The 105,493-nt window shown below is 50.2% G+C and overlaps 27 protein-coding genes and 1 non-coding gene across 28 annotated transcripts; 16 read left to right on the top strand and 12 right to left on the bottom strand.

The window, feature by feature from the left end:
- Positions 1 to 1,893: 1,893 nt before the first annotated feature.
- Positions 1,894 to 4,492, top strand: MYCTH_2313142 (uncharacterized protein). Its single transcript, XM_003667326.1, has one exon. The coding sequence runs from the start codon at positions 2,157 to 2,159 to the stop codon at positions 4,212 to 4,214; it is 2,058 nt and encodes a 685-aa protein (XP_003667374.1). The 5' UTR covers positions 1,894 to 2,156; the 3' UTR covers positions 4,215 to 4,492.
- Positions 4,493 to 5,342: 850 nt separating this feature from the next.
- MYCTH_2313141 (uncharacterized protein) lies at positions 5,343 to 7,053 on the top strand. The gene has a single exon (XM_003667325.1). It carries the CDS (start codon positions 5,483 to 5,485, stop codon positions 6,989 to 6,991), a length of 1,509 nt encoding a protein of 502 aa, XP_003667373.1. The 5' UTR covers positions 5,343 to 5,482; the 3' UTR covers positions 6,992 to 7,053.
- Positions 7,054 to 8,627: 1,574 nt separating this feature from the next.
- Positions 8,628 to 19,143, top strand: MYCTH_2136301 (uncharacterized protein; the record flags this gene model as incomplete). Its single annotated transcript, XM_003667324.1, has 5 exons — positions 8,628 to 8,774; positions 9,020 to 9,676; positions 9,844 to 10,710; positions 10,778 to 10,887; positions 19,134 to 19,143. 5 exons carry the CDS (start codon positions 8,628 to 8,630, stop codon positions 19,141 to 19,143), a joined length of 1,791 nt encoding a protein of 596 aa, XP_003667372.1.
- A 9,536-nt stretch (positions 19,144 to 28,679) lies between these two features.
- On the bottom strand, positions 28,680 to 29,054 carry MYCTH_2113983 (uncharacterized protein; the record flags this gene model as incomplete). Its single annotated transcript, XM_003667323.1, has 1 exon — positions 28,680 to 29,054. The coding sequence occupies one exon, from the start codon at positions 29,052 to 29,054 to the stop codon at positions 28,680 to 28,682; it is 375 nt and encodes a 124-aa protein (XP_003667371.1).
- Positions 29,055 to 30,094: 1,040 nt separating this feature from the next.
- On the bottom strand, positions 30,095 to 30,358 carry MYCTH_2131320 (uncharacterized protein; the record flags this gene model as incomplete). Its single annotated transcript, XM_003667322.1, has 2 exons — positions 30,095 to 30,282; positions 30,340 to 30,358. The coding sequence occupies 2 exons, from the start codon at positions 30,356 to 30,358 to the stop codon at positions 30,095 to 30,097; spliced, it is 207 nt and encodes a 68-aa protein (XP_003667370.1).
- A 563-nt stretch (positions 30,359 to 30,921) lies between these two features.
- On the top strand, positions 30,922 to 30,993 carry MYCTH_t187. Its single transcript has one exon. It is a non-coding gene; the product is annotated as a tRNA-Cys (tRNA).
- Positions 30,994 to 31,741: 748 nt separating this feature from the next.
- MYCTH_2313137 (glycoside hydrolase family 27 protein) lies at positions 31,742 to 33,956 on the top strand. Its single transcript, XM_003667321.1, has 5 exons — positions 31,742 to 32,158; positions 32,265 to 32,358; positions 32,488 to 32,731; positions 32,821 to 33,027; positions 33,144 to 33,956. The coding sequence occupies exons 1-5, from the start codon at positions 32,051 to 32,053 to the stop codon at positions 33,739 to 33,741; spliced, it is 1,251 nt and encodes a 416-aa protein (XP_003667369.1). The 5' UTR covers positions 31,742 to 32,050; the 3' UTR covers positions 33,742 to 33,956.
- Positions 33,957 to 35,177: 1,221 nt separating this feature from the next.
- MYCTH_2313136 (uncharacterized protein) lies at positions 35,178 to 38,087 on the top strand. Its single transcript, XM_003667320.1, has one exon. The coding sequence runs from the start codon at positions 35,583 to 35,585 to the stop codon at positions 37,653 to 37,655; it is 2,073 nt and encodes a 690-aa protein (XP_003667368.1). The 5' UTR covers positions 35,178 to 35,582; the 3' UTR covers positions 37,656 to 38,087.
- A 185-nt stretch (positions 38,088 to 38,272) lies between these two features.
- On the top strand, positions 38,273 to 39,179 carry MYCTH_2313135 (uncharacterized protein). The gene has a single exon (XM_003667319.1). It carries the CDS (start codon positions 38,473 to 38,475, stop codon positions 39,109 to 39,111), a length of 639 nt encoding a protein of 212 aa, XP_003667367.1. The 5' UTR covers positions 38,273 to 38,472; the 3' UTR covers positions 39,112 to 39,179.
- Positions 39,180 to 39,893: 714 nt separating this feature from the next.
- On the bottom strand, positions 39,894 to 43,622 carry MYCTH_84362 (uncharacterized protein; the record flags this gene model as incomplete). The annotated part of the gene is made up of 3 exons (XM_003667318.1): positions 39,894 to 41,496; positions 41,578 to 43,058; positions 43,215 to 43,622. The coding sequence occupies 3 exons, from the start codon at positions 43,620 to 43,622 to the stop codon at positions 39,894 to 39,896; spliced, it is 3,492 nt and encodes a 1,163-aa protein (XP_003667366.1).
- Positions 43,623 to 45,670: 2,048 nt separating this feature from the next.
- Positions 45,671 to 47,746, bottom strand: MYCTH_108924 (MFS sugar transporter-like protein; the record flags this gene model as incomplete). Its single annotated transcript, XM_003667317.1, has 4 exons — positions 45,671 to 46,154; positions 46,227 to 47,254; positions 47,326 to 47,574; positions 47,733 to 47,746. The coding sequence occupies 4 exons, from the start codon at positions 47,744 to 47,746 to the stop codon at positions 45,742 to 45,744; spliced, it is 1,704 nt and encodes a 567-aa protein (XP_003667365.1). The 3' UTR covers positions 45,671 to 45,741.
- Positions 47,747 to 48,705: 959 nt separating this feature from the next.
- MYCTH_2313128 (uncharacterized protein) lies at positions 48,706 to 49,980 on the bottom strand. Its single transcript, XM_003667316.1, has one exon. The coding sequence runs from the start codon at positions 49,271 to 49,273 to the stop codon at positions 48,935 to 48,937; it is 339 nt and encodes a 112-aa protein (XP_003667364.1). The 5' UTR covers positions 49,274 to 49,980; the 3' UTR covers positions 48,706 to 48,934.
- A 1,630-nt stretch (positions 49,981 to 51,610) lies between these two features.
- On the top strand, positions 51,611 to 52,060 carry MYCTH_2113977 (uncharacterized protein; the record flags this gene model as incomplete). The annotated part of the gene is made up of 3 exons (XM_003667315.1): positions 51,611 to 51,740; positions 51,807 to 51,887; positions 51,921 to 52,060. The coding sequence occupies 3 exons, from the start codon at positions 51,611 to 51,613 to the stop codon at positions 52,058 to 52,060; spliced, it is 351 nt and encodes a 116-aa protein (XP_003667363.1).
- An 856-nt stretch (positions 52,061 to 52,916) lies between these two features.
- Positions 52,917 to 56,411, bottom strand: MYCTH_2313125 (uncharacterized protein). Its single transcript, XM_003667314.1, has 2 exons — positions 56,170 to 56,411; positions 52,917 to 56,096 (listed from the first exon to the last, which is right to left on the bottom strand). The coding sequence occupies exons 1-2, from the start codon at positions 56,271 to 56,273 to the stop codon at positions 53,327 to 53,329; spliced, it is 2,874 nt and encodes a 957-aa protein (XP_003667362.1). The 5' UTR covers positions 56,274 to 56,411; the 3' UTR covers positions 52,917 to 53,326.
- Positions 56,412 to 58,080: 1,669 nt separating this feature from the next.
- Positions 58,081 to 59,437, top strand: MYCTH_2313124 (uncharacterized protein). The gene has a single exon (XM_003667313.1). The coding sequence runs from the start codon at positions 58,164 to 58,166 to the stop codon at positions 59,403 to 59,405; it is 1,242 nt and encodes a 413-aa protein (XP_003667361.1). The 5' UTR covers positions 58,081 to 58,163; the 3' UTR covers positions 59,406 to 59,437.
- Positions 59,438 to 60,316: 879 nt separating this feature from the next.
- On the top strand, positions 60,317 to 61,697 carry MYCTH_2113974 (uncharacterized protein; the record flags this gene model as incomplete). The annotated part of the gene is made up of 4 exons (XM_003667312.1): positions 60,317 to 60,335; positions 60,398 to 60,517; positions 60,669 to 60,736; positions 61,311 to 61,697. 4 exons carry the CDS (start codon positions 60,317 to 60,319, stop codon positions 61,695 to 61,697), a joined length of 594 nt encoding a protein of 197 aa, XP_003667360.1.
- A 2,359-nt stretch (positions 61,698 to 64,056) lies between these two features.
- Positions 64,057 to 64,838, bottom strand: MYCTH_2313121 (uncharacterized protein). Its single transcript, XM_003667311.1, has one exon. It carries the CDS (start codon positions 64,801 to 64,803, stop codon positions 64,135 to 64,137), a length of 669 nt encoding a protein of 222 aa, XP_003667359.1. The 5' UTR covers positions 64,804 to 64,838; the 3' UTR covers positions 64,057 to 64,134.
- Positions 64,839 to 65,002: 164 nt separating this feature from the next.
- On the bottom strand, positions 65,003 to 65,578 carry MYCTH_2131308 (glycoside hydrolase family 55 protein; the record flags this gene model as incomplete). Its single annotated transcript, XM_003667310.1, has 3 exons — positions 65,003 to 65,133; positions 65,211 to 65,319; positions 65,423 to 65,578. The coding sequence occupies 3 exons, from the start codon at positions 65,576 to 65,578 to the stop codon at positions 65,003 to 65,005; spliced, it is 396 nt and encodes a 131-aa protein (XP_003667358.1).
- A 395-nt stretch (positions 65,579 to 65,973) lies between these two features.
- Positions 65,974 to 66,844, top strand: MYCTH_2313120 (uncharacterized protein; the record flags this gene model as incomplete). Its single annotated transcript, XM_003667309.1, has 1 exon — positions 65,974 to 66,844. A coding segment is annotated over exon 1 (190 nt), but the record flags the coding sequence as incomplete, so codon positions are not given.
- MYCTH_2313118 (uncharacterized protein) lies at positions 66,845 to 68,665 on the bottom strand. The gene is made up of 2 exons (XM_003667308.1): positions 68,219 to 68,665; positions 66,845 to 68,146 (listed from the first exon to the last, which is right to left on the bottom strand). The coding sequence occupies exons 1-2, from the start codon at positions 68,421 to 68,423 to the stop codon at positions 67,203 to 67,205; spliced, it is 1,149 nt and encodes a 382-aa protein (XP_003667356.1). The 5' UTR covers positions 68,424 to 68,665; the 3' UTR covers positions 66,845 to 67,202.
- Positions 68,666 to 69,761: 1,096 nt separating this feature from the next.
- MYCTH_2313117 (uncharacterized protein) lies at positions 69,762 to 71,386 on the bottom strand. The gene is made up of 4 exons (XM_003667307.1): positions 71,118 to 71,386; positions 70,891 to 71,010; positions 70,239 to 70,672; positions 69,762 to 70,133 (listed from the first exon to the last, which is right to left on the bottom strand). Exons 1-4 carry the CDS (start codon positions 71,337 to 71,339, stop codon positions 69,935 to 69,937), a joined length of 975 nt encoding a protein of 324 aa, XP_003667355.1. The 5' UTR covers positions 71,340 to 71,386; the 3' UTR covers positions 69,762 to 69,934.
- A 1,859-nt stretch (positions 71,387 to 73,245) lies between these two features.
- On the top strand, positions 73,246 to 75,077 carry MYCTH_84377 (peptidase; the record flags this gene model as incomplete). Its single annotated transcript, XM_003667306.1, has 3 exons — positions 73,246 to 74,063; positions 74,137 to 74,332; positions 74,418 to 75,077. The coding sequence occupies 3 exons, from the start codon at positions 73,246 to 73,248 to the stop codon at positions 74,937 to 74,939; spliced, it is 1,536 nt and encodes a 511-aa protein (XP_003667354.1). The 3' UTR covers positions 74,940 to 75,077.
- Positions 75,078 to 75,544: 467 nt separating this feature from the next.
- On the bottom strand, positions 75,545 to 76,781 carry MYCTH_2313112 (uncharacterized protein). The gene is made up of 2 exons (XM_003667305.1): positions 76,653 to 76,781; positions 75,545 to 76,587 (listed from the first exon to the last, which is right to left on the bottom strand). The coding sequence occupies exon 2, from the start codon at positions 76,438 to 76,440 to the stop codon at positions 75,880 to 75,882; it is 561 nt and encodes a 186-aa protein (XP_003667353.1). The 5' UTR covers positions 76,441 to 76,587; positions 76,653 to 76,781; the 3' UTR covers positions 75,545 to 75,879.
- A 1,343-nt stretch (positions 76,782 to 78,124) lies between these two features.
- Positions 78,125 to 79,258, top strand: MYCTH_2313111 (uncharacterized protein). Its single transcript, XM_003667304.1, has one exon. The coding sequence runs from the start codon at positions 78,363 to 78,365 to the stop codon at positions 79,098 to 79,100; it is 738 nt and encodes a 245-aa protein (XP_003667352.1). The 5' UTR covers positions 78,125 to 78,362; the 3' UTR covers positions 79,101 to 79,258.
- Positions 79,228 to 80,354, bottom strand: MYCTH_2313110 (uncharacterized protein). Its single transcript, XM_003667303.1, has 2 exons — positions 79,368 to 80,354; positions 79,228 to 79,304 (listed from the first exon to the last, which is right to left on the bottom strand). Exon 1 carries the CDS (start codon positions 80,258 to 80,260, stop codon positions 79,418 to 79,420), a length of 843 nt encoding a protein of 280 aa, XP_003667351.1. The 5' UTR covers positions 80,261 to 80,354; the 3' UTR covers positions 79,228 to 79,304; positions 79,368 to 79,417.
- A 3,051-nt stretch (positions 80,355 to 83,405) lies between these two features.
- Positions 83,406 to 86,767, top strand: MYCTH_2313107 (uncharacterized protein). Its single transcript, XM_003667302.1, has 4 exons — positions 83,406 to 85,579; positions 85,641 to 85,881; positions 85,952 to 86,011; positions 86,076 to 86,767. The coding sequence occupies exons 1-4, from the start codon at positions 83,645 to 83,647 to the stop codon at positions 86,555 to 86,557; spliced, it is 2,718 nt and encodes a 905-aa protein (XP_003667350.1). The 5' UTR covers positions 83,406 to 83,644; the 3' UTR covers positions 86,558 to 86,767.
- Positions 86,768 to 88,006: 1,239 nt separating this feature from the next.
- Positions 88,007 to 88,615, top strand: MYCTH_2071996 (uncharacterized protein; the record flags this gene model as incomplete). Its single annotated transcript, XM_003667301.1, has 1 exon — positions 88,007 to 88,615. A coding segment is annotated over one exon (609 nt), but the record flags the coding sequence as incomplete, so codon positions are not given.
- A 12,629-nt stretch (positions 88,616 to 101,244) lies between these two features.
- On the top strand, positions 101,245 to 103,126 carry MYCTH_96398 (uncharacterized protein; the record flags this gene model as incomplete). Its single annotated transcript, XM_003667300.1, has 4 exons — positions 101,245 to 101,427; positions 102,268 to 102,507; positions 102,676 to 102,862; positions 102,903 to 103,126. 4 exons carry the CDS (start codon positions 101,245 to 101,247, stop codon positions 103,124 to 103,126), a joined length of 834 nt encoding a protein of 277 aa, XP_003667348.1.
- Between the last annotated feature and the right edge of the window lie 2,367 nt (positions 103,127 to 105,493).

Genomic DNA, 105,493 nt, shown 5'->3' with positions numbered 1-105,493 from the left:
ATCGCGGGGGTTGAGGTTTCCTGGATTGAACAGAAAAGATTTTCACCCCAATTGTCACGGTTGCTTCTGAGCGACAGTGCTTACATGAAGTGCGGGTTCGCGGGTGACTCAACATCCGCTTCGAGCTGCATCCACCACTGCATTTTCGTCTGCAACTCGCGATCGAAGAGGTCCGAAGGGCCGAGTTCCTGTAATTTGCTGGGTTCGAACCCGCGCTTGCCACCTGGCATTCTGATATCACGATCAAAATCAACCTCCCGAGTAGGATACCGGACAAATGCTTCCAGAACGATCTCAATTGTCACCCAATTTTGATACTACCTGGTATGTGCCCCCGCGGGATATGGAGCTTGGAGAGGTTGCCAGAGACGCTGTGCCTTGCCGCCCCGCAACCTGACTGGATGCAGCGGCTCATTTCCCCGGACAATTTCGTCCAGTGATGGCCAGTTCACTGGCCGCCCTCTCTTTACCCTCAACAACCACCTCCAACTTCATCGATTGAATGTACGGATGTACAGTACAGTACGGAGTACATACCTACGAATTCTACACCACAACGCGTGGTGGGCAAGGAAGACGCACGGCCCCCCTGGGAAGTGCTGCGGCACACTGGCACACGCCTGTCCCACTGTGGCCACGGAAGGAAGGCCGGTGGATGGACGATGTGGGCTCTCTTCGGCAGTCCACTGGCCAGGGAAGCCGTATGCCGCTGAAGCGATCTTCGACCAATGGCTTCGCAGAGATAGCAACCCCGGAATCATTGAATCTCCTCTCAAGCCGGCCACAGCTCACGCATCTGTTGTCCATCAACCCCCTGCCGTATTCGACCGTTGCATGCAATCACTTGATTGACCGCAGCAACAATGGAGAGACGCGATACACGACACAGACCCCCGCTGGCGTGTGAGGGCTCTACGGATAACTAGACTACGCAGTATACAATACGAATACGGATTTGTCTGCGCGCGTACCCGGAAGAAGGGAGGGGGGAGATGCACCGAGGTCATGACGCCTGCTTGCCTTGGGGCAGGAGAACTGCCATCGGAATGACTTGAGCAAAGCCACTCCAAAGCGATGTCCGTTACTGGACCCGAAGCTGATCTCTCTTCCCGGGCACAATCCGTGGCGTGCGCCCAGCGCTCCAGATTCGTCAACGCATCCCCAGAGACCCGCTTGGGACACTAAGACTGGCCCGCCCACGCCCAGCCCTGGCTCGGTGGGCAGTCCGTTGCATCAATCAGAGCTCCCTTCAGAGGGGCCCCTGCCTGTTACACCATTGATCCGCAGACAGTCAAGTCACTTGCTGCTTGCCCAAATCTGAGTGGGTTGTGTGCCTGGCTCGACTGGCATCACACTCGAGGCTTCAGGACCATGTCTTCCCCAGGACTGTCTCCCACACCCACCACCACTTTCTGCCGGGGGACACATGCGGGCTTGCATCTCGTCCCAAATCTCGCGCGCCCAAAGCCCTTAGACTTTTCGGTCTGCGCCGAGACCTGCGTATTGTGAAGTGGACAGACACGTCGAAGTCTCGCAGGGCCCCGAGAGCGTGAGACTGGTTAATAAATATCATTTGCTTGCGAGCAGCCCGCCAGTCTCTTCTTCTACTACTCTGGTTTCCACTTCCCATCCTGCTGCGATTGCATGCCTGCTACAAGCAATCTCACATTTCGCTCGTCGAAGGACAAACATACCCCCTCAACGGTCGACTACTTCCTGCACGCCTGTCTCCAACCAAGAGGGTCCTGAGTCTGTTTCGGCGATCTCTTCTGCCGCCGCCGCTTGCCGCCAACATCGTCCCTGGCGAGTTCCGGCCGAAGGATGAGTGGCAACAGCGAGGTCGAGCAGCTAAGGGCTGCGCTTGCGATGAGTGAGCAGCAGAATCGCGTTTTGAAGGGGACGCTCAACAGGGTACGGTCTGCTACTTCGTCCAACATGCCAGGCGTCCGCGCCGGCCACGGAGACCAAGTGCCACGTGCTGCCAACCCTCAACTCACCGGAGATGGCCTCTCGGGCGGCACTTCAATGCCCTGCACCACCACAAATGACACTGGTCCTCGGGCCAAGCATGCGTCACAGGTAACTCCCTCCTGTGAACGTGAAAGCAGCGAGAGAGCTCACTAACGCTCGCCTTTCTGCAGGACCAAAGCAGACCCATGAAACGTTCAAAGACTACACATGCTGCCGGATCATCCACAATAGCACCTATGGTGAGGTCAAGGTCAAGCATCCCGCGCCCAACTCCCGGCTCCGGCGTCTTTGTTTGCAACTCTGGTCAGATCACCCAGCCGGCGACATGGAGCAGCATCTCTGTTGCTGGGTCCAACAGCCTAGGTAGCTACTTCCACCAGGACCAGGCTTTATATCCCGTGGACGCCTTCGCCCAGGGGCCCGCCGGCATGGCCGGACCATCACAGCACCCGGAGCTGGGGCTAGAGATGGCGGTCGACGAGTTCCTTATGACGCGTGACAATGCATTCTCGACCACCTCTCCGATCGACATCCCTTGCTCTGCCCCGCCATCGTCACAAGAAGTCGAACAATTTCCAGGCTCGAGCCTCCCCTCCGCCTACGGATCCCTGACCTCAGGCCCGACCATAGAAACAGCTCCCATGTCGCGGCAGAATAGCTCTATGAACGATGCCGCCTCGGCGATTGCCGGAGACTTCAACGACATGGTGAGAATTCAGTCACAGCAGTCCTCGAAGAGTTATCGACCCAGCCCCATCGCCTCTCAGCCACCCCTGTTGGGAAAGAGAGCCCCCGAGGGCTCGGGCGTCATCGTCATGCAAGGAGGGTCGTTCTCGTACGCCCACCCGTCCTCTGCCCCCACACAATCGCCCTTCTCCCAGCATCAGCACTCCATGAAGCCCTCCTTGTCCCAATCGAGCATCCAGTCCACTTCGTCGACCGGGCCGTCAGCTCCCGATGCCAGCGGGCTTTCCCTGGCCCAGCACCTCTCGATGGAGCGGTCAGTGTCGAAAGACAGCGTCAAGTCCAGCTCGTCCCTAAAACACCGTGCCAAAGAGGCTCTCGCGCGCCAAAACTACGCAGCCAAATCTCGCCAGCTCCAGCCAAAGCCAGCAGTCGGGGCTGTGAAGCACGACACGGCCGATCCAGCCAATAAAGGGAAAGCCGGCAAGACCGCCATCACCAAGACCAAGTACGAGAGACCGAGACATCCCAAGGTTCTGTGCGGCCAGTGCAACGAGCACCCCGATGGCTTCCGAGGCGAGCACGAGCTGCGGCGGCATACTGAGGCCAAGCACAAGAGCATGGTCAAGAAGTGGATTTGCCGCGACCCAGATCTCTATGGTATTCCTCACAGCGAGACGGCCGTTAAGCCACTCAAGGACTGCAAGCAGTGCTCGCAAAACAAGCAATATGGGGCCTACTACAACGCCGCCGCCCATCTCCGCCGCACACACTTCAACGTCAAAGCCCGGAAGGGCGCAGCCGGATCCAAGAACGGGAACGGACAGGGCAAGACGACGACCGAGGAAGAGAAGGAGAAGCGCGGGGGGAAGGGCGGCGGCGACTGGCCATCAATGAACGAGCTCAAGCAGTGGATGGTCGAGGTGACAGTGCCCATGGACCAGCCCGGCGCATTGGTCCCCGACGGCACCGAGTCGGCCGGCGCCGTGGACACCGAAGATCTCACCAACGAGTTCTCCGAGACACAATATAACAACGAGTCGCAGGCTGGATTCCCCATGGGCACGGGAGCTTGGGGGGCTTTCGACGACATCGCCAACCTCGCCGGCCTTGGAGAGGGCCTCGGCCAAACCTCCATCGACATGACTGGCCCAGGGCTTTTCGGAGACCTCAACTCGCAGCTCTCTGGCCCGTACTGCCTCAACGGCCCCGCCATGTTCTCAGCGCCGCCCCTCCAGGGCATGTGCATGCCCATGCCCATTTCGTCAGCCGGGTTCGACCACGAGAACTCGGCGGACCCGAGCGCCCGGCGGCAGCAGCAGCAGCAACAACAACAACAACAACAACAACAACAGAGCACGGCGGCATCTTCGTCAGCATCCTCTGCGCTGATCAGCGGTAACAGCAGCCACGGCTACACGCCACTTGTGTCGTCCACCGCGACGCGCACGCAGGCCAATGTCTACATGGACCAGCTCCTCCCGCCCACCCATGTGCAGGCGTCGCGCGACAACGTGCCCGACCTGCCGTTCGATCTTGCAATTGTGGCGGGGCAGTAGCCTAGGCCGCCGTTTCATTTCCTGTTATTAATGCTCTTTTTTTTCTCCGTCTTCGATCGTCGCTTGTTGCAGGGGGATAATTATTCTTCCCTCAGCACTGTGATGTCGTTCCATTTCTTTCATCAATTTCTACATGACGAGTTTATGGATACGATTTTTTCTTTTGCTTGTTTCTGTTGAGAAATGATTTCAACTTTCTGTTTTACGTCACCTATCTTGTCTTGGGCAGTATCGTCCCGGTCCATACCTCCCTCCCACCTCCCACTCCCCAACAGCCGGATTGTCAAAGACACTTGATCCACTTTTTGGGGATTAATTTACTCATGCTACCCAGCTGAACTTTGAATGATTCTATTTCCTTTGCCTGTCTTTATTCCGTTCCGTTCTGCCCCGATTCTTATATTTCTCTCTTCTCTTCTTCTTCTCAGATACTGGCGAGTTCTCATATTGTCCTGTTTCCTTTGGTTTCATTTACCGGCTTTTGTGCTCTGATGACTAGTTGTTAACGCGGCGTTGGTTGGCAAAATTTACGGCTTGGGGGTGTTTGCTGAAGGGTTCAACTTGGGTCGTGGCGGCACACACATGATGATGTTACCACAAGGCGTCTTGGGTGTGGCTCTTGGGATAGTGGGAAAACAGTTGGGTGGATGACGGCACCTACTCTGGCTGAATAGAAAGAAGCCATACATAATGTATGGAATATATAGGGCTGGTTTGTACGAATCTGGTGTAAATACATCGTGCTTTGCGGGTAATAATACATGGATCTCCACGATGCCCAATGGCGCAACAATCTAATGAGATTACGACGTCTGACATCTTGCATCCAAAGGCTTCGTAGCACAAGTTTTTTTTTTTTTTTTTTTTTCCTTTTCACGAACAGTTCAGGGCTCTTGATCTTCCTTCGCTCTTGAGCAATCGATTGTGCGGACGACATGCTTGAAAGGAGCAGATTCACACGGAGATATCGCAGTTACGAGTCGGCCCCGGATTGCGCAAAGTGGATAACTCGGGCGCCGAGACTGGTCCCGACAGCTCCCGGAAAGGCCGATTCCGTTCTTCTCTCTCTTTCTTTCTTTCTTCCCCTACGCTGCTGAGCTGATAGGCACGTCCGACTTTCAGAACCAAGTGAAGTATTCCGGATAGTCGGAAACGACTATTAATTATCTTACCGAAATCATCCACCAAAACCTCCTTCTCCCCTCTTTCTCTTATTAATTCTCCTCCTCCTCTTTTTCTCCAATAATAATTATCAGTAACGGGGAAGGATGCCCTCGCTCGGCCGCATCGCGCGGGGCGCGCTCCGCGAATCCGGCCTGCTCTCCGTGGCGGGGGCGGGCGGAGACGCGTGCCTCATCATCACGGCCCGGTCCTGCCGCATGTTCGCGTACGGGGCCAGCTCGCTCATCCTGGCCCTCTTCTTCGCCGAGCTGGGCTTCTCCGACTCGCGCATCGGCCTGTTCATGACGCTGACGCTGGCGGGCGACGTGGTGCTCTCGCTGCTGCTCACCCTGGTCGCGGACCGCGTGGGCCGCCGCCGCACGCTGCTGGCCGGGTCCGCACTCATGATCGCCTCCGGGGCCGCCTTCGCCCTGTCCGAGAACTATTGGGTCCTGCTGGCCGCCGCCGTCGTCGGCGTCATCAGCGCCACCGGCAGCGACTTCGGGCCCTTCCGGGCCATCGAGGAGTCCATGGTCTCGGAGCTGACCACGCCGGCCACCCGGGCCGACGTGCTGGTCTGGTACGTCACGTTGGCGAGCCTGGGCAGCTCGGTGGGGACCGAGATGTCCGGGAGGATCATCGAGCGGTTGCGGGCCCGGGACGGGTGGACCCTCGTGGACGCCTATCACGGCTGCTTCTGGCTGTACGCCATCATGGGGCTGGTGAACATGGCCTGCACGGCGATGCTGTCGGCGCGGTGCGAGCTGAAGGTGCGAAAGGGGGCAGAACACCAGGACCAGGAGGAGGAAGGCAGCCCGACCGGGGAGTCGGAACCGCTGCTTGGCGACGGGGGTTCCCGGTCGGGTCGGCGGGAAACGGAGGGCCCTACTGCTGGTGATGAATGTGATGAACCCAAGACGGGGGGGAAGAAGAAGGGGGGAGGGAGCTGGGTCGCCCAGATCTCGCGCGAGACCCTGTCCATCATCTCGGTCCTCTGGTTCCTGCTCATGGTCGACTCGCTCGCCGACGGCATGGCCAACATGTCGCTGACGAGCTACTACATGGATCGCAAGTTCCACCTGGCCAAGTCGGCGCTCGGCGACATGCTCTCGGTCAGCTACTTCCTGTCCTCGCTCTCCAACATCTTTTCCGGCCCCCTGGCGCGCTACATCGGGCTGGTCAACACCATGGTCTTCACCCACATCCCCTCTTCGGCCGCCGTCTTGGTGTTCCCCCTCGCGCAGACCGCGCCGCTGGCCTTTGCGCTGTTGCTCGTGCGCCTCGGGCTCAACAACATGGACCAGGGGCCCCGCGCGGCCCTCATCGCGGCCGTGGTCAGGCCGGAGGAGCGCACGGCCGTCATGGGCATCACCGGCGTGGTGCGGACGCTCGCGTCGGCCACCGGGCCGAGCATCACGGGCCTCCTGGCGAGCAGCGACCGGTTCTGGGTCGCCTTCGTGGTCGCCGGCGCGTTGCGCTTGGCCTACGACGTTGGCGTGTTCGCCATGTTCATCAACATCAAGCTGTACAAGCACGAGACGACCGACGACGGCGCCGCCCATGCTCGAGAGGAGAACCGGCGGCACGACACCGATCCTCTGCGGGCGGAGCCGTAGAGTCCACCGAGCGAGAGCAAGATCACGTTATTGGCATATTAGGCGGATGATGCGTTGGTTGAGACAGGTCGTGCGAATCTCTTCTCGGTATCCATTGGTCAACTCGGTTCTAGGGTTTGTGATGGGTTCCGGTGAGGTCTAAAACAAGAGACAGCGGCCCCGTCGACCCGATCAGCGATTACCTTTTAAAGATGAACAAGCGGTTACCTCCCGAAGATATCCTCAGTTGGGTTCCACACTGCTCCGCTGGTGAAGGTCTGTGGAAGCAACAGCACTGGCGTGCTTCAACGACGTGCCTTAGAGAAAGAGGGGCGAATAATAAAGTGTCAAGCAAACAGCGTGAGGCGGAGGTTTGGGCTCCTTTTTTTTTTTTTCCAGTATGAAAACATGAATGCGAAGGGGAACCGAACCGAGGAGTCGCAGTGAACCGACTAATATAACCTTGGAAGAGATCAACGAGCATAGCATGATGCTGGGAAGCTTGTGTCCAACCCTAGGGTCCTAGGGGCACCTGGACGCGGTGGATCAAGGAGGTGTATGAGATTAATAATTACGCCACGGGGTTCGAGGGGAGACGTGAGTTTTAGGCAACTTTTGTCGAACATAGATGGCGCAAAGGTGAATAGGGTTTTAGAGGTAATTAGACCTCAGACTTCGGGTTATCAAGGAACTTACACACCAAGGTACTTAATAAGATTGATTATTTTTTAAACATGCTCGATGGAAGAAGAGGCATTCTTGTTTTGGGCGACATGTTCCCAATGATCTTATATTTAGTTGTATGTACTAATCAAATCAATTTGAAAGTTACGCTGATTGAATATAATAATTGTTTGTCGGTATCGCAACAAGACCGTTCCATATGAATTTGGACATGTCATCGTACGGATTACATTCGTCTGACCAGAACAGAAGAGGCCTGGCCGTGGAAGGAAGGTATCAGAATGTACAGTAGGAGATGAACGTGAACCAAAACAACCAACCAACTCGCTAAGCACAATGAATAGGTGCTTGGGGAAGGTGGGGCATGCGTCTCATTTTGTTCTTGCCTTCGCTCCCAGGAGGTTGGAACCGGTTCAGTTTAATTACTCTGCTCGCACTGCCATGTAGTACAGTGATGAAGGGCTTACCAAACATGTCTACTTCCGTTTCCGATTAAATCAGTTTCTGGATACAAACTCGCATCCTGTTGCGATTTACGGTCGGCGCCCGAGGACCATCAAAGAGTTGCGCATCGTCGCAACCCTTCTCGGGCCTTGCAAACCGAATCATCAAATAACTTTACGATTGGAAGAACCTGTCTATCCATTTCGCAATGCATTTGGGCTCGAACTCGGCAGCTCGTCACGCACGCATCTTATGCCGATCTTCAGGAACCTGATCATTCGAGCCATTTGGAACCAGCACAATTTCGCTCTCTGCAAGCCAGGCTGTCATGTCTGATACCATCTGAGCCCGACTGAATGGTACCTTGGGCCTGAACGGCGTCGCTGCTCGTGCCGCGATTGGCGAATTGTCGCCCGCCGCTACACAAAGGAAGTGCAGATGATGTAGCCTTGTCCACGCTGGCCGAATACCACTCCATCTTGTTCCAAGGGTGGGACTTGGGTGAATGCCACGGTTGGTGCCGGGACCAATGAGAGCCTTCACGGCGGCATGTCGAACGAGGCCTAACCACCTGGGCCGTTGCGGGCGCGGCCCCCCGTGCCCCGCGCTGTCCAGCGTGGCAGCAGCCACCATGCGAGCGTTGGCCATGCATGCTGTCGCCGGGTTCGTCCCGGAGGTTGGCTGTCGAGTTGTCGCTCTCGCGCCGTTCAAGAATAGGATTCTCTTTCGAGCACTTGATCTGACTTTCCTCTTTCCTTAGCACGCCCGCCAGCCAGGTGCAAAAAGGAGGATTCTAAAAGGGACATTCATGGCGCCCTGAAGGCGGGTTGCATCCGTTTCTGGGCCATCCCGCCGTCTTAAGCCGCCCCCCGCACTTTGCACCTGAGACGGTGCTCCCCGGATGCTGCCCTCACTGTTCAGCCAACCGCCCAACCGCCGACCATGGACGACGGCTACTATGACGACACCGCCGAAACGACCCATGCCCAGCTCCCGCCCGCCTTCATTTTGGCCCCGCTGAACTCGGCCGCGCGGAAAGCCGTCGACCACGAGAGGAATGGGCACCTCCGCTTCAAGATCAACGACACCATCGGCATCTGGGTCAACTTTGCTGACCAGAGACATATCTGGACGCTGGGTAAGGGCGACACCGACATACACCTCCCAGACACCAGGTCCAGCAGCGGCAAAGGCTCTCCGCATATCTCGCCCGTCCATGCGTCCTTCCAACTGGTCGAGGAGACAGGCGCCGTCTTGCTATTCGACAGTTCCGACAACCGTACCGTCGAGCCACTCCCGCACGCCACTTCGTACACAGTCCCGTTCCGCTCCAATGCCAGGTCGGTCCTTGTCGCCCCCGGTATCAACCCGAGGGTAGCGTTTGGGAAAGACCACTGGTACCAGTTCGAAATACAATGGCATTCAGATGGTCTCTATTCCTTGCCAAAGGGCGAGCCCTACCAGATGGGCCCAAGAAACTCGCGGACTAAGAAGTATGTGTGGGGTGGGGAGGTTGGGGCCGGCTCCTACGGCACCGTCTCGTGGGTATTGGATGCCACCAACGGCAAGATCATCGCCGTCAAGAAGTTTCACAAGCTGTCGGGCAAGAATCTCGAATTTGCGACCAGGGAGATTGCCAATCTCTTGAGCATCAATAGAAACGACTCGATCAAACATGCAAGCTTGCCCCTTCGCCCTGCCGCGCTGCCTCGTTTGCTCATTCGCTAATAACCTTACCCTCCCAGGAGCACATTCTCGAGATTCTCGACTACTCTGGCGGTGGGAAGAACGACAACTGGGGCGAGATCTTCATGCCGCTCATGGGCGGCAACCTCAAGACGCTAGTCGAGAACGTCCCGGACGCCTACGCCCTCTCCAACGATGTCCTGCGCCAGATGCTCCTCGCCCTAGAGTGCATCGCCAGCCACCGCATCATCCACCGCGATGTCAAGCCGGAAAACATCCTTTGGGAGTACGACGCGACGAACACAAACAACTACCGCTTCTGCCTTGGCGACTTTGGCCTGTCTAACGACCCGGATCTGGCCCGCACTGCCGCCGGGACCGAGCCGTTTATGGCGCCCGAGGTCTTCAATAGGAAGCGGCAGACCACCAAGGTCGACATCTGGTCGTTATTTGCCACCATTGTTTGGACGCGCACGCCCCAGTTCCGCCAGCTGTGCGCCCAAATGAGCGCGCCGGACCTGCACAAGTGGCTGGTCGACTTCTCCAAGACGGAGCCGTACGCCAACATACGCCGGATGGCAAGCATCGATCCTAATAAGCGGCCTTCGGCGACGGAACAGTTGGCCATCTTAGACGGGCAACACGACGACGTTGCCAACACGGCGACCTACGGGAGCCCGAGCGGGGATGAGCTGGGTGACGACTTCAACGCGCGGTTCTCCAGTGCCCTGCGCCTGCCGGAGCATAACCCTGATCTATTAACCTACGGCTCAGGCAGTTCGGGGGCGGTCACGTCGCCCGAGCTACCGTACTATGAGCCGTACGCCAGCAGGGTGTACGAGACATATTGGGAAGCCCGTGCGGGGCCGAGCAGGCAGTATATGCCGCCATCGCCGGATCCGGCTGGCGAGCCCCGCGGCCATGGGGTAGGTAGTCGAGAGATTGAGGCTCTGCCACTCTGAACATGGACCTCCAGTTGCTAACTGTTCGTAGGCATACGTTATGCCCTACGAAGACCCATACGGTCCGGCCGTCAGACAGGGTAGCGGGAGCGGTACGGCTGTGCCAGACAACTTCACCGCCGTTGCCGAAACCGACGAAGAGTCGGCGAGAAGAGAGCCACGAAGGAGACGGCATCATTAACGGGAAGTATCGGGCCCAGATGCTCACGCCTTGGTCATGACCCCTTTTCTTTTGTTTTCTTTTCTTTTTTTTTTTTTTTTTTGGTTATATGTTTGTTGTCTAATATTTTCATCTGCATGGCACTGGAAGATACCAGGGCGGAGATCAGGACAGGGTGCATAATAATAGTTCACGCTTTATATGGTGACCCCGAAGAAGATCTGGAGCACCAACCCCGGGGCAGCTAGATGTAGTTGGTGGTGGACAACTGCCCAGGAGGGGTGATTGCATACGTTTTCACGCTGGCTAGAATGTGGCCGGGAAAATCAAACAAGTTTTGATGATCACAAACTCTGATACTCAGTGATACTAATTACTTTAATTAGTCTCCCAGAATCCCCGACGACAACAGGGATACTAAAGTATTATTTTGCAGAAGCACCGAGGAAAGGGCATGATCCACTTCCGATTAGTCTTGTGCTAAGAACATATGTCCCCAAGAAGCTGAAACCTGAGACGACGGGAGATTGGCAAGCTAGTATTGGGGATGATTTTATTGAGCTGCCAAAGCAGCGCGCGAATACTTCGTCATGTGCAAGAAGATACTAATTAATGATGAATTACAACTATTAAGTCGAACCCCCTATCAACGGAACAACCCATCAATGGAACACATGCCAAGCCCACACCGCAACTTCAACCCAACCACTTCAATCTACCACAACTTGCCCAACTTTTTCTCAAACCACTTCAAACTTCGTAGGTATATTCAACAGTCAAAGATGGCTTATACTGAACAAGATTTACAGGATGCGGTTACAAAATACCACAATACTCGCTCTTCAATTCGAAGTATTAGCCAGGAATTCGGAATTCTAACCACCACCTTATTTAACCGTATCCGAGGCAGTCAAATACGTTCAATTGCAGCCGAACCGCGTCAGTCTCTTAGTCAGGTATAAGAAGAATAGCTTACCTAGTAGATATTGATCTAAGCTACCCTAGGTCTTCTACTAACCTATTTGTAAATCAAGGAATTCGCTAGCCGTATTCTCTAGGCATAAGGAGCTAGCTATACGATAGTTGGAAAAGGCTAGATGGCCTGATTTCTTTATAGATACCCTATTCTTAAAACCTACCGAGCCCGTAAGATAGAATTAGTCTATATCAATAGCGCTACTAACTTAGTTATATATAGTTAGTAGCTATGACTAAGTTATCTAGCTATTAAGGATATCCTACTAGCTAACCATTAGAACTATGACAAATATAGCATTATAGAAGGGCAGGGAACTAACGGTCTAGTAGTTAGAAATGCCAAAATACATATAATTTAACGAAAGGTCTCTAGTTCGTATGCCTAGACTTTATTTATTAAGTGTATCTCAGTAATAGGGATATTACTCCCTCTGGTCGTCATCTTTAAGGGCAAGAGTCTTTAATAATAGTGGTTTCCTATCGATAAGACGGAATTAAGGGATTAGAAGTTTATAATAACCGAAACAGGCTAGACTAATAATACCATTACATTAGAATAGCTATAAGAGGTGTTTATCCCCTATATATAGCTATAAGATCCTTTATAACGACGATTCCTCATATTAGACAGTTATAATAGCTATATAATTAAGGATTTTATATAGGTATATTTCAAGAATAACGTCTAGTTACTCTTTTTACCTCTATATATTATAGGCCCAGGCTATACCTAGGCTAGACAATACCTAGGCTTTACCTAGGCACAGAATAGACCTACCCCGCCCTACTCCTATATACCCTACAGGTCTATAGAGCGTTCGTTACTCGTTCGTAACTTGTCTAGTAGACACGCGGCCAAGGCCCGGTTAGTATCTGACCTGGAGCCTAACCGGGCCCTACCTAGATTATATATATATACATTAGTTAAAAGGCACTCCTCTATACGACTCTTATATTTTTCCTCTTTTTCCTCCCTAAGGTAGTCAAATAAAATATTATACGCTTATCTATAGATGCTATAAGGCTAGTATATTACATTTTGACTACCTTCTACTAATAGTAACTCCCTAAGGGAGTTATCGATAATGTAGTTATAGCGGATTTAGGAGTATATAGGCCTTTAGGCTTAGTAGAATTATAGGAACTTATCTACTCCCTTTAAGTAGTAATAGAATAGTAAAATACTACGATCGACACCCTTTAGGTATCTTAAACCTAATCTGTCCTAACCTCTAAGTTAGCTAGGGTACCCTCTAAAGCTTAACGGCCATAGTAGAAGCGTCTCCTAACTAGATAACCTTTTAATAGTGAAAAGGGACTCTTTGTAGTATAGAAGAGCACGATAGAACACGTCCTTATAGCTAATCGAGATTTTATCGGCTCTAATTATAACTAATAGGTCTTTATCCAGGGAAACCTTACGTACTAGGTATAGACCTAAGTTACAGCCTACTACAAATCTATAGGCCCGAAAGTTAGGTACGACCTAACTTAGTTCCTCCAATATCTCGAAAGTATCTTCTCTAACCCCTATAAGAAGATGGTAGCCTTATCGGAATTGGAATTCCTACGATAGAGAGACGATAAACCGTTTACCGCCTTTATTGTTTGGTTCGAGGCTAAGCTATTAAAGGTAGGCGGCCTCCTTTAGAGTGATAAGTTATGCCTAATCAAATTATAATAATGTCTCTCTTTAAAGCTTAAATATATAGCGGTTAGACAAGGAATTCCCTAGGATAATTATATAATGGTAGTCAAGAAATATTATAAGATTACTATAGATCTTAAGGCCCTTTAGCTTAGTAATAAGTATTAATAGATATAAGGGTAATAGGTAGTACCTAAACTATGAAGAGGGAAGGATATAGATAGAGATATACTAATAACTAGAATTAACTTATTATATATTAACTTATAAAGGAAAGGACTTAATAAAGATAAGATAGGGAAATATAGGGGTAATACCTTATAAGCGAAATAGGTTAGTCTAGAAGTATATATAGCCCAATAAGCAGCTAGAGTATATATCTAGTATAGGTAGAAGGGTTACTTTATTGCTAAATATAACTTTGCCCTTACTTTAAGGCTAATATAGTAGAACTAGTTAAGAACCGATATTAATGCTTTAGAGGCTAAGGATTGGAAGGAAGATAACGACCTATTTAACGAGGAAGATGGGGAGTAGGGAAAAGAGTAGCCCTTAAGCAAAGTCTTATAAAGGGGCTAGAAGACTATAACTACCTAAAAAACAAGTTTATAAAGATTAGTAAAAGAATAGATAGACCTCTTTTTCTTATTCTAATCTTCCTTAACTTTATCGGCTTTGTAAATGCTTAAATAGATAGTAGATATTCTAATTATAGTACTATTAGCAAGAGAATATACCAGAAGCTTAGAATCGAATAGATTAGTTTACCTATTATATATACCCTTAGGACTATAACTAGGCTATGACTAGACTGGAAGATCATTTAGATAGCCTATATTACAATAGATATTAATAGCTAGAAGAGCTAGGCTATATTCTATATAGTCCTAGGACTTATATATAACATTATACTAGGCCTCCTATAGATAGAATACTAGGAAGTTATACTAGATATATATATAGGCGTTCCTAAGATTAAAATATAACTAGGACTACTTATCTATAGGATTTCTTTATAGCCTAAATAGATAGGAATCTCTTAAATAATAGGTATAATCTTCATAAGTATAATATAAAAGGTATAGAAAAAGAAGACTTCTAATACCTTCCTAGTTACTAGTATCTAGGGGATAATAACTATCCTAGAATCGAGATACTAATTTGATAGAGATAGCCTGGAAAAAAGGGGTACCTAACCTAAGCCTAGTATAAAGTTAGAGATTACCTTACTAGATAAACTTTATAACTTTGCTAACCTCTTTAATAAGGAAAAAGCTAGCAGACTCCCCTTACATTATAGTATAGCCAACTATTATATTAAATTAAAGGAAGGCCTAGATAGAAGGATTCTTAAACTCCCTTAGGGCTCTCTCTATAATATACTACGAGATTATTTATTAGAAGTCCGAAAGCAAGTCGTTAACTTGCTAGATAAGGGATAGATCCGAGCTAGCTCCTCCTTGGCCGCTGTCCCTATCCTCCTAGTAAAGAAAGTAGACAGAGGATAGAGGTTCTATATCGACTATCAGGCGCTAAATAAGATTACGAAGCAAGATTAGTATCCCCTTCCGCTTATTAAGGAGACGCTTTACTCTTTAGCTAGAGCTAAGTGGTTTATAAAGCTTGACGTCCGGGTGGCCTTCTACCGTATCTAGATTATAGAGGGCTATAAGTATTTAATAGTATTCTAGACCTAGTTTAGCCTCTTTAAATAGCTTATCTGCCCCTTTAGACTTATAGATATACCTATAACTTTTTAACGATATATTAATAATGCTCTTAGTCTAATACTTAGAGACTTTATAATAGTATACCTTAATAATATCTTAGTCTATATATTGGGTAGTAGAAAAGATTATATAAGGTAGGTAAGAGATATACTCTAAAGGCTATAGGAAGTAGGACTTATATTAGATCTTAAGAAGTATATATTTGCTATAAAAGAAGTTAAATATCTTAGCTATATTATAGAGATAAGGGCTTAGGTTTGCCTAGACCCTGAAAAGCTAGCTACTATCTATAAGTAAGAGGTACTATATGAGGTTTAGGGAGTATAGAGCTTCCTAAGGTTTGTAAACTTCTACTAAGACTTTATCCTTAATTTCTCTAAGTTAACTATACCCTTAATATAGTTAACTTATAAGAATACCCTGTTTTAGTAGGGAACTAAGGAACAAAAGGCCTTTAAGGCTCTTAAGATAGCCTTTATTTTAGAACCTATCCTAGTATAATAGGATCCTAAATAGGAGATAATACTTAAGACAGACTACTCTAGGACGGTGTTAAGAGGGTGCTTATCCCAATAGGGAGAAGACGGGGTCTTATATCCTATAGCCTACTATTCCATAAAACTGTCCCTAGTTAAATAGAACTATATAATCCATAATAAGGAACTACTTACAATTATCTTATATCTAAAGGCCTAGTTAGCTAAGCTTTATAGTATTACTACCCCCTTTTAGATCTTAACTAACTATAAAAACCTTAAATACTTCTCTTAGCCTTATTTAATTAGCAAATGGTAAGCTTAATAGGCTAAAATACTTTCTCTCTTTAACTTTAAATTTCGTTACTAATCGGGATTATAAGCTTCCTATCCTAATGCCCTATCCTACTATAAATAAGATCACCCTAAGGATATATAGTATATAGTATAACTACTCCTTACTATTTAGATAGATATAATCGGTACCTTGTTATTACCTAAAATATACTACCTACCGAAGGGGAGTACTATTTTCGTAGATATATAGCTTATAGCCTTATAAGATAAGGGAGTCATTAAGGACGAACATTATATATACCGGCTCTAGGCCGTCTGAGACAAGGCTTAGAAATTTCTAAAGGAGGTAAACGTAATATAGACCTAAATTATAGATTACTCCCTTAATACGTGTCACGGATAAGCATATAGACGGCCTGATAGGCTGCAGCCAGGACATAGAACATTCCGACAGCCAATCACTTGACAGACCAATTAGAAGATTATTACCACCAAGACTAAGGTCTTTACTAGTAATAATAACATGTCACCGTCGATAACGCGGAATCATAGGGTAAAAGGAGAAATGGTACTAGTAATAACTATTAAAGAGGGACAGATAATTATATATATATAGCTAGCTAGTCACTTATTAGGTAGACTCTAAGAGTTTATTAGTAATAGCAACCTATAATTATAGTACTTATACTAAGTATTGCTAATTACTATAAGAGATAACTCTAGTATTGTTATAAACCCTTTAGCTTTACCAAATCCCTTAGACGACCTGCCTACTTGTCCCGCTTAATCTACCTTTATCTAAACCCTTTTAGAAGAAGTCTAAGTTAGGTTTGTTATACGTTGCTATTACTCCCTTTATTCTATTATAGTTTAGAACAGAGGTGACTTTGACCTCGACATCAATATAGCTACTAACATTATAGCCGAATAGCTACTTACTTAGCTTAGTCAACTCTAGTAGCAGATCTAGGAGTTGGACTAGAGAGACAAGGCTACTTAAGCCCAAATTAAGGAACTCGAGAACGGCAAAAAGCACTTATAGAAGTTGGTTAACGAGGCCTACGCCAAAATCAAGGCACTCGAGGGCGCTAAAGCAAGCCGTATTAAGATCGAACTACCTGGTAAATACGGAGGAACTAAGGAGGATTTCGTAGAATTCCTAATAAACCTCTGATCTTACTTCTGGCTTAATGACGATAAATTTCTAGATAACAAAGCCAAAGTCCTTTATATAGCTACGAGACTAGAGGGTAAGGTACTTAGATAGTTCAAGCCTATATAGAATGACTATCTTACTAAGGAAGATAAAGACGACCGAGACGTATTTACGTAAGTAGTCTTTTGATCCTATAACTATTTTAAAGAAGAGCTTTGGAAGGTTTTTAGCGATAAAGATAAGAAGATTTATATATAAGAAAGACTTGCTAATCTCTAATAGACTAAGTTAGTAGCCTTTTATACTATATAGTTTAGATAGGATATGCTTAAGTCTTAGCTTAACGATAAGGTATTAATATAATTATTCTATGATAGCTTAAAGGAAAAGGTTAAAGACGAGCTATATAAATACAATTAGCCTAAGACCCTAGATAAATATATTATATAGGCTATTAGAATTAATAATTGACTCTATATATAAAAGTAGTAGAAATGAGGCCAAATGAACAGAACTATAGTTAAGGCTAACGATAAGAAAAAGCGAGTATACGTTAGTACCTTATATAGGACGTACCTTAGAGCTATAGATATAGATATAATATAGAAGCAGGACTAGAAGAAGACGACCAAAGACAAGTCTAATGTTACCTACTATAACTATAGAAAGAAAGGGCATTATAAGCAAGAATATTAAAGCCTAAGGAAAGAATAAAAGATAGTCTCTAGAAAGGAAATTATAGTTATCGACGAAACTACTAAGGACGTTATTAAAGTAATAGCTATAAGCTACGAGGATAGGGGTAATAATATAGATAGTCTTAAATATAATAGTAATAGTAAAGACGAATAAGCACCGTACTCTAAACTAGTTACTATAGACCTAGAGATAGGTCTTGCTGAATAGGATATAGCAGGAGAATACGTACTACCAATTTCGATTCTCCTAGCCTTAAGGTAGTAGGGTTTTATAGTTATATAGAGATAGGATAGATCGTAGATAACTAATACCTAAAGAATCGAAAGACCTAGACCTAATGTTCTATTCCTCTAGGAACAAATCGAATAGTACTATAATGAAGTTTTCCGACTTAACATAGAACTGTATAAATGAGATAGATGCTTAACTCGACTCGCCTAGTAGAGCGATGAGATAAGGGACGAAATGAGGGAACTCTGATGTATCGTAGAAACCATCAAAGGAGAACAGCCTATGATATATAATAGGCCTAATAGCTATACTAAGTACCTTAATAACTAGTAACTTAGTAACGATATATAGAACCTAGAATACTAATTTATATGTGTGAACTATGGAAAAGACGAGCGTATATAGGAAAGCTACTAGAAGAAATACTCTTACTTTAGCATTAGAGTGCCTATAGTCTATGTATAGTGGGAAGGATTCGAGAAAGAATTCTAATACCTCCTAGGTAACGCTATATAACTATACCCTTGATACGAGGTATATACGCAAGTGCCCTAGTTCTAGTATATAGTATATAAATGCTAATATCACTTCTATGACAAATTCGAAAATAATCACTAGCCGACCCGATAGGAAAACGGGGATGGAAGCTTATACCCTATGGAATAGGTCCATAACATAGGAAATAGAGCGGCCGAATTGCTCTAGAAAATCGAAGCTCGGAGTCTAGAAGGTATTATAGTAGTTCTAAAATGAGCCTAGCCTAGGTACTATAGAATAGGACAAGATATATAGGACTCGTGCTAGAGTAACGATTGCCTCTATTATATGGACGAAAAGGAATCGCGAATTCGGGAGCTTTGGATAAAACTATATTATATATGATAAAAAGCAGAATAGACTTAATGGTAGGAAGCTATAAGCACTTAATAGCTTATAGAAATAAGTACGATTGACGAAGCCGCTATTAGCCAAATAACTAAAGAGGTTAGCACTGACCTAGGAAACGGGTCAGGGCCCTTTGAGGGGCCCGGAAACCATTAACGCCTATATAGCAGCGAGTGGTAGCGTAGTATAGGAGGAACTAGCGTAAGAGACCACTATATCGAGACCTCCTAGTAGAAATATAGAAAATTGCTGTAATCTTTAGACGACGGTAGCAAGACAAGCGACTATAGATAATAGTATAATAGAAATAGTACGAAATGCTTGTACTAGTAGATAGTAAAGTAGAGATAAACCTAATTTTGCCGACACTTGTAAATTAGCTATAAATACCCTAGAGAATGAAGCAGAAGTATAGTATAGTCAAAGGGCTATTTCCGATATAATAAGTACATAGGGAGACCGAACCAATCGATATTACTATAGTAGGGAAGACTATAGTAGTCGTATTTAGTATCGTAGATATAGGTAATAATAAAGATATAATATTAGGGTTACTATAGTATAAAGATTATAACCTAGACATTAGCTAGAAGAATAGTAGCTACCTATAACCCCGAATAGAGTTATATTCGACTAGCGAGATAGGGAGTATACAAGGATTATAAGCGGATAATGCTTAAGGGAAGGCATATCTTATAGATCTACTACAAGAGATAGACAATAGTAGGCAGACTACTACAGACTCTAGAAGAGGTAGTATAATAATATCGATATCGTAATGGGAGGAACGAGCCGAACTGCTAATAGCTGTTCTCTCTGTTAACGAATGTAAAGCACTATAATTAGAGTAGTAGGTTAAGACAGGAGAAATCGCCAATATCGCTATAGACGGAACCAAGTTTATATACTATTAGAAAACCAAGAGACAAGACAAGACTAGGGAAGTACCAAAAGAATACGAAGGACACCTAGCATTCGAACCGAAGTATCTAGAAGGATTACTAGAATATAGTCTATAGGATTACGGGATTAAGCTTAAGGAAGGAGTATGACTAAAGTTCTTTAAGATTTACTATATAAGCTAGATATAGAACGAAGAACTTAAGCGATATTTGGAGGAGAACCTTCGAAGAGAATATATCTGCCTGTTGATATCGCTAGTAGGCTACCTAATCCTGTTTATACCTAAGAAAGATAGAAAGCTACGGTTATACGTTAACTATTGGTAACTTAACGAATAGACTATAAAAAACTAATACCTGTTACTGTTAATCTTATAGCTCTAAGATTAGTTAGCAAGAGCCTAATATTTTACGTATCTTAACTTGTTATCGGCCTATAACTATATATAGATCAAAGAAGGCGACGAGTAGAAAACGGCCTTTAGGATACCCTATAGCTATTATAAGTACCTTATCATGCCATTTAGACTTACGAACACGCTAGTAACGTTTTAAGCCCTGATTAATCAAGCTATCTGACCCTTTCTCGACAAATTTGCGGTATATTATCTCGATAATATACTTATCTTCTCTAAGACGGTAGACAAACACTAGAAGCACGTAAAAGTAGTACTAGACGTGCTATATATATATAAACTATTAGTTAATAAGAAAAAGAGCGAATTTTATATTAGAAAAACGGTATTTCTAGGATATAAAATATCCTTAGGATAAATCCGGATAGAACCTTTAAAGGTTAAAGCTATTAAGGAGTAGCTACGACTAACGTTAGTTATAGAAATACAAAGCTTTATTAGATTCATAAACTTTTACCAAATGTTTATTAGGGACTTTAGAGCGATTGTATAACCTTTATATAAACTTACTAGGAAGAACGCTAAATTCCAATGGGAAGAATAGCACGAGTAAGCATTTATATAGATCCGCGACGCCATTACTAAAGATCTAGTACTAGTATTACTAGACCCTAAGAAGCTATTTAAGGTAGAAACGGACGCTTTAGACTATACTATCGGAGGATAATTAGGATAATAAGACAGATAAGAGAAGCTATATCCTATAGCTTTCTTTTTAAAGAAGCTCGATAGACTATGTCTTAATTATCTAATCTACGATAAAGAACTACTTACGATTATCGAAGCTTTTAGGAAATAGTAACTATACATTAGTAGTATAATTAAACTAGTATAAGTATATATAGATTATAAGAATTTACGATACTTTATAACGACAAAGGAGCTTAACAGACGATAAATACGATAGGTAGAATTCCTCGTGGAATTTAACTTTGAGATCTGCTATAAGAAGGGTAAAGAGAACGTACAAGCAGACATCTTAAGCTAACGAATAGATTATACGGAAGGACGAACGGAAACAACACTACCGTTATTCAAGGAACGAACAGATAGAACGCTATATCACGAAATGTAGATACCTATAGAAGATGATCTACTTGACTCATTCCTAGAATGCTATGTAATCCTTTAAGAAGAAAGGATTAACGAGGTATAGTATTAAGTAGCACCTGGACCACTAGTACCTAATAGAGTAGAAGAAAGAGATAGAAAACTCTAGTACCGAGGCAAAGTATATATCTACGACTAGGATCAATAGCTACAGATAATTTGAGAACTTTATAAGTCGAAACTTGGAGGATATAAAGGAGTTACAAAGACTATTATATAAGTCAGGAAACATTACGACTTTCCATAGTTAATAGTATAAGTTAAGGAAGTCATATAGAACTATGACATTTATAATTAAAGCAAAATGGTATGATATAAGCCATATAGGCCACTTTAGCCATTGCTAATAGCTGACAAACTATAGAGCTTAGTTACAATAGACTTTATTATAAAGCTACTAGAATCTAAGGATATAGCTATAGGAGTAATCTATAATAGTATTCTTACTATAGTAGATTACCTAACTAAATAGGTATACTTCTTTTCCTATAAGGAATCCTAGATAGCTAAATAGCTAGTAGATGTAATCTATTGGCAAGTTATATTAGTATATGCTTAGCCGTAAGAATAGATCACCAATAGAGATACCAAGTTCGTGTTAAAGTTCTAGTAAGCATTAATGTAACGATTAGGCGTTAATAGCAAGCTATTAACAGCATATTACCTATAGACTAACGGACAAACAGAGTGACTAAACCAAGTTATCGAGTAGTATCTCCGTTCTTACGTCATCTACTAGTAAGACGACTAGGTCATACTATTACTAATAGTATAACTCGCCTATAATATAACGCCAATAGAAATGACTAAAGTCATACTATTCTTCACAAATTATAGATACGAAGCAGACCTTAGGCAAGGACTAGAGGTCACGGTGCCAAGAGCAGCGGTTAAAGCGGAACAAATGTATATACTATACGAGAAGCTTAAAAAGGAACTCGAGTTTGTCAGGACTAGAATAAAAAATTACTACAATGAATATAGGCTCAAGGGACCTCGCCTAGAGAGGGGAGACAAAGTCTACCTAATCGTACGAAACTTATAAACTAAACGACTAAGTACGAAGCTAGACTTTAAAAAGGTCGGACCCTTCGTTATTAAAGAACGAATTTCGACATCTAACTACTAACTATCGTTACTATTATCTATATAATTATAGACAGATGTATTTTATATTTTACTTCTCGAACTAGCACTAAAGAATGCTAAGACTATTATAAACATTAAAGTAAAGGACGAAGAGAAAGAATAGGACGTTAAAGAAATTCTAGATTCATGTATTATTAATAGGGAACTGTAATATCTAGTTAAATAGCTTGATTTTGGACTAGAGGATAACTTATAGGAACTAGTCAAGAGTTTGAACTGCCCTAAGAAACTAGAATAGTTCTACTAGCAGAACCCGGATCGACTAAAGGAAAACCTAGGACAGAACTAAAGACGGCGCCCTAGTCGATAGTATCGACGGCATTATTAATCTGTAACAAGGGTATAGCAGGCATCTCTTATTACTTAACCTCCTCTAACTCGTCTAAGGTCGACAGACTATATGCTATTATATTAGTACCTTTCTCCACCAAAAACTCCTTCTATTAACGAAGACGCCAGAGCTATATAAGCTTTTCAGATAACTCGTATTAGGCTTCTTCTAGACGGCGTTAGGATTTATCTAGCTTAAGTTCGGTACGACGTTTAATATCCTTAATACGACGCTACTCCTAAAGAATACGATCTACTAGAACGAACATTAGGAATCATAGTACTAAAAAAAAAAAAGGAGATAAGCTTATAAGAGGAAAGTAGGATGCTAGAGCTATCGTAAGAACGACCTTGACGAATATAGGCCTTATAATACTTTATACGTGCGATCATTCTACAGATAAGGCCTTGCGACGCGTACTAAAAGCAAGGTATAACAATAAAACCGTTCTTAGCAATATTCTAAGCAAGGGAAGCACGGTAACATGTAGAATACGACTTTCGTTTCTCTATCGGCATTTTGTTAACATGGTAACTATAATATGGAAATAGGAAGAATATAATACTTATAAGCAAAGGGTATTAGCACTATTTAAAACGGCCTAAAAGGGCTTTTAGGTCGAAAGCCTTAAAGGAGGAGCATTATATCACAGATAAGCATATAGACGGCCTGACAGGCTATAGCTGGGACGTAGGACATTCTAATAGCTAATCACTTGACAGACTAATCAGAAGATTATTACCGCTAAGACTAAGGTCTTTACTAGTAATAATAATATGTCACCGTCGACAACGCAGAATTATAGAGTAAAAGGAGAAATAGTACTAGTAATAACTATTAAAGAGGGACAGATAATTATATATATATAGCTAGCTAGTTACTCGTTAGGTAGACTCTAAGAGTTTACTAGTGATAGTAACCTATAATTATAGTACTTATACTAAGCATTGCTAATTACTATAAGAGATAACTCTAGTGTTGTTGTAAACCCTTTGGCTTTACCGAATCCCTTAGATGACCTGCCTGCTTGTCCCGCTTAATCTACCTTTGTCTGAACCCTTTTAGAAGAAGTCTGAGTTAGGTTCGTTATAATACGTAAGGTACCTTTTAATTCTAAGGTAGACTTTAGCTTCTTATATAAGAGCTATTTATAACTACTATTCTTTAATATATCTATAACTCCCTTATATTAGGCTACCTAGGGAGGAATAGGTCATTTAAAATACTTTAATAGGACTACTATTAGGACTTTATATCCCTAGATATAAAGAGATTTATAAGGAACTATTATACGTATTAAAGGGCTAAGGTTTTATGTTAACTACGATAAGGACTCCTCTAACCCCTACCTATCGCCGACCGCTTCTAGAAATAGATTTCTATCGATTTTATAGTTAATCTCCCTATATAAGACGAGAATTTACCCTAATACCTTATAGTAATTACCGACCGGCTATTAAAGTACATCTAACTCGAAGCTATATCTTTAATAAAAGCTAAGGCGTATATACTCTGGTTCTAGGATATATAGTAGCAGTTTTACGGATTTCCGATATAAATTATTACTAATCGTAGTTTAGACTAGCTTAGTTAGTTTTAGACTACTCTCTATAAGACTATTAGAATTGAATAGCTATTATTAATAGCCCATTATCTATAGATAGACAGAGGTATAGAACGTATAAACTAGGAAGTATAGACTATCCTATGGATTATAGTTTTCTTTACCTAGTATAACTAGCCTAAATATCTACCTATATACTAGCTTGTAATTAATAACTATAATTTAATAGTAACTAGGATAAGCGTAAGCTACCTTCTCTATAATTACGATATAAGCCTAATATAGTTTACCAACCTGCTAGATACTCCTACCTTGACCTTATAAGGAAGAGCTACTAATTTCTTACATTACCTAAGAGAAGGTATAGAATAGACCTAGGCCGTTATTATATATATATAGTAGTGCTAGTAAGAAAATACTAATCGCTCTTAATATCTAGCCAAATGGTTTAAGGTAAGGGATAAAATATAGCTATCCTTATATAATATTAAGACTAACCGCCCTAGCTATGAACTTAACTAGGTTAATATTGGGTATAAAGTGATTATAGTACTAACGTTACTAATAGTAACTCTAAATGTTCCCTATAGGCTCTACCTTACCTTCTATATTAACCTTATTAAGCGTACTATATCTAACCTATTACCTTTATAATATATATTAGATTTCTAACTAGACCTAGTATCAGAACTTTCCTAAGAAGGACTATTATAAGAGGAATATAAAGTAGAAGCAATCCTTATAGCTAGGAATATAAGGGGAAGAGGAAATCGACATAATATACTAGTAAAATAGAAGAGATATAATATCCTAACTTAAAAACCGTTAGAAAATCTAGAAAATACTAAGGCACTTAATACATTTAAATAGGAGTAAGGAGACGTATATTACTATAATAGACCAGTTACAAATAGGAGGTAGGGGAGAGTATAAAAGCAAATAATATAAATTTTTTATATAGGTAGGCGAACCTAAGGTAAATAAATAATAGGTATATTATAGTTACGTCGCGGACGTATTATAACTATATTACAGATATACCTATGGAGATAGTCTAATCATAAAAATGAAAACAAATATACTAACTAGTACGTAACGCGTTTACTCTATAACCTCCTCTTCCTTATCCTCTTCCTTTAAAATAATGGTTATAGCGGCAAGGGTAGGGTTATCATGGTTACAGACTAGGCGTACCGCGTAATCGATAGGTAAGGAAGAGCAGCAGGTATAGGAACGGCCGAAGTCGATCGGTACGGATATAGGGCGCGTAGAGGCGCTTAAGTAGGCGTGGGAGGCAGGTGACAAGGTGCCTAGGATGTAGGCGATAAGGGCGGTATTAGTGTTGACTAAAGTCGATATATTCTTATTTATATGTTATATCTAGTGTAGTATATCATCGTTCTATACCATAGCGTGGTATATAAGCTGCCTGGTAATTTATAGGGTAGGGTTAGAGCTAGTAGTAGGTTAGACGATATTACTATAGTAGGTAGGGGTATTAGGGGTAGTGGTAGTAGCGACTAGGGCAAAGTTATTACTAGAATAATAAGAACTTACGGCCTAGATAAGGGTAAAGGTAGCTTATCTAGGTAAGCGGTTAGACTAGGTAACCTTAAAGAGTATAGAGAATAAACATACTAATATAGAGAACTTAGGCATTAGGATAATATAATAGACGCCCTAGTTAATAGTCTTATAGTAGGTAAGGGAAGTAAAGATAGTATTAGTATTATAATAACCTATAATTTTCTTAATACCTATATATAGGTAAGGATTATTAGCCTAAAGCTATAGATTTTAAATATAGCTCCTATAACTCTTATAATATATTATATAAGAAGTACCTTAACTTTAAACGTACTTAACCTTATTATCTTTAAGAAGTTAGTTAATATATAATAAGTAATATTATTACTTCTTAGGCTATAGTTTAAACTCCTTATTAGAAGAGTTACCTTTAATAATATACCTATTAAAGAAGAGGTTAACATTCTTATACTATAAAATAAAGAGTTAATCTATACCCTATATATATATATAATAACTAAAAAATTAATATAGGTAAGGAAAACTTATATAATATTTTTTATTCTCATCATTATTAAAGTAATAACTACTATTACTACTACTAAGTAAACTAGTAACTATTAATATACTAAATAGATACTAATTAAAAAAAAACTTTAAAAGAATGACAGAGGTATAGGTAACAAGTATAGTTATAAGAGGCAAGGGCGGTTAAAGGGCATAAAGGAAAAGAAGAGTTAGTTATAGGAGAGAGAATTAGGAGTAAGAAAGAAGAGAAGGAGGTATTTATAGGCGTTAGGAAGAGGGCGGTAAGGGAGTACGTATAACCTAGGCAAATTGCTTATTACACGCGTAACTCACTACTATACGTGTAAGTCGCGTTATTCTAATAACAAAGGGAAGGAGCTTAGCTTTTATCTAAACTCGAATAGCTACCTATTCGCGCTCGACACGCCATTATATACGTAGGTTATATTGTTATAGTGACAAAGGAAGGAAGGTATGGGACCTGCTTGTAGGACTAACTCGGGGGCGGGATACGGGACGGGTCGGCCTAATAACCGCGAAAAGAGAAGGGGGGGGGTATATTATAGGCCTAGGCTATACCTAGGCTAGACAATGCCTAGGCTTTACCTAGGCACGGAATGGACCTACCCTACCTTACTCCTATACGCCCTATAGGTCTATAGAGCGTTTGTTACTCGTTTGTAACTTGTCTAGTGGATATACGGCCAAGGCCTAGTTAGCGCCTGACCTAGAGCCTAACTAGGCCTTACCTAGATTATATATATATATATTGGTTAAAAGGCACTCTTCTATATGACTTTTGTATTTTTCTTCTTTTTCTTCCTTAAGGTAGTTGAATAAAATATTATATGCTTATCTATGGATGCTATAGGGCTGGTATATTATATTATATACCTTATATGTCTTCTAATTGTCAGACTTGTTAGTCTTTTCTTCTTTAAAGTATACTTACTAGAAGCTCCTTAATAATATAACTTCCTAGACCGATTTAATAGTCTTAGGTAAGTAGTTAATAATTAAATGTATTATAAGGGCTTGGAAAGAGGCTATTATAGCCTAGAATATTAAAGTAAGATAGAAGGCATTAGAGTTATAGCTAGTTTATATAGCTAAACCCTTAATAAATAGGCTATTATTAGAAAATTCTAATACTTCTAATAATGTAATTAATCCTAACGAATAGTTAGTACTAATCTAGAGTTTAGAACCTATTTAATACTCCTAGCTATCAAAAGTAGCTATTAAACTAGTATTCTATACGCTATAAAGGAAGTTAGATATACGTAGTTAGCTAACTAACCTAGTTACTTAAAATTGGCACCTATTTATATATAGGCTTTTACTTTGGAAGGTTGAAAAAGCGTTTGACCAGAAGAACTTTGAATTAGCTTGGTTACACCAGGAAAACGAAGCTTTGAAGGCACAGTTAGAAGCAGTTCGGCCGTCGAAGAGGAAGAGGGTAGTTACGGATCTAAACTAGTAGTTCGCTATAATTGAACAGGTCCATCAGGCGTAGATTAAAGCCGGCCGTATAGAGGACCCTGCAGCTAAAGAAAGCGGCTTAGAAAGTATAGAATCAGTAGCTTCCTATATTGTAGTTAGTTAAACAGATTGTAGTATATATAGCTAAAGATAATGTATGGGTATTAGTGCCAAGCTTTGCCAAGTGTTCTATTGATGGGTTGTTCCGTTGATAGGGGGTCCGACTTAATAAACAGCATCCACTTGGGCAGGTCAAATATGACAGCACCATTTCACAGAGCTTATACACCTTATATAGGCTACAGGTTATATTTATCACTATTATTAATTATCTGAAAAGAGTGACTGAGAACGACAATAAGACATGTTCGCCCTGACCTTCTCATCCGAAGTAATAACCGAAGAAAGGACCACAGCCACCACCACCACCACCATTTTCGATTTCCATCATCTGAATCAAGGCCATCGTTCAAAGAGCGCGCATAATAGCGCCGGTGAGTGAGAATAAAACGCACGTCTACCCGGAACATATTTAGTTAATAATCTACGACCCCCGAGCAATGAGTGATGAGGAACTATTATTAGCTATCTTTGGCGCCCTCTCGCCTGACCAAGTTATTACCCATCTCAAGTCTTAATAAAATTATTAGTAATTATACCTTAATTAGGCCCCGCAGCGGGCGTGGCTGGTGCCGTAGTCGCCGGCCGCGCCGTAGTCGCAGCAGTCGCCGCCGGGCGAGCACTCGTACACGTGGTGCAGGTTCCGCTTCCTGGTGATGACCCATTCGCCCGTCGCGACCTTGACGCAGTTGCCGCAGTACTGGCCCTGCGGTGCCCCCTTGAGGCACCGGCACCCGTTGTGCGAGCACGCCCGCTTGGTCGGTCCGGATCCGGACTCGGACTCGGACACGTCGTCGCGCGCCTCCGCCGCGACGGGGACGGGGGCGAAGGCGGGGACTTGGGGGGGTTCCTGCTCCGACGCCGGGCTGGCGAGGCCGAGAGTGGCGGTCAGGAGGGCCAGGGCGAGGGTGAGACGCATTTTTGTTGTTGATGTTACTAACCCTACCGACCTGGTTCCCGGTGCGCCGATGCTGATATTAAGTGGGATAGAGTGTCTCAGCCAGGTTCCCAGATGTGCGGCCAATCCAGCCTCTTGGGTGCAATGGTAGGGCTCTATCTTGGTATTGCTGACCGTCGACGGCCTAAATGCCCATCCGGCTGTGGGCCGACCATGACGCATTTTATGGCGGTTGCTTGCATAATAGACTTAAGAGTGTTTACTATACGGTGCCATGTCATGGAGTTGCCGGTGTCCCAATACTCACATATGAGGGCGGCAGAAATTAATGAGCGCTAGTGTATCATCATCAAGCCGTGTTCGGGTTGCTTTCCCCATACGCGGGTATAACCTGCCTTAAGGGGAAGAGAAGGTTTCAGCTACTACTTGACGGTGATGAGAAAGTCACATGTAAGCTAACACCTCCGACTCGGTGAAAGGTAAGCTGGGTCGTGTAACAACCTTGGTACCGTATTTGCGCAGGTAGCCGTCAGCCGTGCCAACCTACCTTAATCAAGCCCGCGCAAGGTTTTTGGCTGTTCAGATATCCCACTGGAGTAGGCCCTCTCTCCCGAGAGAGCATTGTAAGCGTAGAGCGTGCCACCTATTGCCAATCCTTTATGGGGAACATATTATAGGCACGTGCCCTTCAAAGGAGCCGCTTCTCCGCCTTGGAACGCAGACAATACTGTACATACGTACGAGGGACCAAAGAGATTCGGTGTTACGGAGCTATTGCCAAGTCAGTCCCAGGATCCGGGTGTCCGGGTGTACGGAGAGCTTAATCACGAGGCAGCGAACCATGTATTAGCCGGGGGGAAGCCAAGACGCCCAACAAGGGGTACATGAGTATATGTATATTGCTACTTGGTGTTATTAAAGACTGACGTGGTTCAGAGTCTAGACCATGCACCCATACATCAAGCAGAGGCAGAGAGCGAAACTCGATGATACCCAATGTTTGGGACCGAGGGTGGCAATTCCAACCATTTAATCCTCCCCCCCCCCCCCCCGGGCGATCATCATGAGTCAGCGAGGAATGTCCCCGTGTTGGGGGAAGAGGAGGAGGGCAAGGAGGAGGGCAAGGAGGAGGGAAGGCGGACGTCAAAGGTAATCCATGAGTGGGAAGCGTCGGCCGTGTTGTTCTTGACCACTGTGAACTCGTTGGCCTCGTCATCAAACTCGAGAGCATAGATGGACGCGGGAGACTCTAAATTGCCCATAAACAAGTGGTGGGTGGCGGCACTCGCGACGGAAGCCAAGGCACCAAGGTACCCCAGAAACATCGTCGAGCCTCTCATGTCTCACGAAGGAGTCAGGAAAAAAGGGCGAGATACATTGACAGAGATGCCGGTTCGTTGTGTGTGTGTGTGTGTATGTGTCAAGGTATTACTTACTCAAGTCTTTAGGATCGAGCGAGACTCACGATGCATGCCTAGCGGCTAGTTACAGGCTGGTCAACCCCCGTTTCCATGAATCATACCTCAATTCTGTAAACATTTTACGGCACTAATTATCATAACACTTCAATGTGCCGGAGGACAAGGATTGCGTCGAGAGAGCTGCTACTAATTAATTACACTATCCTACGTTATATAACCCGAAAATGTCTTACGCCTTGGAATCTGAGTTTGATGCTACTATTTTCTCGCGAAGAGATCGTCTAACGCCACTTAGCCTAAACAATGTCATGACCTAAAAGTTAGGTATAGTCAGTTAATCATGTACGGGTTTGGCACGGAGTTGCGAAGCACAAGTTGGGCAATCTAAGTTTTGCAACGAATTCTAGGGGAATGCACTTGCCGGCACATAGTATTCGCTTGCGGCATATCTTATCACCAACCCTGAGGGACGGATAGCTCAGGGGTAGAGCAACCGGCTGCAGTCCGGTAGGTCGCGCGTTCAAATCGCGCTTCGTCCTCATTTTTTTTGTTTCGCCACATCCCATCCATCCAATGAATGGCTGGCGTTCACCTTTTGCACATAATACTGCCGTTCCCAAAGTGATATTGATAGAGGCATAATTATATTTCGATGAGTGTGCGCTGATTCCATAGATGTTTGGGTGCTGTTCTCCTTTCTGCCACATCTCCAATCACCCCAAAAGACCTGGATATGATAATTATATCCAACATAGAGCCCCTCTAGTCGGGTTCTGAGACTTAACTTCAAGTGCTGTTAATTAATTAACCTTGTTCGTTGACTTTGATATTCATGTTCCTCCGCTCTGAGGCAAAACAACTACATGGTCTCAGGTTTATACTCACAGTGTTCGGGCGATTGAATTTCCTGCAGATTGAGGGAAGTATGTGGAAGACAGGAACCACACTGCGAAGAGGAAGAAAGTAATACTGTAAGTGGCCTAGGGAAGCAAGAGGTGTTGTCTGGCATGCTGAACTTGTTTCCATAAGGATGCTACTTCAGTCATCGGCTTCACCCGACTGATATGTCGACCACTGTACGGTACAGTGCCAGGTTACCGAGGGACAAGCGCTCTAGCCCTATTGGGTCGCGTCGATGTCTTGTCCACTTTGTCGGTGTTTGTCCGCTTCCACATGACCTTTCATGCGCTGATCAGCCGGCCAGTGCTGGGTAGGGGAAAAGTGAACAACAAAAGAGGGCAACGATTGGTGCGCGTGCAGGAACCTGCAGTTGGCCAACACCCAAAGCAACACTGCAGTCCTACATCGTGGCGATTCTCCTCAGGAAGCATGCGATCGGCTGGCTTTCAGGTTACAGAGCCCCGAAACCTCCCCCAGTTTCCAGAACCGGTCGATGCTGGATAAGCCGAGACCCTCAGACTCACTCAGGGGGACGGTGCCCGGTATTTATATCGAACAAAAAGTTCACGCACAAGACGGCTCAGCTCATCATATTAATACGCATCGCTGCCGCCAGTCCGGCCAATTCGAATTCCTCAGCGTTGATCTTGGGATTCATCCGCCAGTCTTTCCTGAATTGAAACACCGCTAATTACCATGAAGTACGCGCGCAACAGTTTCCTCGTGGCCCTGTATTGGCCGCGAGTCGCCAAGGCCTTGGATAATGGGGTCGGCTTGACGCCTCACATGGGATGGAGCAGCTGGGTAAGAGGAACATCATCATGCAGCGCCCTTCCCCCTGTCAACCCCCCGAGGCCAGAAGAGACGACGGGGCTCGGTTCGCTAATTTTCCCATCTAATTATGCCGCAGAATGTCGCCCAGTGCGATGCTGCCTCGGCCAAGTATGCCCTCGACACGGCCGAGAAGTTTATTTCGCTCGGGCTCAAGGACCTCGGGTACGAATGTAAGAAGGACAATGGGGCAAGCTTCTCCTGGAGCCAACCTGCCCTCATCCCCAGCCGCCCCCCAGCCGGATTCTCCGAGCCGTGTGTGCATGACGCGTGCTGACGGCGGCCCCCCCCCCCCCCGGCAGACATCAACATTGACGACTGCTGGTCGCTCAAGTCTCGCGACGAGAACGGGAAGCTTGTGCCCGATCCGGGCAAATGGCCCGACGGCATCAAACCCGTCGCCGATCGGATCCACGACCTGGGGCTCAAGTTTGGTCTGTACGGCTGTGCCGGCCAGAAGACCTGCGCCGGTTACCCCGGGAGCGACGGGGATAAGTACGCGGCCTCGGATGTCTCTCAGCTGGTCGAGTGGGGAGTCGATTTTTGGTATGTGGTTTATTATTAACCCCCTTGTTTTTCTTCTTTCTTTCTTTCTTTCTTTCTTTCTTTCTTTCTAAAACCCACTACCCGTACAGGAAGTATGACAACTGCTACACCCCCTGCTTGGACAACCCACCGCCGCAAACCTGCCAGAGACCGGCGGGAAACAGCCAAGAGTGGTACGCCCCGATGCGGGATGCCATCCTGGGCGTCCAGGAGACGCGCAAGATCCACTTCAACCTCTGCAACTGGGGACGTGACGACGTCTGGGGGTGGGGCGATGACTACGGACACTCGTGGCGGTACGTCTCGCCGAGGTCCGCTCCGTGGACCCTTCCTAATGTTTAAGCCCTAATGTTTAAGCTAATACCGTGATAAACAAATCTAACCTAACAACCGCCGGATCGACCATGGACAGGATGAGCGTCGACAACTGGGGAGACTGGGAGAGCGTCGAGCGGATCGGCAGCGCGGCGGCCGACATTGCCGAGTACAGCGGGCCGGGCGGGTTCAACGACCTCGACATGCTGTACCTCGGGTCGCCGAAGCTTAACGCCAACGAGGAGCGCCTCCACTTCGGCCTCTGGGCCATCGCCAAGTCGCCCCTCGTGCTGGGGCTCGACCTCGCCACCATCTCGAACGCGACGCTCGACATCATTCGCAACAAGGGCATCATCGACATCAACCAGGACAGGCTGGGCAAGGCCGCTACCACCTTCACCCCGCCCGGCCGGCCCGGCCCGGAGAGCGAGAGCGGCAGGATCTACCCGTACTGGGCCGGCCCGCTCAGCGACGGCGTCGTCATCGGCCTCTGCGCCGGCTCCTCGGCGGGGACCTACGCCGTCGACTTCAGGGACGTCCCGGGCCTCGGGGACGGCAGCTACTCGTGGGAGGAGATGTACACGGGCCAGACCGGCACCGGCACCGGCGTCTCGTTCGACATTGACCTCCACGACATGCGGGTCATCAAGGTGAAGACGGCGGGCACGAAAGGAGGACGGGCGGCAGAACTTTGAGTTGTCCAAGACAAATACATACGGTAATTAAGCAGTGTGCAAACGTTGTACCTTAATTACCTACCTTTGCAGGGGGACAGCTTGATAACATGGGTAATTAATACATTATTAGAGCCATCTTGAGCCCCTCTCGGCAACGTAGGTAGTGATTGGCTCGAAATGTACATACACTACCTCGCGAGTCCTTGATTTGACCATAATTATTCTCTGGAGAAAACATTTCGTTTCTGATTCATATTCTTGTATTCCGTATTAGTCTTTCTCTCATTGTGTGACTCCACGTGCAGAATACTTCCGCCGTTCTATTAAGCAGGCAGTGATCCTCGCCTGAAGCCAGCAGAAAAGCTATGACGACTTCGGTTCCCCTGTTTAATCGGGAAGAGGCTGTTCTTCGGTGCCCCATCGAGCAAGTGTCAACCACGAGATCCATTCGGGGAAAGGCTCCGAACGATCCGAGATCAGAGCAGCTATAAAGGCAGTCGGCATCGCAGTCCAGCTCTTGACAGTTTATTATCAGCAGAGTTTGGCATCTTGTCTAGACGTCATTCCTTTTAGTCGATCGAGGTCGAGCTTGAGTTGGATGTCACGCTGACACATACTATTATACGGCTGGGTGTCATGTTTGCATGTGTTTGTGTTCCACTGACAATTCAGTGTGGGAGGTTGAAACGTCATCGTTTCGTCCGTATGGTTGGCTAAAGTCGGCTTCACCATTGAGGTTGGTGAGCACGAGGCTAGCCCGTTAATAATTATTAATTATACTCTCCGCGTCGACAAAAAAGAGGCTTCTACAAAGCGAAATGCATAAGTACTGTGCCTAGGTCTGGGTTATGGCCCAAAGAATTTCTAGGGCGCAGAGCTAACTAATTATCTGCGAGTTATTGCCTACACTAATTAATTAAACCTGTAATTCATCAGTTCTTAAACGTTGATCCCGTGAGCATGTCGTCGCCAATCACCCTGGAAGATGGAGTCGTCGACTACCCAATCTGCCCTGGCATGACACTTGACCAGGGTATTTGGCAATACAAGCGTGATGCCAAAGGGCCCGTCATTACGCCCCTTCAAGACGCGCTCAGCATCACGAGGGGAAACGTGGACGGCTACAACCAGTGGACCTATCTGAGTATCGACCACAACCTTCGGGCTCAGGGAGGCATCTGCGTGGCCTGCGATCTGAAGCTGGACCGAGTCAGCGTAAGTGAGCTTTCGTAATTAATTACTTTTTCCTTTCTTTGCTCTTCTTTCTTTCCCTCTTCGCGTCGTTACAGAAACAAGGCCACGTTGGTAACGGATCAATAATAGCCACCGACCGAGGTCAAGATATCGCTCACGGCAGATGTCATCCTGCGTTATGACGGATCGACGCTCAAGTACTGTTGGTTTGATAAAACCACGGGCTGGTTTGTCGACATTGGCCGGTCTGCCATCCGTATCGGGGATCAGAAGACACATACAGTTGTGCTCTGTATTTGTCCCACAGTCATTACTGTCTTTGAGGATGGCAATCGCATAGGTAAATAATTACGCGTTCTCTGCGTCCCCCCGAAGCAACCGCATCAAGAAGTGGGCTGTAGATAAATCATTAATTAATAGGGGCATGGACGACGTCGGTCCCGGCAACCTTCCAACCCACCTTCAACTGGCAGATCCTCGCCACCAGAGCCGAGTTGCAAGCCACCCTCTCCAACATCCTCGTTCTCCCCCCGCTCTTTGTGCCCAACGTCAGCACCCCCTGGGACGTGGCCTTCACCAATGTCGGGGCGCCTCTCTCCGGCCAATGGACCATCACGCGCGCCCCCGGCGACGCCATCCCCGTCACCCTCTCGCCCGGGGGCTACATGCGCGCCTCGACGGAGAAGCTGTCGAGATACAACTCTACGGTGTCGTCCACGGCCACGTGGAAGCTCCCCAGCATGGGCATCATCATGTACCGGCTGCGCGTCAACGCATCCGGCGGCTGCGAGACCAAGGTTACCATCTTCGGCAACTACATCCTCCGCATCACGAGCGGAGGAAAGCGTCTGGAATGGGACGCCTGGGTCGACAACCAATTCCGCAAGCAGGGAGACAGCTCCATCGTGGTCGGCAGCGCCGACTGGACCGTCGTCATGATCCATTATTCCACGACCATGGTCACGCTCCTCGAGAACGGGGTGCAGAAGTTCTCGGCGCCCTGGTGGACGACGGCTCCGCCCGACTACCTGACGCCCGGCTTCAGCGTCCAGCACCTGGACACGCAGACGGCCGTCTCGGTCGACATCAGCCACGTGCGCACGCTGTCGGTGAGCAAGTCGGCTCGCAGCCTGGTCGAGGACCTCCAGCCGGCGCTGCTCAGCTATTATCCGCTCAAGGACGGCGTGTCCGACCTGGCGGTGGCCACTCCGGCGCTCGACCTGGTCCCGACGACGCCGGACTACAAGCCGAGCTACTCGCCGGGCGCGTTCGGGTCCGCCATCGACTTCGCCGGCGCCGCGGGATGCCTCCGGATCCCCCTGTACCCGTACGGGCGCGTCTTCCCGTCGTACGCACTCTCCGTCTGGGTCAAGGCGGCGTCGTACCCGCCTCCGGGGACGGACAACGCCGGCATCGCGGGGCCGCTCTCGCTGCGTCCGGACGGCAGGCTGAGCTACGAGTTTGTGTACTCGAGCGGCAGGGACTACGTCACGCCCAGCGTCACGTTCGTGTCGCGCAACCCGCTGCCGCTGTCGACGTGGACCTCGGTCGTCGTCACGTACGCGTACGAGGAGTCGCGCCTCGCCATCTTGGTCGGCGGCCTCCTCGACTCCGTCTTCTACACGTCCAGCGACAACAGCAGCCGCTGGGCCGTGACGCCCTTGGCCGGGTACATCGGCGGCGCCCTCCGTTCTTCTTCTTTTTCTTCTTCTTCTTCTTCTTCCTCCCCCCTGGCAGCGGAGTCGCCGTTCGTCATGCTGGATGGTCAGATCAGCGACGTGGTGCTTCTCAAGACGCACGTACACAACCACGCCGCGGCCGCGATGGCGACTCGCATCAGCGCGAGTTCTGCTGCTGGTGGTGGTGGTGGTGGTGGCGACGGCGGCGCGGGAGGAGCCCGGCGGCGGCTTGCGATCCCGGGTTTCCTGTCTGAGGTGGCGGTCCGGATCCATTCCGAAGACGTGCTGGCCGAGGAAGAAGAAGAAGTACTCTTCTTTGTCGTCCCTCTGATCATCGTGGTCCTGGCGATAGCCGTGCCCGCGTACTTGTACAGCACGATCGAGACGATGACCCCTCTGCCCCCCGAGGCCAAAACGCTAGACGAGATCGTCGACAACATCGTGCGCGTGGTCGACAAGCCGGCCAAGCCGGACCGCAAGTGCAACCGGGACCAGGCGGGCATCCCCAAGTACTTCCCCATCACGCTCGACGTCGGCGGAGAAGGGCTCTATTGGAACGGTTTCGTCGCCGGCTTCCCCGACGCCATCAACGTCAACGATCACGACAGGCAGTTCAACCCGGACGTCCGGCATCCCGGACAGCCTCCCGCCAAGATCCCGTACCTGGTCGAGGTCGAGTCGTGGGACAAATTCCCGCCGACGACGCTGCCCTTCAGCGACAACTTTGCAGAGCGGATCTGCATGCAGAGCGCGCCCCTGACGGAAACCAACGTGACCGAGATTGCGAGGGTCATCAGGCCCGGAGGGGTCGTCGACCTATGGATCGACGCCGAAGCATTTGGCAAGCAGATCGACCAGCTCGCGCGCCTGCTCAACTCGGAGGTGACATTCCCGATCGGTGCCAACTACTTTACGGGGAACTACTGGATCGAGGTGCCCGCGTACCACACCCACCGGGCCTTTGCTGGGGATCTCAACGACCTAGTTGCATACGAAGTTGCCGAAGAAGGCTATCTCGAGCACCGCCGGATTGTCTCGCATAAAGAGGATGTCTATTAACTAATTAGGGTACGGGTACGCAAAACAAACCCAGCCTCTGCAGCGATAGGACAACCTCACTGTAACTAAGATTGAATGTTATCATCTTCCTTTTATTATTGCATTGTACTCTCGATCTTCTTTCCACCTTAGTATCGAGATGATGCGGTGACTTCTATGGCTTATTAATTACCCCGTCAGTTTTGTAAATAAATTGTGGCCGGGCTTGGGCGCCCTTATAGCCTACCATCCTGGCCATGGTTCCCTAACGGGAGCCGGTTCTCCGTTTTGGTTCCGATATAATACTCCGTAAATTGATCTATTCATGGGAAAGACAGCCAGAAACGGGTCGACGGTCAACGTACAATGGAAAAATTGGCAAAAGACATGGTTATTTGCTCTTCGTAGATAATAGTATCCGAGAGCATTTATAGTAAGATTTCATAGCACTCCTTGATCTAATATGTAATTAGTTGTTCGTATTGCAGCTTGACCTTTGTCGGAAAAACGGGGCGGCTCTGGCCAGGTCCCCGGGTCCCCAAGTCACTAATTACACCGTAACGTAGCCAGGAATCCTAGGCGCCGGGAGATCTTCGCCTCGCTCCCGGACCCACCCACCCACACAGCACTTGATTGCACTCAACAACGGCCCACGCTCTCCCGTCATATTGCCTCGGATCCGCGCCTTTTTCATCCGACGCTTCTCCGAGCTCGCCGCCACCAGCCCTCAAACATCCAACGCCTCTCGTCAACTCAACCTCACATCGCGAGAGAAATCTACAGTACACCGGATTGAAACAGGTCGTCTCCTCTCCGACTGAGAAGCAAAGAAGCAACAATGTCTCGCCTCGTCCGGCCGATCTCGCGACTTCCCATCTTCTCCCAAACCGTCGCCTCAACAACGACAACGACGACGACGACGACGACGACAATAACAACAACAACAACAGCAGCAGCAGCAGCAGCAGCAGCAGCAGTAACGGCAAGACTCGTCGTCGCCTCAACCCGCCCCTACTCGTCCTCCTCCTTCCTCCAACCGGGCCCCTCCCCGCCCCGCCTCCCGCCGGAGCAGCAAGCCGAGTTCGAGCGGCTGCAGCGCGCCGCCGAGGCCGCCCTCTCCTCGCACACGAGCATCCCCGCGACCTCGACGACAACAGAGGAACAACAACAACAGCAGCCGCTAACCACCTCGCGGCACGTCACCACCCCCTCCGCCTCCTCCTCCTCCGCCGCCGCCTCCTCGTCGCTGTCGTCGTCGTCGTCGTCGTTTCAGCCCCCCTCCCCCGCGGATACGGTCGTGGGCGTGGGCGTGGACGCGGGCGGGACGTTCAGCGGCGGGATGCGCAAGGGGGCGCCGCCCGAGTTCGAGGGCGACCGGAACCCTGTCACGGGCGAGATCGGCGGGCCCAAGAACGAGCCGCTGCGGTGGGGCAGCAACGGCGACTGGAGCTTCAACGGGAGGGTGACGGATTTTTGAAACGAGTCCCGTGTTTTAGGGAGGGTTCTGTGATCGATGGTCGGTAGGGGGAGGGGAGTATATTATACTTCGCATTCGCAAACACTGAGATGTCGCCGGCAGCAAACACAAGAGATTGTCGCTTGGCGACTGACTGCTCAAGACGGCTGAGCTAATACCCGATGTACTATACTGATTCGGATCGGAATCGCACCACTTTGGGTCCACAGGGCAGATATCTGGCTGGTTGGTGTTATACATGGATTATGGACTATACATACATACATACATCTTTGATCCGAGCCGTCCCCGCCAATGTCTCCCCAAGCGCGCGGGCATGGGCTCACTGCAAGGCGACAGCTATGGGGGACGGAGACCCTGCCAGCGCCCTGCTGCCTTTGCCCTGCTGCCTTTGCCCAAGGGTCGACCCTTCTATCGTAAGCTACATAATATCGGCTTGAGTGACCAGAATATCTCTTCAAGACTGTAACTGCGATCATATATTTACCGCCACCGTCAGCCAAGGACGTGTGGCTAGAAAAGCTACGCGTAATAAGGTAGTAGCTTCGCTCCGGCGGCGACTCTCGCCCGCCCACAACGCTTCCATAACTTCCCGCACAAACCACAGAAGCCAATGGTTTTTTTTTTTTTTTTTTTTTTCCTTTTTTTGGGGGGGACAGATCAAGCCACCAGGAAACAAGCAGGTTTCACAATTACATACACGGTTCGCTCCATACACGAGGGCGGAGAGGTGCCGCTTTTAGACTGTTCCACAGGCCCGCGGAGGAAGACATTTGCTGCCCTCACTCCTCCGCTGCCTTCTCATCCTGCCGCTGAGCGTCTTGCGGCTCTTGTCCCTCTACCTCCTCCACTCTGCTCTGGACAGTCTCGTCTTTCTCGGCACCAGACTCCTTGCGTTCTGGTTCCTCCTCGGCAACCCTGTCCGTGTTCGGGACTTGTTCAGCCTCCTTATCCGCACCGGGTGCTGCGGCATTGGCGTCCTTGGCTGGCTCGGTACCGGCCTGCTCCTCCTCCTCGGCCTCCTCAGTATCTTTCTTGCCGGGAGACTCATTCTTGTCTTCCTGGTGGTCGTCAACTGCTCGAATGTCCGCTTTTTCTTGGGCCGCGGAATCTTCTTCGTGGGTCTCTCGAATGTCCTTGTCGTCATCATCTTTCTTCCCATCCTTTTCTGCCTTTTCCGGCGCCTGCGGCGGCTCCTCCGCCCGGTTCATATTCTCTTTATCGCCCTCGCTCGGCGGTTTGCTGGCATTCTGCTTCCACCACCCGAGCCCCACCTCCCTCTCCGCGTCGGCGCCGTTGCCGGACGCGGCTCCGTTGACGGGCCGGCTGATCCACGCAGGCGTCATGGCCACCTCTTCCAGCGCCTTGCGGATCCTCTCGCGCCGGGCCTTGCCCCGCAGCCGGCTCTGGGACGCGCCACCGTTGGTCACCCACCGCAGCCCAATCACCATGAAGCTGATCCCGTCGTGGACCGCGCGCTGCTGGGAGTCCTCGCCGCCGATCGGGCCGCCAAACTCGCGCGACTTGATGCCGAACCGCGTCGTCGAGGCGTACCTTTCCAGCCGCGGCAGGATGAGCAGGGTGACGTGGAGGTCGCGGTTCTCGGGCACCGGCATCGGGCCCGTCTTGGGCGGTTCGTTCAAGACGGTCACGGAGGACGAGCTTGACTGCTGAGAGGAAGACGACCTGCTGCCTTTGCCGTCCGTCCCGCTGGCGTGGAGCAGGTCGCCGACATCCGACACGCTATACCCTTCGTCCAGCCCGAGCATGCTGACGTCCACGTCCTCGGGCCACTCGCCCCGGATCCAGCCGGCGTGGATGCAGGCGGCAATGACGTCGGAATCGTCCGTGTACACATCCGTGCCCCAGAGTGCCCGCCTCGACGTGATTTCTTCTCGCGCGGCCGGTACCAGATGTTCCTTGCCGATCTTCATGGTCAGCGTGCAGTTCTCTTTGCCCTTGATGAGATCCCATGGCAACGGCTTCGGCGTCGATTTGAAACCGCTGCGGGGAGGCCGGCCGGTGCGTGGGTCCTGTAATCGGGCTCGCTTGAGCATCGGCTCGTACACGACATCGCCGAGGTGAATCCGCGGCCGATCGGCCACGCTCTCCAGGACGGCCCTGGATGACACAAACTGTCTCGGTTTCGGAAGGATGACAGGAGAGGGACTCCGAGGGGGGGGAACGGGCCTGGTATTCGGCTGGGGACGGAGGTTCGCGTGGTGATGGTGATGGTGGTGGTGGTGCCCGCCCGGCAGGTCCTTTGCGTGACCCGTCGGCGAAGGAACGGGGGTTGATCCCTTGACACTCCTGAAAGGCGTATTACCTGCCAGCGCCGGGGACGGCACCTGCTCCAGGTTATGGTGATGGTGATGGTGGTGATGGCTACCACGTCGTTAGATCAAGAAATAGAGCAACACTCAAGGGGAAGGAAAGAAGGAAAAGAAAAAAAAAGGAAAGACATACTGATGATGGTGGTGGGCCTTTGGCTTCTTTGCCCGCCCTCCGACAGGCGTCAGCCGACCGTTATTGACCTCTTCGTCCTCCTCTTTGAGCTTCCTCCGCTTTCCGCGGCCTCCCGCCTTGGCCAAATCTACCGACGTGTCTTGGGACCCGTCCATGTCGTCGCGGCGAAGCATACCAGAGCTGCTGCCATATGCGGGGTGCGCGCCAGTGGCCACGGGGCTCGAGATAGTGCCGACCCCGGTCCCTATACCGGAGAACATGCGGCCAAACTCGGTCTTGATGCCCGGTTCGCCGGTCGGGCCCGTGGGCTGCTGCTGGGCTCCTTGCACCGCCTGCGGGAGCGGGGAAACCCGCCCCCTGCGGTTAATCTCGTGCACTCCCAGCAGGTTTCGTTGCTGGCTATGGGGAGTCCCCACCTCCTCTATGCTCCTATTCCGCGGCGGATCGTACAGCGACGGCCCCATGCCGCCGTAGGCAACAGACGGAGGAGGGACGGCCGCCTCCTCTCGAGTGCGCGGCGGAGGCTGCTGTGGCTGAGCGCGATCCATGTGCATCGCATTTATGCGCTGCCGGTCCGGAGACTCGTATGACTGCGGGTGTGCCGGCCCAGGCGGGGGGAGGCTGTGCTGATGATGCGGGTGCGAACCGGGGTGATGACGATCCGCGGGTCCCGACGAGTAGGAGTGAGGTCCGTTATAGTGAGGTGCCGTATGGGGTGGGTAGTCTTGATGCCTTGAAGGGTGTATGGCGGGATCATAGGGGCCCCGTGACGGCTCGTACCCGGGTCTCGTCCAGTCTCTCGGGTCCGGAGGGCGGCCGTACTGTTGTGCGCGCTGCTCCGCTTGCCGCTGGTATTCGTTTGGATGCAGCCCGGCCATGCCCAGTTCCTGACGCTGGCTTTCGCGAAGTTCTCGCTCGCGGAGCTCTCGCTCGCGAGACTCCCTTTCGCGCATCTCCATCTCCCTCTCTTGGCGTTCCCGTTCCTGACGCTCCCTATCGGACATGTACCTCTGCTCCTCATATTTCATTACCCTGATAGGCCGTTCGGGGTTGTATTCCTCCGAAGGCCGGATCTCTTCCCTGTGTCCGTACATGTCCGGCGGCCTCCCGGCTTCAACCGGCCGAGGCGGGGGGGCGTTTACGTATTGCCTAGGCGGGCTCAACGGCCTAGGGCCGACAGAGCTGGCCGACAACCGCCCCGATTCCCTCGATTGTTCAGCCGGTGGCAGCGGAGGGCCCCGCTGCGGGTAAGCCTGCGGGGTGCCGTACCGTTGTAGCTCGGGTGTCGAGTGGTATGCGGGAGGAGAGGCAACCGACGCGGCTCTCGGATCTCGGTTTTCGTATATGCGGTGGTGGTCTGGGGTCTGCGGTCGCCGGAATGCATTGTACTCGGATACCGTCGTCGGTTGCGGTCGTGGGGACGCGTGCATGGCTTGGCTGTAAGACGAACCGGGCGTAGTTGAGGGCGGGCCTGGGGTGTACTGAGAGGGGGGAGGAGCGGATTCGCGCCCAGGCGGAGGGCCACCGAGCATCGAGGATATAGACATGCTGCTTCCCGAACTGGCTGTCCTTGGCAGCGACTCCAAGGCAGGGAGCTCACGTCCGCGCGGGAAGGTCGTCGGGGGGCCAACCGAAACCGGCGGCGGGCGCGGCTGTGGCAAGCTGTACGGCCCGCCCAACTGATGGCTCTGGCCCTGCTGTTGTTGCTGGGGCGGTGAGTTGGGTGGCGGCATGCCGCGAGTCATGGCGGTGGCAGATGTGATGGACGACGAGCTCTGATGCCGAGAATGTGTTGAGGTCGGCATCGGACTTGGCCCGTGTTCGGGCGGGTATTGCCGAGTCGAGGAGTAATAGGACGACGGATCGGATGGTTTGCGCGCGTGCACATCGGTATAGGGACCGGCGGTCGCCGGAGGATGCGAGGCAGCGGGCGGATACGGCGGCTGCGAGGACGTGGTTGTGGGCGTCTGGGGGAACGACGGGCGGCCAAAGGGCGAGGCACCGTTCCGCGAGAACGGATGCTGCGGCGGCTGCCTCGAGTCCATCGCGTCGGGTGTTGATGGTGGCCCGAAGCAGTCGGAGGTGCCCAAAAACCAAGATTGGCGCGTTCTGAGTCGACGGCGCGGTAAGGTTCGCGGGTGGCTTAATTAAATTCGATCGGGCGCAAGGGAGCGGTCTCCGGATCAGGGCGACGCGATGCGAGATGCGACGACACAGCGATGTGGCTATCCTCGTTTCCAGGTTATGGAGGAGAGAAAAGGAGGCGAGCCTGAACCCAGAGAGCTCGATCGTAAATTTTGCGCCTTTGCTTCCCCAGCTGGGCTGCGGACTGCGGACTGCGGGCTGCGGGCTGACTGCTGACTGAGAAAAGAGGCGGTTGGATCACCCGACGTGCAGATTTGGTCCCGCAAACTGACAAGCTCCAACTGGTCCGAGCTTGCAGGAGGAGAAAAAAAGGGCTTTGTATTGATTGGTTGGTCGCCTGAGCCCACCGGGGAAGGTGGAACGCGAGCCAGACCAAGAGCCGAGCGAGCAAGGATGACCCGGCGCTAGCGGAGCTCTGGCAACAGGGGCCGGCCCCAGATCGAATCTGCAGCCAATTCAACACTGCACACCGTTGCTGTGCGGCAGGCTTGACAAAAACGGGCGTCCCTCACATGCCGAAGGCCCAGCAAAAAAAAAAAAAAAAAAAAAAACCTCCTTTGGCTCCCAAAACCGTAGGCGACTCGCACACACAAATGGTATTACAGGATGGTCGAGACAGAAAAAAGCATGCAACAATAAAAGGGCAACTATGCATGTACACCTTATACTGTACGTGTACTGGTTGAAACGAAAAAACATGCGAACACGCGGAAGGCCAGCCGCGGCGCCAGGTGCGCGGGCTTGACATCATCGGCTCAAGCACGAGGCAATTTGGACAGATTGAGAGTGTGAAGTACGTACATACATGTAGGGCAGGCTCTGTTGGGTTTCTCGGGTCATTCTCATTGTTCATCACGAGTCTCTCGAAAAAAGCTCCTCCTCACGCGATCATGGCCGCAGCATAGACTGCAGGACCCGGCATATGAAACTCTGGCCCCCTGACATTGCCGCAGTATGCGATGAGTGTATCTCGTACAGCTCAGCATGACAACAAACGCGGGTGAGATTGTACCGAGCAGTGGGTTGCACCAAGGTTACACACGGTTGACGCCCTGCATCGCATGGCTTGCTGTTTGGGTGGGTGTAGCCGTTTGCTCGCTCCTCATATTGCTGTGTAGGGACGCCGAGCAGCCGAGCAGCCGAGACAAGCCCGTAAGCTGGTTGGATGTTCAGGTACGTTGGTTACGCAATAGCTGTGTGGTGCGTTTGATTTCTGCCCGTTCTGCTGCGGGGTCCAATTGGAGAAGATTGAGCGCGGGGTGAAGGGTCGTTTTGACAAATCACACCTAAGAACGTTATTTGTACATATTTGCGACTCCCCAACACTTCCGTCGCATCCGTTGCCGATTGAAGTCCAGCGAAAGAGCAATACTGTTGCCACCAACGAAGTGGCGCAGCAACAATGAAGTTCTCGCATCATGTCTCCCAGAGTTACTAAAGGGAATCAGTTTCAAGGAGTTGTATAACTAGTATATCTGTCCCAGTCGCGCAATGTTTCTTTCCTTTTGTTTTTATTTTCCAGGTCGGGTTAAGCCACGATTTCATGACGGAGGTTACTCGTCGTCCAGGCTCCGAAGGACTTCAAGCCGGAAACAGGACCATCATGATCTCTGAAATACGCGCAAGCTTAAAAAGGAAGGCAGGATTCATTCCGCCTGCCTAAAGAGGAGAGCGCTGTTGTCATTTTGGCTTCCTGTAACGCTCGTTAGCGAGGCATTGTGTGGCTCTAACTGCAACTGCGACGAAACACAAGGGCATAATTATTGAACGTGCGGGAAACTTCAACGCTTCTGTCCCGAAGTACTAATATAATATGTATGTACCAGTCTTCTTTAATCCGAAGTTGCTTATATTGCTAATTATCATGTAATTATTGTACAAAAAGCAGCAGAAACAAGGAGTCAGAAATACAAACCTCCTAATTAACGCCGCGCCGTCTGTGGTTCTAACCTAACCGAGAAACCCAAGATTCCAATGAAAAAAAAGAAAGGAGCATGCTGACACAAAACACAGTACTAATTAGACGACCCTGTTGATCTTCTCGTTGTTGTTTCCGCCTGTGGTATTCTCGGTCTCTGCCCACCCAGGCCTCGACTGCTTTTCCAGACCACCGGCTCCTGCCCCCGCTCCCCGGTCACTGACGTTCTCGGTGTGCCTGGTACCGCTGCCGGGTTCCTGGCTGCGGGCCTTGAAGAAGTCCTCGTCGCGGCGCATGCGGGTGAAGTAGCCCTCGGGCAGCCACTTGTGGCTAGTCCAGGGCCGGACGAGGGGCTGGGCGTACATGGCATCGACATTCTCGAGCGAGAGCGAGACGGACTCGTACAGGAAGAAGTAGACGACCAGGGCGCCGGCGATGTTGGTGCCGACGAAGACGAAGCCGTAGGCGTACGAGATGCCCGAGGTCGCGAGCGGCGTGAGGAACGAGATCATGACTTGAAGAGGTCCATTGTTAGTATCTGGAAGACAAGAAGGAAACAAAAGAGAGAATGGAGAGGCTTAATTACAGTTGCCCAACCAGTTGCTGGCGGTGGCGATGGAGGCCTGCTTGGCGCGGGTGCGCAGCGGGAAGGTCTCGCCGATGACGACCCAGCAGATGGGGCCCCAGGTCATGGCGAAGGAGGCGATGAACATGGCGGCGGCCACGATCATGACGATGCCCGAGGTGCTGTTGTCGACCGGGTCGAGGGCGGTGCCGACGGCGGCGAAGACGGCCATCCAGGCGGCCTGCCAGGCGGCGCCGATGATGAGGGGCCAGCGGCGGCCGAAGCGCTCGACGATGTAGAGGCCGAAGAAGGTCATGCCGACGTTGATGGCGCCGAGGATCAGCTGGGTGCGGATGGGGTCGTCGATGCCGGCGCTCTCGAAGATGGTGGCGCCGTAGTAGAAGAAGTAGTTGACGCCGGTCCACTGCTGCAGGAAGTGGATGGCGACGCCGAGGATGGTGCGGTAGACCTGCCTGGGCACGCCGTTCCGTCGCGGGACGAAGCACTCGGACCAGCCGCCGACGCCGACGGCGCGCTCCTTCTCGAGGATGCCGCGCATCTCGCGCATGTCGTCCTCGACCAGGGGGTGATGCGGCTCGTGCTTGAGCCCGCGCAGGCGGGCCATGGACACCCGGGCGCCGTCCCAGTCGGACCGGGCGGCCAGCCAGCGCGGCGACTCGGGCACCAGCAGGACGCCGAGGCCGAGGGGCGCCGAGAAGGCGATGCCCAGGCCGACGACGACGCGCCAGGACGCGGGCGAGTCCTCGATCTCGCGCACGCCGTAGTTGACGCAGTTGGCCACCAGGATGCCCAGCGTGATGAGCAGCTGGTACGACGCCACCACGCCGCCGCGGATCTCGCGCGGCGAGCACTCGGACTGGAACATGGGCACCCCGACCGACAGGTTGCCGATCCCCAGCCCGGCCGTGAACCGGCCCATCATGAGGTGCACCCACGAGCTCACCGCCGTCAGCTGGATGACGCACCCGACGATGAAGACGCAGACGCCAAATGTGAGGCTCTTTCTGCGGCCCCACCAGTCCGCCGTGCTGGAGAGAGAGAGCCGTCAGTAAAAGAAAGAAAAAAAAAAGCAAACAAGACGAGGGAGGTAATGACGCACTAGGAGGCCGTGAGAGCTCCGCAGAGAGTCCCGATGCTCATCAGCGACACGACGAGCGACTCGATGATGGGGATAAAGTCTCTCCCCTCGGGCGTATCCTCCTGGCCGAAGCGGTCCTTGAAGTCCTCGAAGATCAGCATGCCCGAGATCTGGCCGGTGTCGTAGCCGAAGAGGAAGCCGCCTATCGCCGTGATGGCGCCGAGGATGAGAGCCTCGACGCCGCAGTCGGCGCCATTGATGCGTATGGATCTGGTAAGGGGGAGATGTGTGGTCAGCTAATAAGCCCCGGCGTGCAGTGCAGTGACAACAGGGGAAGAGGAGAGGGAGGAAAGGGGAGGGAGGAAGAGGCAAGAAAAGAGTTGCGTTTATGTCTCGACTGTCGGTAGGATTCGTTGTTTACTACTCACTTCCTCCCGAGCATCCCGAATATGCAAGATGTAACTGCAGTCTTGTATTTCACTAATTACTTGATGACCTTCACCTCTGGCGAGACACCAAACACGTGGAACCGCGCATTGAATCGCAACCCCGGAGCTCTGGACTAATAACTAGTTACCTATAATTATAGTCCAGAGCAGGAGGTGGCCATTCTCCAGCATTCTCTAGGCCCAGTCTTCCATGACCCGCTCATGCCCCCGATGATGTCACAGCCGCTGATGGGAGGCATAGTGTAGAAACGTCCGCTGACCCCAAGCTTTGGCCAAGAAAATTTGGGTATAGGACTCGGGGCGGTCGGCCGCAGAATGCACTGGGGTCCCAAACAAACTCGAGCGCTGGGCGAAGTACATACACACTACGAGGGGGGGCTCGCGGGGAGGGCTGAATACTCTACCTTCTTGCTGGTTCCAAGAGTTGGATGTACAGACAGCGCCGCTGCCAGGATGATGCTGTGACGCAACGGCTCCACAGCACCGCACCCGCTCCCCCCCTAGTAATCCATAATTCGGGGGGACGGCGGCCTGCATGCGGCGAGGAGCCTCCCGCCGCTGGGCGCCCGTCATTCGGGCTGCTTGGGCGATTGGGGCGCCAAGGCGGTCCGCGAGTCATCATGGTTTGTTGGTCATGGGACGCGCGATTTTTCTTTCTTTCTTTTTCGTGGGCTTGATCTGACGTGCTTGGACTTCTCTCTTAACTGTTTGGCTGCTAATTAACGAGTATTGGGCCTGCTGCCGCCGCATCTTTCGGCATGCCGGCTTGTGGAGAACGCCGGGATTCTTGTTTTGGGTTTAGTCGGGCTGTCTACTGATACTTGCGTCACAACCTACTTGCAGTTGACTAAAAACGGACTTAAATATCTCTCAGAAGTCGTTACGACCAAACAAGGCAAGTTTAGGTGGTTGATATATCAACAGTCTCTAATACATAAGAAGCAAAAGAACAATAATTATGAGAGGGTAAAAATAAGAAAAGAAAAAAATGAATAGGAACCAGTAAAGGAGAAGGCATGCATCAATACTAATTACTTCGTACAACGATACCACCAGACGTCTCATCACGGCCTGCCATGAGCGGAACGGGTCCAATCATGTTAGACCCGCATCAGTACAGCCACACCAGCTTAGACTGTCGATGTTCATTCCGTGCAAAAACACGAGACTCTTTCCCCGCATCAATGTCGACGGTCAAGCATCCACCCGAGCACAGCCGCGGACGCGAACCCGACAAAGACAGGAATCTGCGCCGGCGGAACGCCGGACGGGCCGAATTCGGGGTCCACCCAGTCCGTGCCCGGATACAGGATCGACGCGAGGCCGGCAATCCAGTATAATATAGTACCGGCGAACAGCGCCGCCCCCAGCGAGTCATGCTCTCTCTGTCTCGCGGTTTGCCGGCGAGACATGATTTCAGCAACAAAAAGGAGGAGCGCCAGGTGTAGTATGAGCGTGGCGAGACCGAGGACCACGGATAGCGAGATGGTCTGCGCACCGTGGAATTTGTTGGGAACCATTCACGTCAGCTACTCTCATTGCACGAGAAAAGCCATCTCTCCCTCCCTTCCTCCCTCCCTCCCTGTGTGGTTCAGTAGCGTAAAGGGGGATATATATATCTGCTGTCCAAGGACGCGAGCCGAAGGGTGCCAGCGTGTGTGAGGTGGTTGTTGAGGGAAGAGGGAATACCAATTTGGGCAATGCTTTTTGTTGAGGAGTAAGAATCCTCTTCCATTAATTACAAGTCAATACTTCCATAGAGGGAGTTGGCTGCGATCTTTCAACGACGCTTGGAAGAAGTCGACGATGACAATCGAGACATAACTCCGATTGCCTGCTCGGAGTTACGTATGTACATCAGGGACGTATACTATGTAGGTACCTTATGGCGGAGGGGTGGACCCTTTCGGGCCGGGGAGTAAGCACCTTAATTTAGCATCCTTCAGAATTCTTCAGAATTCTTTTTCACGTCAGCGGGTGCTCGTGGAATGCCGTCTGACATACCCGCACGGTCAGCACCAAAAGGAAAGTATTTTGTACTTGTAGGTCAAAGACACAGGAAAGTTAGGCTATGTAGGTAATTGGGTGAGGGAAAAGAGTTGCGGGGCAGTCAACGAAACTTGAGTTGGGTACCGTTGGAGCACAGAAGTAAGGCACTAGTAGTATCTGGCCAGACGCTCTAAATCCTAGGCCCATCAAGAGCTACGTATCTATAATTACTTCATCTGGATGTGATATTTAGATCCTGTATCAACATATCCGTCTCTCAAGGCAAATCTGATGCTTAATTACCTCATCTGGAGGTAACCGCCGGGAGACCTCGGTGAAAAAGGTCGTATTGCCCAAGCTCTCCGATCATGGTAACCTTGCCATCTCTGCACGTCACCCTCCCGACCGAGCCAGGCCTTGAATGTATGTACTGTATCACGTCTGGCATTGCAGTCACATGGAACCAACAGCCCGCCCCAACCCGGATACGCCGCCTTGCTCCTACTTCCTCCCGTCCCATACGCCAACTGTAAGTTGTTCATGTGATCACGAAAAGATCTTGGTGCAGTTGAGGAAACCAACAAGGAATGAAAATGGGGTTTCCCTACCGTTGATACCTGGTACGTAATAATAGTCTCCAGACTTGGGTGTGTTGATTTTCAACCCGAGGCCAGATAGTCCTCATTGTTCGTACAAGATATAAGGGCCCGTAGCCTAGTGACAACCCTGAACTGGGAGAGGCGACAAGGGAAGATGGGTCATTGGATGAACTGGAGCAGTTGATGTATATCCGGTGCTCTTCCGGACCAGCTCGGCATTAAAACGATCAAGTTGCTGTCCTTGCCGATCACGGCACGGGAACTTCGAGGTTCAATTGAATTAGTTTAGGACATGCTTTTATCTTACCATTACCGCCTCAAAACAACTTAGGTGGTTGCAAGCCATGAAGAGATAGTCTGGCATCCATATTCCGCCGAACCTGGTGCAACACTTCATACGGTTACCTTACGCTTGGTATTTAGCTCCTGAACTTGATTGCATGACTCAAGAGCCCAAACCGAAGGCCTGCAGACAATCCCGCGCGTGTTGGTATAAGCAAAAGAAGCAACTACCTAACTGAGCAACAAAGGATTTCCCCATCGGATGGCTGTCCGCGGGTCGGTCCGCGATCAACCCTTGGCTTATCATTGGCCGTCAGCCAAAACACTGACACAAGTTGACCAAACAGGGTATCAGATCAAGCTGCTGAGCTTGGCTGAAATGCGAACAAGGATAGCAAATAAGGTAATTAAGATGGTGTAAAATGGAAGCATTCCTGTGTGCTGCGGCCAAAAGGTGTCGCTTTGCGTTTTCGTCGAGCTCACTTAAAAAGACTGCGTGATCGAGCTCGCTCTTTAGGCGGAAAAGAGATGCGTAGGGATGGATGTATGGAGTATAGTACTGTACATAGAGCGGGTTATTTATTGATAGGGACTGATTATGGAGGAAACCGAAGCGCTGCTCATCAAGGATTCGAGAAACAATGACGCCCTTCCCAAGGGCTTGTTGTCTCTTGGGGCAGGCCTGTGCACTGAGCGGCACTGAGCGGGGGCTCCACCCAGCGCCGGAGCCAGGCCCCTCAAAGCCCAAACTTTGCCCGCCCACAACCGGCACATCCTGACACCCCCATCGGCGCACAACCCAACCGTCAACCCTTTGCTTTTCCCATTGTCTGCGTCCGCTTCCAACAGCACTCGGTCTCAATCTGGAACCCACAATTGCCCTCAACGCTTCCACTTTCCCCTATATTCGGCTCTCTTTCCTTCTTCGATTCCCTTTCCAGCCGCAGACTATTCTTCCCTCTGTCATTTGTCATCCGAGGCTTCGAGATGCGCTCTCCCGCTGCCATCGCCTCGTCCGCCCACGGGGACGGCTCCCGTCTCCGTGATGACTTCTCGGAGCCTCCGTCTCGAGAGGGTTGTCCCACACCGGCACCTACGGACAGCTGGAACAACAAAAGTAAGACCGTCTCGCATCGCCCGGCGTTGTCTGGATAACCTGCTGACAAAATGGCATCGTCTCCAGGTCGCAGTGCCTCTATCGTTTCTCCCCGCCCCAGCAGGGCATCTCCAAGGCAGGAGTTCCACCTCGTGCAAAGATTCGAACGTGACTGCGTCTCAACATAACATATTGTCCCAGATCACCTGAAGACCGATCAGTGCCGAGATATTTCTACTCGCAATATTCACACTACTGGCACGGGAGAGCCAGGGTTTGGCGGGAAACTGCGGCTGGCCGACGACAACTGGAGCTATCGAATGATCGCCAGGCGCCGGTAGCCCGCCCGGCTCCCAGCTGCAGCATGCGGCAATTCCTGGGTGTTGACTGACACTCCGCGGTGGCTAGTCCTCTTTACCCAACGCAGATTACGTATGGTTCCCCCAGTTGTCGGGGCCCGTGGGCAAGGATGCTAACAAACTGGGTCACAGGCGAATGGCCCGCACATGGGGCATTTCACGCATACGGCAGCATCACATCGGCAAGCCATGTCCAAGATGAGAGCATCAACGCAAGGTAACAGGCGTGGGAAGCATTGCTCCTAGTGTCTCAAATACTCTCCTTGGTTTCTGCTCTTTGCCCGTCTCAAGCCCCACCATACTTTTTACCATCATCCCCTTGTTCCGTTTCAACCCACCCTTCTGGTTCCAGCCTTCGAGGTGGAAGGTCTGTCTCGCCCAGCACTTGCAACGGTGGCGGCCCACCCCGCCTACCAAAAGCAGTGTCATACCGGATGGAGAGAGAATTCAAGCCCAACCCACCCCCTTCCAAAGACCTTCCCCGCAGAAGAGAACCGCAGAGAAAAAACCAAGAACCGAACAGACCCAAAACTGACCACGCAAGCAAGCTGAGGCTTTCAAGCGAAAGCAGCTGAAGAGGCAGCCATTAAACCTCGGGTCGTCAATAACTCCGGCTCTCGGAGCTACTGGGGTGAGCCAGACCGAGCAACCAGGCAGTCAACCCGAGCTGCAAAGGTCAACGACATGTGCGCAGATGCGAGCGCAAATGTGAAGCCAATCGCCGTGCAAGTGCATATCAAGATGAAGAAGGCCGAGCCTGGGGTAACGTCAGACTAGAGGTGCTCGTTGCTCGGCGGTCCTAGTCGCTCTTGCATTTTCCCCAAGTCCATAAAAAAATCCCCTTCGTCGTGGTCCGCCTCAACCCACAACCGTCCTTTTTGGATGCTTGCTCCGAAAGGCCGGTAATGGAGGTCCTCTGCGAGAAAGGTCTCTGCCAGCTCGGTCTTGGCACCTTGACCGAGGCAACTTAATACTGTACACACGCTGTGAATATTCCTACACGTCGAGAAAGAAAAAACAGACAGAAGAAGCCTCAGCCTACTAGTTAGTGGCCAGGAGATGGTGTCATTGGGAAAGGTGCTCGTAACTGCGGCAAGTCAAGTGATTGACGTCCGTCAAGACAGCACCAAGTGGTGCTCTCCTCCCCGATGATGACGGGATTTGTATTGTTCTTGTTTCAGGGGCGGGAATCGGTCGAGCCAATTCCATTGACGGGACCAGAGATGCGGCCAGGAGCCTGCACCCAACTTAATCCTCCTCCGAGTCAGCCTCTTCTTCGCTGTCGGCGTGGTCGGGCTGAGCAGCAAGCTCACTGGCGTTGCCCTCAATCGACTCCATCGGTTCCTGGCTGCCAGAAGCCTGACGACCCGCCTGAGCGCGGAGCTCATTAAGCTGTTGGATGCGGCGCTCCTGCTCGCTCTTGCTCATGGGCTTGTTCTTCTTAGACTTGGACAGCTGCCTGGACTTGGCCGGCTGCTCAGATGCCGGGGCCGCCAGCACGCCCATCTGTCGCTGCTTCTCAACCAACGCGTTGGGGTTCGCCTTGAGCGCGATCTCAAAGAGCTTGTAAAGGGCATCCTCCGAGATGATGTCTATGTCCAGCTCCAGCTCTCCTTCGTCGTTCTCGCCTTGGCCGGTGTCCTTCTTAATCAGATCAATAGCTCGCTCAAGAAGAGGGCCGTCCAGGCTGCCGAGCGAGTCTATGATGACATCCCTTTCCAACTGGCCTAACTTCTTCTTCGGAGCGGCCTTCTTACTGGCGCTCTTCTTAGCGGCACCACTGCCCGGGCCGGCAGTAGCCTTCTTGCCAGGCAAGCCGCCCGCACCGCCGGCCTTTTTAGACTTGGCTGGCTTTGGTTTACTTGTCTTTTTGGCCGGGAGGTTGGCAAGTTTGGCGCGCTCGCCCATCAACTGCTTTTGCAGCATGGCGACAACCGACTGCGCAATCTCAACATCCGCAATGTCTGCTGTTCCCGAGTTGACCATTTCGTTAACCTTGTTCTGCTCGGCCTGGAGACGCTTTTGGATAGTAGCCAAACGGTTCTCAATCTGCCGGCGCTCTTCGTCAACTTCGGCGTCGGGTTCAGATTCGGCCTCCTCAGACTCTGACTCATCCCTACCCGCTGAGTGGGACGTCGACGCAGCGGTGACCGGCGCATGCTTGGCCATCCACTCGTCCTTCTTGGACATCTCAGCGCGGTACAAGTCCTGCAACCGAAGCGCCTGAGCATAGACTATATGGTCTTCGCCGTTGAACGTCTTGCAGTTCTTGATGATGAGGTCGAAGTCTTTCTCGAACTCTTTTATGGACTGGTACTCGCCCGCACTTAGCTTGTTAGACATTGTCTGGAGATCCATCGGTCGCTTGATCACTTTGTGATAGTCCGGAATGTTGAGCGCCACGGGGTCAACAGGCTGCATGAAAGCAGCGTTGATATCATAATGCTTCGTCTTGCGGAGCTCAGTAAGAACCTCATCACAAAAGCGGAGGTCAAGTGGCAGCTTCTTCTTGCGCTTGGTGTCATAAACTAGGTCTTTGGAATGCGCGGGCTTCACAGGCCGCTTCGTCCGACTGTCTGGCTTTGTGGAATCCCGCCGGATGAGGGGAACGCCATTGCTGCCAGGTGGGAGTGCAAACGCGGGCGATTCGGGAACCGGTTTCTGCGACGGGCTGGTGGCGGAGCCTTTGGAGGGACGGCCGGGGCCAGCTGTGGAAACCGAAGACCCGGGTGCGCGGGGCTCGACATGGCGAGTGGAATGCGCCTTGGACGTGTCTTTCTTCTGGGGTTTCGGAGGTTCAACCGCAGGGTACGCTGCCATCCGACTGAGAATCGCGTCCCGACACGCTTTTGCCTGGATTGTCACGTCGTGGGACTCGCCATTGAACGTGACAGCATTTTGCACCATCAAGTTGAGGTCCGCCTTGAACTCGCCCATGGTTGCATACGGAGTCAAGTCGCCGCGCAGTCGTTTTTCCATTGTGCTAATGTCTGTTGGGTTAGAAATTTTGGCCGAGTACTCCGTCCATAACATTGGCCACAGCTGCTGAACCGGCAGCTTGAACATCTGTCCAACCTTGGTCTTCTTGACCCCAGCAAGAACAGCACGGATTTGTTTGTTTTGCCACTCGGTGATCGGGCTGTCATCAAGGGAGGGATCGTCGAGTCTTTTTGGTTCCCCGCTTGTGGGGCTGAGCGATGCCGGAGGGGCTGCAGCTTGCTGGTCGCCTTGCTCCGTGCGGTCTTGGGCCTCGCCTGTCTTGACCTGCACCTGGTCCGCAGCATGATCCACCTTTGTCCGCTTCGCGACCGGTTCATCCTCACTATCAATGTCCCGCTCTCTCGAAAGCTTTGCAGAAGGTTGCGCCTCCGACATGCTCGTGTCGGCGGTTGCCGAAGCGGGGGCTTCGCTGACAGCCGCAGCGCAGGGCCCGTTTGGAGTGTTAGCCGCCGGATCGCCCGCGCCACTTTTAGGGCTGCCAGGAGCAGCAGCAGCAGCAGGAGTACCCTGTGTGCCTTGTGAGGGACCCGCTGCGCTTGGCGATTCGACCTGCTCCTGCGCATCCGCCATTTTTACATCCTCCTTCTCAGTCGAAGGTGCTGATGGTGCGGCCTCCTCCTTCCCCGCAGCAACCGTCGATTCTTTTTGGTCTTTATCCTGACCGTCCGGTTGATCCGAGGGTTCTTCCGGCTTCGGATGCGATTTTGGCGAAACGTCTTCAGACATCTTGTCTTCCGAGGTTCGGTCGGCGGGCGCGTCGGGCATCTCGGTGTCGGCCTGCGCAGGATCGTCCTCCCTCATATTCACTTTATCCATACCGCTTGAAATGTCGCGCTCAGATTCCCCTTCAGTCTTGGCGGGCGGATCCTTGGAATCCGCTGCGGTTGGAAGAGCTTGGTTTGCAGAAAACGCGTCTTCGTTTTTGCTCTGGGGAGTGTCGGTGGTAGGTGCTTCGCCGTTTAATGCCGGCGCATTCTTGGATTCGGTTTGGGCATCGGCCGGAGACGAGGAAGAATGCCTGTTCGCGAAGCGGTTTAGTATGCAATACAAAAAGTATACGTACCAAACAAAGGAAATGGCCTGCAACCTACCCGTTCATCTCCAAACTCCCGTTAGGGCCTTCCTTGCCAGTCGGGGGTGTCGCCTGAAGGGGCTTCTCATTGAGAAGTGCACCTTCCGATTGTTGTGTGGTCATGACTGCCATCCGCTGGGTTTTGGTTTTGCGAGTTTATGCTCAGTGCGACATCAAATCGGCTGGGGCCGGCGGCAGTTAGCCATGCATGTCACGATCGAAACCAGAGGTTTAGTCGCTTGGCGCAAAACAGATTCGACGATCGCAAAACGCTTTCGAGGGTCGCAATGATGATGCGGGGCCTATAAAAGTGCAGGGACGCGACTCGCTGATTGCAGGGTACAGGGTGCAGTGCGCGATACCCTTCCGTGGCGATTTCTGATCTCGACGATGGTTACGTGTGGGATGCCAGTGACGGCGAATGCGATGTGTGGCGGGGAAGTGGAATGGGCGGGACGTTGGAAGGGGCCGTGCACACGCGTTGGACCGCGAGGAGCGAAATGCGAAAAAGAAAAGAAAATGGCAACCACTCACAAAGTTGGCGAAAAATACTGTGCTGGGGGGAAGGCTGAGAATTATAGACTTTGAGCGCCAGCCTTGCGAAATGATGAAAGGTCGGGGAAGGAAAAACTCGGTCGCGAATAGGTTGGTGGCTGGGTAGGTCGAGTGTGGCAAGGGAAAACAGGAAAAAAAGTGGCGGACGAGAAAACCGACAAAGGGACGGCCTCGTTTGCGTGCGGCACAGGAGATGCTTCCGTGACCGGGTTGCGCTGTGGTTGGCTAAGTGTGGCGGGGTGCGGGGCGAATATTTTGTACCGCGGTCTCTTTCGAGAAATCGGAGTTGAAATCGTCTGTCAGTGCCGGTCGGAAGCTCGTGGCTATTTATCACAGCTGTCAGAGTCCGAACTGAACCGTGGAGCCGCCCGTGAGTGGTGGGCTGGTGTTATCGTCTGGTCCTTATACACTCTGATTGGCTGAAAAGTAACGCGGTGGGTCCGTGCGACAAGTGCACAAGCGGCCAGCAAAAACCGTCAACTCTGTTCTCTCCACCGTTCCGCTCTGTTGTCAGATGTTCCTGCATCGACCCTACGATGCTGTCGGCCTTGATATCGCAGCGGTGTATTGCCAACTGTGCGGATATCGAGTGGTAAGTTGTTTGAAGGCTTTTCAATGTAATACGGTACGCAGTTAAATGTGGCGAGTGAGGCACTCGGCAATTGCCGGATGCGACGCGTTGCCCATGCGTCAGGTACCTATATCTACTTCGTACAGATCACCAAATTCGCAAACGAGACATTGAACGTCACCTTCGACCGCCGGACTCAGATGACAGGCGCAAATCGTAGCGCTCTCTGAATCCCACCTCGAGAGCTGTGTGCTGTCACGCTTCGCTACATGTCAAGTCGACGCGTGCTCAGGTCGCGAAACATGGGAAGACGTTCGGAGGAGTTGTTTGACATGTGTCGCGCGGGCGGGTCGGCCAAGGGTACGCGAGAATGACGCGAAAGCCTGAGAGCTTGGGATTATGGATGGACCTGGTACCCGTACAGGATACGGGATTACGGAGGATTTTTGTACGCGCAACTGTAAAATACAAACGTTCAGCGGCCCGTGCACGTGCAACCAAATCCATACCGTGTCCCACACCATTTGACAGTGCCTAATCAATCATGTGACAGATAAGCCGGGTCAGCCATAGCGATGCAGCCCGCGCCACAGCTGTTGTGGCTGATATCGTGCCAAGCAAGCAAAGACATCCCAAAAAAATGTTTTGGCTGCATCCCGAAATTTTTGCTGCACTGGACGCCTACAACAGCACGACTAACGTTTTGTTCCATTTTCTTTGAGCTGCGAACACTTCGCGGGCCAGAGAATCCGTTTACCCCTAGTTCAATTTGCAGTGTGTCTGCAATTGATTGTTGGGCGGCTTTTAGGCCGGTATTCTACGTTCCAGCGAGGCCTCTCTCGCCTGCGGACCACCAGAGCGCTCCCGCTCCAAACCGAACCCTGAATATGTCGACCAAACGGAAAGCCGCAACCGCAATCGCCAAGCCAGCCGTCAGGCAAAGCGCAAAGGCACCGGTCAAGACCAAGATCGATGAGACGAGAACTGCGGTGGCCACCGGTCTATCATCCAAGCCATCGTCAAAAGCTGAGACAGAACCCGAGCTCAAGAACCAGATCAGCTCCGATGAGGAGGAAGGAATAAGCGAGGACGAGGCTACCAGCAATGGACAGACAAATTCTGCCAAGACTTCAAGGACAAGGGATGGTAAACAGGACGGAGATACGGATGCGGTGATGCAGGAGGGCGCCGAGAATTCGGACGGCGAGCCGACATCGCCGACGTTCGGCGACCTCGTCCGTGGCAGTTCGACTACTATCGACGTTCCTTCTTCTCTTGCGGCCCAAGCAGCTGCCGCAAAGACGTCCAAGCTCGAAGTCCAACAACGGCCCACGGCCCCGATCAGCGCGACCTCCCTTGGCACAGTCCTCAACCAAGCCCTGCGGACCGATGACGCCGACCTGCTCGAGTCCTGCCTGCAGACCACCGACGTCAAGATCATAGAAAACACCATCAACCGGATGGATTCATCCCTCGCCAACGTCCTTCTTTCCAAGCTCTCGGCTCGCATGCACCGCAGGCCGGGCCGTGCCTTTGGGCTTATGAGGTGGATGCAGTGGACGCTAGTGGCTCACGGCGGTGCGCTCGTCACGCAGCCGGATCTTATTGCACGGCTAGGCGAGCTCAGTCGTGTTCTGGAGGAACGTTCTCGGGGTCTGCCCAGTCTGCTGGCTCTCAAAGGGAAGCTGGACATGCTGGATGCTCAGATGAAGTTCCGGAAGTCGATCAAGGCTGGTGGGGCCCCCCGGAGTCGCGGTGGGGACGAGGAAGAGTCGAGCGAGGAAGAGGGGGAGGACGTTGACGAGCCCGGTGTGGTCTACGTGGAGGGGCAGGAGGCTCTCGGCGGCAAGGCGCTCACCAATGGGACTGGCGGGCCGGACGCCGCGGACGAAGATGATGATTTCCCGACTGCGGCCGGCGGAGTTTCGGATTCAGACGAGGAAGACGACGAGGAGCTTGACGACGTGATGGATGAGTTGGCGGATGCGGAATCGCTTGATGAGGATGAGGTCGATCATGATGACGTCGAGGAGGACGAAGAAGAAGAAGAAGAAGACAGCGAGGGCGAAGACTCGCGGCCTCCGGCGAAAGTCCGAAGAGTGTCTGAGCGGATTTCAAAACGGAAGTAGACATTTGTAGAAAGAAAAAGGGGCGGGGTGTGTTTGGCTGTGATGCCGAACCATGTAGAAACAACTACAGGGCAGTCGTTGCCATAGAATGGCAACATGCGCTCCAGCAGTTACGCGTTGCGTGAGCCGCGCTTCTGCTCCAGGCGACATAGAGTGGAACAACAATGCGTTCAAGCTGCTGCGCGGTGTTTGTTTGAAAAGCATGTATATACAGTACATGCATGCAAATGACATGTAATACCTCGATAGGCGGGTTAGGGAGAACCGGTAAACAGCCAAGTGGGAAACCACGAGAAGCAGGCTCATACTCTCAACTCGATGATGCCAAGATGTTGGGCGTTTGGTCCTGGGCTGTTTCCTGATAGGCGCCATTACATCTATGGTCCGCGGAAGCACGGTTCTCATGCTCCGTTTCAAGGGGCCGAGGGGCTTACGCTGAGAACTATGAGCATGACCTAAATACTCTGGCCTAATATGCGTTGAGAGTTGTAATTAAGCAAAACCTTGAATCTTCAAATTTATTTGATTCAAGGGAGAGATCTCTTGATTTAGAATTGGATACCGGGCTCGTATGAGTTTGTGGGAGAAGGAACCTTGAAAATGAAAGGACGGAAGCGCTCTCCCTGTGCAGCATTCCCTCTTTAGGAGACTGTCGATATCTTCGCAGGAGGAAGAAACCAGAAGACATCTTAAAGAAAAGAAGAAGGGAGGAAGATTGAGGAACAGGGTAGATATGGAAGAGAAGCTGAATAGGGAGTTAATTAAGACGAAAACCAACTTGAGAAGAGGAGACTCGTCGCCTGCGTTGCTACGACAGGCGACCGAGCCCCGATGACAGAGAAATGTAATAAGTTGTGTCTGAGAGCCTCGGTCTGTCCAGTGTTATTACTACCATCTTCACTCCCAACGCCATGGATATTTACGCGGACCGTACGTGAAAGCGAGCCCGCTTCGAAGACCGTTAAGACTTGTGGTACGTCAATGGGGGGAAGACGAAGTGACAATCTGGGAAAAATCTGGGGAAAATCAACCACCCTGCGGCCAGAGTGCTGATGGAAGGGATGTGGCGATCGTCGGCCCACCGGGAGTTTCGTCAAGTCAGGTGCGGTCGGGTAAGTAGTGGGCGAAAACAAAAAAAGAATAGAAAAAAGAAAGAGTCTGCTGGAACAGGCATAACCGTATTTACACCGCTACGCTAGCTGGACTTAATTGGGCAGTATCTATCCGTACTTGTACTCACAAGAGTGTACAGACTGACAACAGTGATGGGGTACACGTACTGCGTAGGGTCTCGCGCCCTGCAGGTGAAGAAACTAGTGCGAAGGCAGTGGGTAATTAGGTATCTGCCTCCCGAGTGAAACCGGGCTTGGATGAGAGAAGCGGGGAGCGGTTCTGCTCTTGAAGATGTGGTCACCGAAAAGGACCCGTCTGCGTGCATCATGGTGGTCCGCTTCCGTCGAGGGGAGGGCATCTGTTGAGAGAGGGGGGATGGGCCGCGATTCGCTGCTGGGCGCGGATGAAGACCCGTCCACTCATGGGGGTTGGCTGGCCTGGACTTGTCCCCCTCCCCCCTCCTTCTTTCCCGTATTCCCTGTGGATATCATGGCACTAATACATAATTATCATGTGCGCGCTGCACTGCGCCAGGTTGGCGCCGCCATGCTCAAGACGGCGAAAACGTCTGGGCCAGGGGGGCCCTTTTTCTGACAGCTGGAGGGGGCCGTCGCACTATTGATCATCAAGAGTTAAATTCACCAGCAGATCCTCTCAGCCAAAGCGTCTCTCTCCCGCCGGATGCCAGGATCTTATTACTGTTACCTTACCTGACTGGACTGGCCTTTTTGCTCCTTGGCTGTCATACATCCGCCACCGGAAAATCAAGGTCAGGATTTTCAGTACTCTTAGATATCGAACCGGAAGAGAAAAAGAGGAGAAGAAGAAGAAGAAGAGGAAGAGGAGGAGGAGCAGGAGGAGGAGAAGACCCTCGACCGGGATCGGGATCGGAATCACGATCGGGACCAGGACCGGAGCCGGGACGCATCCACCTTCCTCCTCTGCGCCAAGGGCCTGCACGACCAGGCGCGCAACCAGTATCTGGGCACGCTCATGTTCGCCATGCTGGCCGGGCTGGCCGACCCGGCCGACGAGGCGGTGGCGGGCGCGCTTGCCCGAATCCGAGACGAGTTCCGCGCCTCCGAGATCCGCCCCGAACACGTCCACTTGGACTGGCCAGCCTACCGCTGGATCGATCCGGACACCCGCAGCTTGGAGAGGGTCCCTGGAGGACGCTGACGTCCTGTCCTCCCTCTCGGCCGGGGGCGGGGGTGGGAATGGTGGTGGGAGCCTGGGGGGTACGCCGGTTGTCCTCCTGTAACTCGGGGGTTTTCGAGGTCATGCTTTGAGCTGAAAACTGAGTGTGTTAATTATATGTTTTCTTTCTTTCTTTCTTTTTTTTTTGCGCTTCAGATAGACGAGATAATACTTCGTCGGACGGTAGAAGAGTGAGCATCGAACAACAATTCTCCAAGGTACTAATTACCTAGGTGCCTGGTAATTAATAGTTATTATCTCGGGAGGATGCTACATACGGCCATAGATCCATGGATATTTTTGGACGCCAAGATGTAGCTTTCTGCTACGAAACACATCACTGGTGATCAGCGATATGGTAATTTATTAAGCTAGGTATCTTGGGTTGCAATCGCTGGAGTGTAATTCCTTTGTTTTCTGCTGGCTGGAGTTTAGCCTGTTTTGTGTATTGTATTAGTGTAATAAGCTCGGAGGGTTTGCGCAACGAATCTTAGGACGGAAGTCCTTTTTACGGGCTCGGTGACCCAGGAGAGGAAAGAAATATATACAAGAACCGTTCGACAATCACTTGGGAGGTTGCGGCTCTTCGTATATCAGGCTACCCTCCGGTATTATTTAATATCCTTTTGCATTCTTCTCCTATTCCCTATAATAATTTCCTATCTCCCCATCGTACGGAGCAGAACAACAGCAGCGATTGTTCCGTCGATAATTATAATTACCTCCTGAGTCGCACCACAGCAACCACGATACAGAAATGCTTGCGCGAATTCAAACTTTCTCCTCCATCGCCGCCTCGGCCCTGCTCTTCACTCTTCTCCACGCGCCACGTCCTGCCCAAGCGATCCGGAGTCTCAGCCCGCGACAACCAACCCCCAACCCGCTCGACTACCTTGATCTCGACGCGAGCGGCGTCTACTCATCTCCGGAGAAGGTGCCCCCGGAGGAGGAGTGCGGCGTGGCTCTCGCGGGCGGCAACTTCTTCTTCCCTCACGCGCGCTTCGCCCGCCAGCTGGCCGGCAAGGTCGCCTGCGAGCACGTCCGCCTCGCCTTCCGCGGCCTGCCCACGGGGATGGCCTTCACCGTCATCGCGGTCGAGCTGTCTGGGAGAGCTGAGCTTGCCCGGCGCGCCTTCCTCGACACGGCCGAGGTCGGGGTCGGATACTTTCCGGTATGTTATTAATCAATCATTTAATTACCCTCCGTTACGTTTCCCAAACCGTGCTACCTTATTCCTCATTACCCAGAGGCACAGAGGGTTTTATTGTTTTTTTTGTTTCTCAGAATTCAATGAGACGGCGCGCATGTGTTCTGACGGTGGTCCTGCTGTTAATTATTTTTTATCAAACAAACGACAGGCGTCCAGCTCAGGGTCGAGGGAGCCGGAGACAGACGTGGCGGTCGACGGGGGCATGGCAGACAGGTATTCTGGTATCTACGACGGGGCCTTCAACCTAACCATGAATGTTTTCCCTCCCGAGGGCAGCTCGCGGACGACGCGGGCGAGGACGAGCTGTGCCACGACCGAGGAGCAGCCCCGGATGGAGGTCAGCTTTGGGCTCTCCTCGTCACACGACCCCGCCGACTCCGACGACGGGGACGCCTACCGGTCCACGGTCTCGGACGTGAGCTTCGGGTTCTATGTGATGTGGGTGCAGTGTAATTAACTGAGCCCTCATTACCCTGGAATGGCACCGGGGACAAGTTACAGGAGAAGAGGGTGTCTCGAAGGGATGAAGAGTTTATTGGATTATTTAGAAGTAATTAACCTAGGTGATCTCTGGAAGGCGCTCGGGCTATGAATAAGGGTTTCTGTCACCTTTCTTAGGTAATTACCGCGTGGAAGATGATGGATTTTCTTCCTAGTTATGTCCCGCGTTCGTCAAAATGGGCATCCTATGCACTGATTAATACGGAGTAATTATGCACGTTGCAACAGCCCGACAGTCTAGTGGCCGAATTCAAGTGAAACAGGAACAGTTCCCTAGCTTTGCCGTCGATTGGGGGGAGGAACAGCATGTCATGGTGTACTGACATTTCCAAGGAGCTCAATACCATATTAGTTAATAGGTAATACAGTACGTTCCATTGAATCCCTCGGGCAGATTTGTGCACACAAAAACCAGGGGAATATCTACTAATTATCTCAAGACCACCGAGGGGGCTTGATTATATTTCATCGAAGTACGTAGGCAAGGTAATTAATTACTTACTGGGAGCCTTTGAGATCCATTCGCAAAAACATTCCCCGCCACTCCTCCCCATCCGGCCTCTTGGTGACAAAGCCATCAATCCTTTTGAAACCCTGAGACTCATAGAACCTGTCTCGCAGTCAGCAAACCATCAAGCCTCGAACAAACAAAATTTGTTCCCTCTTTCGTCGCTATAATTAAACTAAACTTCGAACACAACCTTTTGGTCACCCAGTCCCTAAAGAAGAAGAAGAAGAAGAAGAAATTATGTACCTAACCAATTTTTCCCCATTCCCCGCCCAGCAATCCACGTACATGGCATGCATGCCCAGCTCCTTGCCCACCCACTCCTTCGCATACTGCACCAGCGCGGCCCCGGCACCCTTGCGGTAATCCCGGGCCGGCTCGCGGAAGTCGGTGATGAGGACCTCGAGGTACATGAAGTCGCCGCCGCCCTCCCCAGCGGCGCCCGCCAGCAGCGGACCGGTCACGCCCTGCAGGTGCTCCTGATCGAGCACGTACTGGGGCAGGTAATTGGCGCGCAGCGTCGCCGCGCCCACGGGGAGGTAATACCGCTGCTGTTCGTGGCCGGCCCCGTCGCCGTCGTCGCGGCCGGGCAGGGCGGCCTCGGCGATGAGGACGCGCACGGGCTTATTTTTAATAGGCGCGCCCGAGCTAGAGCTAGAGGAGGCGAGGCGGTACGCTTCGGCGTCGGCGATGGCGCTTGCATGGCGGGCCAGGAAGCCCGGGCGGGCGACCGACAGCTGGTCGGTGCCCCACTGCCCGGCGCTCCCGATGCTGGAGAGGTGCGGGATGGATGAGTCAAAGGCCGACGTGATGAACTTGGCGTCGTCGTCGGAGGGGGACGGGACGGCGTCGCGGATACGGAACGGCATTCTTAATTATGTTGTTTTGTTTTGTACTGTGTAAAAGCGAACACGCTGTTGCACCCGCCGGGTTTAGCCGCCGTCCGAATTAACTAGGTATAGCGCCACGTCGGACCCGCGTCCTCGCACGGCGCAGCCATGCCTACCGCATAAATGGAAGCCCTCCCCTCCGACGTCCCTTCCTTGTACTCTCGACTTTCTCTCTCCCTCACTCATCCCCTTCGCTCGGTCGCTGCCTCCTCATCTCGTTTGCTTTTGCCCTGCCCCCTTTATCCTGTAGCTCGCCGGCCAATGTCGCCCGCGCTCCGACACCCGTTTTGCCAGGCTGGATGCCTTGTCCTGGCCCTCTTTGGCGTTCCTTAGCAGCAATTATACTTTAGCTTGTAGTTTATTCTCCGAAGCTCTACTCTCTTTACTGCTCTCTGTCGCCTGGGCTACCTGGTAATGAATCGCACAAATGTAGGCATTTGGGTCGGTCTGGGTGATGTCGAACTTGAAGTTTCGGATCTGCCGATAGAAGTTGGCCTAGACGTGTCAGGATTCTTTCAGTTAGCATTTCGCTCAGTTTGGCATCATGACACGTACCTAGGTAATTAAACGGCAGGACGTACCGTGTTGATGTACATACATACCATTCCTTGGCGTTTCCGTCAGGTCCAGTCCCGCCGTTGGGAACGTATTCGTCAGTCGAGAACACACCGAGTCCGACAAAGGAGGGTGCGCCCTTGATGACTGGGGGGTCATTCGGCTGTGTCATGACTCGATGGGTGAGCTTGCAGGTCATGTCGGATATTTAATTAATTAGAGGTGCTCGTACATTGCCAATCATTTGTGTCCCAAAAAGAGCGTATATTGTGCTGGAAACCAGGTATGTACGTGCCTTTTGAAGAGAATGTTCAGTTACTAATGCGGAACCCCTTTCTTCACGCAACTGACGTACCTGAGGGGAAATAGACAACAGCGTTGTGCAGGGTTGAGCCATTGCAGCCCTCCGCGCATCTACGGCTGCGAGTGGAGTTGATGGCGCTTCGGATGGCTGCCGTGTCATCCTGTCAACCCCATGGAAGTTTTCCGATGCCGAACATGCTAACGTGTGAGGAGAGTGCTCGGTCGAACCAACGGAACTGCAAGGGTGATGCTACCGCGGCCCGCAATCAAGGGTTGCCTCCCGCGGGCCGCAATCAAAGGGCATATGCATGGATACATGTGCCGCAGGCCGCCGTCTTTTCTCGGGACAGTCATTTCCGTCATCCACCCGGACGTGAATTCAGCGCCGCGACCAGCTGAATGAACCCCAAGCCGACCCAACGCCAGCCCTCGGTTAATATCAGGCACACATCCCGAGTTTTGCGAGTTCGCATCAAAAGTTTGCATGCACACTGTTGAAATCCTCCTTCATGACCGCCGCCCGAGTGCGCCGTCCCCCAGAAACCAATCCCTTCGCCGGTTTCTTTCACGCGTCGCGACTTGCGGCCAAACTTGCCAAATTACACACACCATGCCGCGCAGGCGGTTAGCCAACCCGGCGACCCGAGTTCACCTTTTCTGCAGGGCGCTGGCACTTCTCTTTGAGCTCGCTGTCTTGATCTTCCTCATTTATATCAGCAAAGCGCTGGGCTACTCGAACGGCATCAGATACGCCGGTGTAGGTCCGCTTCCGCCGCTGTTTCTCGGTTCGCCCCGGCTAACATGATCATCCCTCTCAACGTGTAGGTCGTCTGCGCAATCTTGCACGATGCCAGTCAAGTGGTGGCCCTCACTGATCGTCATCATCGGCTGCGCCATGTCCCCCCTCCGTGTGTCGTCATCTTCGATATTGTCATCCTAATCCTCCTGGGCGCGAGCATTGGGTACGACTTCGCTGAGGCCTTGTCTCACCTTGACAAGCGCGCCGGTCCCTTCTACCGTGCTCTCCTCGACGACCAGCACTACATGGTATATACGATGCTGTAATTAAGCTCTCCATTCTAAGGCACTTCCAGTTGCGCCACCAAGCCACTAATCCCGTCTCCTAGGGCGGTACACGGAATTCTTATAGGTGTCTCCCTATGGGACTTTTGCCTTCAGGCCCGCCTTGAGGATCGCCTGCCGTCCGCCGATAGCTCTGTCAATGCCACAGCAGGCGATGATATGCGCGACGAACCGGCGAGGCGGGGCGATATGGAAGGAGTTGAACTGCGAATGAGGTAGCTAAGTTGCTTCCCGACGGACTTGTTTTGCGCTCATCGTCGGGCGCGAGATGCTGATCGGGGTGCTGGGAGACGTGATCGGCTAGCGTGCGCAGGCGGCGGCTAACGACGGCGACGGCCAGGGACGTGGCCGTCTTGCCGAGTCCCATCTAGTCAGTCAAGAAATGATCTTCGTTTTCCTGAAGATTGAATATTACATGCAATAAGAAGGATCCCCATCTAGCTGTTCTCCAGATTGCGATCCCATATCCTGTCTATCAGCCACTGCACTGGGAACTGCCGTGGCGACAAGGACTCCGGCAGCAACAGATACCAGTCATCCCCATCCCTAGGGGTTAGGTTGTTGGTCATTTTGACGCATTCCCAGTACTCGGGATAGAAACCACTCGACTCCCAGTCAATGATGGAAACGACGGTCCAAGAGCCTTCCTCGTCCTGGCGCACCATGATGTTTGCCGGTCGGATGTCTCCGTGGGTGAAGACAACTTTTGCCGGGGATGCGGGCATCAGAGATCGCAGGAATCGAGTGTACATGTGTGAGGCCGTTTTGGAGCCAGTGAAGATGAAATCTTCGAATTGGCTGACATCCAGGATCGGCTTGGGACTGATGCGTATACCCCGTCTTCCATCTTTGCAGCCCTGGCCCCCTACCCCACCAAGCGGTGTGTTTGGTGGAAATGGAAGGGATCGGAGGTCGATGAGGAGCTTGTCAAGCTGGGTGCTGATGGACCGTTTCTGGACGTCATCCAGTCGGGGCCACACTTTCTCCAAGTCGAGGCCAGAGACGAAGGAGGTGAACAGCAGACCATACCGCCCGATGCGGATCACGCCATGCAAGCGTGGCGCTGGAAAGCGCGGCAAGTGTTCCTGCAGGTACGACAGGGTCCGGTACTCGGTTGTGATGTGCTCCTCGAGGGTGACTTTCGCGACGATTCCGTCGCTGACACGGAAGACCATGCAAGAAGCCGCCCACGGGCTTTTGTAGAGCACTTCGCTTTCATCCAACAGCTTGATGACAGCCTCGGAGAGTTGATCATAGTGTCCGAGAAGATCCTGGAGCTCAGGAGACAACTCGCGCGCAATGGTTGCAGGATCGGTACCGTGGAGCCTGGAGCGGATGTCATGGGTGGGGAGCGGTCGCGGAGTTTTGCTAGGCCGGGCATCTACGAAGTTCAAGTTAAGTCAGGGCCGGGTTCGCAAGGCGAGCGAGAGTTTAATGCATTGAGCATTCCCACCTGCTTCCTTGAACGACTTGAGCTGCTGGGGATACGAAGAGGACAGAAGGTCGCAGAGGTTGGCCTCCGGATCCTTCAACAGCGCTTTTTCCAGACCGCGCAGCACCTTGATATTGTATCTGGCCGCAACCGTCTTGCGATTCGCCTTTGCCACTCGATTGCTGGGCGTCTGGCCGGCTGGCGCTGAACTCTTGGCTCCGTCCATGTCAGCCTTGCAACCGTGGACCTAAAACTGCGCGCCGAAGTGGTTTGTCGGAAACACTCAGGTTGGGTGATCGTGGTTCCCTCAAAAGAAAAAGAAAGAGAGAAGACGAAGGCTCAGCTCTGCACCAGCGAGGGTAGTCGGATCTGAGAGTTTTCCGTGGGAGTATTTTCATGACCCGGGAGAGAGAATGAAGGATGGTCGATGAATGTGCCAGCGCGCAGGCCACGGCAGGCAGACACGCGTTTGGTGCGCGACCCCGGGATGTGAGCGGCAACCGCTGATTGGTTGTCCCCCCATCTTTCCGTCCCCTGCTGCTTCCCCCTGCGGGTCCCCAATTAGTGTATGTATGTACATACAGCCTATAGACGTCATACCTGCTCTTAGTGATCCAGCGACAAACCAATTTGAGAGGGTAGACTTTCGTCGGGCAACCTTCGATCTGTGAAGAAACGAACACATCAGTCACACTCCAAAAATGACACGCATCTCAGTAGCAAGACGAATAGATACTCTTGGATCCTTGTAGCATCTTGTTCTAGTGTGAGGTGAGTATTTGCTAAACTCATCAATAATGATGTTACATCTATACTATACTGTGACCGACGTGTCAGGAATAAGGCCGAGGCGATGGCGAAACAGTATCAGAACCTTGTGATTTCGTGAGACGTAGAGAGTGGATTCCTAGACAGAGAGAGCTGAAAGGATTGGAGTATTTATGCTCGCAGACACAGCGGAGGCAACAGGCTTGGACGTTGTCACGAATGCATTGAGCACTGCAGCTCCGGTTCTCAGGGAGGGGGGCACATCAATCTATTGGCGTCAACAGTTTCCTCTCATCGATCTGCCCTGGCAGCTTTGTGGCTGCCCCCCCGCAGTGACTCAGAACACAAGGCCCAAGCATATCAGGCAACATAAATAACTAAGTGTCGGGAGTGCAGGCCGGGCGGCAGGTACAGGGTACTTCATGGGGACCCTGTGCCCGCCGCGCCCCTCACTGTCGAGGCCGTCGAAAACGGCGACACGCGCTAGCCAAATTCGGCGGCCAGAACACCGCTTTCTCGACTTAATGTGTAGTTTTGTTTTGTTTTTCTCCCGTGTTGAATTCTTGATTTCTCGTGAGGATCAAGAGACGGAGGAGAGAGCTGGGAGGGTGTGAGAAAAGCGTTGCACGGTGTTCTCCTGAGATGGGATGGGACCAAGGTTTAATAAGGGGTGAGTGAGTTATTCTCGATGTATTATTATTGTACAGTACACGTATTACTAGTACTTATAGACGCGTTCCCCCGGTGGGCTCGAAGAGGGGCGCGACAAGATTGGCCCGCACTAAGGACAAATCTGCGCAAACTTCGATGCCCCGTTTCGGCTTGTTCAAAAGTGAAATTCGTAAAGTCTCTGGGGTCCGTTGGAGTCACAAGTTTACAATGTTGGGTAGACGCGACCAAGGGACTGGAGCAAGAAATGTCTCAACGTTCCTAAACTCGTGGCATATGATTCCCAACACATCTCAAGTGTCATTCTTGCATCTCCAACACAATCGTCATGTTATTCCCACTCAAAGAGCCCTCGCCGTCCTCCGCAGTCTTCCGGTCAATATAGAACCACTCGTCCAAATCCTGCTCGATCGGTGCTGGAGGAAGGTCCTCGTCGGGGGGCAAGCGCACCTCGTCCGGATCCAGCTTGCCCGGTGTCCCGTCCAGCGTGGTGTTGTCTCTGCGAAATGCGATCGCTGGTCAGCTCATCTTCCTTGCGCTCCCCGCTTGTTCCATCCACATGAGGAGGGAGGGAAAAGGTGGGTGGGATTCGAGGTTTACCCACAGTGAGATATCCTCGCGCTTGGTCTTGCCCTTTACCAGCCTCTTCCAAGCGTCCTCGCAATCTGCAATGATCTTCTCGGCAAACCTGCGCCCCTTCCATTGGCCACCAAAGGCGAACTCGTTAGGAGGCCGGCCGTCGGGGACCATGTAGAAGCGGAACCAGTCGCGGGTGGCGTCGAGCAGTCCCGGCAGGAGGCGCTCGACGTCGGGCAAGTCGCGCAGCCGGGCACCCAGCACCGGGTCGTCGACATCCACCACCAGTACCTTCCAGTCCGTCTCCCCGGCGTCGAGCAGGCCCAGCACGCCGAGGGGCCGGACCCGCCGGACGGTGCCCGGCCCTGGAGCTACTGCCCGGCCAATCTCGCATGCGTCGAGCGGGTCGTTATCTCCCGGGGCGCCCGTTTCCGGGTCCTTGTGGTCCGGGTCTTCCCAGGTCTGTTTCAATGTCGGCGGAGCGAAGGGGAAACTGTCTGGTTGGTAAGGGTCCTTCTTCACTGTCCTCTTCTCCGCTAACCCTCCTCACATCTTCATTTTACTATGTGTTTTCTATTCCGTTTCTCTCGGGAAAAGGAGGGTTCTTCTTCCTTCCTTTTTCGGGAGCTGGTGGTGGTGGTGCGGCGAGTTTAAAGGGCCAAATGGGGGTGAGGACGGACCTGCGGGAGGGCGCCGTAGTTCCAAATGTAGCCCCTATAAGGAAAGAAGTTCTTGACAAAACGCGGTGCGTGGTCGAGGGTGTCCTGTACGATGGGGTTGAGGCTCTTTTCGCGAGATATCTGGGATGGGCGAGAGTTCAGCAACCATGACATGTCAGGCGTTGGCGTGGTGCAGCGCATTGCAGTCATTGCAACGCATGTTAAGGTAGGTTATCTGATTCAATTACCTCGAACTTGGCATTGCTCCACCTCGGGATTTCAATGACCATGTTTAGTATCCCCTTCTCCCTGTCATGGTACAGCGGAATGTCATGGAAGGGCGATACGGGCACGCCGTCGTGAGCACGCTCAAAGTGAATGCGGAAGTCCTTGGTAAAGGGGCGACCGGACTTCCTGATTACGTATTCGCCTTTTTGGGCGTGCTCGTCGAGCGGAGACGTTGTTGCCATTTTGGAGCTTGATTCTGGGCTTGAGAAAGGGGAGATGCATCTGCCACATTCACCCCTAACGGAGACGAGGAGGAAATGGGGCAGAAGAGTGACGTCACCTGTGCGGTTCATATCCCATGGCTCACCTGGGCTGACACCTTAAGAAAGCACAGAGGAGCACGAAACCAGAAATGAAAATGATTGGCCCAGATGGATGAAGTAGATCGAGAAGAGAGAAAAGAGTTATACCTTACGTAGAAAGAAGTCCAAAATTCCAAGCCCCGAAGGCCCCTACATTTAGCTTCTTGCACAGTTGTACCCTAATTAATTATGGGTGCTCTTTTGATCTTTCCTGGTTCGAACTGCCAACACAGGATCCGAAGGTTCCGTTGCAAGTTCAGAATCAGGTAGCCGCGACCGGATTGCCTGACGTTCGGTAACAAGCCTTGATGTAAAGCACTGCAAGTGACAGGCTCCGGCCATCTGAATCGTAAGGTATTCCACGCCATAGCGCTGCTAAGTTTGTATGTACTGTCTGCCAGAGTCAGAATACTCCGGCTCCCCATCAATGGGTGCATTATGAAGGTCTACCATGAACGGGTTTACAGTGGCAACTATTAGTACTATATTTACACTAAGGTGGTATTGAGGCACGTTATGGCCGTTACCAGAATACCGCCTCTTCAGCCTTCCTGAACAGAGGGCACAGAGAACAACGTGGGAGACGGCCACCACTGTGAACAGCGACCCGGAGGCAGCAAACCGATCTGCAGCCCATGCAGGAACTCGCACATGCACAGAGATCTGCAGTACAGACCTATCTTCAGATACAACCCTTGAAGGTGAGGAGGGCTACCAGCGCGAGAGATAGTCTGTGAGCTTTACCCGCTCAAAACAACTATTAATCAAACTAACTCGATCTTATGATCTCCTACCTCTCGGACATGCCGCCCGCACCATTGCTCATCGCGCAGAGAAGCGATATGGACGTTAAATGTTTTTAAAAAATTGCCTGACCTGATGAGTACAACTCTGTATGCAATGGTGCGAGTGTGTGCGACCAGGCGGAACTGTCCCGAGTCAAGCAGGCGGTGGTTGGTCGCATGCGGGCAGCAGTGGCATCATTTCCTTGGAGTTGCGCCATTCCACGAATTGGATCTTTGAGATTTTGAGTTATCTTAGCCCCGGCACACCGATACCGAGGAGGGAGGTGCTCGCATGCGATTGGGCAATTGGGCACTTTAGCTTTGAGGTTCCGGCAGGGCCAAGCCGCGGTTGTGCTGTTGGACCCCATGCCAACCCCACAGGCTATGAACACGGCGCACTGCAAGTAAGCAGAAGCACCGGTAGGGACCTGCCGGTCTGGACTTAGCGGCGGGACTCGCCCGGGCTCGGCGACCGCTGGCCACAACTGGACAGGGCAGTTGCTCAGCCGAGCACGGCAGCAGCTGCCGCAACGGGACGCTTGCCCAGACGCCATTGTTTGCTGCCGAGTGGCGTGCGCGCCCGTGATCAATTCGTTTCCAGAAGGCGGGCACAGAAGCCTGAAATTGCGCAACCGGCCGTTTTACCCGTCTGCACCAACGCCAATCTGCGCGATAGCCCGGGCGGCCAATGGTCTGTTATCCATCATCATGGATCAGCCGTGAGTCCGGGACGAAGGGGTGGGCTGAACCGGGGTCGGAGTCAGCACAAAGAAGAAAAAAAAAGGGGAGAGCGGACGGACACCTCGGGAACATGACAAACGTTATTGTTGACAGCGTATGATAGATAAATACAGATTAATTATATATTACCCTCCCCCTTTCTCCCATCTTCTCCCCTCTCCTCCCTCTCTTCGCCAGGTCCCTGCTCCACTTCTTGCCCTCAAACCCAACCCTCGATTCCCCGAAAGCCGGTAAAACCCTCTTGTCGTCGCGGATTCAGGATGAGGACCCCCGCCGCTTCTCTCCTCGCCTTCGCCCTCCCGGCGTTGGCCACTGCCGGCGGCCACGGCGGCTCGTCAGGACTCGGCTGTGACTCGCAGCGGCCCCTGGTGTCGTCGGAGAAGCTGCAGTCCCTGATCAAGAAGGAGGACCTGCTCGCTGGCTCCCAGGAGCTCCAGGACATTGCTACGGCCCACGGGGGCCACCGCGCCTTCGGCAGCAGCGGCCACAATGCCACCGTCGACTTCCTCTACTACACGCTCAAGGCCCTCGACTACTACAATGTGACCAAGCAGCCCTTCAAGGAGATCTTCTCGTCCGGCACCGGCTCGCTCACCGTCGACGGCGAGGACATTGAGGCCGAGACGCTGACCTACACCCCGAGCGGCTCGGCGACCGACAAGCCGGTCGTCGTCGTGGCCAACGTGGGCTGCGACGCCGCCGACTACCCGGCCGAGGTGGCCGGCAACATCGCCTTGATCAAGCGCGGCACCTGCACCTTCAGCCAGAAGTCGGTCAACGCCAAGGCCGCCGGCGCCGTCGCCGCCATCATCTACAACAACGCCGAGGGCAAGCTCTCGGGCACCCTGGGCCAGCCCTTCCTGGACTACGCCCCGGTCCTGGGCATCACCCTCGAGGCCGGCGAGGCCCTGCTGGCCAAGCTCGCCGGGGGCCCCGTCACCGCCACCCTCCAGATCGACGCCCTCGTCGAGGAGCGCGTCACCTACAACGTCATTGCCGAGACCAAGGAGGGCGACCACAGCAACGTGCTCGTCCTCGGCGGCCACACCGACTCGGTCCCTGCCGGCCCGGGCATCAAGTCAGTGGTTTCCCTTTTTTTCTCTCCTTTTCGTCTAGTTCGTGCGAATGGATTTACTAAATAACAACCGCAGTGATGACGGCTCCGGCACCATCGGCATGCTCACCGTTGCCAAGGCCCTGACCAAGTTCCGTGTCAAGAACGCAGTCCGGTTCGCCTTCTGGAGCGCGGAGGAGTACGGCCTGCTCGGCTCGTACGCCTACATCAAGTCAATCAACAGCTCGGCGGCCGAACTGTCCAAGATCCGCGCCTACCTCAACTTCGACATGGTAAGAAGTCAAAGACGGACGGGCAGACAAACTATAATTATATTAATTAATCAATACCTTAACTATTAACACCGCCTGCTCACAGATTGCCAGCCCCAACTACATCTACGGCATCTACGACGGCGACGGCAACGCCTTCAACCTGACGGGCCCGGCCGGCTCCGACGTGATCGAGCGCAACTTCGAGAACTTCTTCAAGCGCAAGCACACGCCCTCGGTGCCGACCGAGTTCTCGGGCCGGTCCGACTACGCGGCCTTCATCGAGAACGGCATCCCGTCGGGCGGCCTGTTCACGGGCGCCGAGGTGCTCAAGACGGAGAGGGAGGCGGAGCTGTTCGGCGGCCGGGCCGGCGTCGCCTACGACGTCAACTACCACCAGGCCGGCGACACCGTCGACAACCTCGCCCTCGACGCCTTCCTGCTCAACACCAAGGCCATCGCCGACTCGGTCGCCACCTACGCCCTCAGCTTCGACGGCCTGCCCCGCGTCGACGGCAAGAAGAGGCGCTGGGACGCCCACCGCGCCCGCATGCTCAAGCGCAGCGCCGGCTCCCACGGCCACGCCCACCTCCACTCGGGGCCCTGCGGCGGCGGCGCGAGCATCTAACTGACTTCTTTTTTTGGATTTCTAATCGATCCGCTTTATCGAGAGGGTTGTTATAATTTCGAAAGGGCGGTTTTTATGCTCGAGTATTAATAACTGCATGAATATGATGGTGACGAATGAAATTCAAGTCAAAACGTGTCTCCCTTGAATCCGGTTGCGCCTTGGTGATAATATGTATGATGGGGTAATCATTTCAATGTTTTAGATGTGTTAGTTATCTTTCACTGTAGAAAATAATTATTGGGGGTGAAAGGGGCCACCCCCAGTGGGGGGGGGGGGGGTAGGGGAAAGACGCTAAAAAGATAATAGGTACCTTAATTAGCCCCAACTGACTAGGTACCTAATTATTTAACCAGGTGTGACTGAGGTGACGCCTGAGGGTAACGTGATAGATAATCGCCCTGGTCGGTTACGGCTGTAGTCATTAATTATTAAATACCCGTCTCTGGTATAGTATCTTTCTCGGTCGACAATCTACCCCAGTTGATTAATTGATTACCTTTCTTTGGTTCCTTGAACAAGAAGTCAGTCACCTATTAGGCCCGTCCCTAAGCTGATCGGTTTGCGGCTTGAGACCGCTTGTCACGAATGTCCACGACGCTCGATGACATGGTCAAAGGCGAAACGGCTAGCGTTCCGCGAACTCGATTGCTATCTGATTGCTGATGATCCGATAAATGCACAAACGAGTGTCTGTCTGTCAACTTGTGACGACCAGGTCGATCCGGCGACCAGTGCTGTTCTTGCTCCAGCTTCCCTCCCTTCCCCTTCTGATCCTCCACGCGAGCCGACTCTCAACAGGAAAGTCGGACGTTATCGTTGCTCGCAGGCCTGCTACGACTGCCTCCTCCTCGTCCCCGACGACGGAGCCGCCCATGAGTAATTGCGCTCCGCTCCTTGTGTTCGCAGATGAACCAGCCGTCGGGACGTAGCTACCTGATCAACGGCGACCCGCATTCTTCCCCTTCTCCTGCTCCTTCTTCGCGATGCAAGCTTGAAGGAACTCCATGTCCTGCTTATCGTTGAGTTTTTTCTCGTCTTTCCCACGCCCTCTCCACGATATGCGTTTCAGTTCCAAGAGCACCTCCGGGATGAAAATCGTGGCTGAGTAGTCCTTCTCGATTCTCTGCAATCGACTGTCGTCCTTCAAGATGTCGCCGATGCCCTCGATCTGGCAGGGCTCCAGGATGTCCACGTTGTGAGCGTTCTGCTCACCCTCCTCCCCGATGTAGGCGACCCTATACCCTCCTCTTGGTTTTTTTTCGATGCGGAAGGCCCTTGGGTTGTATTGGTTCAGTTGCTCAGCAACCGTGGCGGCCTGACCATTAGGCACCATGATGTCGATGTCTGCCGTGGCGCGATTGGAACCCAGCATGTGCATAGCGATACCACCAATAAAGGCGTATCGAATTCCGTTTTTATAGTTGACAACAAAATCTATCAACCGGGTCACAGCCGCTATTTCGTAGTGATCAAACTTCTTGTGGCTTATCCTTGGCATTGCGGGCTGCTGTTGCCTAGCAGGAACAGGCGCCCTGGTGGGTTGGTTCCGATTGCTTGCCTGGGTGGGACGGGCATGGAGCTCGATTTGCTGAGCATGATCGCGACAAGGTCTTCTTGGAAGACAGCAAACACAGGGAGCCATGTTCTGGTCCGGTTAGCAGCCTAGGGACAGATAGCCACGATCGAAAGCAACGGGAAAGGCATGCGCACCGTCAGGTAGTAATAGACTGTGGGTACTCTGGACGCAGAAGAAATAGACGTTGCCGAAGCTGTAATTAGGTGATGAAGGCTGATTGGGAGTTGGAACTCTGCGCTGGAAAGGATGAGAGGCGATGAAGATGATGGTCGAGTGAAGTCGCAGAAGCTGGTCGAGCAGACAGTCATTTATACAAAAGCTGCCCTCCCGTTGTCTGAAGACGTCAGTGACGCCACCGTGTTCGACGCCCACCTGTTCCTCTAGTTGGTGGTGATGCTGAAACAGAGCCCCAGACGACAGGATGCTGACGACGGGGACAAGGTCGTCTCAGCCGGTTCTATCACGCCTGTTGCGGCTGCGGACGGTCGTTCTTGATGGCCACACGACTAAGACTGAGACGGCGGGCGGCGTATTACCTACCCATCCTGTGCCCTGGCGGCCGCCTCATCCTATGGGCCTCTGAATGGACTAATTACACGAGAGAGATGGATCCAAGTTTGTGATTCAGTTGGTGCATCATGAATGTCTTCGGGTGACCAGGGTGCGTTATAGGAGGATTCTGTTCTCGAGCCAGCGTACTGGGAATCCTGAGCACGGGTCAATGAAGGAATCCCACTAAGCTAACAGGAATGTACATACCATGGCTTTTCTGGCCCCGTGTGCCGCGATCTTATCTGTTCAGGATCGGAAAGTCTACAGGGGAGGATTTTTCTTAGAGGGCCAGGCGGACTCCGGTTCTACCTACCTACTTTCGAAAGCTGAGCCGCATTATCATGGATGAGAGGTCTTGGGCAGGCCGGGCCGATGATCAGGGGGATCCGTCATGGAGAAGGTCCCTTGATTAATTAATTATTACCCTGATGAAGGCTTTGGGTGTTTCGGAATTGGAAAGGAATAAGCGAAGGAGAAATGTGGTCCCCACAGTCGACGAAGGAGGGTGCGGAACCAAGGTAATTACATGAGGTACCTTATCATAGTAGTTCTCCATCACCATGAGCCCGATCAACCTAAATAGGGTACCTTACATAAATTAATATATGTGCAACTTGTTCCGTGGTCCTTTCGTCGTCAGTGCTTATCTCCTCGGTTGAGCTTCATTCAGCTTGCAGGCTGAAACTCGCTACCCGACTCAACCGCGACCAATACGGAGTAGTCATTATTAGCCTGGGTAAGGTAAGGTAGCTTAGATCTGGGCCAAAGGGTTAATACTGCAGTGTGCCACCCGTGCCACGCGCACCATGCGACTGGTAGAACGACGAATGAATCCTGCACGGTTCCCATCGCCAAGCTCAGGTGGGGACCTTCCATTCCCCGATGTGGGATGGAGGTCTATGGAGGAGGAGGAGGAAGAAGGAAGAGGCTGACCAGGGCCACCCTGCAGGGAAGATGTGGGTGGCTGAACCCTGGTGCGGCCGGGAACCCTAAATAGTGGGGCCCGGTCCACTAACTACACAGTACACCAGATTACTAGTGTATGATCGCCACTGACCGGGGGACCTGCTCACGTCTCCAACCGGCCTGTCGAGTCCATATTTAGAAACCCAACAAGAGGAAGGCAAGCAATGATCCCTTTTATTAAGCTCGTGTCTGCATGCTCCAGAACACACTTGGACGGCGCCTCCCCGTCATTTCTTCTCACTTCTCAGGTCCCTTGGCTGACGCACGACGACATCCATTATTACTTCGTTTGAAGCTCGGCCGTTCCCGTTATAGTCATCATCATCATGGGGAACCGCTCCTCGCGCCGGAAGGGCGGAGAGCGCCCAGAGGCGACGCCTCCGGATGGAGAGAGACAGCCCTCGCTGGATGGAAACGGGGATGGCTCGGAGGCCGTGTTGCCCCCTCGTTACGCAGCTTGCGAGCTCCTCTACAAGGCCGGGATACCTGCTGCTGTCTGGCTGGAGGACGCGCTTTCGCGCCACGGTGTTCCTACCTTGGTTTTTGATCTGTTCCTACTCGTCCCGGACGTGGACGCGGCGGCCCAGGTCTTGATCGGCGCGGGATACAGGCGAGGGCAGCTGAGCTTCGCTCTTCGTAACATCCGCCAATTCGAGAATCTGTACTTTCCGCCCCGGGCAATAACAGCAGATAATAAGCACGACGAGTCCATCCCGGATACCGGTGTCATTCTGCTCGCCGCCCGCGAGTGGTTCCACGAGCTTCCCGCCACCGCCCAGGATATGACCGACTGGTTCCCGACCCTCCCACAGCTCCTCACAGCGCTGATTGCGAAATGGCTGAGCCTGGAGGAGCAAGAATCGGACCTGCGCTTGCGCATCGCCGTCTACATCGGCTACATCTACCTGTACATCGACGCGGTCAAGGAGCCAGGCTTTCAAGAGCAGCTCCCACCGGAGTACCGCCTCTTTCACGCTGACCGGCTTCAAGGAATCAACACAGAGAACCTAGGAGAATTCCAGTGCCAGCAGCTTTATTTACAGAGAATCAAAGCTGCGGAATGACTGCTCCCGGGGTGAAGTATAATTTAAGTTAATTACTTATTATATTGCCATCATTGTATTGCCATCTCTTTTTGTAAGACAACATGATCTGCACATTCCTCTAGCGATTTTTTTTTTCTTGGAAAGGAGGAAACTATTTATTTCAGGAATGAAAATATAGATCTTTATCAGGGCCCATTCTTCGCTGCGAAAGACGCACAATTGCTCCACGATTGATCATTGTCAGCCACTGACTACATCTGTAATTATCGAGCGAAGAATAATTACCGCAAGATAATTTAACCCTCGTCTTCTTGGCAACGATTCAGTTATAGTTATCAGAAGAGCAGCATGCTCGACGCACCCGAGGCCGCCTCGGCCCTGCCGACCACGAAGGTCTTGGCGGCGTCGAAGGCGCTCTCGCGCGCGAGGGCGTACCCGCGCTGGTTGGCAACGACCCGCTTGCCGTGCTCGTCGACAAAGTCGCAGCAGAAGTGGGTGTGGCCGAAGGCCCACAGGACCACGGCCGGGCTGGTCCAGCAGGGCTCGCGGCCGAGGTCGGTGGCGAAGCCCGAGGCGACGGGGCTGTCGCGGTGGCGCGGGTCCGTCGCGCGCTCGTCGGCCGTCGGGCTGTGGTGGGTGAAGACGACGATCTTGCGGCCGGGCTCGGCCCGCGCGATGGCCTCGACCTGCTCGTTGAGCCAGCACAGGTCCGCCAGGTGGGCGTCGACGTGGTCCTCGACGGTCCAGCCGGTGATCTTGCGGAAGTCGACGAGGCGGCCGGCCACCGCGGCGGCCTGGTCCGGCAGCACGCGCGAGAAGAGGGTGCACCCGAGCACCGTCAGCCCGCCGTCGAGGTCGTGGCGCGTCCGGTCGAGGAAGACGAAGCGGCCGATGGTGGAGCGCTCCCGGAGGCGTTCCATGCGCTCGGCGAACGCGTGCACCCGCCGCCGCGCCGCCGGCCAGCTGCCCGATATCGGCTCGTGGTTGCCCAGGAGGAAGAAGACGTTCCAGTACCGGCGCAGCTGTTTCTCGAGAAAGGTGAACAACCCGTCATCTGCCACCTGACCAATGTCCCCCAGCAGGGCCAGGTTCGGCGCCGTCTGCTTGAAGTTGTACTCGTATGACGCCTGCGTCTCGAGGTGCAGGTCCGAGACGATCTGGAAGACTGCCGGGGACATGATCTTTGTGTGTCGTCCTTGTTTATTCTGGGATTATTTTCTAGAAAACAAGGAGAAAAGAAGAAAGACAAAGAGAACAAAAATAGGAGGCAAGGATTGGTATTAATTAAGCTTGGTTGGTGTTTCCCCAGATGAGGTATTAATTATATCAAATATTCGTCAATGCAATTAAGGTAGTTAACGACCGCTCAGGAGGAAAATCCTAGTCCTGCTGTTACTGCCGACGCTGTTGCTAAATTTTCTTGTGTCATTAGGGATAAGTCTAAGGATGCTCTCCAGAATCCGTTGACCGAACGCGAGGGAAGCAAGAGCCATGCTGTGCCGCCACCAGAAATTTTTGGCATCACCTCCCCCGCTTGTTGGATTTTCCGAGCCATCCTCACTCTGCAATCCCCCTCCCCCACCCTAACCTGCAATTCCATTACCTCCTTCTTCCAGGAACGCGATGGATTCCTCTTCACAACCTTCCTTCGCTTAATTACTCCAAACCCTCCGCGGCGCCTACCAGGTATTATTATTAGTTACTAACCCCCTCCTCGAACTTCTGTGCTGTCACATGAATCAGAAACTGCTAGTTCCTTGATTTTTTCCTTGTTTTCTATTGACTTATAAGCTCGCAGAACATATCGATTCCGTTACGCCGCGTGGAACTCGCATGAGGTCAGTCGTCGTTCCAGCTAAAAGTCGCGGTCGTGGAGGCCCTGTGAATTTCAAGAGCGTTGATGTGCAAGCCACGGATGAGGATATGAGCACTTCCCAAATTCGGTGCTGAGGTGGAACAGCAGGTTTGACCAGCTCGCACCATGACGGCCTGATTACCATTTCGCCCTATAATGATAATTGTTAGAAGCGTCCAAGCTTCTGGGGAATTAGTTACGAGCGATGTACGCCACTCTACATGCTCATTAGCGTACGGATCATCTCCTTTGTCTATTTATACCACTTATTTTTCTCCTTTGTAGATAGTTCAACAAGGCACTCTTTCTGTTCCTTCCTTGCCACTACTCTCAACGCCTCCCACACGCTTATTCGAGCTCGCAAATGCGTTCGGCAATAAATAATCCGCGATGCCCGAGCTCCCTGAGCACTCGTCGAAGTGCTGAGACCGGGAACTAAGACCAAGAGAGAGCCAGTCAAATGGAAGCATGACGAACTAGCACCCCCCAAGATCAACACCACCTGTACCTAATCACATCCTCGGGAAGATGAGAAAGGAAGAGGGGGGGGGGGGCGGGGGGCTGGCTGGGGACGCAAGAAGAACCAACGTTTTAACAAGAGAAACCCCTAGAGAGAATGGTCCCTCGAGCAGTTGCGAATTGCTATCATCGTATCTAGGGCAACGCCATCTACCATCTCGCGCCTTAGAGAAAGCAGTTGTTTCCGTAGTTTAGGCAAGGTACCTACTTAGGAACCGATTTTTATCACCCTGCCATCCAGTTCTGGCTCCCCGGCACAGCTGCATTACAAGACACAGAATGGACCCCTCGGGCTCGTTATCGTCCCCGGCTCTCGTCAGGGTTGGTAGGCCTCAGCACCTAATAAAGTTACCATACCAGCACGTCGCCCATCACAGCCGCTTAACAAAGACTGGCATTACAAAGCGAAATTTCATCCGGCGGTTCACGTAGCGAGAAGCCGCGAGGCAGATTGTGAAATGGTTAATTAGAGACTTTCACAGCCGAGCAGCGCAGCTCTCCGCAAACAGCTCGAGGACGCTCAATTCCTTGGACCCCGCTAGTTATGCCGACGGGATGAAGATCAACATTGCCGGTTTGCTACGAACGGAGGAGGTAGTTAAACAAGGCACCGCTTTCCCAATCTCTCGGCATTTTCGCTTGGCTCTTCTCTCTCCATTCGAAGCAATGCGGTCTAACTACCTTTACCTCACTTCATGCAATCATTTGACGCGTGGCCTTTTAAACTTACCGCAGAATTTAGCTGGCCTGCATTGTTATTTTTAATGGCCTCGATAATGGGGCGGCAATTATGTGTAATTATACTTCCGAGGCGGAAGTAGTAGTCAGGAGGTTACCTAGCCCCAACCACGTGCTCTAACAACAAGGAATGCATACAGGTGGTTGGCTGGACACTGGCAGTACATGGTAGGGCGGATTGTTCGGTTGGGGGTTGGGGAAGGGGTGGGGGGGAGGGTATACCTGACTTTCCCACCATTTTGGGCACCTGATCTCGTGTGTTTTCTGGAGTTCATCCCCAATTTAGCAGAACAAAACGGAACGCAACCAGTTTCGCACCCAACTTGCCACATACGGTCACCGACCGCGTTCTGCAGTCCGCAGGCAGCTAAGCGCCGTGGCTCACCCGAAACGCATGTTGGTGATAGAAGTTTGTGCGTGCATAATCACCCTAGGCAGGTGCTGTAGAGTACCATGTAGCATTGCGGTGCCGGAAAGGAATTCGACGGGGATGCTTCGACCATCTTACTTATAGTAGGAGAAAGGTATGTATATACGGAGTAATCTGTATATAACTATATACGAGGGATTCGTGCAGGCCGCTTCGCGGCCACAACCCTCTGGCCCTGCGTATTTTTCCCCATACACACTGCAGCCAGCCCACTTTTCCATTTCCACACAACTAACCAACCAACTAACTAACCCAATCAATCGATCAATTCCACAACCACCACAACCACCACAAATCGCTTGGTAATAGCAAGAGCAAAAGGGGTCTTACGAACCACCTGGATGGCGAACTACGCGAGGGCGAGGCATTTTACGGACGTAAAAGAGTTTTACAGAGAAAGAGAGAAAATACGGAGTACAGATTAGAGGCTGTAAAAATTAGTAATGTAGGTTAGAACACGCTAAAAATTTGGACTAATGAAAATTCTTAACAGTTTTCGTATGTTAGAAAGTTATCTGTTAACAGCCTTCTTGGCTGTAAAACGTTAACAATTAATTAGTGTAGACCCCTGCTTTCCCGTAAAATATATATCATCCTACTAACAGTAAACTTTTTTTCCGTTCTGTAGTCTATATATAATAGACATTACAGTATTAAAGACTTGCCTTCAAATTGACGACTTGTGTTACAGGATATGACTGCCAGTGGGTCAGCTCTGGCCCACCAACAGGGATGACGAGCCAGGGCTGACATGTATTTAGACAGCATTTCCAAGTGCCTCCGGCACTTGGAACAATCAACGCATTTTATCACCACTTCTGCAGACCCCTACCAGTTGGTCCAGGAGTGCCGCCTACGGCGCGAATACCGCTGTGGTGTCGTATTGTTGCAGCCCTTCTGAGCTGTACTGATTTGCAGCCACCGAGCTGTAGCAACTTGACTCCGGCGATCACCAGTTTGTTTGGATCAATTCATCAAATCCTCTTTCTTGAGACGGCATCCCTAATTAACTGAACAACAATGGAACCGGCTTCAGATTCCTCAACGCCGGAAGTCGTTCTCGACGGCGACTTCTTGGCCCAGCTAAACAGTGCCGATTCAAGAGCTCTGCTTGACACTATTGACAGTCTCAGGGAGATCCATGTTGGTGATCTCGTCGACCTGCCCCAAATCATTGTCGTCGGCGACCAGTCGTCGGGCAAGAGCTCCGTTCTCGAGGCCATTTCCCGCGTTCGATTTCCCGTCGACGGCGACTTGTGCACCCGCTTCGCCACCGAGCTTATTCTCCGGCGTGCGAACGAGGTAGCTGTCAACGTTAGCATCCAATTCGCAGACCATGCAGCATCCACGGCGCACGGCGGTAGTGCACGCCAAACATTTCAGAGGTCCACCTTCGACGAAGATACACTTCCGGACATCATCAGGGATGCGAAGGAGCTGATGGGCATTCGCGAGGATGGGGCCAAGAAGTTCTCCAGGGATATCCTGCGCGTCGAGATTGCCAAACCCGACGTATATCCCCTCACCCTCGTCGACCTCCCCGGAATCTTCCACAGCGAGACGACGGACCAGGACTTGGAAGGCAAGCAGATTGTCGACCAACTCATTGAGAGCTACATGAGCCAAGATAAGAGCATCATTCTAGCCGTCGTGGCCACAAACAATCAGCTGGCGAACCAGAAGGTTCTGCAAGAAGCCAAGAAGTACGACCCGGAGAGGAAGCGGACAATCGGAGTCATCACCAAGCCAGATCTGGCCGGTTCCGGATCGGCCAACGAGCGAAAGTACCTTGACCTTGCCAAGGGGCGCGAAAACATGCACAACCTTGCCCTCGGATGGTATGTGCTACGAAATAGTTCCGAACAGGAGCGAGCCTCAGGAGCTGAGGATCGAGACGCGGTCGAGGAGCGATTTTTTGCAACTGGGCCCTGGAGCTCCATCAGCCCTGCGAACAGAGGCGTCGAAAGCTTGCGGAAGAGACTCAGCAAGGTTCTTCTTGACCACATCAGGGCGAGCCTGCCCGGCCTCATTCGAGACATCAGGACCAATTTGAGAACACGTCAGGAAGAGTTGGACCGGCTCGGCAAGGCAAGATCTAGCACCGAGGAGCAGCGGTCATATCTTCTCAGCGTTGCCCACGAGTACCAGCGGTTAGCGCATGATGCAATCGAGGGACGATACAGCAACAATCGCAAATTCTTCGGGGGCATTGGTCAGAGCGAGACAAAGCTGCGCGCAGTGATACGAAACAGTAACCGCGCTTTCCATGCGATCATGACAACTAAAGGCGGACGGTACAAGATTCGGTGGGAGGACAAAATTGATGCCAATGACGATTCGGATGAGTCTCCCGAGTACCTACGGGATCTCATCGAGGAATATGGCATACCAGATCCCGAGACGAAAGACGAGTCGACACTCAAAGCAGAGCTGCAGTCTCTGGCATGCTTCAACCATGGCAGGGAATTTCCCGGAGAAGCCAATGTGGATCTCGCCCTACAACTTTTCAGAGATCAAGCGGAGCCTTGGCAAGACATTGCCTGGAAGTACCTCAAGCATGTTTTGAGAGTCACTCAAGAGTTTGTGGACCGGGCCTTTGTTCACGTCATCGGGGCAGATGAGAAGACACAAGAAACAATCATCAACCGTTACGTGAACCCATTCTTTGAGAGGAAGGAGGAGGAGCTCAGTGGCAAACTGCGCGAACTTCTAATTCCCTACACCAATGGCTATGGGCCTCCGCTCGAGGCGGAATTCTTGTCAAAAATGCGTAAGAGGACGGATGACCGGCTCACCATTCGCATCACGCGGCGGCTTTCGGAGTACCATGAGTACAATCAGAGTGGGCGTCTAAGTGAAGACAGAATTCTCCAGACGTTTCGCGACTTGAAAGATCCTGAAGTGGATGAGTTCGGCACCGAAAACGTGATCAACTTGATGACCGCATACTACGAGGTGGGTTCAAGACTGATTCAGGACGGAAGTAGCTAGACCAAGGTGTTCTGACTCTTCAAAGATGTCGCTCCGAACATTCGTCGACAACGTTATCAACCTAGCAGCCGAGAGCTGTCTTGTCCGTGACATCCCGACAATCCTGACTCCGATGAAAGTGGATGAAATGTCGGCCAACACCGTAGAGGAGCTCGCTTCGGAATCCGAGGAAGTTCAAATCCAGAGACGGAGACTCGAAGACGAGGTCAAAATTCTGAGAGAAGGACTTCGCAAATGCCAAAAGCACGAAAGAAGAGAATTGCCAGGTTAGTCGATGATGACTGCTATATCCCGGTTGTTTAGGCATAGCAGATCCTGACTTGAGTCTTCTGCCAGGGCGACTTTCCGCTTCGGCGCGTCCTTCTTCTGGTACTGCACCCGGACAAGCACCTTCAAGTTGGTCCATCCACATGGTTAGACTTCGTCCAATAAGCGCCAACTAATTGATCAATGACTACAGGAAGAGTCACGCCATCACCGACACCCACCCGAGGTGGAAATTCCCTATCGCCTCTGGCATCAACTTCCCCCAGCCAGCAACTGGCTAGTATCTCTCTTCGGAATCCAACGCCGCAGCCTCCGCCGACGTCGTTTCCCCAAACGTTCACCAACCAAATTCAAGAAGGTAGCTCAACACCCCCTGTGTTCGGTGCCCCGCCTGGACATACCTCCTCTTCACATAGCCAACCCATAGTTGGCAACAGCACCACTGCCGCAGGGCCTGCGCGTACGTCTCCGTTGTTCAGTGGCACCACCAATAGGGCGCAGGATAGGAATACCACCGGGACAACTGGGAGTGGCACTGCTGGCAGAGGAATCTTTGGCTCAGGTGGTTCTTCGTTTGGAGGTTCGGGTGAGTCATTGTCTCTGTTCTCTTTCGGCACGGCCGCGAACTCGCAGAAGAGGAACAATGGCGGCGAACACAATAGGCAGCGTGTATGAACCTTTTGCTCACAAGCTGCTGGGACCTCTTGTAACATTCTAACATGTTTTAAAGCAAGCCCGTTTGAGAGTGCACAAATTCGTGATAAAGTATACTACGCTGGTATGGATGCCGTTCCGCGGTCATGGATGTATTCTGCCACAGTTGCGAAAGAGCTCGGAGAGGGCTGCCGCTTTATCCACATATGCTTCCAACCAGAATTCAAGAATTTCTCGCCAGAAGAGCTGAGGCTGAAGGAGAGGTTCGGCTTATGGGGAGGACATGGTTCGAATAACACAGACAACCGAACAGCACATACTTAAGTGGTTTTTGTAGAACTGCTGCTGATAATAGACTAATTAGGGCGGGAGCTCTCGCTATGCCCAGTGGGCCACGGGATACAGTTTTGTTTTTCCAGTTCCAGTTGTCACAACTTCTTGACCTTTGTTTGAGTGTATCTCTACTACAATATAGGTATATTAGACTGTGACGTTAGGTTGTTTATGACGTTCTGCTCATCAACCATCTTGAGCCAAAACACAAAAGATGGCTCCGTCTGTAATCTAGTGACATAACAGCATAAGAAACACCGATGTACCATCCCGTTCCCTCCAAATTCTAGGTTTGGGAAGACATGGGGCTGAGATTCTTCTGCTTAAAGAAGGTAGAAGGGCGGTGAATAATTATTGATGTGATTGCTACCCCGAAGCCGGAGCATGTTACCTTCGATCATGAAGGGCTGATGGGGCGTGTTTAACCACTTTGGGAAGCGTGGGTACACTTGAGAGGTCCTACGTTTGAGCTGGACTCGAAGGCAGGAGAAATAGAAGAGCGCGACAGCGATGTAATTAGTGTCCTCTTTCGATTACGCTCATAGTGACCTATAACATGGGAGAAGTGGGCTAAAGTGAATAACGTGAAGAGAGAACGTGTTCGGTCAAGGAGAGAGCAGATCGAGAGAGAAAAAACAGGAGGAAGGTACGATTAGATACCATGTTTGTTCCCGCGATCTTCACGATTCTACGAAATACCTGGGGCTCGTTAGGCTGACTGCCTGAGGTTTGTGTTGCAGTCGAGATGATGATGTGCATGCGGGGGAAGGCACGTTCTTGTCAACTGTTTGCTTGGCCGCGTCAATTACGTACCCCGGCTTGCTGGAAAACTGCTCGCTTCAACTTTCCACCCTCCAAAACACACAGAACGGTATTAGCTCGTCCCCTAGACGTGGCTGTGAGCGGCGCAGTCTATCTTGTGCGGCGCAGTCTATCGCGCTGCATTAGGCACATCATGCAGGCTGCCAGCCGCCATCTAAGAATATTCGGCCGAGCCTTGCCAGCGCTGACTGTTGAGGACATATTTAAATATTGATTACTTCAAGTATCGATAAATGATGCCTTGGGAGATCGACGGCAGAAAGCACAGAGGATGAGACATCAAGCTCACTGAAGGAAGCTCACTACCTCAGCGTCATGACGGATGTTGCGGGACTCGTCGTCGGCGTCGCTGCCATGTGGCAGACGGCCGTCGCTGTTTATGACCTGGTCGATTCCTCGCGGCAGTTTGGCATGGACTACGAGATTCTCAACGTAAAGTTCGAGGTTGAGCGTGTCCGGTTGATCTGCTGGGGCGACGCGGTTGGGTTGAAGAGCTTGATAGTCTCACGAGACTCGAACGAGCCCCACGCATCGAACCAAGTGTCGAATCCGAAGCCGGATCCACGACTCAACCGCGAGGAGATACGGGTCGCCGTGATCCGTGTGCTCGGCTGCATTCAGCAGGCATTCGAAGACACGAGCCGCCTGCAGGAGCGATACGGACTGCAACCCGCCAGCGGTCCCGGTGCCGCGACCGTCCTGGAATCCGAGGAGACGGGCATTCCGCCGTCGCAGACACAGCGCATCCTCCATGGCGTCTTCAAGCGTGCCTACGAAAACATGCGCAGGGTCGCGCGGGAACGGCAGCGCGACACGCCGCTCGCGCGCAGGACGGTGTGGGCGGTGCGCGACCGCAGAAAGTTCACGGTCCTCGTCGCCGAACTGCGCGCCTTCAACGACAGTCTCGAGAGCCTCTTCCCCGATGCCCAAGCGCGGGCGGCCGAGGCCATGAGGAGCGACATCGACGCCGCGGTGGAGGTGCGTGAGTTGGCCCTCCTGCAAGAGGCGACGGCAGGCGAGCATGGGGCGCTCTCCGAGTGCGCGAGCATGCGTCTCGACGAATTGGGTGTGTCACTGTCGGCCAGGACCGAGCTGCTGTCCGTATCGAGGGCCCGGAGCGACGCGGACAGCGAAGACACGGTCGAGAACGTCGCAAACGCACGCGAGGAAGCAGACGAGGAGATCAAGCGGCATGATCAGGAGGGTGACCGGGAGACAGAACCTGAAATGACCGAGCTGGAGAAGCGACTGAACGACCTAGAGTTGTTCGTCGGGAAGAAAAACTCTGGTGCGCTGACCACGAGCATCATCGGCCCATTTTCTAGTCTGGCCCGCGTCTCGGCTCATGTCTACTGGGACGGCGAAAAGGAGGATAAGGATTGGCCGCCCTCGTGGATGGAGAGGGAAAGGGGATTTGTGGGCGTGTCGCACGCGGCTTTCGGTAACTTACCTTATACGACCCCATTGGCATGACCATGATTGCTGATTGATAACGATTCCAGAAATGTACAAGAGGAAAAAGTATATGAAGAAGCCCCGTCGGTCCGAGTACGAGTCACCCGACTCGGAGGACTACGTACTGCTTGATCCTGAGAGCCACGCCAAGCTGGAGAATGTCAATCCCGGAACTGTCACGGTTGAAGGGTTTGGCATCGAGTGCTGGGACTTTGAGGAGACAAAACCAAGGAACCAGACTATCATGATCAACCACTCGAAGCTCCCGGTTCTCCGCGCGTCCAAACTGCTACGCCGGCTAAATGAGATCCAAAAAAAATCGGGCAAGTTTGGATGGTACCCAACCCAGGAGGAGTTGAATCTCAAGGAGTTTGTTGGCACTCTCGGCATCGTCTACTACGACCAGAAATACGCCAAAGACCCGGAACGATGGATCGGCGATCTCTACAGCGTCTTGAACCGCAGCGACATCTTTGCCAACTTTCTGACGGAATCCAGCGTTGGCCTGCAATGGGCTGGCCCCGCGAACGACGATTGCATCGGCATTTGGAACTTCCTCCGGCAGATCATCCTGAGCTGGGAGCTGGCGGTGAGGCTGGAGCACCTCGACCGCGGCCGCTCTCACTCGGGATTTACCGAGCGAATCCTTGCCAACCTTATCGTATCCGACCTATGGCTCAAACACGTCGAGATCATCCTCACCGACCAAAAGATCCCGACGGAGGGCTTGAAAAGGCCCGAGACGGCCGAGGAGAAAGCCAAAGCTGAAGACTTCAAGGAGAAAGGCAATGACGCAATGAAGCGCGGTGAATACCAAAAGGCTGTCGATCTGTACACCGAGGCCATCAAGATCGATCTCGGTAACGCCGTGTACCGATGCAACCGGTCGGCAGCGCTCATCGGGATAAACGAGTTCGAAGCGGCCGAGGAGGACGCCTACGTCGCGACCCAGCTGGACCCCAAATACGCCAAGGCGTGGTCCCGCATGGGCATGGCCATCCTTAAGCAGGGGCAAGGAAAGCGGGCAAAGAGGGCATACGAGAAGGCACTGCGGGTTGCCGGCAAGGACGCAAGCCCGGCCATGCGCAAGGGGCTGGCTGATGCCGAGGCGAGAATCAAGGAAGCCGTCGAGGCCATCAACACGGAACCCGACGAGGAGAAGGCGCACAACCTGCGGTCCGCCTTTCTCGACGAAGACTGGGAGATTATGGGCAAGACGCCGGAGCTGCACTCGCTCGTGCACGAGCAGCAGGTCGAGGGTCTTCTCCACTTCGCCGAGCGCATCAAGTGGCCCTTCATCAACGAGGTTCGCGACTATGCCGAGGACGCGTACAGCACCATCCGCGGCGGCGGCACCATCAACATCCACCTGCATGACTGGCTCTGTGGCCTCACCCTCCCGGGGAAATGGTTCGCCTTCAAGATCATGACGGCCCTGATCCTCTGCACTCCGAGCATCCGGGACGAGGTCGGCATCGCCCATTACTACGAGTGCGGCCTGTCGCTGCCCACCCGCTCGTACTGGCGGGTCAGGACAGTGCTGGGCCGCGTGCTGGGCTGTCTGCCCGGTGTCATCTCCCTCTGCGGTTGGATCGGACCCTGCCCGCCCGTCCAGTTCGAACCCCCCTTACCCGCCAAACCCCGCCACATCCGCATCAAAACCCGTCGCGTCTCCCCCATCGAGCATCCGGCCGACTCGGAGGACGGCGTGGTCAACCTCGGCGGGCCCCCCGACCGCTGGTCGGCCACACGCATCCGGCCCGACGAGGAAATCAACCCCTATCTCGCCGACATGAAGGACTCGTCCAAATGGATCATCCCGGAGCCGCCCGTGCGCGACATAAGCACCTGCTCCATCGAGTCCATCAAACTCACCAAGCTGCCGCTCCGCACCGACATCGCTCAGAAGGCCGCCACCGCTTCCGCGGATAACGAGTCGGAAATGTTAGACATCGAAAACGAGACAGAATACCGTGCCAGCATCGTCTTCCGCCGCGACGATAACACGCCCGACCCCATCACCTACAAGCTCTACACCAACCCGGTCTTCGTTACCCCGCCTGCCTGCCACCCCGGGCCAAAGGGCACCTCCCACGAGGTCCACATGCGCGAGCTGAAATACTACCGGAACATCTGGTCCATCGAGCGGCTGAAGGAGCATACGCCCGAGGCCGATCTCGACGAGAATGACGGCGAGGCGCCGGTGATGGTGATCAATGCCACGGGGAAGGGCGCCGAGGTGCTGGCGAGGGCGTGGTGTTCTGAGCGGGGCCGCAACGCGGTCATCAGACGGGCGGGAGGCCCGTGTTTTGTTTGTGCGGTCAGGGCGGCCGGGAAGGGCGGGCTGGGTACAGGAGTACTGATCTGGACTGAGTGAACGCCAGGCTGTTCTTTCGTGGGGGTGCAGAAGGTTTTTTTTTTTTTTGTCCTCCTATCTGGTTGGGCTTGCTTTTCTGTATGATGTTGATATCTAATTACGGTATCTACTTCGTAATTGCTTCTAGGTGGGTTTGGCTACTTTGACAGACTGCGACTATATAGGTAAAAGATATATCCCTTTCCTGATTGGTACATCAATTATGAGGCCGAGGCAAGCCAGAGGCCTTCTAAGGACTGCTGAAGGAGCACGACTGTATGAATCAACTGACCGCATGGCCCACCGTATGTGGAGAAGCGTCTAATTACTGATAGTTTAATAACGTACTTTATCAGCAGGTCGCACATACATATCTGCCGAACGCAGTGATGAGCTTCCGGGAGCGTTAAAAGCAGTTTCCAGTGGGTAGCTATACGAAGGAGACAGTGCCTTATTAAACTATCTACAAAGAAGACAAAACGACTAATATTTATAGACAAAGGAACTAGCCAATACGTTGGCAACGACGCCTTATACGCTATAGCACGTATATGGCTAATACTCTTAGAAGCTCTACAGCTTCTGACACACCCCCTAGTTATACGTGGTAGTTGTTTAACTACGCTTTATAGTAATACTATTCTTAGTGTTATATCTTTTGTCGCTCTTACCTCGATAGCTCCTTTAGGGGCCTGCTTTCTGTATTTGGAAGTCTAAAAGAGTCAAGTATAGTAGAGCGATTCCTTTAAAGCTATAGATTAAATATAGCCTTTGTAACTATAGTAGCGATAGTATTACTAGTTTTAATTATAATAATAATAGGATGACGCCTCTTATGCTTAAATTAACGGATAACTTGTTAGGTGTGCCTATCCTAAATACTATAACTACTAGTAGGTTAACTCTTGCTCTTATAATGCCTTAAAAGTATAAGTATACTAAAGCTTCTAAATTATAAGTGTTCCTATTATTTCTATTTGATTGATTTTATACTAGTTTTATAGTTTTCTAGTGCTTTGCTAGTCGTGTTAAGATCGTTTAAGCTAACTAAATATAGTAATATTATAGCTAGCGAGCTTTATAAGGTGCCCTATATAATATATATATAGTTAGCTTTAATAGGACGTTCTTTTAGTAAATGTTACAATTATTCTAGTGCTAGCTCTTACTACTATTATTATACCTATAGTTCTTATAAATATAAGAAGATATATACTAATTACCTATATGTTTAATAGCTCTTGTAATACTTATATTAACTATAATAGTAATCCTACTTCTTACATTAGGTTAGTAAAGGACTTAATAAAGGCTCTATTAGATAGAGCTAAGGCTTCTATAAGTCCCTGGATCTTAAACCTCTACCCCTAACATATAGGCAAATCGCTAATAGTTATATATAGGATCTTAAGAAGTTATATATAGTTCTTTAGAATGACCTAAAACGTACTAGTATAGACGATATAGAGGAGTATAAGCTTAATAAGGCTAAACTTACGCATTTTACGAAGATCGCCTACTTTATATACGATATCTTCCACTAGTTAAGCAAGATTAAGGAGGCTTATAATGCTCGTATTAGCGCGTCTAATAATACGTCAGGCATTACGTCGTTACCTAGCTAGGATGAAGGCAAGGGCAAGGCTATTAATCTTAGTAATAGCTAATAATAGTAGATAGGGAGTATTAAGCGGTATTTTATTTAGCGAATTTGACTTATTTTCTACCCCCTAGTTATATAAGCCTATAACTAATATCTTAAAGATTAAGGAGAGCCTTCTAGTGTTCGAAGGCTTATTAGCTAAGTCATTTAATAAGCCTATCTGCTAGTATCTAACTAGTTAGTAGATATATAGCTTTAAATGTTCCTTTTACCGCTTTCTAGTATAACTATATATTATAGATATCTATATACTATAGGCAAGTATTAATACGTTCGTTCTTAGCTATCACTAGTCTAATCATTTGCTAATTATTATAATAAATATTCTAGGGTTCTCTAAGCTTAAGATCAATATCTGTGAATAGCCTTTTAAGCGCTATAGCCTCTCTTGCTATAAGAGAGAGTATTAGAAGTTCTACTTTAGTGCTCGACGTTATAATAGTATCTTAGTATAACGCCTTCTATATAATAGGACCTCTAAATAGGAAGAAGATGTATCCCTACGACGAATACCATATATCTAGATCATCTATATATAAAGCGTCCCTAGCGATTATAAGCGTTAGACTTTTTAGCGCTTGCTTACCTCTATACTAGATTAATAGGCAAGAGCTCCTAAACAGATATCTTACTACTCGCCATACCTCTAATAAGTAGTCTAGTCCTAGGTTAGTTAGGTATCGAGAGAGTACTAAATAGGTATATATAATATCTAGATATAATATAACTATATAGTATAGGATTAATCTAATAAGCTCCTAATACTCTTTAATCTATATATTAGTAACGCTCCCTTTAAACTTCTTAAGTTCTTTATAGCTTAAAGGAATTAGCTTATATATACTAGGTATATCTAGCCTATATCTTCTTATTACCTTTCTAATATATTAGTTATAGACTAGCTATATCTTATATATAGGTCGGTCTCGAATTACCCTAATACCAAGGAACTAACTGACATTACCTTACTTATAGATGTTATATCAAGCTTTGATTCCTTCTATTATATACTTAGCCACTATAGCGTTACTTTTATAGAAGAAGACTAAGAAGTCGTCAATATAGAAGATTAGGATAACGTGTTTATCGTAGCTTAGGAAGAGGTACTTCTCTTCGCCTGATGGTTCTATACCTGAATCTGACAGCATTTTATAGAACTCCTTATACTATAAGAGTAGCAAGTCTCTCAAGCTATATAGAGCTCTTTGCAACTCTACGTATTTCGCTAGCTACTTAAATCCTTCTGGCAATTCGTAGACAATAGGATCGTCTTCCGGTCGTTCGGCGTTAAGGAACGCTTATACTATATCGAACTATTTAACTTCTAAGTCGAAGTATATAGTAATCGCTATTATTATATAGAACGATTATACCACTAGAGTAGCTACGTATATACTTTCTACTAAGCTAATATCTTATAGATCTCCTTGTATATAGATCCTTGCCTTATACTTCTCTAGGAAACCGTCTTTATTAAACTTATACGTAAAGATCCATTTTAATAAGATAGGTCGCGCTTTCGCTTACTTATATAATACGATCTTCCATATTCCCTTACTCTCTAAGTTATATATCTCCTTATAAATAGTATCCTTAAACTATTATCCTAATAGGTAGTTATATAGGTCTTGCTAGTTAGTAAGAACGTAAGTAAGATTATTAATATACTAATACGGCTTATTTAGGGCTATTCTAAGGTATATAGTATCCTTCTATTATATAGTAATAACAAATACTATATATATAGTTCTTATACTCTAGTCCTCTAGGTAAGCTTCCTATTAATTAGGTAGATAAGTCTTATAGAACTATTACTAGAGTTCTTTGGTTATATAGATAAAGGAGTAATAGTAATTAACCCTCTCTTTATTTTATAACTATTTACTTAACTAGATAAGGTTCCTAGGCTTATAAGCCTTCCTCCTACCTCTACCTCCCCTCGTAAGAGGTTACTAAATAGCTTCTCCTTCGCTTCTACCTTCTAGAGGATATATTAGCTAATCCGGACTTCGCTTAACGCTCTACTCCTCCAGCCTAGCCAGGTATAATATATTAGTAGTACCGTCCCTAGCTCCTAGCTCTTCCGTCCATTCGTCGCGTATACTAGATTCTTCTATAGAAGGTATTCCTCTATTAGATTCGACGGCTCCCCTACTCTCCCTAGCGTCTGGTTAACCAGCTAGTAACTAGGAAGGCCCTAATTCAAACTCTCTTCCTAGTAGACATCCCCTTTACTAGCTAGCGTAGGGCAAGTTACCAAGGGCTTAGGCGTATATTTAGAGGTTAAGAGTCCTCTAAAGCTCTCTATCCATTTGGTAAGTTTGTCTATTACTTATATCTCTACTATAAGAGTCTCTAGAACTAATTACTTACTTATAGGCTATATATTAGAGAGCTCCCTTACCCCCGAGTCTTAACCCTATTAGAGAGGTTAGTTTATTGCTAGCCTCTCTTATAATAGAGGTAGCCAAACTATTATAATAGAGTCTTCTACTAGTTGTTAGGTCTATTATAACGCTTCCTAGAGAAAATCGCTATCCTAGGAATCTTTGCTAAGATCGAATTAATTAACTTCCTAGCTTGCTACTGCTAGTGACGACTCTATCGGCTACTCTTTGCCTAGATAGTAGAAAGTCTTCTTGTTAAAGCAAACGTTATAAGTTATAATAACCCTATCGAGCTTAGGTATCTAAACGCGATAGATATTAGATATATAATATCCTATAAGATACCTTATTAGCCTATATAGTAGCACTTTAAAGTTCTTTATATACCGCTTAGCTTCCCTATCCTTATAGAGGATATATATCTAGTATCTATATATAAAGATACTACTCTAATCTAGGTATAAGTCGCTAGTTAATATAATTATTAAGCTAGGTTTATACTAGCGAAAATACTATTTAAACTAGCTATAGAGTACTTTATTAGGAGTTCTAAACGAGTAAGTATAGCTTAGGCTTATTATATATAAGTATACCACTACTTATACGCTTTCTAACTAGAGCTTTATAGGTAGATTTATACTATTAAGCATCTTAATTAAGCGTAAGATCAGTTCTTACCTTGCTTGCTTTACTAGTCTATTAGGCTTATAGGTATATAAAGGTAAGAGTTTAAGATTAATTGTAACGAACCCGACTCAGACTTCTTCTAAAAGGGTTCAGACAAAGGTAGATTAAGCGGGACAAGCAGGCAGGTCGTCTAAGGGATTCGGTAAAGCCAAAGGGTTTATAACAACACTAGAGTTATCTCTTATAATAGTCAACAACGGTACTTAGTATAAGTACTATGATTATAAGTTACTATCACTAGTAAACTCCTAGAGTCTACCGTAACGAGTGACTATCTATATGTATATATAATCCTGGGATCACTCTTTACTTAGTGATCCTTTGCCATTAGGATCATGGCTATATTGGTGATCCTATAGTGTATAGATCACTTTGCCAAGCGTGATCCTTTTCTAATCAGTCTATTCGTGCCCATTATCTCATTAGCCTACTAAGGAAGGCGGCTTAGGCGGCGTCCTATATGTATATTTCTGTGATACGATGCCCTTTCTTTAAGGCTTTTAACCCGAAAGCCTATCTTAGGCCGTTTCAAATAGCGCTAATACCTCTAAATAAGTTATATCCTGTTTTTCCCCTTTTTCTTCTATATACTACTAATAACATGCCTTATATAGTAAAGCGTTCGATAAAAAGGTCTATAAAAACCGAGGAGCATATTACCCTAGTTACTACTATTAACAAGCTAGGGTTTAAAGTAATGCCTTGTTCCTATTATTTTTCTTACGGCCTCTGCTGCCATATAATAGAGAGCTCTTCTTATTATAGCAGATACGTTCGTCATAGGAGGTCGTATAACAGTTTTAGGGTTCCGGTCTTGTCTTGTCTATATTCCCTTATTAGTATATTTTTTCTATACTAACTTCTATAGTATCCTGTATTATAGACAAGTCAAAGCGCCTCGACCGATTAGAACAAGATGCTAAGGAGGCTCTCTATACTGATCGCGATTCGTTAGTAATAGTATAGCGTCGTCTAGACGAGTCTCTAGCTTGCTTAGACTATATTCGTCGTTAGAAGCGATCGTTATTATCTCGAGGGTCGGAGATAGTTCGCCGGGGTCTTGTGTCTTTGGATGAATTGGAAGAGGTAGGGTAGTAGGAATCGGAGGCAGTTCTAGGTATATAGCTTAATGGTAGCGTTAATGTTATTAACTAGGGCACTGTTTTCGGTTCTATCTTAGGTTTGCCTTTAGTCAATCCGGGTTCTACTAATAGAACTATTCTAGTTTCTTAAGGTAGTTTAAATTCTTAACTAGTTTCTATAAGTTATCTTCTAATCCGAAATCAAGCCATTTAACTAGATATTATAGTTCCTTATTAATAATATATAAATCTAGAATTTCTTTAATGTCCTATTCTTCCTCTTTATCCTCTACTTCGATATATATAGTAACCTTAGCATTCTTTAGTACTAGTTTAAGAAGTGAAATATAAAAAACATCTGTCTATAGTCGTATAGATAATAGTAGCGATAGTTGGTAGTTAGATGTCGAAATTTGTTCTTTGATAACAAAGGGTCTAACTTTCTTAAAGTCTAGCTTCGTGCTTAGTCGTTTGGTTTATAAGTTTCGTATAATTAGGTAGACTTTGTCTCCTCTCTCCAGGCGAGGTCCCTCGAGCCTATATTTATCATAGTAGTTCTTTATTCTAGTTTTGACAAACTCGAGTTCTATTTTAAGCTTTTTATATAGTATGTATATTTATTTTACTTTGACTACTGCTCTCGGTACTATGACTTCTAATCCTTGCCTAAGGTCTGCTTTATATCTATAGTTTGTAAAGAATGGTATAACTTTAGTCGTTTCCGTTAATGTCGTATTATAAGTAAATTATACTATTAGCAATAGTATAACCTAGTCATCTTACTAGTAGTTGATGTAAGAGTAGAGATACTGCTTAATAACCTGGTTTAGTCACTCTATTTATCTGTTAGTCTATAGGTAATATACCGTTAATAGCTTGCTATTAATGCCTAATCGTTATATTAACGCTTACTAGAACTTTAATACGAACTTAGTATCTCTATCGGTAATCCATTCTTGTGGCTAAGCATATACTAATATAACTTGCTAATAGATTATGTCTACTAACTGTTTTACTATCTAGGACTCCTTATAGAGAAAGAAGTATACCTATTTAGTCAGGCGATCTACTATAGTAAGAATACTATCGTAGATTACTCCTATAGCCATATCTTTAGATTCTGGTAGCTTTATAATAAAGTCTATCATAACTAAACTCTATAGTTTGTTAGCTATTAGCAGTAGCTAAAGTAGCCCATATAGCTTATATCGTGCCGTTTTGCTTCGATTGTAAATATCGTAATTCCGTACGACTTCCTTAACTCGTGCCGTTAACTATAGAAAGTCGTAGTATTTTCTAACTTGTGCGATAGTCTTTATAACTCCTTTGTATCCTCCGAGTTTCGACTTATAGAGTTCTTAAATCATTTATAGCTATTGATCCCTATTGTAGATATATACTTTGCCTTGGTACTAGAGTTTCCTATCTCTTTCTTCCACTCCGTTAGGTACTACTAGTCTAGGTGCTACTTGATACTATGCCTTGTTAGTCCTTTCTTCCTAAAAGATTATATAATACTCTAGGAACGAGTTAAGTAGATCATTTTCTATAGGTATCTACGTTTTGTAATATAGCGTTCTATCTATTCATTCCTTAAATAACAGTAGTATTATTTCCGTTTGTCCTTCTATATAATCCGTTCGTCGGCTTAAGATATCTACTTATACGTTCTCTTTACCCTTTTTATAATAGATTCTAAAGTTAAATTCTACGAGGAATTCTACCTATTGTATTTGTCGTCTGTTAAGCTCCTTTGTCATCGTAAAGTATCGCAAATTCTTATAATCCGTATACACTTATACCGGTTTAATCATGCCGCTAAGGTATAGTTACCATTCCTTGAAAGCTTCGATAATCGTAAGTAGTTCCTTGTTATAGATCGGATAATTGAGACATAGTCTATCAAGCTTCTTTAAAAAGAAGGCTATAAGATGTAGCTTTCCTTGTTTATCTTGTTATCTTAATTATCCTCCGATAGCGTAGTCTAAAGTGTCTATTTCTACCTCGAATAGCTTCTTAGGGTCTGGCAGTACTAGTACTAGATCTTTAGTAATAGTGTTATAAATCTACGTAAATGCTTACTTATATTGCTCTTCCTATTAGAATTTAGCGTTCTTCTTTATAAGTTTATATAAAGGTCGTATAATTGCTTTAAAGTTCCTAATAAACATTTAGTAGAAGTTTATGAATTTAATAAAGCTTTATACTTCCGTAACTAACGTCAGTCGTAGCTAATTCTTAATAGCTTTAACCTTTAAAGGTTCTATCCGAATTTATCCTAGGGATATCTTATATCCTAAAAATACCGTTCTCCTAACGTAGAATTTGCTCTTTTCCTTGTTAACTAATAGTTTATATATATATAGCGTGTCTAGTACTACTTTTACATGCTTCCGGTGTTCGTCTATCGTCTTAGAGAAGATAAGTATATCGTCGAGATAATATACTACAAATTTGTCAAGAAAGGGTCGGATAGCTTGATCAATTAGGGCTTAGAACGTTACCGGCGCGTTTATAAGTCCGAATGGCATAACGAGATACTTGTAGTAGCTATAGGGTGTCCTAAAGGCCGTCCTCTACTTATCGCCTTCTTTAATCTATATATAGTTATAGGCCAATAGCAAGTCAAGATATATAAAATATCAGGCTCTTAATAACTAATCTCGGAGCTATAAGATTAACAGTAATAGGTATTAGTTTTTTACGGTCTGTTCGTTAAGTTATTAATAGTCAATATATAACTATAGCTTTCTATCTTTCTTAGGCACAAACAGGATTAGGTAGCCTACTAGCAATGTCGATAGGTAGATATATCCCCTTCAAAGGTTCTCCTCTAAATATCGCTTAAGTTCTTTATTCTAAGTTTAGCTCGTATAGTAAATCTTAAAGAACTTTAGTTATACTCCTTCCTTAAGCTTGATCTTGTAATCCTATAGGCCGTATTCCAGTAATCCTTCTAGATACTTCGGTTCGAATGCTAGGTATCCTTTATATCCTTTTAGTACTTCCCTAGTCTTGTCTTATCTCTCGGTTTTCTAATAGTATACAAACTTGGTTCCGTCTATAGCGATACTAGCAATTTCTTCTATCTTAATCTACTATTCTAATTATAGTGCTCCGTATTCATTAACGGAGAGAATAGCTATTAGCGGTTTAGTTCGTTCCTCTTGTCGTAACGTTAGTATTGTTATACCGCTTCTTCTAGAGTCTGTAGTGGTCTGCCTGCTACTGTCTATCTCTTGCGGTAGATCTATAAGATATGCCTTCCCCTAAGCATCGTCTGCTCGTGATCCTTACGCGCTCCCTATCTCGCTAGTCAAATATAACTCTATTTAGGGTTATAGGTAGCTACTATTCTTCTAGCTAATGTCTAGGTCGTGATCTTTATATTATAATAACCCTAATATTATATCTTCATTATTGCCTATATCTATAATGCTAAATATAATGTCACAAATAAGCACATGGGCGGCCTGGCAGGCTGCAGCCAGGACGCGGGACATTCCGACAGCCAATCACTTGACGGACCAATCAGAAGATTATCACCGCCAAGACTAAGGTCTTCACTGGTGATAATAACATGTCACCGTCGACAACGCAGAATCACGAAGTGAAAGGAGAAGTGGTACTGGTGATAACTATTGAAGAAGGACAGACAATTATATATATATAGCTAGCTAGTCACTCGTTATAGTGGACTCTGGGAGTTCACCAGTGGTAACAATCACAATCACAGTACTCATACCAAGCATTGCTGATTACTGTAAGAGACAACTCTAAGTGTTGTTGTAAACCCTTTAGCTTCACCGAATCCCTTAGACGACCCGCCTGCTTGTCCCGCTCAATCCACCTCCGTCTGGACCCTTTCAGAAGAAGTCTAAGTTGGGTTCGTCACACGTTGTTACCACTCCCTTTGTTCTGTCATGGTTCAGAACGGAGGTGACTTCGACCTCGACATCGACATGGCTACCGACGTCACGGCCGAACAGCTGCTCACTCAGCTTGGTCAACTCCAGCAGCGGGTTCAGGAGTTGGACCAGAGAGACAAGGCTGCTCAAGCTCGAATCAAGGAACTCGAGAACCGCGAAAAGTACTCGCAGAAGTTGGTCAACGAGGCCTACGCCAAAATCGAGGCACTCGAGGGCGCCAAAGCGAAGCGCATTAAGATCGAACTACCTGGCAAATATGGAGGAACCAAGGAGGATCTCGCAGGATTCCTAACAAACCTCTAATCCTACTTCTGGCTTAATGATGACAAGTTTCCAGATGACAAAGCCAAAGTCCTCTACACAGCCACGAGACTAGAGGGCAAGGCACTTAGATAGTTCGAGCCTACGTGGAACGACTATCTCACCGAGGAAGATAAAGACGACCGAGACGCGTTCACGCAGGCAGTCTTTCAGTCCTACGACCGTTTCGAAGAAGAGCTTCGGAAGGTTTTTGGCGACAAAGACGAGAAGATTTATACGTAAGAAAGACTCGCCAATCTCCGACAGACCAAGTCAGCAGCCTCCTACACCGCACAATTCAGACAGGACATGCTCAAGTCTCAGCTTAACGACGAGGCGTTGATGCAATTGTTCTATAACGGCTTGAAGGAAAAGGTCAAGGACAAGCTATACAAGTACGATCGGCCTGAGACTCTGGATGAATACATCACACAGGCCATCAGAATCGATGATCGACTCTACGCACGAGAGCAGCAGAAACAAGGTCAAATGAATGGAACCACGGTTAAGGCCAACGACAAGAAAAAGCGAGCGTACGTCAGTACTTCGTACGGGACGCACCCTAGAGCCATAGATATAGACGCAACGCAGAAGCAGGACCAGAAGAAGACGACCAAAGACAAGTCCAATATCACCTACTATAACTACAGAAAGAAAGGGCACTACAAGCGAGAATGCCGAAGCCCGAAGAAAGGATAGAAACCAACCCCGGGAAAGGAAATTGCAGCCATCGACGAAACCACCAAGGACGTCATCGAAGTAGCGGCCACGAGCTACGAAGACAAGGGCAGTGACACGGACAGTCTCGGACACGACGGCAACGGTGAAGACGAACAAGCACCGAACTCCGAACTGGTCACTATGGATCCAGAGACAGGTCTTGCCGAATGGGACATGGCAGGAGAATATGCACCGCCAGCTTCGATTCTCCCGGCCTTAGGACAGTGGGGTTTCACGGTCACGTAGAGGCAGGATAGATCGTGGACAACCGACACCTAAGGAATCGAAAGACCTGGACCCGATGCTCTATTCCTCTAGGAACGAATCGAATGGTACCGTAACGAAGTTTTCCGACTCAACACGGAACTGCGCGAACGGGATGAACGCTTGACTCGACTCGCCTAGCAGAGCGATGAGATGAAGGACGAAATGAGGGAACTCCGACGTATTGTAGAAACTATCAAAGGAGAACAGCCCGTGATATATGATAGGCCTGATAGCTACACCAAGCATCTTGACGGCCAGCAACTTAGCAACAACGTACAGAACCCAGAATACCAGTTCATGCGAGCGAACCGCGGAAAAGACAAACGTACGTAGGAAAGCTACTAGAAGAAACACTCCTACCTTAGCATTAGAGTACCTACGGTCCACGTACAATGGGAAGGATTCGAGAAAGAATTCCAATACCTTCCAGGCGACGCCACGCGACTACACCCGCGACACGAGGCACATGCACAAGTGCCCTGGTTCTAGTGTGTGGCACACGAATGCCGATATCACTTCCGCGACAAATTCGAAAACAATCACTGGCCGACCCGACAGGAAAACAGGGACGGAGACTTATGCCCTATAGAATAGGTCTACGATACAGGAAACAAAGCGGCCGAATTGCTCTAGAAGATCGAAACTCGCAATCTAGAAGGCATTACGGTAGTTCCAAAACGAGTCTGGCCTAGGCACTACGAAACCGGACGAGACATATAGGACTCGTGCTAGAGCAACGATTGCCTCTATCACGCGGACGAAAAGAAATTGCGAATTCGGGAGCTTTAGACGAAGCTATAGCACGCACGACGGAAAGCAGAACGGACCCAATGGTAGGAAGCCGCAAGCACTCAATGGCTCACGGAAATGAGCACGATCGACGAAGCCGCTATTAGCCGAACAACCGAAGAGGTCAGTACTAACCTAGGAAACGGGTCAGGGCCCTTCGAGGGGCCCGGAAACCATTAACGCCCGCGTAGCAGCGAGTAGTAGCGCAGTATAGGAGGAACTAGCGCAAGAGACCACTATATCGAGACCTCCCGGCAGGAACATGGGAAATCGCCGCAATCTTTGGACGACGGCGGCAAGACAAGCGATTGTGGATAACAGCACAGTAGAAACAGCACGAAATGCTCGCACTAGTGGACAGTGGAGCAGAGATGAACCTGATTTCGCCGACGCTTGTAAATCAGCTACGGATACCCTAGAGAATGAAGCAGAAGCATAGCATAGTCAAAGGGCCATTTCCGACGTAATAGGTACGTAGAGAGACCGAACCGATCGACATCACTATAGCAGGAAAGACTACAGCAGTCGTATTCAGCATTATAGACATAAGCAACGACAAAGACATAATATTAAGGTTACCATAGCATGAAGATTACGACCTAGACATTAGCTAGAAGAATGGTAGCTACCTGCGACCCCGAACGGAGTCGTATTCGACCAGCAAGATGGGGAGCACACAAGGATCGCGAGCGGACGATGCTCAGGGGAAGGCATGTCCTACGGATCCACCGCAAGAGACGGACAGTGGCAGGCAGACCACTACGGACTCTAGAAGAGGCGGCACAACGACATCGATATCGCGACAGGAGGAACGAGCTAAATCGCCGATAGCTATTCTCTCCGTTGACGAATGTAGAGCACTGCAATTGGAGTAGTAGGTTGAGACAGGAGAAATCGCCAGCATCGCCATAGACGGAACCAAGTTCGCATACTACCAGAAAACCGAGAGACGAGACAAGACTAGGGAAGTACCAAAGGAATACGAAGGACACCTAGCATTCGAACCAAAGCATCTAGAAGGATTACTAGAACACGGCCCATGGGATCACGAGATCAAGCTCAAGGAAGGAGCACGACTGAAGTTCTTCAAGATTTACCATACGAGCCAGACGCAGAACGAAGAACTTAAGCGATATTTAGAGGAGAACCTTCGAAGAGGATATATCCGCCCGTCGACATCGCTAGCAGGCTACCCAATCCTGTTTATGCCCAAGAAAGACGGAAAGCTACAGTTATATGTCGACTATCGGCAACTCAACAAACAGACCGTGAAAAACCGATACCCGTTACCGCTGATCTCACGGCTCCGAGATCAGTTGGCAGGAGCCCAATATTTCACGCGTCTTGACTTGCCATCGGCCTACAACCACATACAGATCAAAGAAGGCGACGAGTGGAAAACGGCCTTTAGGACACCCTATAGCCACTACAAGTACCTCGTCATGCCATTTAGACTTACGAACGCGCCGGCAACGTTCCAAGCCCTGATTGATCAAGCTATCTGACCCTTTCTCGACAAATTTGCGGTATGTTATCTCGACGACATACTCATCTTCTCTAAGACGATGGACGAACACCGGAAGCACGTAAAAGCAGTACTAGACGCGCTACACGCGTATAAGCTATCAGTCAACAAGGAAAAGAGCGAATTCTACGTCAGGAAAACGGTGTTTTTGGGATACGAGATATCCCCGGGACAAATCCGGATAGAACCTTCAAAGGTTAAAGCCATCAAGAATTGGCCACGACCGACGTCAGTCACAGAAGTACGAAGTTTCATCGGATTTGCGAACTTCTACCGGATGTTCATCAGGAACTTTAGAGCGATCGCACGACCTTTACACGAACTCACCAAGAAGAATACTAAATTCCAATAGGAAGAATAACACAAGCAAGCATTCACGCAGATCCGCAACGCCATTACTAAAGACCTAGTACTAGTACTGCCAGACCCCAAGAAGTCATTTGAGGTGGAAACGGACGCTTCAGACTACGCCATCGGAGGACAATTGGGACAACAAGACGAACAAGGGAAGCTACATCCTATAGCCTTCTTTTCAAAGAAGCTCGACGGACCACGTCTCAATTACCCGATCCACGACAAGGAACTGCTTACGATTGTCGAAGCTTTCAAGGAATGGCGACCATACCTCAGTGGCACGATTAA

The sequence above is a fragment of the Thermothelomyces thermophilus genome, chromosome 7 (genome assembly GCF_000226095.1).
Source record: "Thermothelomyces thermophilus ATCC 42464 chromosome 7, complete sequence".
Taxonomy (NCBI): Eukaryota; Fungi; Ascomycota; class Sordariomycetes; order Sordariales; family Chaetomiaceae; genus Thermothelomyces; species Thermothelomyces thermophilus.
Note: the sequence above shows the minus strand (reverse complement) of the source record. Positions and strands in the feature narration are given on the sequence as shown.

Excerpts from the sequence above, each read along its gene's own strand:
- MYCTH_2313142 (XM_003667326.1), top strand. The coding sequence starts at position 2,157 with ATGAAACGTTCAAAGACTACACATGCTGCCGGATCATCCACAATAGCA.
- MYCTH_2313141 (XM_003667325.1), top strand. The coding sequence starts at position 5,483 with ATGCCCTCGCTCGGCCGCATCGCGCGGGGCGCGCTCCGCGAATCCGGC.
- MYCTH_2313137 (XM_003667321.1), top strand. The coding sequence starts at position 32,051 with ATGAAGTACGCGCGCAACAGTTTCCTCGTGGCCCTGTATTGGCCGCGA. Across the intron at positions 32,359-32,487 it reads CAAGGACCTCGGGTACGAAT|ACATCAACATTGACGACTGC; the intron begins GTAAGAAGGACA and ends CCCCCCCGGCAG. Across the intron at positions 33,028-33,143 it reads GACTACGGACACTCGTGGCG|GATGAGCGTCGACAACTGGG; the intron begins GTACGTCTCGCC and ends GACCATGGACAG.
- MYCTH_2313136 (XM_003667320.1), top strand. The coding sequence starts at position 35,583 with ATGCGCGCCTCGACGGAGAAGCTGTCGAGATACAACTCTACGGTGTCG.
- MYCTH_2313135 (XM_003667319.1), top strand. The coding sequence starts at position 38,473 with ATGTCTCGCCTCGTCCGGCCGATCTCGCGACTTCCCATCTTCTCCCAA.
- MYCTH_2313128 (XM_003667316.1), bottom strand. The coding sequence starts at position 49,273 with ATGGTTCCCAACAAATTCCACGGTGCGCAGACCATCTCGCTATCCGTG.
- MYCTH_2313125 (XM_003667314.1), bottom strand. The coding sequence starts at position 56,273 with ATGACCACACAACAATCGGAAGGTGCACTTCTCAATGAGAAGCCCCTT. Across the intron at positions 56,097-56,169 it reads GGGAGTTTGGAGATGAACGG|GCATTCTTCCTCGTCTCCGG; the intron begins GTAGGTTGCAGG and ends CTTCGCGAACAG.
- MYCTH_2313124 (XM_003667313.1), top strand. The coding sequence starts at position 58,164 with ATGTCGACCAAACGGAAAGCCGCAACCGCAATCGCCAAGCCAGCCGTC.
- MYCTH_2313121 (XM_003667311.1), bottom strand. The coding sequence starts at position 64,803 with ATGCCGTTCCGTATCCGCGACGCCGTCCCGTCCCCCTCCGACGACGAC.
- MYCTH_2313118 (XM_003667308.1), bottom strand. The coding sequence starts at position 68,423 with ATGGACGGAGCCAAGAGTTCAGCGCCAGCCGGCCAGACGCCCAGCAAT. Across the intron at positions 68,147-68,218 it reads CAAGTCGTTCAAGGAAGCAG|ATGCCCGGCCTAGCAAAACT; the intron begins GTGGGAATGCTC and ends TGAACTTCGTAG.
- MYCTH_2313117 (XM_003667307.1), bottom strand. The coding sequence starts at position 71,339 with ATGGCAACAACGTCTCCGCTCGACGAGCACGCCCAAAAAGGCGAATAC. Across the intron at positions 70,673-70,890 it reads ACTACGGCGCCCTCCCGCAG|ACCTGGGAAGACCCGGACCA; the intron begins GTCCGTCCTCAC and ends ACATTGAAACAG. Across the intron at positions 70,134-70,238 it reads AAGCGCGAGGATATCTCACT|AGACAACACCACGCTGGACG; the intron begins GTGGGTAAACCT and ends CGCATTTCGCAG.
- MYCTH_2313112 (XM_003667305.1), bottom strand. The coding sequence starts at position 76,440 with ATGCCAAGGATAAGCCACAAGAAGTTTGATCACTACGAAATAGCGGCT.
- MYCTH_2313111 (XM_003667304.1), top strand. The coding sequence starts at position 78,363 with ATGGGGAACCGCTCCTCGCGCCGGAAGGGCGGAGAGCGCCCAGAGGCG.
- MYCTH_2313110 (XM_003667303.1), bottom strand. The coding sequence starts at position 80,260 with ATGTCCCCGGCAGTCTTCCAGATCGTCTCGGACCTGCACCTCGAGACG.
- MYCTH_2313107 (XM_003667302.1), top strand. The coding sequence starts at position 83,645 with ATGGAACCGGCTTCAGATTCCTCAACGCCGGAAGTCGTTCTCGACGGC. Across the intron at positions 85,882-85,951 it reads CGAAAGAAGAGAATTGCCAG|GGCGACTTTCCGCTTCGGCG; the intron begins GTTAGTCGATGA and ends GTCTTCTGCCAG. Across the intron at positions 86,012-86,075 it reads ACCCGGACAAGCACCTTCAA|GAAGAGTCACGCCATCACCG; the intron begins GTTGGTCCATCC and ends CAATGACTACAG.